General features: G+C 48.0%; 1 protein-coding gene across 2 annotated transcripts; it reads left to right on the top strand.

Moving 5' to 3' along the window:
- The first annotated feature begins 452 nt into the window (after positions 1-452).
- Positions 453-81338, top strand: tyw5 (tRNA-yW synthesizing protein 5). 2 transcript variants are annotated; one of them, XM_041201614.1, is made up of 8 exons: positions 453-633; positions 19666-19820; positions 49851-49920; positions 51955-51999; positions 64321-64458; positions 74845-74932; positions 77292-77408; positions 80975-81338. In XM_041201614.1, exons 1-8 carry the CDS (start codon positions 553-555, stop codon positions 81229-81231), a joined length of 951 nt encoding a protein of 316 aa, XP_041057548.1. In that variant the 5' UTR covers positions 453-552; the 3' UTR covers positions 81232-81338. The 2 variants fall into 2 exon arrangements, with proteins under 2 accessions (XP_041057548.1, XP_041057549.1); XM_041201615.1 differs by lacking the exon at positions 49851-49920 and having other exon boundaries at positions 510-633.
- Positions 81339-121896: the final 40558 nt, after the last annotated feature.

Raw genomic sequence — 121896 nt, 5'->3', positions numbered from 1 at the left:
CAGGAACCGTCTGTATTTCCCTCCCAGGATCTGCCTGTATTTCCCTACCAAGAACTGCCCGTATTTCCCTCCCAGGAACCGCCTGTATTTCCCTCTCAGGATCTGCCTGTATTTCGCTCCTGGGATCTGCCTGTATTTCCCTACCAAGAATTGCCTGTATTTCCCTCCTGGGATCTGCCTGTATTTCCCTCCCAGGATTTGCCTGTATTTCCCTCCCAGGATCTGCCTGCATTTACCTCCCAGGATCTGCCTGTATTTCCCTCCCAGGAACTGCCTGTATTTCCCAACCAGGATCTACCTGTATTTCCCTCCCAGGATCTGCCTGTATTTTCCAGCTGGGATCTGCCTGTATTTCCCTCCCAGGATCTGCCTGTATTTTCCTACTGGGATCTGCCTGTATTTCCCTCCCAGGATCTGCCTGTATTTTCCTCCTGGGATTTGGCTGTATTTCCCTCCCGGGATCTGCCTGTATTTACCTCCCAGGAACTGTGTGTGTGTCTCTGGGTGCGGGTGGGTTGTCGTTTGGGGCGGACGCTGTTCCTTGTTGTGAAGATGGATGGAGTGAGGAGAGCTTCGGTCGCTGTGTACGGAAATGTTGATAAAGCGAGGTTTTTGCAGGAGATTTACCCTCTGGTAAGCAGGGCCTGAAATGCGGCCACAAACCTTCCGCTCAGCGCGACCGGTTCCGGGGGAGAAATCCCCGAAAGAACTGTTAACATTGACAAATTAATCGAAAGTTTCACATCTTCTGAACTTTTAATATATAAAAAAACAACTTCAATTCCTTTCGTTGAGGGAAATGGAAATTGAGAATAAATTGACTGTAACGCGGCTGGAAATTGTAATTATTTTGTTTTAACGCTAAAGACACGGTTGCGTTTGTCAATAATGTCTTTAACCAGCTTTGAACGGTGAGAATTAACGCTCTTGTCAGAATTTGAACCACGGATTTTCATTTAGATGCGAGCTTTCTGACTGTTGAACAGTTTACATGTTGAAACTGCAGTAAAAACATTTACATTATGGTTTATGTATTTTTTACTTTAACAAAAACGAAAACACCCGCAGCATTAGCTACAATCTGTACTTTGAGTTGTCGGCCATGAGCAATAGGACTAGAAAAAATACATGAATACAAGATGTGGTTTCCTCCTGCCTTCCTCATGTGGGTTATCTGATCCTGTCACTAATTTCTCTTATATTCCATCCTGCATTTACCGTGATTACCATTTGCCAAAAGTCTCTTTAAAGTATTTTGAATGATGTTTCACTAATTTCCTGCTGGAGATACCTTACCAGCATTCAAACATTTTTGTCTTAATTTGTGGCTGACTTGGAACCTGGGAGGCCATATGTAAAATTTACATTAATGCTTTCATAAAGTTGCATACAGCTCAAGCCACAGTTACTAACAGATGTTGGTGTTCTGATTTTTTTTTGATGCAAACATTGGCAGAGTTGCTTGTTTGCTGTACGTGCTGGTGTCTGCATTATGGGCATGTATATTGCATGTGAATTTATTTATGTGTCTGTGTCCACGTGTGCAGTAGACATGTGGAACCCAGCACTGGCTCTTGCAAGTTTAACGTGTTTTTGTTAGTTAATAACATTGATACTCTTTCTAACTACTCATGGCATCAACTACTCTCTAAGAAGACCTGAAACATGGAAGCAGTGGTGATAATGATTATTTAAAGCAACTTGCACTTTTGGTGGACATCTGTGACAGGCTGTGTGATTTAAACAGTTAATTGACAACCACTATTTTATCTTCCTGTGAACTGCTCCTGGGTCTAGCCAAGTTGTTCATCAACAGGCCCAGGCAGCGGGCGATCAAGGGGTCTTCCAACCTGACTGTCTGGCCCCTCTTCTGTGGTTACGTTCATGGCTAGGTGTCCCTGGAGTGGGAACAGGTGGTGTCTGCCGACACTGTTGAGGCCTTCCGTGCTCGGTGGGCACCACGGGGACTGGGGTGCTTTATACACCCTTTTAATCACATTTTGGTTTAATGTTTGTAAGTTTCCTTTAATTTTTGTCTTTTGTTTTTGCAGTTTCCTTTAAGGGGCAACCTTTTACTTTGTCCCTAATTTTGTTAATTTGGTTTATTTGTGTTGTAACAAAAGAGTTACAGTAGGCTTGTCCAACCCCTGGCCCGCCAAGCCTCTTTATCCGACCCATGGACCCAGTGCTCAAACTATGAGTATGTTCAATGAAAGATTCTGCAAGTAGATGTTCCTCCAATCACAGGCTGTTTCTCTCCTGCATTTGCTAGCAACTTCGATTGCTCTGATTGTAGGAGCATTGAGCAGTGGGAGGATGTGTGGTTTCTCTTTTGTTTTCACAGCACGCACGCTCTTTGCCTTTGGCCGTGCTCCCTTGCCCTCGCATGCAGGTGCCAGCTTCCTAAAGGAGCACAGGGGTAAAGATGGCGGAACAGGCATAGGCTGGGGAGACCATGAGGAACAGTAAAGTTACAGCAACAGTGCTCACCCCCCCCCCCCCCCACCCCCCCCAAAAGTATGGGCTAGTTGGAGTTCCAGATGAGTGAGGAAGCTTATCTTTCCACAGAGTCCTGAATACCTCCTCAGCTGTAAAATATCCAAACCTCCCAGACAGGGAGTGAGGGAGCCTGCGTGAGTGAGTCTGGGTAAGAGACCGAGTGAGCCTAGGTGAGTGAGCAAGTCTAGGTGAGTGTGGGTGAGAGCAAGAAACCTGAGACTGGTAGTAAGCTAGGGACACACACACCCTGCCCTCCTCCTCCTTCCCCAGAAACCTATCCACAAAGCAGGCCAGGAGAGGAGGAAAACCCAGGCTGAAAGGCAACCTGTTTCCGACCCCAATGTTCATATGAATTCTGCTGAGGCCAGCACTCTGTGTGTGCCATCAGGGGCGAATGTATGGTCAGTGTTAATAAAACCCAACTCCTTAGCTCAGGCCCAGTCCCCATCCCTCCCCTGGTGACCAGGACTTGGGGCCTCGTCAATCTCTCACTAGCTCTCCTTCTTAGTGAAAAGGGAAAAAAGGTTTTATTGGTGAACTCTGCTGCTTGGCACTTTTTAATGGTCATTTTTATTCATTATTTTTTTTTAAATTATCAATTTATTGCTTTGGAATTGATATTTTCTTTTTGAAATTCATGTTTAATGTTGTGGCAAACCTTATCTTTCCAAAATTTGTTTGTCGGCCCCTTGAACGAGAGAAAAAAGTTAGATGAAGCTGCACTACAGTGTGGTGTCAGTGTATGCTCTAACACCTCTGGCTCACATCACCAAGGGCACAATGCTTCAGGAAAGTGGAAGAGATTCAAGCAGGCCTGGAACAACCCTGTTCTCATGACGGAACTTGACCAGAAGCCAGAACGAATGTAGGTACTGACTTATCACAATGTTAGGGGAAGAAGCATGTGAAGTCAACTGCATGTGGTTGAACTGGGTCAAAGCTGGAGACAAAGACAAGATGGCGCTAGTGCTGAGAAAGTTCTCCACTGCTAGCCATGCAAGAACATCCCTCTTGAGAGAGACAGGTTGAACAGAAACATGCAAGAAACTGGTGAAACATATGACCATTTTTGTAGAGCACTGCGAAACATGCCGAACGATATGATTTCTATTCTGTAATGTCGCAAAAAATAAACGGAGACCAAATTGTACTTGGGATTGTGAATACGAAGGTGAGAGAGACGCAGCTTCTAGAGGCTGACCACCTTTTTGAAGACATGAGATTTATCAGATGAAAGCAAAATACTGCAGATGCTGGAAATCTGAAACAAAAACAGAAAATGTTGGAAAAACTCAGGTCTGACAGCATCTGTGGAGAGAAAAGAAAAGAGTTAATGTTTCGAGTCCGTACGACCCTGAAGAGTCATACGGACTCGAAACGTTAACTCTATTTTTTCTTCTCTCCACAGATGCTGTTAGACTTGCTGAGTTTTTCCAGCATTTTCTGAGACTTGTCAGATGTCTGAAGGCAACTAAAAATGATTGGAGATTTGAGTGAACAGAATGTGAGTGCAGAAAGCCAAAGAGACTGGAGAGTGTGACAGAGACATTCTTCAGGAGAATGCCAGAGACTCCCCAAGGACTCGTAACTGTTGGAAGTGTGGGAAGCAACATAAATTCCATAAAAGAGGGCTGTTCCCTGCCCTTGGGTTAAATGTGCAACAAGTGTGGAAAAAGCAACCATTTCTCAGTGGAATGCTGTGGAAAAATATCACCTGCACATTGACGAAAACAAGAGCAATAAATGACAAACCAAGCACAGAAGCAGTCTTTGTTATCATTGAAGTTGGTACTGTTGGTTTGGATGATTCGCGGTGTGTTGCACTTAAAATGGAGTCAGGTATCTACCCAAAATTTCAAATGGACAAACGTGTGCAATGATAAATGATTCCACTTTACCTGTCTCAAAACTCCAAGTGAGATTTTAAGCTAGCAAAGATCAAACTACTTAAGACCAAGGTTGTAGCTTACAAATGGTTCAAGGCTCCCTTTTAAAGGACAAGTATGAATCCAGATACAACATGTTGACTTTAGGGGGAAGAGGGGGTTGTAAGCTTGTTAATAGCATGACAATACACCCACTGTTGGGGGGGTAGGAGGGCCTGCCTGGCCATGAACATCATTAAGTACTATATACAGTTCATGTGAATAGCACTCCCTCTCCTGGTTCATCAGTGTATATGCTCGACAAATATAAGCCGCTGACCAAGGAGCGTTTTAATACAGAAACAGCCTCAAGTTTTCATTGATGGGGTAGGACATGTTGATGGAGGGTACTGAATCAGTTTGAGGAGGTAGTAGGTCTGGTCCAACATGTCCTGCATTCTTTAGCAGTGGCCTGAAGGGCCAAGCTGAAAGAAGCTGTGAACAGTCTTGTCAGGCAGAACATCAATGCCCTTGTGACAACACCGACCTCATGAATCAGTTTGATGCGAATTGTACCATTAGCAGAAGAATGACATAGTATACATCTGCATATATCTTAAAGACTTGAAGCTATCATGCGACTTGAAACTATCAAGAAAGAGGACAGTCTACTGCCGACTATTGAAGATGTAGTTACATCATGCTATAGTCGTCACGATTCCTGACGCTGCAGTGGAATTTGGCATGATTCTCATGAACAATCATCATATATTACCTCATTCCAGACTCCTTTTGGTCGATACCACTGGAAATGTTTGCCATTTTGGATCAGCTCAGTGCCAGAAGTCTTCCAATACAAGGTGTGTGAGGTGGTGGAAGGACTGCAAGGGATAGAGGTCATTGCAAATGATTTTGTAACCATTGGTTTTAGACAGATGCTTAAAGTAGCTGTTCAAAACCATGACAAACATCTGGAAACTTTTCTTCAATACAACGTAGTGTTGTATGAAACATGAACAAACTGAAATGACATCGACAAAAAGTACCTTTTATAGTACATGTTGCTACAGGAAGAGGAATTTGTGTCGATCCAGACAAAGTTACATCACTGTCTGATGTAGCAGGGGTCCAGCAATTGCTCGCCACAGTATGGTTCTGGGAAGAATCACAAATTGTCATTGCAGTATCTTGAAGAAGCAGCCACCAGCACACTTACCACAATCTTGGGAAAGAAATCCCCCTCCAATTTGATAGATCTCAATCTAGACTTGGTGCGGCAATGAAGCAGAATGGACAACCAGTCTCCTATGCATCAAGAGCATTAACAGCAGCAGAGATAAGGTATATACAGATTGAGAAAGAACTTCTAGTGATCATGTTACCATGCAATATCTGAAGCCTTCATCAGCTGGGACATAGTGAATATTGAAACCAATCATGGCCTATTAGAAACAACAGTGCTCAAGCCACTGAACAAAGTGTAAAACAGCTTCAAAGAATGCTGTTAAAATTGCAAAAATACAGTCTTTGAGAGTTTCATGTGAGAAAGGGGAGAAGTTGCTTGTAACTGGTACACTAAGAAAGCATACCTGCCAGAAGTTAACACCTGTGGTTTTACATGTGAACTGGAAAAATTGTGAATCTCTTCCAGCTGCAGACTCACACTGGGAACAATTTAATCATCCAGCAGGGGTAACCTGGTTTAGAAGCAACAGCATGTAATCATTCAGGAAAACTGACCTGGGATCAAGTGGAATGCCTCCACTACTACTTTGACTTTCAAGACAACCAACAACTGAAGCTGAATTTATATTCAAGGGACAACAACTCATGTCAGCTGCACTATATAAGGAACCCATTAGCTGCAAATTCAATGCACAGCACCATAAAAGCTATATCCGTAGTGCCTACAACAGCCTCTATTGCCCCAAGATGTCAACAGAACTCAAACAATGCACATAATGGATACGTTAGGCCCATCACAGTTCTTCAAGTAAAGAATCATTACTACAGCACAAGATTGTGTTTAGGACTTGGGGGGAAATTGGGGCTGACCTTTTATGAGCTACATAGCTGTACCCTGCTCGTCACATGTGATTATTAGAGTAACATCCTTGAAATGTTACTAAAAACCAGCCTTACTTCAATTAATGCAAGCAGTGTTCTGAGAGAACTGGAGGAAATGTTTGTGACATTTGCCAGTCATCCTCTAGTGGATAATGGACCACAATTTGCATCAGAAAAATTTGCTGTATTTGCCAGGACGCGGGAATTTAAACAGGTGGTGTGTCCTCCCTCACTCCTGTCAACTAGCTGTAGTCCAGTGGCAAAGCCGAGAATGCCAGCAAGATCGTCAAGTGACTCTTCATGAAATGCAAGGAGTCTGGTCAGTCAGAGTTTCAGGCTGTATTAGATTGGCACAACACACCAAATGAAAGTATAGGTACAGACCTTATGCAAGACACGAAGTCCTATGGCTGGAACACCTCTCAGGAAGCCACTCTGGCCCTTATAGGCATGAAACCATGTCAGCAATATTACTACAACATGTGTGCTAAACCATTTCAAGAAGTAGACCCTAGTGAAACAGTGCAGATAGAGTTCCCTGGCCAGAGTATTTGGGAGTGTTTGTACATTCATAAGTATATGGGTCTCAGAATCTACAATGCATAATTTGGAGAGTTGTTATACCGCAGGAAACATTCACTGCTTTGTGCTGATAAATCACCTGTGAAAACATTCCTGAGATGAAGGTTTTTGTGAAACTCTGAAACAAGTGTAAAACCAGGTGTATAGTGTATCAATTTCAGTGCGTAGGGAAAGGTGTCAGTGGACTGCTCCTTTGCTGAGTATGGTGTCAGCATCAAGGTCACATGGTCACTTTCCTCTTTCAAACTCAGCACTGGCACCTGCAATTCTTGTAGGTCTGACATATTTTAGTTGGGTAATAAAATGTTGATCTCATGACTTTGACTCCCCTCGAAAGAGTTATTGACACAAAAACCAGTCAGCCCACAGCACTTGCAAAGAGGCATTTGCAAACCTTCAGGACCCCCAAAATTCAAACAGCAAATAGAACAGAGCTGCTGAAGTCCTTAAGGGTTGGAATGTGTGCCTCAGTCACAGTTTGGACAATCTTGCTTTACTAGATTACTTCTCTTGGAATTTCCAGAAGTCTTAAAATGGATCATATTAAGCTGATGTGAATGCATGGTTGTGTTATTTTATGCCCCGGTTAGCACAAAGACTATTTGGTGTATTTAGCACAATTGTTAGATATCTAAATTATATAATATCAAAATATGTTAACCTGCTGTCAGATTCTTCCTAATAACTGAAGCTTTATTTCTCTCAAACATATCTATCAGTCCCTTGCTGAAAGGGTTGAAGGGTTGTATTTGGTTTCAGTCATCTGGGCTTCTCTGATGAGGTACAGGTCACTAAGATTACCTATTTCCATAGACCACTTGTTGCCGAAGCCCTCATACATGTCTTTGTCATGTACTGAATTGAGTTTTCCAATGCTCTCCTGGCTGGTGTCTCATTCTCTGCTGTTTAGAAGCACAAGATCATCAGAACTCTTCTTCCTGTATCCTAATCCACGCTAAGTCTCACTCCCCCAACTCCCCTGTCCTCGCTGACCTACATTGGCTCCTGGTCCCCAACGCCTCCAATTTAAAAGTTCATTGTGTGCAAATCCATTTCTAGTCTCACTTTTCCCTATTTCTGTAACCTCCTTCAGCCCTACAACCCTTTTGAGAACCCCAATTTCTCTAGTCTCTTGTGCATCCTTCACTCTCTGTCTCACTATTGGAAGATGAATCATCTTAAGTCGAGGCCCCACATTTTGGAATTTCCTCCTTGAATCTTTCTGATTTGTCCACTTTTAAGGCTCTAACCAATATTCAATACAGGTTTAGCATAAGTTCCCTATTTTCAATTCTATCCTTCTAGAAATAAAACCTGGTGCATGGTTTGTCTTTTTTCTGGCTTTGCTATTCTTAGTCTTAAAAAAGAAAGATTTATAGACTGCCTTTCAAAACCATTGGATGTCTGAAAGTCCTTTACAGCAAATCAAGGACTGTTAAAGCGTAGCCACTGTTGTAATCTAGGAAATTTGGCCACCATTTGCAGGCAGCAAAACAGCAATGTGATAATGATCAGCACTGTAGTAGGGGACCAGAGAAGCACTGCACTCAGCTGCTGGGATTGAAGAAACAGTGAAAAACCAATAAACTGTGATGTCACAGGAAACTCTTAACTTGTTCGGTCAGTAAGTTCTTAGGGCAAGGACTTTATAAACAGCCGGGTTAGTTCACTATTTTGAGGAAAGGTCTATGATCACTTGAATAAGGTAATTGGTCATTGTACAGTTTTTTTATTATTGGCAAAATTTATTAGCAGTAATAAAGCTCATTGGGAGTTGTAGGGATTATAACTTATAAATTAACTAACTAAATTTAATTAATTAACATTTTATTGTGTTTAACTTAACTTTCAATTTTAGTGCAGTAAGTAAATAATTTGAGGCATGGCAGGGCTGCTCACACCCATCGAGTGCACATCCTGTGCCATGTGGAGACTCCAGGATGCTACCAATGTCCTGGACAACTACATGTGCAGAAAGTGCCACCAAACAGGGAAACCCAAGCCCGTATCTTGGAACTTGAGGAGCAGTTGATGTCACTGAGGTGCATTTGGGAGGATGAGAACTGCATAGATAGCATGTTTCAGGAGGTGGTCACCCTGCAGCTTAAGAAAGTGCAGGCAGAGAGGGACTGGTTGCCCGCCTGACAGACAAGAAAGGCGAGGCAGGTAGTGCAGCAGACCCCTGAGGACATCCCCCTTTCTAACAGATAATCAATTCTGAGAACCCAATGGGAGAGAGTTCCTTTGGAGAGACCAGCAAGAGTCATGGCCAGAGCACCATGGATAGCTCAGCTGTGCAGGCAGGAGGGAGGAGAAAAGACAGGACAGCAAAGTGGTAGGGAATTCGATAGTCAGGGGAACAGACGGGCGCTTCTGGGGAGGGAGGAGAAAAGACTGGATAGCGATAGTGGTAAGGAAGTCTATAGTCAGGGGAACAGACAGGCACTTCTGTTGCCGCAGACGTGATTCCAGGGTGTTATATTGCCTCTCTGGTGCAAAGGTTATGGATATCATGGAGCGGCTACAGAGTGTTCTGGAGGGTGAGGGTGCACAGCCAGAGGTCGTGTTCCACATTGGTACCAACAATATTGGTAGAAAAAGGGAGGAGGTCCTGCAGGCTGAGTTTGGGGAGTTAGGAAAGTGATTAGCGAGCAGGACCTCAAAGGTAGTTTCCTCCAGATTACTCTAAGGCCACGTGCTAGCGGGTATAGAAATAGGAGAATACGCCAGATGAATGTGTGGCTGGAGAGACGGTGCAAGTGGGAGGGCTTCAGATTCTGGGGCATTGAGACTGGTTCTGGGGAAAGTGGGATCTGTATAAGCCAGACAGTCTACACCTGAACAGGACTGGGACAAATGCCCTTGCACGGAGATTTGCTGATGTTGTTGGCAGGGGGATGGGAACCTGAGAGTTGATTCAGATAGGACAAATTCAGAGCTGGGAGCAGGAGACAGAAAATTAGTGAGTGACTCTGAAAGGCAGAACAAGCAAAGGTTAAAAAAGTGTACAGCACAGGAATTTGGAAATGTCAATTAGAAAGGCACAGATTAATTAGGCATAGTCAGCGTGGTTTTGTTAAGATTAAGTCATGTCTTACTAACTTAATTGAATTTTTTGAGGAAGTAACAAGGAGGATTGATGAGGGTAGTGCAGTGGATGTGGTCCACATGGATTCTCGTAAGGCATTTGACAAGGTCCCACATGGCAGACTGGTCAGAAAAGTAAAAGCCCATGGGATACAGGGGAATGTGAAGAGTTAGATCCAAAGTTGGCTCAGTGACAGGAAGCAAAGGGTAATGGTTGACGGATTTTTTTGCGAATGGAAAGTGGTTTCCAGTGGTATTCCACAGGGTTGTGTTGGGTCCCTTGCTGTTTGTGGTATATATTAATGATTTGGACTTAAATGTGGGAGGCACGATTGGGAAATTTGCAGATTACTCAAAAATCTGCCATGTAGTTGATAGCTGTAGACTCCAGAATGATATCAATGGTTTGTTTGAGTGGCAGAAAAGTGGCAAGTGGAATTCAATCCAGTGAAGTGTGAGGATATGCATTTTTGGAGGGCAAACAAAGCAAAGGAATGCTCAATAAATGGGGGGATATTGAGATGTGTAGAGAAAGTGAACTTCCACAGGTCCCTGAAGGTGGCAGGACAGGTAAATAAGGTGGTAAAGAAGGCATATGGGTTGCTTTCACATATTGGATGCGGTATAGAATGCAAAAGCAGGAATGTAATGATGGAACTGTTTAAAACGCTGGTTAGACCACAGCTGGAACTTTGTGTATCGTTCTGGTTGCCACATTACAGGAAGGACATATTTGCTCTGGAGAGAGTACAGAAGAAATTTACAAGATTGTTGGCAGGGGTTGAAATTTGCAGCTATGAGGAAAGATTGGATAGGCTGCGGTTGTTTTACTTGGAACAGAGAAAGCTGAGAGGTGACTTGATTGAGGTGTACAAAATTATGAGGGGCCTAGATAGTGTAGACAGGAAAGATTTGTTTCCCCTAGCAGAGAGGTCAGTTACCAGGGGACACAGATTTAAGGTGATTTGCAGAAGGATCAGCGGGGATATTAGGAAAAACCTTTTCACCCAGAGGGTGGTAGATGTCTGGAATTCGCTGCCCAGATTGGTGGTTGAGGTTGAAATGCTCAAGTCACTTAAAAGGTACCTGGATCTGCAACTGAAGTGCTGTAACCTGCAAGGCTATGGACTAGGTGATGGAAGGTGGGATTAGAATGGGCAGCTAGTCTTTTTAGCCAGTGCAGACACAATGAGCTGAAAGGCCACTTTCTGTGCTGTAACATTTCTATGGTTGGGTTGTGTTGTGTTGACCAAGGCACCAGGTATAACTGCCCTGCTGTTCTTCAAAATAATACCACAGGATCTTTTACGTCCACCCGAAAGGGCCAAAGGGGCCTTGGTTTAATGTCTTATACAAAAGATAACACTTCTGACAATGTCGCAGTCCCTCAGTGCTTCACTGGAGTGGCAACCTTGATTTTTGTGCTTAAGCCCTGGAGTGGGACCTGCACCCGGAACCTTATGATTCAGAGGTGTGAGTGCTGCCAACTGAACCATAACCAACACAATTTCAATTCTACGTACAGCCTTCTGGAGGAGAAAATTCCAGATTTCAACTAGCCTTTGCAAATCGATGTGTTGATTCTACTTTAGAATTCAGAAACTGGCCTCAATTTACAAAATTAATTGCAATAAACTGCAAATGGCTTTACAGCGCATTGCATCAATTAACTTTACTAATAGAGGCTGGTAATGCTGCACTTGGTAGTGTACCTACCTCTTAGCCAGAAGCTCCAGGTCCGAGTCCCACCCTAGTACTTGATGGTCAAGAAAAGTGCATTCATAATGTGGCTAAACAAGGTGAGTATCAACCTGCAAATCATTGCAGCACACATCAAAAGCAGGCATTAAGAGCAGGAGAGATTCCTGGTCAGCATGTGTTGGAAAGAAAGTTGGAGCCTCAACCATCATCATCCATTGCTTCAGGCTACAACGTTCCTTCCTCTTTTGGCTTTTCCCGTGTTACATGTGGTCGCCAGAATGCTACATATCAACTGTCATCTTTTGGATTCGGCGGGTGGTTTTACAGCTGGATGTCCTTCCTGCCGCTAACCCTCATCTTTTATTCAGGCAGAGGACTGGCACCTATACATGCTGGCTTGTCTGCACCAGTGGTTAGGTTAGCCCCAGACTACAACATGCATGTAAAACTACAGGTTGCCTTAGCGGCTCAGACTCCCTGGGTGAACTGTAACACATCATCAAAGCTGCTGATAATTTAATGTTAATATCTGATTTCCGGGAGGGAATGCATTTGCGCATACGAGGGAAGATTTGAGGTAAGTACGTTGGGTAGGCTGTCAGTAAGAGGAACTGCAATACAAAGGAAAAATTGAATGTATTTATATTCATGCTGTTGGATAAGGGAGCCTTGTGTATCCCCAAGAAAAATAAACTATTCCTAATAAAGTGAAGCCTAAATGGGGAAAAGGGTTCTCTTTTTATTTGCCTTTGCATATTGTATACACAAATAAAAATGTAAAAAAGTTGAGAAGCAAGATATTTTATGATTGCCCAGATTCCTGTGCTTAATATTATTTGGAGTATTTCATATTAAACTATGAGATGACAAGTTGTGCTGGAAATAGACTTAAGAATCCAGCTTCTATTTATTAGATAAATTAAGAGTGTGGGCATCTTATCCACACATGAGCAAGACATTTGAATTAATAATTTTGCAATTAAAATACCAGGGGAATTAATATCCTTATTCAATTTTTGATAAAGTGGTATTAACAATGATGAGACATGAACATTTGAACCTGCTTCCCCAAGAGATGGAGCAAAGAAGTGCTCTTAATATTCACTCACTTATTGTGATGTATTAAGGTGGATAACTTGAAATCTCAGTGTCATTAGCTTTGCCTGTATTTGGAGAGATTGTTTGGGTCAGTGCCAACTTTCAGTCACTTTCTGCTCTTGATTAAGAATACTCTCGAAAGAAGGAAGTAGTTGTTATCAGAATGGTTTGTATCCAGCCTTTAAAATGCACTGTTTCACTTTGAAGGGAAGGCTAATGTCTGTTTAGTTGCATGATTCTGTGTTTATTTAATATTTCTTGTTTTGAGCAGCCCTCTTGTTTCACCTTGTTCTGTTTTTGTCTGATTATACTCTTATGAAGCTCTTTGGGACTTTAATTTAGGGATTTAAAGTCCTACTGAAATGCAAATAATTCTTTACAGCTTTTCCCTTTCGATGCACGGTTTTCATTACAGTGTTAATGTCAGAGCTTGGATCAGGCACTTTGCGTTCGTTGATCAGTGGGTTTATTTAAATTCTGTTTGTTTAATTTTATCTCCGTCTCAGTTACAAAATGTTGTACCGTGTTTGAAATATGGTTAAGTTCCCAAAAATATTTTCAAACAGAAGATGTTAAAGAAAGAAAGATTCGCTGAGCAATCTGTAGAACCTGTGCTCAATATTTAAGAACAGGTGCTGGCAAAAACTTCTTCATTTCATTCGGAGATTTTATATTCCTATCCATAGTAACATAGCAACATGCTATTGAGTTATTTCTGGATGCTATCACAATACTTATATTTATATAATACTTTAATGCATTGAAATATCTTAAACAGTGAATTTCATTGAAGTGTGGTGCTTTGTTGTGCATCTATTGACTTGTAGCACCACATGTGGTGGTAGGAAGATAGGCTGTTACTGGAAACTGATGAACACTTTCCACTGGTGGTACAGAAGGCTCTAAATAGTGGCAGAATGGCCACAATAATTTATGTTCAAGAGGAATAAATTAACCATCTCAAATATCCATAAAGTTTGATCTTCTCCATGTCCTTCTATAGGTAATGGAAACCACGATTTTCTGCAGTTTTATAATAAGCTGAGCAAAACAGGCCACTATCATAGTTAACATCACCGTGCACCACTTATCGTCCCTTTCCTGCTCCGCTGTCACATATAATGGGACCTTGTGTTAGACATGCCAGGTTGAATTAGATGGGAATCTTATTACTAGTTGTAAATCTGGTTCCTATGAGCTAGCCAGCACCCTGATGTAATTTTGAGGGAAAACCAGATGGAGCGTGGTCATTCATTCCTGCCTGGTCTTCTCTTTCTCTTGCAATCTGTCAGCTTTTAAAACCCAAGCCTGGCAATCGAACCATTACCAGTTTATTTTTTATTCTCAATGTATTTCAAACTCGGTGGCCTTAGTTTTTCTTCCCAGTTCCTTATTTTTTTAAAATCGGCCTTATCTTCCTGGAATTATTACAGAATGTTGATCAGTAGTTTCCAATAGCATCTTACAGTTGCAGATCCTAAGAAGTATGCCTGGTTAGCTGTTTTGCGCTAGATTTAGAAATTTGACAGTAAATGCAGGAAGGTTGCCTACTGATGACTGTGGAAAATAAATATACCAATTTCAGATTAATTGAAGGTCAGGTTTAGAATCATAGAGTAGTACAGCGCAGAAGGAGGCCATTTAGCCTACTGAGTCTGCACTGGCGCCTTCGAAGAGCAAGAGCAAGACAACTAGTCCCAATCTCCCACTCTTATCCCATCCCTGTAGTTTTATTTAGTGTAATAGTTTAACACTCATAAGCAATAATATCATTACAGAAATGTTAGTAGGGACATGAAAGATTCAAATTACAGATTGCATCAGCTATTTCTCACTAATATTTTTTCCACAACAAGGAAACAAATTGACCTTTAACAGAATTTAGCAAAATAAAAATGCACGCCTAAGGCTTGGAATTTAAAATGGCAAAATTTATAGTAAGAAATATGTTTTTCGAATGAACGTTATCAAGTCACATATTATTAAAATAGACATTTTTAACCAGAACTAAAAATAAAACTGATATTCCTTCATTATTAAAGTCAGGATTGAATCAGGGGATGAAGAGGCCAAGTCAAATCATCAATCCTCTAATTAAAGCAGGACTTTCTTTTTTCCTGTTGTCCTTAAATATTATAAGTCAATAGTCATAGCACCATGGCTGTTGAAATATGGTTTGTGCCTACTTTTGTCTTGGGAAAGCAAAGAGTTCTTTTTAAAGAAACCAAAATACTGCAAGTGTATGGTATTAACAAAAATGCGAGGACCTCCAGGACAAAGAAACGTGTTTGGTGTCAAGGTTACTTTTATTTCAATTCTGTAAATTATTCGAACTAGTTCCTGACCTGCTGTTCCTTTCACTGCATCAAGAAAAGAAGGGAGTGACAATTTATACATATTGGCAAATTAGGGACAGTGGATTGTGATTTCCTAAGCCATGTTTTCCAGTAAGTATCACTCCCAATTTAGGGCACCTGATTGTTTTAGGTGCAGATTACTCCATTATCCAATTGAATTTCAAAACCAAGGGCTGAATGATCAGCTTCATGTTCCTAATCAGTCCTCATTTCTTTTCATGATTTGCAGGAGAAAAGGAGGGTCTGCTTTTAAAAGTTTTTCAGTAAATAACTGCAAATATTTGAAAAAGAACATTGTAAAAGAGGATATGAAAAGGGCAATAGCTGTTTTGGAGAGTTGCAATGTAGCAAATGGCCTCCTACTCTGTGGTAAAATTTGATGCATCTATATTCTTGCCACATTGGTACCTGGCCTACATTTGGATGTCTTTGTTAAAGTTGTAAAAAACCTTCAAATTAACTTAAATGGATAGAAAATCACCTGCAGGCTTATTATTTTTGGACCAGTGCTCGCAATGCGTGGTACTTTTTGCTGAGAGTGCCTAATCGTGCAGTTAACCCATGACAGTGCCCACCCTGTGGTGCCTCATGAAAGGAACCATTCTTTATGTTTGAGCCCATATAGTGAGTTTCAAACATAGAAGGATCACACGCAAATTTAATACTCTTGCTATCTGAAATCTGTGTGCTTTTCAGCAGCAAGTCACTGGATAATGATCAGCAGAAGAAACTCTGGTTGATTTTATCCTCTCTATAAACTCAGAACAATGGGATTAGTTGTAGATCCATATGGCTGCTCTGGTTGATATAGTCTGACCTAAAAATGAGGTGTCAGCCTGGTGAAGCTATAACATAGGACTACTTGCCTGCCAAACAGCATAAGCTGCAAGTGATTGACAGAGCTAAGCGATCCCACAACCAATGGAGCAGATCTAAGCTCTGTAATCCTGACACACCCAGTCGTGAATGGTCATGGACAATTAAGCAACTCACGAGAGGAGGAAGCTCCACAAATATCCCCATCCTCAAAGATGGAGGAGCTCAGCATATCAGTGCAAAAGATAAGGCTGAAGCATTTGCTACAATCTTCAGCCAGAAGTGCCAAGTGGATGATCTATCTCGGCCTCCTCTGGAGGTCCCCAGCATCACAGATGCCAGTCTTCAGCCAATTCATTTCACTCCATGTGAAAACAAGAAATGGCTGAAGGCACTGGATACTACAAAGGCTGTGGGCCCTGACAATATTCCACGATAGTACTGAAGATTTGTGCTCTAGAACTTGCTGCGCCCATAGCCAAGATGTTCCAGTACAGCTGGCACCTACCTGGCTGTGTGGAAATTTGCCCAGATATGTCCTGTAGGACAAACCCAACCCGGCCAATTACCGCCCCATCAGTCTGCTCTCGATCATCAGTAAAGTAATGAAAGGACTCATCTACAGTGCTATCAAGCACACTTGCTTAGCAATAACTTGCTCACTAATGTCCAGTTTGGGTTCTTCTAGGGCCACTCAGTTCCTGACCTCATTACAGCATTGGTTCAAACATGGACAAAAGCGCTTAACTCCCGAGGTGAGGTGACAGTGACTGCCCTTGACATCAAGGCTGCATTTGACAGAATGTGGCATCAAGGAGCCCTAGCAAAACTGGATTCAATGGGAATCAGGGGGAAAAACTCTCCACTGGTTGGAGTCATTCCTAATATATAAGATGGTTGTGGTTGTTGGAGGTCAGTCATCTCAGTACCAAGACATCACTGCAGGAGTTCCTCAGGGTAATGTCCTCGGCCCAACCATCTTTGGCCGTTTCATCAATGATCTGCCTTCCATCATAAGGTCAGAAGTGGCGGTCGCTGATGATTGCACAATGTTCAGCACCATTCGCAGTTTCTCAAATACTGAAGCAGTCCATGTCCAAATGCAGCAAGACCTGGACAATATCCAGGCTTGGGCTGACAAGTGGCAAGTAACATTGGCGGCACACATGTGCCAAGCAATGACCATCTCCAACAAGTGAGGATCCAATCATCATTGATGTTCAATGGTATTACCACCACTGAATCCCCCACTATCACCATCTTGGGCGTTACCATTAACCAGAAACTGAACTGGACTAGCCATATTAATACTGTGGCTACAAGAGCAGGTCAGAGGCTAGGAATTCTGCGATGAGTAACTCGCCTCCTGACTCCACAAAGCCTGTCCACCATCTACAAGGCACAAGTCAGGAGTGTGATGGAATACTCCCCACTTGCCTGGATGAGTGCAACTCCTACAATACTCAAGAAGCTTGACATCGTCCAGGACAAAGTAGCCCACTTGATCGGCACCACATCTATAAACATTCACTCCCTCCACCACCGACAGATGGTAGCAGCATCTACAAGATGCACTGCAGGAGTTCACCAAGTCTCTTTCGACAACACCTTCCAAACCCATGACCATTACAATCTAGAAGGACAAGGGTAACAGATGGGAACACCACTTGGACCTTCCCCTCCAAGTCACTCACCATCCTGACTTGGAACTATATTGCCGTTCCTTCATTGTTGCTGGGTCAAAATCCTGGAACTCCCTTCCTAACAGCATTATGGGTGTACCTACACCACATGGACTGCAGTGGTTCAAGAAGGTAGCTCACCACCACCTTCTCAAGGGCAACCAGGGATGGGTAATAAATGCTGACCTAGCCAGTGAAGCCCACATCCCGTGAATGAATAAAAAAAAAACCCCAGAGTTTAGTAGTTCAGGGAGTTCACCAAGTAGTTTATTTTTTACAAAACATGTAACCACAGGTTAGGTGAATTGAAGCATTAATTTCTGAAACATTGAAATGAGCTGAAAAAATCAATGGGGCTCACTCATGTCTAGGATGTAATAGGTCTGTGCAGTCTTCAGTAAGAATGTAGATCCGCCGTACGTTTTGAGCCCGTTCACAGTTGAACGTGTAAAGGTTAGAAATAGAATGGGATTTTATATCTCTAGGATTCATTTTGATGAACTGCTGAAGCCAGATCAGGTTTTAAACAAACAAGGTAAGTCTACTTTGCTATGCCAGGCAAACACAAGAAATAGGGGTGCGAATAAGTCATTTGGCCCTTTGGCAAATTAGGCATGCTGCACCATTTGTTAAGATCATGGCTGATCTGACTGTGGCCTCGACTCCACTTTCCTGTCTGCCTCCCATAACCCTTGACTAAAGTGGGCTGATATGTGAGCAGGGCTTATGTGGGGCAGAATGTGAATGCTTGAGTTTAGGACAATCTGAAGTTTGTTAAAGACATGTGGGTGGCAAGGAGAGTATTAGAGAAGTCAGCCCAGAGGCAATGAAGGCATGAATAAGGATTTTGCAGCAGTACAGATAATGGGCAGAATCTTCAGCTCGGCAAGTGGGGGCAGGGCCCGCTCGCTGAGGCGCAAAATTACGTGGGGTGATGTCGGGCGTGCATCGCAACATTACTGTGTGTCATTTAGATTTCCAGATCGGTGGATGCGCACCAGAGTTGGCTGCGCACCCACCGAACTGTCAAAGGCCCTATTAAGGCCATTCAAAAACTAATTAAGGCAATCAGCTGAGCTGCCCGTCCAAATTTAAGGTTGGTGGGCAGGCAAGGAGCCCAGGCAGCCTTTGCATTTTTCATGGAACCTCATCCACGGGTGGGATGAGGCTTTATGAATGATTTAAAATTTTCAGGAAAATTACAGTTTCACATGAGGGGACATGTCATAAAAATTTTCTAGCCACTCTGTTACACTTTTTAGACTTAAAACTAATGGGTGCCTCAGGGAGATTTCTGTGCTTTTCTGCATGCATGCGCGAAAGAGCACACTCCTGACTCAGGCAACCCCTACCCCGCCTGCACAGGGAGCGCTCAGCGCTTTCAGGTGTGTGTCATGCTGGGCAGGCCTTAATTGGCCCGGCCACGTAAAATGGCGGCACAGACCCGATCGGGGACTCCGACCGGGCCCATGCCTGCTCCTGGCTGGCCTGCCTGGCGAGGAGAAAATTCTCCCCAATGTGTGGTGAGGCAAGCAATGCATCATGAAAATAAGTGATGAATAGTACATCAGGTTGTGGGGATTCATTCAGCCTTGGTTGGAGAAGGTATTCTGAAGATCCAAAACTCTGAGGAAGGCAATGGGAAATCAACTCAGCTATTCTTCCCTAGTAAATAACTCATGTATGTGAGACTAACCAGTCCTAGGGCAGAACGCAATGGAGGGCTGGAATAATGTAACCGAAAGCACTAGTTTTGATGGCTACATTTGTGAACACTTACCATAGTTATAAGTGCGTCTGCAAATTTAATAACACAAAATAGGTAACTATTAGAAAATAGTAAGTTTGGTTAATTAGTTTTTAGACATCAACTTGCATTTCCCATTATCTTTTTTTTCTCATAAACATTAGAGAAAACCTGCAGTTCTTAAAGGAATTCACCTAGGCACATGCACATCCAAATGGACAGTGGATTACCTGAGCACAACTGGAGGAAGTCAAGAGGTCAAGGTCCATGTTGCATCAGTACCACAGATGGATTTTATCCACAAAAATTTTATCTACAGGTAATTTAAAAAAGGAATGTTCTCATAGATTGCTTCTTTTTCTCTAGTGAGCACTACAACTAGTTTCATAATTAATTTTTATATTATTTAATGTAATTCATTGTGAGACTGTGTATAGAATTATGTCTTGCTATAATTCAGTATCTTTTTCTACTTATGTGTCTGCAACCAATGAATACTAGATTATAAAGGTTTTGAGTTTAGGTACTTTAGGTGGAGGCTACAAGATGAATCTCAGTGCCCCAACACACTGGGCTATGCAATGCAAAATTCCTAATATCAAACCATGCTACAATGGGGAAAAGCCAAGCAGAGACCAAGAGCTTCCTATGGAGGGAAGGTGTGGGAAACCAAGAAAGTCGGTCTTGCTGGATCACTCCCATGCTTCCTCTAGCCACTTTCAGAATCTTAGCTGGAGCTCAGGAGGAGGATTTTTTTTTATTCATTCACATGATGTGGGCTTCGCTGGCTAGGTAAGCATTTGTTGTCCATCCCCAATTGCCTTTGAGAAGGTGGTGGTGAGCTACCTTCTTGAACTGTTGCAATCCATGTGGTGTAGGTACACCCACAGTGCTGTTAGGGATGGAGCTCCAGGATTTTGACCCAGTGACAATGACGGAATGGTGATATATTTTTAAGTCAGGATGGTGAGTGGCTTGGCGGGGAATTTCCAGGTCATGGTGTTCCCATGTATCTACTGCCCTTGTCCTTCTAGATGTTAGTGGTTGTGGGTTTGGAAGGTGCTGTCTAAGGAGCCTTGGTGATTTTGTGCAGTGCATCTTCTAGAGGGTAGACACTGCTTCCACTGTGCATCTGTGGTGGAGGAAGTGAATGCTTGTGGATGGGGTGCCAATCAAGTGTGCTGCTTTGTCCTGGATGGTGTCAAGCTTCGAGTATTATTGGAGCTGCACTCATCCAGGCAAGCGGAGAGTATTCCATCACACTCCTAACGTGTGCCTTGTAGATTGTGGACAGGCTTTGGGGTGTCAGCAAGTAGGTTACTCGCCACAGGATTCCTAGTTTTTGACCTGCTCTTGTAGCCACAGTATTTATATGGCTAGTCCAGTTCAGTTTCTGGTCAATGGTAACCCCCAGGATGTTGATAATGGGAGATTCAGCGATGCTAATGCCATTGAATGTCAAGGGATGAAGGTTAGATTCTCTCCTGTTGGAGATGGTCATTGCCTGGCACTTGTGTGACGCACATGTTACTTGCCGCTTGTCAGTCCAAGCCATGATGTTGTCCAGGTCTTGCTGCATTTGGACATGGACTGCTTCAGTATCTGAGGAGTTACAAATTGTGCTGAATATTGTGCAATCATCAGCAAACGATCCCATGTATATGGGGTGTGCACTCTATTCTCTTGGTTGGGGAAGTTACACGACCAGGGCAAGCATTACAAAGGGAAACAAATAAAACAATATTTCTCAACTTAAAGCACATGACTCGCATAATTAAGATTATAAGTTGTTTAATACGGATTATAAATGATATAAAATATCTTATAGAAATAAAAATGTTGCTCTTTTTCGTACTAAAGTACACCACCACGAATTTTCTATGTTAAAATTCATTTTTTTCCCTATGTACGAGTATACTTCTGTCACCCTGAATTACAAAGCATTGTTCCTCATTGATAACTATCCCGTCCAGATTGAGATGGCCTGCAGTCGAGTAACCTGCTACCACTCACTGTTATGAAAACTAGCCATTCGGATGAGGTGTCAGGAAACTGCTGCTGCCTTTGAAACTCCATGGAGTCCTGTAATTCGTTGCTTAACATTGTAGTTGTATCCTTGAAAAGTGCATCTTTAAGTGAAACAAGTTCAAATGAACCAGATTTTCCCATTACAACCAAAGTAAATGCTGTAGTTAGGTTACATAGAGACTTTTATATTGGGAAAAAATTAAAACATACCCTGCAAGCAGAAATACTGTATATTCTTAAATTACCATATTTATAAATGATATTACTTTTAAAATAAATTTATAAGCATAAAAGAGATACACGAAATCTTTTTATTTTACTGCCTGCTCGCTGACCCTCTCTCCCGCTTGCTGACCCACTCTCGCGCTCGCCGGTGCCCGCCCGCCCTGACGTGCCTGTCACAGCTGCCGGTGCTCGCCGACTGCCCCCCCGCTCTTCCCCACACGAGCCTTTCCTGCTCGCTGCTACTGTGTCCTGAGTGTAGCGAGAGGGAGGAAATGAGTAAAAGGAGCTGCGAGTAGGGGAGAGAAGCGGAGAGCGGGAGGGCCGGGAAGGGAAGCGGAGAAGGTCGGGGAGGGAAGCGGTGAGCGAGAGGGCAGGGGAAGGAAGCGGAGAGCGGGAGGGCCGGGGAGGGAATCGGCGGGCGGGGGTGACGGGTAGGAAAGCGGAGCGTGGGATGGTCCGCGAGGGCAGCGGAGAGCGTGGCAGTTGGGGAGGGCAGCAAAGAGCGGGAGGGTCGGGGAGGGAAGCGAAGAGCAGGAGGGTCGGGGATGGAAGCAGCGGGCAGGAGGGTCGGGGATGGAAGCAGCAGGCAGGAGGCCCGAGGAGAGAAGCGGAGAGCCGTAGAGTACAGGGAGGGAAGCGGAGAGCGGGAGGGTCTGGGAGGGAAGCGGAGAGCGGGAGGCTCTGGAAGGGAAGCGGAAAGCGGGAGGGTCGGGGAGGGAAGCGGAGAGCGGGAGGGTCGGGGAGGGAAGCAAAGAGCAGGAGGGTCGGGGATGGAAGCAGCAGGCAGGAGGCCCGAGGAGGGAAGCGGAGAGCGGGAGTGTCGGGGAGGGAAGCGGAGAGCGGGAGGGAAGCGGAGAGCGGGAGGGTCGGGGAGGGAAGCGGAGAGCGGGAGGGTCGGGGAGGGAAGCAAAGAGCAGGAGGGTCGGGGATGGAAGCAGCAGGCAGGAGGCCCGAGGAGGGAAGCGGAGAGCGGGAGTGTCGGGGAGGGAAGCGGAGAGCGGGAGGGAAGCGGAGAGCGGGAGGGTCGGGGAGGGAAGCGGAGAGCGGGAGGGTCGGGGAGGGAAGCGGAGAGCGGGAGGGTCGGGGAGGGAAGCGGAGGGCGGGAGGGTCGGGGAGGGAAGCAGAGAGTCGTAGAGTACGGGGAGGGAAGCAGAGAGTCGTAGAGTACGGGGAGGGAAGCGGAGAGTGGGAGGGTCTGGGAGGGAAGCGGAGAGCGGGAGGGTCGGGGAGGGAAGCGGAGAGCGGGAGGGTCGGGGAGGGAAGCGGAGAGCGGGAGGGTCGGGGAGGGAAGCGGAGAGTCGTAGAGTACGGGGAGGGAAGCGGAGAGCGGGAGGGTCTGGGAGGGAAGCGGAGAGCGGGAGGGTCGTGGAGGGAAGCGGAGAGCGGGAGGATCGGGGAGGGTAGTTGAGGGCGGGAGGGTCGGGGAGGGAAGCGGAGAGCGGGAGGGTCGGGGAGGGAAGCGGAGAGCGGGAGGGTCGGGGAGGGAAGCGGAGAGCGGGTGGGTCGGGGAGGAAAGCGGCAGGCGGGAGGGTTGGGGAGGGAAGCGGAGGGCGGGAGGGTCAGAGAGGGTAGTTGAGGGCGGGAGAGTCGGGGAGGGAAGCGAAAGGCGGGAGGGCCTTCAGGGAAGCTAAGAGTGGGAGGTTCGGGGAGGGGAGCGGAGAGCAGGATTGTCGGCGAGGGCAGCAGAGCGCCGGAGGCTCGGTGAGGCAGCGAAGAGCAGGAGTGCTGGGGATGGAAGCCGAGAGCGGGAGGGGCAGGGATGGAAGCCGAGAATGGGAGGGGCGGGGAGGGAAGCGGACGGCGGGATGGCCGGGGAGGGAAGCGGAAGGCGGGTGGGCCTTCAGGGAAGCTGAGAGCGGGAGGGTCGGGGAGGGTAGCTGAGAGCGGGAGGGTCGGGGAGGGTAGCTGAGAGCGGGAGGGTCGGGGAGGGTGGCTGAGAGCGGGAGGGTCGGGGAGGGTAGCTGAGAGCGGGAGGGTCGGGGAGGGTAGCTGAGAGCGGGAGGGTCGGGGAGGGTAGCTGAGAGCGGGAGGGTCGGGGAGGGTAGCTGAGAGCGGGAGGGTCGGGGAGGGTAGCTGAGAGCGGGAGGATCGGGGAGGGTAGCTGAGAGCGGGAGGATCGGGGAGGGTAGCTGAGAGCGGGACGGTCGGGGAGGGAAGCTGAGAGCGGGAGGGTCAGGGAGGAAAGCGGAGTGCGTGAGGGTCGGGGAGGGTAGTTGAGGGTCAGGGAGGGAAGCAGAGAGCGGGAGGACCGGCATGGGGAGCGGAGAGCGGGATTGTTGGCGAGGGCAGCAGAGCGCCGGAGGCGCGGTGAGGCAGCGGAGAGCAGGAGTGTCGGGGAGGGAAGTTGAGAGCGGGAGAGTCGGGGAGGGAAGCGAAGAGCGGGAGGGGAGGGGAGGCAAGCGGAGAGCGGGAGGGGAGGGGAGGGAAGCGGACGGCGGGATGGCCAGGGAGGGAACCGGAGAGCGGGAGGGTCGGGGAGGGAATCGGACGGCGGGAGTGTCAGGGAGGGAAGCGGAGAGCGGGAGAGCCGGGGAGGGAAGCGGAGAGCGGGAGGGTCGGGGATGGAAGCAGCAGGCAGGAGGCCTGAGGAGGGAAGCGGAGAGCCCTAGAGTACAGGGAGGGAAGTGGAGAGCGGGAGGGTCTGGGAGGGAAGTGGAGAGCGGGAGGGTCGGGGAGGGAAGTGGAGAGCGGGAGGGTCGGGGAGGGAAGTGGAGAGCGGGAGGGTCTGGGAGGGAAGCGGGGAGCGGGAGTGTCGGGGAGGGAAGCGGCAGGCGTGAGGGCCGGGGAGGGAAGCGGTGAGCGGGAGGGTCGGGGAGGGAAGCGGAGTGCGGGAGGGTCGGGGAGGGAAGCGGAGGGTGGGAGGGTCAGAGAGGGTAGTTGAGGGCGGGAGGGTCGGGGAGGGAAGCGGAGAGCGGGAGGGTCGGGGAGGGAAGCGGAGAGCGGGAGGGTCGGGGAGGGAAGCGGAGAGCGGGAGGGTCGGGGAGGGAAGCAGAGAGCGGGAGGGTCGGGGAGGGAAGCGGAGAGCAGGAGGGTCGTGGAGGGAAGCGGCAGGCGTGAGGGCCGGGGAGGGAAGCGGAGAGCGGGAGGGTCGGGGAGGGAAGCGGAGAGCGGGAGGGTCGTGGAGGGAAGCGGCAGGCGTGAGGGTCGGGGAGGGAAGCGGCAGGCGTGAGGGTCTGGGAGGGAAGCGGCAGGCGTGAGGGTCTGGGAGGGAAGCGGCAGGCGTGAGGGTCGGGGAGGGAAGCAGAGAGCGGTAGGGTCGGGGAGGAGAGCGGGAGGGTCGGGGAGGGAAGCGGAAGGCGGGAGGGCCTTCAGGGAAGCTGAGAGTGGGAGGTTCGGGGAGGGAAGCGGAGGGCGGGATGGTCAGAGAGCGTAGTTGAGGGCGGGAGGGTTGGGGAGGGAAGCGGAAAGCGGAAGGACCGGCGAGGGGAGCGGAGAGCTGGATTGTCGGCGAGGGCAACATAGCGCCGGAGGCTCGGTGAGGCAGCGAAGAGCAGGAGAGTTGGGGATGGAAGCCGAGAGCGGGAGGGTCGGGGAGGGAAGCCGAGAACGAGAGGGGCGGGGAGGGAAGCGGACGACGGGATGGCCGGGGAGGGAAGCGGAAGGCGGGTGGGCCTTCAGGGAAGCTGAGAGCGGGAGGGTTGGGGAGGGTAGCTGAGAGCGGGAGGGTCGGGGAGGGTAGCTGAGAGCGGGAGGGTCGGGGAGGGTAGCTGAGAGCGGGAGGGTCGGGGAGGATAGCTGAAAGCGGGAGGGTCGGGGAGGATAGCTGAGGGCTGGAGTGTCAGGGAGGAAAGCGGAGTGCGTGAGGGTCGGGGAGGGTAGTTGAGTGTCGGGGAGGGAAGCAGAGAGCGGGAGGACCGGCAAGGGGAGCGGAAAGCGGGATTGTTGGCGAGGGCAGCAGAGCACTGGAGGCTTGGTGAGGCAGTGGAGAGCAGGAGTGTCGGGGAGGGAAGCCGAGAGCGGGAGAGTCGGGGAGGGAAGCGAAGAGCGGGAGGGGAGGGGAGGAAAGCGGACGGCGGGATGGCCGGGGAGGGAAGCGGAGAGCGGGAGGGCCGGGGGGGCAAGCGGAGAGCGGGAGGGGAGGGGAGGCAAGCAGAGAGCGGGAGGGCCGGGGAGGCAAGCGGAGAGCGGGAGGGTCGGGGAGGGAAGCGGACGGCGGGATGGCCGGGGAGGGAAGCGGAGAGCTGGAGGGTCGGGGAGGGAAGCGGAAGGCGGGAGGGCCGGGGAGGGAAGCGGCATGCGGGAGCGTCGGGGAGGGAAGTGGATAGCGGGAGGGTCGGGGAGGGAAGCGGAGAGCGGGAGGGTCGGGGATGGAAGCAGCAGGCAGGAGGCCCGAGGAGGGAAGCGGAGAGCCTTAGAGTACGGGGAGGGAAGTGGAGAGCGGGAGGGTCTGGGAGGGAAGTGGAGAGCGGGAGGGTCTGGGAGGGAAGTGGAGAGCGGGAGGGTCGGGGAGGGAAGCGGAGAGCGGGAGGATCGGGGAGCGAAGCGGCAGGCGTGAGGGCCTTCAGGGAAGCTGAGAGTGGGAGGTTCAGGGAGGGAAGCGGAGGGCGGGAGGGTCGGGGAGGGTAGCTGAGAGCGGGAGGGTCGGGGAGGGAAGCAGAGGGGGTGAGGGTCAGAGAGGGTAGTTGAGGGCGGGAGGGTCGGGGAAGGACGCGGAGAACGGCGAGGGAAGCGGAAGGCGGGTGGGCCTTCAGGGAGTCCGAGAGTGGGAGGTTCGGGGAGGGAAGCGGAGAGTGGGAGGATCGGGGAGGGTAGCTGAGAGCTGGAGTGTTGGGGAGGGAAGCGGATTGCGTGAGGGTTGGGAGGGAAACGGAAGGTGGGAGGGCCGGGGAGGGAAGCGGAGGGCGGGAGGGCCGGGGAGGGAAGCGGAGGGCGGGAGGGCCGGGGAGGGAAGTGGCGGCCAGGAGGGCCGGAGAGGGAAGCGGAGAGCGGGAGGGCCAGTGAGGGAAGCGGAAGGCGGGTGGGCCTTCAGGGAAGCTGAGAGTGGGAGGATCAGGGAGGGAAGCGGCGTGCGTGTGGGTCGGGGAGGGTAGTTGAGGGTGGGAGGGTCGGGGAGGGAAGCGGAGAGCGGGAGGACCAGAGAGGGAAGCAGAGAGCGGGAGGGCTGGGGATGGGAGCCGAGAGCGGGAGCGTCGGGGAGGGAAGCGGAGAGCGGGAGGGGAGCGGAGGGGAGGGAAGCGGACGGCGGGATGGCCGGGGAGCCAAGCAGAGAGCGGGAGTGCCGGGGAGGCGAGCGGGAGGGGAGGGGAGGGAAGCGGACGGCGGGATGGCTGGGGAGGGAGGCGGAGAGCGGGAGGGCCGGGGATGGAAGCGGCACGCAGGAGGGTCGGGGAGGGAAGCGGAGAGCGGGAGGGTCGGGGATGGAAGCAGCAGGCAGGAGGCCCGAGGAGGGAAGCGGAGAGCCCTAGAGTACGGGGAGGGAAGTGGAGAGCGGGAGGGTCTGGGAGGGAAGCGGAGAGCGGGAGGGTCGGGGAGGGAAGCGGAGAGCGGGAGGGTCGGGGAGGGAAGCGGAGAGCGGGAGGGTCGGGGAGGGAAGCGGAGAGCGGGAGGGTCGGGGAGGGAAGCGGAGAGCGGGAGGGTCGGGGAGGGAAGCGGAGAGCGGGAGGGTCGGGGAGGGAAGCGGAGATCGGGAGGGTCGGGGAGGGAAGCGGAGAGCGGGAGGATTGGGGAGCGAAGCGGCAGGCGTGAGGGCCTTCAGGGAAGCGGAGAGTGGGAGGTTCGGGCAGGGAAGCGGAGAGCGGGAGGGTCGGGGAGGGTAGCTGAGAGCGGGAGGGTCGGGGTGGGAAGCAGAGGGGGTGAGGGTCAGAGAGGGTAGTTGAGGGCGGGAGGGTCGGGGAGGGAAGCAGAAGGCGGGTGGGCCTTCAGGGAAGCTGAGAGTGGGAGGTTCGGGGAGGGAAGCGGAGAGCAGGAGGATCGGGGAGGGTAGCTGAGAGCGGGAGTGTTGGGGAGGGAAGCGGATTGCATGAGGGTCGGGAGGGAAACGGAAGGCGGGAGCGTCGGGGAGGAAAGTGGATAGCGGGAGGGTCGGGGAGGGAAGCGGAGAGCGGGAGGGTCGGGGATGGAAGCAGCAGGCAGGAGGCCCGAGGAGGGAAGCGAGGAGGGAAGCGGAGAGCCCTAGAGTACGGGGAGGGAAATGGAGAGCGGGAGGGTCTGGGAGGGAAGTGGAGAGCGGGATGGTCGGGGAGGGAAGCGGAGAGCGGGAGAGTCGGGGAGGGAAGCGGAGAGCGGGAGGGTCGGGGAGGGAAGCGGAGAGCGGGAGGGTCGGGGAGGGTAGCTGAGAGCGGGAGGGTCGGGGAGGGTAGCTGAGAGCAGGAGGGTCGGGGAGGGAAGCAGAGGGGGTGAGGGTCAGAGAGGGTAGTTGAGGGCGGGAGGGTCAGGGAAGGACGCGGAGAACGGAAAGACCGGTGAGGGGAGCGGAGAGCAGGATTGTCGGCGAGGGCAGCAGAGTGCCTGAGGCTCGGTGAGGCAGCTAAGAGCAGGAGTGTTGGGGAGGGAAGCCGAGAGCGGGAGGGGCGGGGATGGAAGCGGAGAGCGGGAGGATCTTCCCTCCCCGACCCTCCCGCTCTCCGCTTCCCTCCCAGACCCTCCCGCTCTCCGCTTTCCTCCTTGGGCCGCCTGCCCGCTGCTTCCATCCCCGACCCTCCTGCTCTACGCTTCCCTCCCCGACCCTCCCGCACTCCACTTCCCTCCATCCCCTCTCGCTCTCTGCTGCCCTCCCCAACTGTCACGCTCTCCGCTGCCCTCGCCGACCATCCCACGCTCCGCTTTCCTACTCGTCACCCCCGCCCGCCGATTCCCTCCCCTCCCCTCCCGCTCTCCGCTTCCCTCCCCGACCCTCCCGCTCTCCGCTTCCCTCCCCGACCCGGCGGGCGGGGGTGACGAGTAGGAAAGCGGAGAGCGGGAGGGTCTGGGAGGGAAGCGGAGAGCGGGAGGGTCGGGGAGGGAAGCGGAGAGCGGGAGGGTCGGGGATGGAAGCGGAGAGCGGGAGGGTCGGGGAGGGAAGCGGAGAGCGTGAGGGTCGGGGAGGGAAGCGGAGAGCGGGAGGGTCGGGGAGGGAAGCGGAGAGCGGGAGGGTCGGGGAGGGAAGCGGAGAGCGGGAGGGTCGGGGAGGGAAGCGGAGAGCGGGAGGGTCGGGGAGGGAAGCGGTGTGCGGGAGGGCCAGGAAGGGAATTGGAGGGCGGGAGGACCGGCGAGTGTCAGGGAGGGTAGCTGAGGGCGGGAGTGTCGGGGAGGGAAGCGCAGAGCGGGAGGGCCGGGGTGGGAAGCGGAATGCCAGAGGGCCGGGGAGGGAAGCGGAGAGGGTTGAGGAGGGAAGTGTCGGTTGGGGGGGTTGGGGTGGGAAGCGGAGAGCGAGAAGGTGCGGGAGGGAAGCGGAGAGGGCCGAGGAGTGAAGTGGGAGGGTCGGGGTGGGAATCGGAGAGCGGGAGGGCCGGGGAGGGAATCGGAGAGCGGGAGGGCCGGGGCGGGAAGCGGAGAGCAGGAGTGTCAGCGAGGGTAGCGGAGGGTGGCAGGGTTGGGGTGCGAAGCGCAGAGTCGGTGGGCCGGGGAGGGAAGTGGAGAGCGGGAGGACCGGCGAGGGTCGCGGAGAGCGGGAGTGTCGGGGAGGAAGCGGAGGTCTGGAGGGCTGGGGAAGGAAACGGAGAGCGGGAGGGCCGGGGACGGAAGTGGAGAGTGTCGAATAGGGAAGTGTCGTTCGGGGGGGTTGGGGTGGGAATCGGAGAGTGTGAAGGTGGGGGAGGGAAGTGGAGAGGACCGAGGAGTGAAGTGGGTGGGCGGGAGGGTCGGGGATGGAAGAGGAGAATGGGAAGGTCAGGGAGGAAAGCGGTGGGCGGGAGGCTCGGGCTGTGAAGTGGAGGGCGGGAGGGCTGGGGTGGGAAGCAGAGTGTGGGAGAGCCGGGGAGGGAAGCGGCGGGTGGGAGGGCCGGGGAGGGAATCGGAGAGCGGGAGGGTCGGGAAGGGAATTGGAGAGCGGGAGGGTCGGGAAGGGAATTGGAGAGCGGGAGGGCCGGGGAGGGAAGCGGAGAGCGGGAGGGCCGGGGAGGGAAGCGGAGAGCGGGAGGGCCGGGGAGGGAAGTGGAGGGTGGGAGGGCCAGGGAGGGAAGTGGAGAACGGGAGGACCGGGGAGGAAGCGGAGAGCGGGAGGGTCGGGAAGGGAATCGGAGAGCTGGAGGGCAGGGGAGGGAAGCGGAGGGTGGGAGGGCCGGGGAGGAAGCGGAGAACGGGAGGACCGCCGAGGGTAGCGGAGGATAGGAGGGTTGGGGAGGGAAGCGCAGAACGAGAGGTCCGGGGAGGGAAGCGGAGAGCGGGAGTGTCGGGGAGGAAGCGGAGGTCTGGAGGGCTGGGGAAGGAAACGGAGAGCGGGAGGGCCGGGGACGGAAGTGGAGAGTGTCGAATAGGGAAGTGTCGTTCGGGGGGGTTGGGGTGGGAATCGGAGAGCAGGAGGTCCGGGGAGGGAAGCGGAGAAGCAGGAGGTCCGGGGAGGGAAGCGGAGAGTGTTGAGGAGGGAAGTGTCAGTTGGGGTGGGAAGCGGAGAGTGGGAAGGTGGGGGAGGGAAGCGGAGAGGGTCGAGGAGTGAAGTGGGCTGGCGGGAGGGTCGGGCACGGAAGAGGAGAGCGGGAGGGTCGGGGAGGGAAACGGAGAGCAGGAGGGTCAGGGAGGGAAGCGGCGTGAAGGGGTGCTGGGTAGGAAAGCGGAGAGTGGGAGGGTCGGGGAGGGAAGCGGCGGGCGGGAGGCTCGGGGATAGAAGCGGAGCACTGGAGGGTCGGGGAGGGAAGCGGAGAGCTGGAGGGTGGGGGAGGGAAGCGGAGAGCTGGAGGGTCGGGGAGGGAAGCGGCGTGAAGGGGTGCCGGGTAGGAAAGCGGAGAGTGGGAGGGTCGGGGAGGGAAGCGGCAGGCGGGAGGCTCGGGGATAGAAGCGGAGCGCTGGAGGGTGGGGGAGGGAAGCGGAGAGCTGGAGGGTGGGGGAGGGAAGCGGAGAGCTGGAGGGTCGGGGAGGGAAGCGGAGAGCGGGAGGGTCAGGGATAGAAACGGAGCGCTGGAGGGTCGGGGAGGGAAGCGGAGAGCGGGAGGGTCAGGGATAGAAACGGAGCGCTGGAGGGTCGGGGAGGGAAGCGGAGAGCTGGAGGGTCGGGGAGGAAGCGGTGGGTGGGAGGGCCGGGGAGGGAAGCGGAGAGCGGGAGGGTCAGGGATAGAAGCGGAGCGCTGGAGGGTCGGGGAGGGAAGCGGAGCACTGGAGGGTCGGGGAGGGAAGCGGAGGTCTGGAGGGCCGGGGAGGGAAGCGGAGGTCTGGAGGGCCGGGGAGGGAAGCGGAGGGCGGGAGGGAATCGGAGGGCGGGAGGACTGGGGAGGTAAGCGGAGGGTGGGATGGTTGGGGAGGGAAGCTGAGGGCAGGAGTGTCGGGGAGGGAAGCGCAGAACGGGAGGGTCGGGGAGGAAACGCGAGCGGGAGGGTCGGGGACAGAAGAGGAGAACGGGAAGGTCGGGGAGGGAAGCGGCGGGCGGGAGGCTCGGGGAGGGAAGCGGAGGTCTAGAGGGCCGGGGAGGGAAGCGGAGGTCTGGAGGGCCGGGGGGGAAGCGGAGGTCTGGAGGGCCGGGGGGGAAGCGGAGGTCTGGAGGGCCGGGGAGGGAAGCGGAGGTCTGGAGGGCCGGGGAGGGAAGCGGAGGTCTGGAGGGCCGGGGGAGAAGCGGTGGGCGGGAGGGACGGGGAGTGTGGCGGGAGGAACGGGGAGGGAAGCGGAGAGCTGGAGGGTCGGGGAGAGAAGCGACATGTGGGTGGGTCGGGGAGGGAAGTGGAGAGCGGGAGGGAATCGGAGGGCGGGAGGGCTGGGGAGGTAAGCGGAGGGTGGGATGGTTGGGGAGGGAAGCTGAGGGCAGGAGTGTCGGGGAGGGAAGCGCAGAACGGGAGGGTTGGGGAGGAAACGCGAGCGGGAGGGACGGGGACGGAAGAGGAGAGCGCGAAGGTCGGGGAGGGAATCGGAGAGCGGGAAGGTCGGGGCGGGAAGCGGAGAGTGGGAGGGTCGGGGAGGGAACTGGCAGGTGGGAGGCTCAAGGAGGGAAGCAGAGAGTGGGAAGGTGGGGGAGGGAAGCGGAGAGTGTCGAGGAGTGAAGTGGACGGGCGAGAGGTTCGGGGACGGAAGAGGAGAACGGGAGGGTCGGGAAGGGAAACGTAGAGCGGGAGGGTCGGGGAGGGATGCGGAGAACGGGAGGGCCGGGGAGGGAATCGGAGAGCGGGCAGACCTTGTAGGGAAGTGGAGAGCGAGTGGGCCGGAGAGGGAAGCAGAGAGTGGGAGTGTCAGCGAGGGTAGTGGAGGGCGGCTGGGTCGGGGAGGGAAGCGCAGAGCTGGAGGGTCGGGGAGGGAAGCGGAGAGCGGGAGGACCGGCGAGGGTAGCGGAGAGCGGGAGTGTCGGGGAGGGAAGCGCAGAACGGGAGGGTCGGGGAGGAAGAGGAGAGCGGGAGGGCCGGCGAGGGAAGCGGAGAGTGTCGAGGAGGGAAGTGTCGTTCTGGGGGGTTGGGGTGGGAAGCGGAGAGCTGGAGGGTCGGAAAGGGAAGTGGAGGGCTGGAGGGTCGGGGAGGGAAACGGAGCGCGGGAGTGCCGGGGAGGGAAGAGGAGGGTGTCGAGGAGGGAAGTTTGTTCGGAGGGGTTATGGTGGGAATCAGAGTTGGAAGGTGGGGGAGGGAAGCGGAGAGTGTCGAGTGAAGTGGGCGGGCGAGAGGGTCAGGGACGGAAGAGGAGACCGGGTAGGTCGAGGAGGAAAGCGGTGGGCGGGAGGCTCAGTGAGGGAAGCGGATAGCGGGATGGTCGGGGAAGGAAACGTAGAGCGGGAGGGTCGGGTAGGGAAGCGGAGAACGGGAGGGAAGCAGAGGGCGTGAGTGTCGGGGAGGGACGCAGAGAACGGGAGGGCCGGGGAGGGAATCAGAGAGCGGGCAGGCCGTGTAGGGAAGTGGAGAACGGGAGGGCCGGAGAGGAAAGCGGAGAGTGGGAGTGTCAGCGAGGGTAGCGGAGGGCGGGAGGACCGGTGAGGGTAGCGGAGAGCGGGAGTGTCGGGGAGGGAAGCTGAGGGCGGGAGTATCGGGGAGGGAAGCTGAGGGCGGGAGTATCGGGGAGGGAAGCTGAGGGCGGGAGTGTCGGGGAGGGAAACGCAGAACGGGAGGGTCAGGGAGGAAGAGGAGAACGGGATACCGGGGAGGGAAGCGGAGAGCGGGAGGGCCGGGGAGTGAAGAGGAGAGCGGGAGGGACGGGGAGGGAAGCGGAGCGTGGGAGTGCCAGGGAGGGAAACGGAGAGGGTCGAGGAGTGAACTGGGCGGGTGGGAGGGTCGGGGAGGGAATCGGAGAGCGGGAGGGCCGGGGAGGGAAGCGACGGTTGGGAGGGTCGGGGAGGGAAGCTGAGAGGGTCAGGGAGGGAAGTGGTGCGTGGGTGGGTCGGTGAATTGGGTAGCAGGAACGGCTGCTCCAAAATGGCGCCGAACGGGTGAAGTGTAAATCCTGATGCCAATTGCGCATAGCAATCTCATTGTAACCATGATGCCAAACTGTACTGATGCTGAATGAGTCCGTTTAAAATAGGGACTTTCTGCATCAGCTAGCTAATTTCTTTCCTAGTTTCCTTAGTGCTGACTGCAGGGGCAGGAATTTTCGCTGAGCGTGTGGGCGCGCGCCCGACATGCTCGAGTGTAACATAGCACATGATGATGTTGGGCGAGTGTCCTGACGTCATTGTGCACTTGGGCGATATTTTGGTTGGCACGAGTCAGAGCTGCGCCCGTCATCAATTACAAGGCCAGTTAAGGTCATTAAAACAGCAGTTAAGGTAGGTTTTACGTTGCCTGTGCGATTTCGTGCTCGTTGCCACTGGCAAAACGGCCAGCTGGCATTTTGCAAATCCTCATCCACAGGTGGGATAAAAAGGATCAGCAGCATTGTCAGTGAGTAGTGAGGAGTTTTGGAGATTGTTTGCTTATTGGTGCTTGGCAGCTTCATCTCTGTTCAGAGCTTTATAGTTAGCATTTTCAGGCTTCATATGATGGCTCACTGGTGTCTCCCAGGTCCCTGGAGGATTCAGACCACGTGGAGCCTTTCAGGTATCAGCCTTCCTTTACCCTGGTAATGGAGATTGTGGTCTCTGCTGAAGGCACCTCCTCTGAGGAGGAAGAGAGGGCCAGAAGGAAGAGAAGGCCAGGTGTCCCAATGCAGCTTCCGGGGAGGGACCTGTGGGAGGAGAGGCACATGCACGGTACAGTCGACTACACACATGTGGCCATCAAGGCACCAGAGGGTCAGCCGGGGGCCTTCGTCAACAGGAATGGATTCCACTCCATGAACATGCAGATAGTGTGTGACCACAGGATGCAGATTCTGGAAGTCTGTGCAAGGTATCCTGGCAGCCCCCATACACTTACATCCTCAGACACTCCCAGGTGCCAAGGCTCTTCAGTGCTCCAGCCCGACTGGATGGATGGCTGCTGGGTGACAAGGGCTACCCGTTGAACAGGTGACTTATGATGCCTCTCCGCCACCCAGGAACAGAGGCAGAGCAGCATTATAATAGGAGCCATGCCTCCACAAGGGCAGTGGTAGAGAGGACCATAGGTCTTCTCAAGGTGCGCTTCCAATGCCTGGACCATTCAGGAGGTGCACTACAATATCCCCCAAGAGTGGGTGTCACTGATAGTGGTTGCTTGCTGCACTGTCCACAATCTGGCACTGGCAAGGGGGGACCCACTGGAGGAAGAGGATCTTGACACAGCTACACAAGCCACAGAAGATGACCCCAATAGTGAGTCCAAAGATAAGCACGATGAGGAGAACGCTGAGGGCATGGAGGCAGACCTTTGTGACCTCCAGGGAGGCAGGGACACCAGCAGACATATAAACCAAACATAAATTAACAGAAAATCACCCGTGAACTTCCGAGTGCTCTGTCTTGGTAACCCCCCGCCTTGCTGTTATCAGCATTGGAGACAGCCTGCTGACTCTGCTGTCTTGATGGTCTTGGTGGTTGTCCTCTGGCCAGTGGAGCCTGTGCTGGCCCTGCCTGGGAGGGAGCGGCCAGTACTATAGCTGGCATCTCCCCAGTCATTGCAACCTTATCAGATGCGATGGTCAATGGCAGAGGGGCGGAGGAGCTGCTGCTGTCATCCAGAGCCCTCTGAGAGGAGCCTGCAGAGTTGACAAGCAGCTCGTGTGCCAACATGAGGTCGCACTGGATCTCCCTGCTCACTATTGATGGACAGGCACCTAGCTGGGATACTGGGTGCTTCATCTATCTCCCACACTAGCACTGACCACCTACTGTCATTGCCTGTGTGAGGGCTTGCAGGTCCGAGTGCAACCCCAGGAATCCCTGACTCTGTTCCTGGAGCTGCCTCTGCATGAGAGTCATCATTCTCTCAATGAAGGAGGCAGTGCACTTGGCCATGAGGGTCAATGCAGTGCTCATGCTCCACATGGACTCCTCCACAATGGAGACCAAGGCATGCAAACTCTCATGGATCTCCGCTGGACCCTCCTGCACATCCTGCTGGACATACAGCATCTGCGACCCAGCGGACTACTCCAGAGGCTCATCACCTGCCTTCGACTGAGCATTTTCCTGGTCCCCAGCAGTCCTCTGACTGCCGGCACCCTGGGCCTTCTCTGCTTCTGCCTGCACCTCAAGCGAGTGTGAAGTGCCCTCACCAATGTGCAGCAACATTCTTGCCGCCAGTCTAATACCCTCCGAGGTGCTGGTTTCTGCGCTGGTGCCTGGTTCAGGGAGTGGGTGTGATGCAGGTGCAAATGAAGCCCGGTGGTCCTCTGGCATTGGGTGTGCCTTTCGGGGTCCAGAGATCGAGTGCATGCTGGTGAATCTAAGGAAGAACAAGGACATGTCTTTGGTGAATATCATCACACTGTACTGTGCATGCCAGGCACCCTGGTGAGACAATGGAGATCTGCATCATGGTGCCATCGTCTTTCAATGACCAATGGGGACGCTAGGTTGGAGGTTTCCATCAATGAAGAGACTACACTAGAATGGTTGCACCATCCGAAACTCTCACCTCTGTGCACTGCGCTCTTACCTTCGTCTGGCACCCCCATCTCTCCACATCTGGTTGAATGTGGAGTGTGCTGGCTCTCCGGTTGAAAGGTGTCCTGCTCGAACCTAGTCAGCAGCAGAGGTTGGGTGGGTACCTGACCTCTTTGGCTATGGCTTGTCTTCTCCTGAAAGGACAGAGGATCCTTGATTAGTCCACACTCTACCTGCAGCGCCATTGCAGCCTGGCCAACCCCACCTGAGGAACACCTCACAGGGCACATCCAAGTCGTGGCCCTCGAGCCTCAAGGCAATCAGTCCAAGCAGCCAGGGCTCACCCTGTTGGTCAGCTCTGGCATCATTGACAGTTGGCACTCAGACTCTAACACCCCTGAGCTCCACAGGAGCCGGCCACAGCTTCACACTTCTGCACACTGACCCATGCCAACATGGTACTCACCCTTCTTGAGCGCAGCAGATCATTGAACCTCTTCTGGCACTGCACCCATGTACGCCGCATCACGTCATGGCTGTTAACCTGCGCTGCAACCTCCTCCCATGCTGTCTTTGTGAGGTGCAGTGGTCTCCCCCTCCCATCTCTGGAATCAAGGCTGTACCTGCTGGCAGCTACCACCTCCCAGGTGGACTGCAAGGCATTCGTCTGAAAAGTGGGAGGGGAGGGGAGGGGAGGGGGGAGGTGGTCGAGTGTCCATCTGACCTGTCTTCCCACCTGGTGCCTGGAGCCGCACTCGACTCCATCACTTGAGTTTGCTAACACAGAGCAGACGTTCTTCCCTGGCAGCCTTCCAGGGGCTGGCTGTGCTGTTTTGAAACCGGCTGCGGGGTTGCCATTGGACCTGCTGGTCGAGAGGCCCCCGCCCCCGCTCGGCTCTTCCCAACCAGTGGGGAGCTGCTTTTCACGCTGGGTGGGCCTAAATTAGTCTGCCAGCGTGAAATCGCGGTTGGGGCTGATCGCGGGGCAGCTAACCGTGCCCACTGCCGAACTCAAAAATCTGCCCCAGGACTAAATTCCTGTTTCTACATCGTTGGTACCAATGCAGACTACAACCACTGGCTGTTCACCATCCCCTTTTGGAGTGTTCTTCAGCTGCTCAGCAATACCCTGGACCCTGGCATAAGAGGCCGACATACCATCTTGGATTCATGCCTGTGGCTGTATAGTTGGAGCTCATGGAATAAAAGGGACAGGAGCAACATAGATACAAAATTGGCTGAGTGACAGGGAACAGAAGCGGTGAATGGTTGTTTTTCAAACTGAAGGAAGGGTTATAGTGGAGTTCCCCCTGAGGTCATTGTTTGGACCCCTGCTCTTCCTGATATAAATGACCTGCACATTAGTTTACAGGTCACAATTTTAAAATTTACAGGTGACACAAAACTTGGAAGCACAGTATTGTGAACCATTAGAATGATAATGTTAAACTTCAAAAGGACATAGACAGGTTAGTTAATGGGCAGACAACTGGCAGATCAAATTTAATGCAAAGAAACCTGAAATGATTAATTTTTGTAGAAAGAATAGGGAGAGACCATAGAAAATAAAGGTACAATCCTAAGGGGGTGCAGTAACAGAGAGACTTGGTGGTATATTCATTTGAGCAAACTAAAACCAAATGAACAAATAAACTAATTAGCAACCCCTTAAAGGGGTCTCTTTTTATACTCTTTTGAGTATACCAATAAAAATAAACTAATTAACAAATTAACTAATAAACAAGTTCGTAGCCCCTTAAAGGGGCAGAATCTAGTGGTATATATGCATAAATCCTTGTAAGTGACAGAGCAGGTTGAGAGAGTGGTTTAAAAAGCATGCGGGATCCTGGGTTTAAAAATAGGAGCATAGAGTACAAAAGCAAGGATCATAAGACATTGGAGTAGAATTAGGCCATTCGGCCCTTCGAGTCTGCTCTGCCATTCAATGAGATCACGGCTGATCTGATAATCCTCAACACTTTCCTGCCTTTTCCCCATAACCCTTGATTCCCTTAATGATTAAAAATCTGTCTGTCTCCGCATTGAATATACTTTACGACCCAGCTTCTACAGCCCTCTGCGGTAAAGAATTCCACAGATTAACTACCCTCTGAGAGAAGAAATTCCTCCTCTTCTCTGTTTTAAATGGGCACCTCCTTATTCTGAGATTATGCCCTCTGGCCCTAGACTCTCCCACAAGTGGAAACAACCTCTCAGCATCTACCCTGTCAAGCCCCCTAGGAATCTTATATGTTTCAATAAAGTCACCTCTCCTTCTTCTAAACTCCAATGAGTACAGGCATTAGGATAAACCTTTATAAGATACTGATTTGGCCTCAACTGGAGTATTGCATCCAGTTCTAGAAGTCACACTTTAGGAAAGATGTGAAAGCATTAGAGCAGCTGCAGACAAGATTCTTGAGAATGTTTCCAGGAATGAGGAATTTCAGTTATATCAATAGACTGGAGAAGCTGAAACTATTCTCTTTAGGCAATAGAAGGTTGAGAGGAGATTTGATGGAAATATTCAAAACTATGAGGAATCTGGACAGAGTAGAGAAAAACTGTTCTCATTGATGGAAGGATCAAGAACCAGAAGACACCGATTTAAGATGATTAACAAAAGAAGCAATGCACATGAGGAAAACCTTTTTTTATGCAGCGGGTAGTTGGGATCGGGAGTGCACTGCCTGAGAGCATTTTGGAGGCACATTCAATCATGGCTTTCAAAATAGAATTGGATAATTATCTGAAGAGGAACAATGTGCCACGGGGAAAAGGAGGTGGAGTGGCAAGGGGTGAATTGCTCTTGGAGTGAACAGTTCATGTATAATGGGCTGATTGGACTCCTTCTGTAGTGTAACCATTCTGTGTTTCCAAGTATTGGAGCTTTCAGCAAAGAATAGAAAAGAATGGCAAATTGAATGGAAAATGGCTATACTTGGTACGAAAACAAACTTACTGGAAATGTCAAGAGATTAAATGTCATCATGTGCTTTCAAGGGCAAACTGCTTGAACCTAGTCAGCATCAGCAGGTTGGGTGGGACTCCGCAGACCTCCCTGCTTGGTTTTGGCTTGTCTTCTCCTGAAAGAACAGAGGAGTATTGATTAGTCCAATCAGTCGTCCTAGCAAATGATTTCCATGTTGGTGTAGCAGTATATTTCAGCGTATAATGTTTGTCAAAGCATTCTCCAAAATCTTTAAGTATTGGAAAAAGCTGAGATTTGTTCCCTCTTATCTTCGTTTCATAGGAAAGTACATTTGTTGCAAAAGTTATGCATGCATTCCCCCATTCTACCATTACCATCAAGCCAGGGGATCAACCCAGGATCAATGAAGAGTGCAGGAGGGCATGCCAGGAGCAGCACAAGCCATGCCTAAAAATGAGATGTCAACCTGGTGAAGCTACAACACAGGACTAGGTGTGTGCCAAACAACTTAAGCAGCATGCAATAGACAGAGCGAAGTGATTCCAAAACCAACGGATCAGATCTAAGCTCTGCAATCCTGCCACATCCAGTCGTGAATGGTGGTGGACAATTAAACAACTCACTGGAGGAAGAGGCTCCACAAATATCCCCATCCTCAATGATGTGGGAGCCCAGCACATCAGTGCAAAAGATGAGACTGAAGCATTTGCAACAATCTTCAGCCAGAAGTGCTGAGTGAATGTTCCACCTCGGTCTCCTCCTGAGGTCTCCAGCATCACAGATGCCTGTCTTTAGCCAATTCATTTCACTCCATGTGACATCAAGAAATGGCTCAAGGCAGTGGATAGTGCAAAGGCTATGGGCTCTGACAATGTTCTGGTAATAGTACTGAAGATTTGTGCTCCAGACCTACCCTTGCCTCTAACCAAGCTGTTCCAGTACAGCTACAACACTGCCATCTACTTGGCAATGTGGAAAATTGCCCAGGTATGTCCTGTCCACAAAAAGCAAGACAAATCCAGCCCAGCCAATTACCGCTGATCAGTCTACTCTCGATCATCTCTTTACTTAAAGAGTTATAAAACTTCATGAAAAATACATGTATTCAAACAGGACCCCAGACTTCCTGACACCAAACTTGCAAAAATCTCTAATTGAAACAAAAACCAGGTTTCACCTTTTTTAACACCCAAATACAAAATATGAATTAAACTTAAAGCTACACGTTGACCCTAACATATAGCTCATGTGTTTCAGCTGCACGTTTATTGGGTAAAGACTACACTTGCTGACAGAGAAATGTTTGCATTTTCATTTAGCTGGTAATGAGCGTTACACTGGCCAACTTGTTTATGTGAGGCCACTTGTCTTCAATGTGCAGACTAACAAGCTGGGCTTCAGAGAATTTCAATACACATAATGTGAGTGATTAATGCAGTCAATAGGAAAGATCATTCAGCATAACTGCAAATGTTCAAAATCTGGGGCTGTATATAGAAACCCTGCTTTTTTATGGAAAATATAACATTATGGTGGGCTTATTATTTAGATAAGTCAAAATGATTACAGTGACATATATTATTATAAAAACAGTCGTTTGGTAGCACAGAACTGGAATATTGCTGAAAAAAACGATTTTTTTGTCAAAGCTTTTTGTCTTCATCAGGACCAAATGTAAAGGGAACAACAATTTATACTATATGAGAAGAAAGTGCTGATTGATTGGCAAGTGAACTCTGAACGATGGAGGCGTTGCCATGGAGAATGTACCAGTTGATGGTGTCTGACAGTTAACTGTCAAGCATTGTTTGAAATTTAAACCAGGTAGCTTGACTCTGATTGGCCAAGGCATTGCCCTGAGGAATGAAACAGTGAATGACTGTCACTTATTTTGTTTACCTGCAACAGGTGCAATGTGTGTACAAATTCTTCTGTTTGCAAAGAACAGGTCCCTGTGTATTAATGTATGTGGCTTCCAGTACACACAAGTGAGCCACACTGTGAGCGTGATTGACAATCTTAAATTGGTTGTCAGTGTAATTCTTTGCACACTAAGGATTATTTAGCAAATGTCCATTCACAGAATCACATCTAATGTTGGGCACTGTGGGCGGAATCACCCTGGATTTGCACTAAGTGCAGTAGTGGGCAGGTAAAACTGATGTTTTATCCGCCGGCTGCAGTGACGGGTTTTCACATCGTATCATCCCAAGCCAGCCACATTATTTATGCAATCCCAGAAACATGCCCCTTCCATGGAGGGCAGGCTCTGATTTGCCCTCCTGCCATCATCATGTTGGGTGCCATATTTAAAGTCCAGCCGCAAGCACACCTCTCAGTGCTTCCAGCCCATGACTGCTGCAGGGAAGACATGGCCCTGAAAGGGAAAAAGATTGCAGGGCCCAGGTTCAGCGGTACATCATTGGAATGCCTTTTGGAGTCCCGCCGGGATGTCCTGTATCCCTGCTCTGACCGTAGGATGGGCAGCGGCATGATTAACCAGGCTTGGGAGGTGGTGGCAGCTGTGGTCAGCACCAACGTCCTTCAAAAGAGAACAGTCACCCAGTGCCGCAAGAGGATGAATGATCTCCTCCGTTCCGCCAGGGTAAGTCACTCTTCTCACCATTCTCAGCTCTCACGCCCTCAAACCCATCACACATCCACAGGGCCCTCACTTACTGCCAGCTCATGGGACATCACCATTCACTTTCTCACACTCACCGTCATTGCCCTTAGCCTGTCCATGGGACCACTCACCATCCACAAATGTCAGGCATACTTATCATCTGGCCTGGCAGGCCTCCCGCTTACAATTTCTCCATCTCTATTCATGCAGGACAAGCTGGCACACAACAACAGGGAGAGGTCGCAGGCCGGTGGAGGAATGCCTGAAATCAAGGTCCTCATGGACTTTGAAAACAGAGCCATCCAGCTGGCCGACGACGATCTGGACTGGTCCTGTGCTGGCAGTGAGGTAGGTGGTGCTCTGCCACGTGAGCGTCCAGAGGTGCAATATCCATCAGACAACCATGCTGTGAGTGATGTGTCCTCTTTCACAGGCCAATGCCATGCATTAATTATCACCCCTTGCTTCCGCAGGCATATCTGAGAAACAGCCAACGGAGCTCATGACCCAGGGTGTCTCCTCACTGCATGTTGTCATCACCCTCCACAAATCTAGTAGCTATGAGGGCCTTCCAAGTGCCTACCTTGTCTGGCCAATGAGAGGGCCTTATCCCTGTCACCATTGCCTTCGAGGACCTCCTCACCTTCATCACCCGTTGGCTTGCTCCTCATTGGAGGTTACCTCTTGCTCCTTCATCTCCTCCTCAGTCATCCCTCCATTGCAGCACCAGGTTGTAAAGGGTGCAGCAAGTGATGATAATGATGCATGACACCCTCTATGGGCTATATTGCAGGGCTTCACCAGACCGGTCAAGGCACTGGAACCTCATTTCCAGCATCCCGATGGTTTGCTCCACCAAGGTGCGAGCTGCTGCATGAGCTTCATTATACCTTCGCTTTGCTGCAGTCTGAGGCTGTCACACAGGTGTCATCAGCCATGGCTTCTTGGGGTAGCCCTTGTCTCTGAGAAACCATCCCTGCAGCTTCTGTGGACCCGGGAAGAATTTGGGGATCAGCGACCAGCTGAGGATGTAGGGATCGTGGATATTCCCTGGAAACCATGCTTACACCTGCAGGATGCATTTCTGGTGGTTGCACACTAGCTGCACATTCAGCGAGTGGAACTCCTTGTGGTTGATGTAATTCATTGCGTGCTCAAACGGAGATCTGAATGCCATGTAAGTGCAGTCGATGGCACCCTGCACCTGTGGGAAACCCAGGGTCTGGGCAAATCCAATCACTCTTGCATCCTGGCTGTCCTGGTCCTGGGCGAAATGCACAAAGTTATGTGCCCTTGCAAAGATGGCATTCATGACCTCATGGATGCATTTGTGGTTGGAGGCTTGTGATATCTCACAGGATCCACCTTTGGAGCCCTGAAAGGAGCCACTGGCATAGAAATTGAGCGCCTCTATCACTTTCATGGCCACTGGCAGTGGATGGGCTCCATATCCCCATAGCACCAAATCCTGCAGTGGCTGGAATGACTGACCAGCCCCCTAGACATGTGCAGTCTTCGGCGATACTGATTCTCGGTTATCTGCAGGAATGAAAGGCGGCATCTGTAGACCCTGATTGTCACTAGATGTCGACCAGCGACAGCTCACTGTGGCTCTTTGGCGGCATGTGCTGAAGCACCAGCTGCTCCCTTCTTCCTTAGGGTGCTGCTTCTGCCTCTGCACAGCCAGGAGCTTCAGTCGCTTTCTCCTCTGTCGTCTTCACTCTCTGTAGGCCACGAGGCATACAGCAAGTTCACCAGGCTCCATACTGCTGAAGAACTCCCCCTGCAGCATGAAGGAGATGTGTGTTTAGCATTGGTGTACTAGCAACCTGTCTTGGTTAAGTGTGAAAGCCTCTTAATGCTTCCTGGAGAGTGCTGACCACCATTTGGATGGACAGAGTTTAGTGCACTGCATGGGTGCCTGTAACCCCACCCACTTATGCCCCACTCTGCCCTACCGATTGGCAGCAGCTTTGCCCACTGCATTGCATGTTGATCTCAGCTCAGGCATTCTCCTAACCCGCACTGCAAGGCTGCACTGTTAGCCTGAAACAGGGGGGAGACTTGTCCAAACCGGGATGCTGACATTGCAAGGGGCTGTGAGCACCTCCAGCAGTGACTGCTCCATGGCCAGCTTTAGCAAGGAGATTGTACAAAGTGCGAAGTCATCCAACTGTTCTGCGGTCCACTAAAACGCTCATTAGTTTACAGTCTGTGCCGGGGTGGATGAAAAGCTTTGGAGCATTTGGTGGCACTTTCATGCCTCTGCATTGCTTGAGTGAGCAGATAAGCTAGAAGCCTAACTCCAGTCATATCAACGTGGCTGCACCTGAACTGTCTCAGTTGCAGAGGAATGGTCACTTTACACAAGTTTCCTGTATGTGTGGCCGCTTCCCTTGCCCACCCTACCCCCCACCCCCCCAAACCTCGAATGCTTGTGCGCTATATTCAACAGCATGTCTGCCCTTGCTGCCCCCACAAGTTGCCCCAATGGCAGGACTGTCCTTGCCGCCCCCCCACCCCTCCACAACGCTCCTGAACGTTGAAGTCCAACATTCAACCCTGGTGAGCGCTGCACATTGTTGCTGTGTGCTCACTTCCGAGTTTCCCTCAAAGTGCAGCCCGCCAAGTGCACGCCTTTTGTATGCTGTTGTGAAGCATGTCGGAGTGCTTTCCCGTCGACATGGACGGACGATCGAGCGGGGGGAGTGGGAGGGTGACGATTTACAATGAGGTTCCCGATGTCCAGTGATGGGAAACGTGCCCCGCCATCTGCGGGCTGAACAGATGATCGTGGTTTCATGTTGGTTTCATGCTGTTATGAAACCGATCATGCCATATTGCTCGCTCACGCCACTGAACACATCCGACGCCAGCGGGCACAAAAATCCCGGCCTGTGTTTTAATGCTGACAACCAGTTTAATGTCTTTCTATCACATGAGGTTATAGTTTAGAAAGTACTTTAAAAGATAGGAATTTAGTATCAATTAAGTGTTTCTGTTTTAAGAATATGTACATACTCTCCAATAAAACAATGAATACATTAGAGTTGTTTTGGTAGAAATAAATCGCCTAATTTAATTTCGGCAAATTTAAGTGAAGTTGATTTAGATGCTTTGGGATTTCTGCATCAAATCATTTTATAAATGTTTAATTATCATTAAAATAACCAAGATTTTAACAATCTCATGAGACTATGAATATTCTTAATTATTCATGTAATTGAACTGTAAAGATGACCAGTTTGCTATTAAATGTCACCATAATGTAAATGTACATTATATGGAACAATGCACAGTCTTTGCCAGTGTCATTCAGTGTCCTGCAAGGAAAGCTATTCTAAATACCCCTCCTGCTTGTTTGCGTTTGTTTGTTGCAACTCCACAACAATATAGTTGATCCGCATGTTCAATTTTATGGCTGATTGAACATTGGCCCCAATATTGTTGCTTTTCACATTAATTTTTCAGTAATCTGTGACACTGCACCATTTACCCAGTTCAGTTTCTAAAGTGAAACATACATGAAATTGTTAACAAGCGTTAATTGTATAAGTGCAACTAATTAAGGTGCACCAAATTAGGTGGAAAGCCTTTTTTAAGGAGAGTTGTAAGCATTGTTATTAAATCTGTAAATTTAAACCTGTAAAATATTTGTTCAAGAAAGCCATTGTTAGTTGGTTACATAAAGGGTTTTGTCTTCAAAAGAAAAGCTTGCATTTATATATCGGAAACATATCAAAGTGTGTTCTTCAAACACATTGAATTGATTAGAAATAACCTACAGTTATTAATGAAACAGAGCAGAAATGTTACATTACACTCTCAATCCTGGGGGTTGCCACTGACCAGAAACTTTACTGGACTAGGCATATAAATACTATAGCTACAAGAGCAGGTCAGAGACTAGGAATCCTGCGGCGAGTAATGCACCAAAGTCTGTCCACAATCTACAAGGCACAAGTCAGGAGTGTGATGGAATACCCTCCACTTGCCTGGATGAGTACAGCTGCAACAACACTCAAGAAGTTTGACACCACCTATGGCAAAGCATGGCAACCATGGCTTGATTGGCACCCCATCCACAAACATTCACTCTCTCCACCATCGACGCAGGGTGGCAGCAGTGTTACAGCTACAAGTTGCACTGCAGGAACTCACCAAGCCTCCTTAGACAGCACCTTCCAAACCCATGGCCATTACCATCTAGAAGGACAAGGGTGGTGGGCACATGGGAACACCACCAACTGGAAGTTCCTCTCCAAGCCACTCACCATCCTGACTTGAAATTATAGTTGTTCCTTCACTGTCGCTGGGTCAAACTCTTGGAACTCCCTCCCTACATCATATGCACTGCAGCGGTTCAAGAAGGCAGCTCACCACCACTTCAAGGGCAATTAGGAATGGGCAATAAATGCTGGCCTAGCCACCAACACCCACATCCCTTAAATGAATTTTAAAAAAGGATTTAATTTCTTAATTTCCTTTGAATGGTCCCATCAAAGGCAGATGTCCATCTGAAGGATAGCGTGCCTAATAATGTATCCTTCCTTCAGAACTGCACTGGAGTCGAATGTCATCTTGGATTAATGCTTAAATCAAGGAGTGAACTTCAAACCCTTAATTGCAGATGACACTAATTAGGAGAGACAATGAGTAGTGCAGATGGGAGCAGAAAGTTGCAGAGGGACACGGGACCAGTTAAACGAGTGAGCAAGACAAGGTTAAATGAAGTTCAATGTGGGTTCATCCATTTTGGACCCAAGAACAGTAAATTTGAGTATTTTCTAAATGATGAGAAACTACAGACTAGAAATGCAAAGAAATTTAGATTTCCAAGAACACAAATCGTTAAAGCCTTAAGATAGATACAGAAAACAATCAATAGGCTGAAGGAATGTTGATCTTTATTTCTTGATGCTGGAATATAAAAGTGAGTAAGCTATCCTCTATGAGGCTTGGCTAGATACTATCTGGAGTACTGTTTTCCTTTTTGGGCACCATATTTTGGGAAGGATATATTGACCTGGGAGGATGAGCAGCACTGATTCACCAGCTTATATAATTCCTATATTTAGGAAAGGGGACAAACATGTCCAGGGAATTATAGATCATTCAGCTTAATATCAATGGTAGGAAAAATAATGGAATCCTTACTAAAGGAGAGAATAAAAGGACATCTAGAAATGAGAAATATAATGATCAATAGTCAACATGGATTTAAAAAAGGGAAATATTGTTTGAACGAGTAAAGATTAATTTTTTGAAAAGGTAACAGAGTGGGCAGTGGTAACTGTCACAATGACAGGAAATTGTGAATGAGTGAGATCTACCTATAACTTTACCAGCTAAACAAAAACATATTGAACTGTTTAAAGTGGGTCTGTTTTTAAAAAAGACAGGAAAAGGCACTGACCAAAAATGGCTGCCCTTGTCAACTGATGTCTGAAATTGTAAGTTGATCTTTTCTGGAAAGTTATTTTATGGATTGCACTGCTGACATGTTGCTCATGAAATTCCACCTGTGGGTTCAAGGTCTACTTCAAAAAGGAACTCTTGAAAGGAAGACATTAAAAATGCAAAGTGCTGGACTTGAATCAACTGTAATTCTGTCAAGACAATGGGAACTGCTAACCAGCCAGATACCCAACAGACATTCAAAATCCCTGTGGAGAACATAATAATCCCATGTTCTGTTGGTTTCTCTTATCTTGAAATGTGTCAAACATTTCTGAGATGAAAGATCAAAAATGTGATTACTTGTTCAACAACACTGACTGCAAGATATGTTAATCAAATTCCTTCTTGGAATATACAGACAGGAGGTGTAAGAATTGGTATTGCCAAGCTAGAAAGAGAGAAAAATCAAAATTATCTGGAAACACTGCTGAAGAGAGCAGTAAGGAATCTCTTTCTCTCTCTCTCTCTGAAGCTAAAATGGACTCCAGCAAGGTTCAGTTTCCTTCAATTCAAGTCAAAGGGCAGAATTTTGCCCTTGGTGAGCAAGAGGGCCCCACCGGCACAGCAACAGGTGGGTAACCGACCCCCGCTCCCGAAAAGGGGCCCGCTGCCATTTTGAGTGGGCAGGCCAATTAAGGCCTGCCCAGCGCCCTGCCCGACAGGAAGCGCTATGCACGCGAAAGAGCTCACTACTCCCTGAGGCAAAGTGCTGTCTCAGGGAGTTTACTGACAGGTAAGAAAAGTCAAAAAATAGAGAAATATTAAAATTATTAACATGTCCCCCTCATGTGACAATGTCGCACGAGATGGGACATATTAATAAGAAACACAAGTTTATTATAAATTTTTTAAAAACGGACATGAAACTTCATCCTGCCAGTGGATGAAGTTTCATGAATAATCTGGAGCCCGCTGGGGCTCCTGGCCTGCCCACCAGCCTTAAGCTTGAATGGGCAGAGTCTTTAACAAGGTTAATTAGCCAGTCAGTGGCCTTAATTGGCCATTGACAGGTTGACGGGCGGACAGCTGATTTCGCTGTCCATCCGCCTTCCTGAAGATTTAAATGGACCCGGATGACATTGGGGGTTCCTCCCGACATCATCCCGGGTCATTTTCCCCTTGGCAAGTGGGCCCTGCCCCCAAATCACCGGGGGAAAATCCTGGCCAAAGTTTTTAAAAGAAACAAGCTAACTTCAAGTGACGTTCACAGAATCGTTACTGTGTAGAAGAAGGCTTTTTAGCCCATCGTGTCTGCATTGGCTCTCTGAGCATTTTAACTTAGTGCCAGTGTTGTGCCTTTTCCCCGTAACCCTGCGCAGTGTTTCTATTCAAATAATCATCCAATGCCCTCTTGAATGCCTCAATTGAACTTGCCTGCACCACACTTCCAGGCAGTGCATTCCAAAACCTAACTACTCGAGTTTTTTCTCACCTCACATTTGCGTGCAACAATTGTTCAACAATCTATGCCTCAAGGACTAGCAAAGGACTTAATTGTAGATTCTTGTAGCTTTTATTTGGATTCTAACTTTTCCTATTTCTGAGATATGCGTGTGTGTGTGTGTGTGTGTGTGTGTGTGTGTGTGTGTGTGTGTGTGTGTGTCATTGCGTCTTTTACTATTTCTTTTCGGGTTTAGTAACTGATAAACTTACTCTTTCTTTGACTCAAGAAAACCTGGTTTGATTGGAAAAGGCATCTACAGGAAAAGAAAAAATAAACCTTTTTTGTGACCAACCAAAGGAGTTGAATAAAGTGGAGCCAATTCATTTCTCCTCATCTGATGTAATTTATCTGGATTTTTAAAAGGCCTTCAGTAAGGTCCCCCAAAATAGAGGTATTTTTAAAATTTATTCTTTCGTGGGATGTGGGTGTTGCTGGCAAGGCCAGCATTTGTTGCCCATTCTTAATTGTCCTGGAACTAAGTGGCTTGCTAGGCCATTTCAGAGGGCAGTTAAGAGTCAACCACATTGTTGTGCATCTGAAATCACATGTAGGCCAGACTGGGTAAGGACAACAGATTTTCTTCCCTAAAGGACATCAGTGAATCAGATGGGTTTTTACAACAATTGATAGTTTCATGATCACCATTACCGAAGGTAACTTTATATTCCAGATTTATTTATTAGAATTTGAATTCCACTAGCTGCATGGTGATATTTGGATCCATGTCCCTAGAGCATTAACCTGGGCCTCTGGATTAATAGTCTAGTAACATTACCACTATGTCGTCATTCCCTCCCTCGCCACCACTTCCCCCCACTAAGCTTGAAACTAGGTTAGATGCTATGAGTGGTCAACCTCTGAATAACATGGCAGCACATACAATGAGTGTGGTTTCACTGCAAGCATTCAGAATGGAGTTGGAGAAGTCCTTGTGAGTGATGAACGTATTGATCTTTAGAAGGTAGGTAGGGTAACGGAGGTTTGTGACACTAACCACCTTGAGCTCCTGCAGCTAACTTGATCACCTTCATTACACCCTACCAAGGTGTGATAAACTCATTAGAGAAGCTAGAATAGTGCTTCCCAAACTTTTTCCCGGTGTGACCCTATTTTAATGCCTCAGACTTCATGTGACTCCAGGGGAGGAAGGGAGGGTTAGCATATGAACAGCTGGGATGGGGGGGGTGGGGGGGGGGGGGAAGAGAAGTTCAGCAAAGTGGGTATTGTTTAAACTGCAGAGTTTTTTTTTACAGAAAAACCAAACATCTACTTTTACACAGGTTTTTTTTTTGCAGCAGGAATCAGCCCTCAAAGATCTGTCTATTAGGCCAAGCCCCCCAATGGAAAAAAAAGTGAGGATTTAAAGAGGCCTTGCTGCTGTAAGCACTCAGTCCAAGCTCCAGGGCAGCTATTGCTAACTCAGAGCTCATGACCCCAAAATGTCATCTCATCACAACCCACAGTTTGCAAAGCCTTGAACTAATCTCTTCCTGTCCTTTTCAGTATGTTCATTTGTTCTTGTTTTTTGGTCCTTCGTAGGCCAAAGGTTACCTAAGATTATTCACTCCAAAGATCAGTTCATCATTTATAGCTTCAAAATCTAGTTTAAATGCATTTGTTTCTTGTTTGCAGAACTTTACCGTTTGATGTGTTTGTGAAGCGTGCAGCAGAGACAGCACATGCAGAATATTTCATATCTGAGGTATTAATTCAGTTTTCTTAAAACTGGTACTGAAATAAGCTGTCTGTTATGGAAATTGCTTGCTGCAGCTGGGAAGATATTTTGTACCTTGCTCTTTGCTTTCAGCTGTAACAAGGTTGAGTTTGGCAGCATCAGACTGGTGCATTAGAACCAACTGTAAAGTGCTGCCAGTTAATGAAGAAGGTACGCATGATGGTAACAAAAATCATACGTAAATTAATCTCTGGCTACAGCAGCTTTGCAATTTACACTCTGTCTGGAGAAATACAAAATATTTCATGCAACCATACAGTTTGGCAATGAACATAAATAGTTAAATGCGCAAGAATATTTTCTATTCTGAACAAAGAGAAAACAACATCAAAACAGGAAGTTGCATCAACTAGGATTTGGATATCAATGGAGCAGCCAAGGTGCATAATCCAACCCTTCCTGTCCTGTTTCCTTCTTCTTCCCCTACGAAGTTCAATTGCCACTCATTTGTTTTAAAAATGAACAATAGGCAGATGGCAGTAGAAAATCACCTCCAGAGAGTTTCAGTATGGTAGTTCCAAGAGCAAAGATGTCAGAATCCAACCTCACCAGTACTCCAGGAAGTGCTTTTTTCCAATACCGGAGGCACCTCATACTTACTTCAACACTGGACCACACTTGAGGATGAATCCCACCATCATCAAGTGAAAGAAACAGTTTACAAACAACATACATTTGTAACTGAATCACAAGTCAGCAGAAGCATCAGGCAGATAATAACCTAGAGGAAATTGGATATGTGGATGATTTGGATGACTAAATAGAGAAAATAACTAACTAAACAAAATTATTCTTTTTGCAATAAATTCATAGAGGGACATATAGTGTTAACTGTCACTTTAGGGAAACAACAATGATGTTATATGAATCCAGGAGTTAGACATATTTGCTGTAACATGTACTGGGTGAAGAGCAACTTTATATTTACGAATTGCATATGTGGTTATAATTCTTAATCTGCGCTTCACTGATATGTCATAATGAGCAGTACTTAATATGTCTTCTTGGAGTTCTTTATTAAATGTATTTATCTAAAGGAACATGAACTTAACTGATGCTTCATCTACACTGGAGACTTCTGTAATGAAAAATGTTATCCACCCTGTCTACAAGTATTCCCCTGTTGTTTCTCCTGTCCTGAAAATTCATGCTGGGATATGAATGGTGTAGGAATGATGACAAAAAGCCATTTTTAGCTGGACAGTGAATATTGGTGGGCATTTCGACTGCACTGGCCCATCAGAACCAAACCCAAACAGGGATCTACACAAGTGCCCTCTCAGCAGTAAACAGAAACAGCCATGTTATCTGCTTGTTTCTCCTGCCTAACCACGAAAGATGAGGCAAACTGTAGCATCTCTACAGAAACTCCAGTTGAGATTTGTTAGGGTGAACTAGGGATTTTAGTCTACATGATTCAACACCTCACTATGTGGTAGAGTTATCCTCTGAGTCATAGGAGAACTGTTGAGATCTACAATTGAAAAATGTCAATACTGCAAAGTAAATTCAAGTATAACGTGACCTTTGCCGAAGATTGTATGGGAAAATTATTTAGGTCCCAGAACTGGATCAAAATAATTTATTAACAAGTAGAAAAGCAATCAATTGGACTAACTTGCCAATGTATCTGTCGCAGAGAGAAAAAATGCCATTCTCCCATCTTCCAGTCGTTTTATGGCCTGTGAGTTCATTTATATAACTGTGACCATCTGCGTAATGCATTTGTTTTAGTGCATCATTAGACTTGGTTAAAGTTATCTCAGATTTGGCTTAGTGTCTTCAGGGATTTGTTTTACGCCCATTTGCTCTGTACATAAGCCAATGTATTTTCTAATGTTTCTTTGAGAACTCCACAGGGAGCAGTCATTGAAAGGGCAAGACCAGAGGAGTTTATCCCAGAACTTCTAAATAACATTGAATGTATGAAACTTTAATGACTCCTGTAACTTGCACAGAGCTGAGTGCCCTTATGACTAATGTACTTTGTTTTGTGTTCAGGATGAAAAGTACTACTTACGGTCTCTAGGAGCAGATCCACGGAAGGTGAGTGAATAAACAGTCAAATGTTTCACAATATGCAGCTACTAAAGCACTACCCTTGCATTTTTTTCTAGCTTTCTGTCCTCCTCTCATGAAGCCACTGATATTTGGGGTTTCATTCAGTAGCACTAGGAAGTGCTCATGCTGTCAGCCTAGACATTCAGTGTTTGGGGGTTATTTGATCTTAAAGAGTATCACAGTCAGGTCTGATCCCATTCTTGCTGAACTTTCACCCATGCACAATATCCAACTGATGTCACTGGATAGCGAGCAGTGCTGACTTTTTTTTTACTCCGGGAATGCTTGTGGAGCCCGTACCATCACTCAGCTGTGAGCCGTTTACTGCATAGACCAGGGATTGCAGCTGTGATCTTTTGAGTCTGCTTATTCAATGAGTCAGCAGGCAACTTTTGCTGGAGGGCATTAACAAAAAAACTACGGCCCGTCAAAAATTACTTATACTGTTTAGTTTTGACCACATGAGGTTAAATAGGCTTGTGTCACAGTTGATTTAAATGTTTGTATTAAGCCTTGTGCACTCTGCAGATAATTAGCATTTCTTTGAAACAAGATCAAATGCAGTAATTAGACTAAACAAGCTTTCAAATGTCACAGGTAATTAATTTGCTGTTATTAAAAGATGCATGAACACAAAGGAAATACAGAAAAATGGACTTTAGGTCTTGTGTTTAGTATTATTAATAATACACTTCTCAATAGGGAACATTTTGTAATTATTAGGACATTTCAAAGCAACAGTTTCATCACACATTCTAGTTTATTGCAAAAGTTCAGATATGATATTTATATTAGCAAAAACACTTGTATTATTATTTAAAAGACTGAATGATACTTTAATTACTAACTTGAAAAATTACATTTAAGAAACCTTAGGAATTATAAAGGATCCAATAGCTGGAAAAAGAATATGTTTGTATGTGGCTCAATAACAATGAATTTAATGAACTGAAATGTGTATTTTTGTGAATAAAGAGTATCTGAACTTTGACCTAAGTATGTCTATCTGAAACAGCAGTTAGTGTGATCTGACTGACATTTTAATAAGATATACTGGAAGAAAATTTACCTCTGTTTTTCAAAAGCAAAGAAAAATTAAAGTGAATGTATTAAGTGTAATTGCCCCAAAATGCTTAGGTTGAGGAAGGATATAAGTTGTGATCTCTGCCTTTGTGGGCCAGGAATTTGGGACATATCCACCCCTTTCTCTCTAAAGCACTACATTATACAGGCCAACACCAATAACTTGTATTTACATAGCACCTTTAACAAAATAAAGCACCCCAAGATACTTAATGGGCATTATAAAACAAAATATCACTGTGCCACTTAAGGAGATGTTAGAGCAGATGACCAAAAGCCTGGTCAAAGAGGTAGATTTTACAGAATGTGTTAAAGGAGGGGAAAAGGTTCGGGGAGGGCATTTCGGAGCTTAGGGCCTAGGCAGCTAAAGGCACAGCAACCAATAGTGAAGTGAGTAAAATTGGGAATGCTTAAGAGGCCAAAAATCATAGGAGCGCAGATATCTTGGAGGGTTGGGGGCTGGAGGAGATTGCATAAATATGGAGATAAAAGGCTAAGGAGATATTTGAAAACCAGGATGTTAATTTTAAATTTGAGATGTTGCTTAACTGGGAGCCACAGTGTAGGTCAGTGAATATCGTTGACGGATACGTGCAACTTACTATGAGTCAGGATATAGACAGCAGAATTATGGATGATGTGAAGTTTACAGAGGGTGGAATGTATAAAGCCTGCGCCAAGGATGCTTTAGAAGCGTGAAGCCTAGAAGCAACAAAGACATGATTGAGGTTTCAGCGGCAGAGAAGCAGAGACAGGGGCAGAGTCCGGCAATGTTACAGAGATGGATATAGGCCTTCATCTTAGATTTTAGTGATGTTGAGGATATATGGTTGGAAGCTCATCTTAACGTCAGATATGGAATCAAGGTTTGAACAGCCTGGTTCAGCTTCAGACAATTGTCAGGATGAGGGATGGAGTCAGCAGTTATCAGGCTTACTGCTGATAGAACTTGTGGCCTTATCTCATGAAGCATTATGGAAATTAGCTAACCCCAGGGCTCCTGGTAGGGGCAGCAGTGGAAGCAGTTCACACCCAAGCGCACTTTTGCCTGTGCATCAGGGGGCCAGGAATTTCCAGTCCATGGTCCAGCTGACTCGAGTGCCTTATCCACTTAGATAACATTGCCAATGCCTAGAAAACTGAATCTTCTGTAACTCCCTTTCTCCCCCACCAATCCTTTCACAAGTCCCTTGTGTTTAACATGAATTGTTTTAATATAGTTCTGAGCTCTTTGATGGAAGTTAGCTTTTTATTATTTATCTGCTTTCCTTAATTTCTGTGCAAAGCATTTACTTTGTGTGCATAACATGTACAGAGTGTCACACCGGTGCATGACTTACTGGTCATGTAAGTAAGTAATTAAATTAAAGTAAGATTTACCAAAAGTGAAAGTATGGGTGGAATCATCCCAGATTTGTGCTACGTGCAGTAGTGGGCAGGTAAAATCACAATGGCGGGTTTTCACGCTGTTTCGTCTCAAACCCACCGCATTACTTATGCATTCCTGGGAAATACGCCGTTTTCATGAAGGACAAACTCTCATTCGCCTGTCACGCCATCGCCTTGCTGCTTCATCACGCCAGACACCACATTTAAAGTACAGCTGTGCTCAGTGCTCCCAGCCTAGGACTGCAACAAAGAAGACATGGCCCCAAAAGGCAAGAAGACTGCAGCCCTTGAGTGCCTTTTGGACGCCGTGGAGGCCCGCTGTGATGTCATCTACCCCTGCTCTGGCTGCAGGAGGGGCAGCAACATTAGCACTCCGGCTTGGTAGGTGTTGGCAGTGGTCAGTGACAATTCTGCACAGAAGAGGTTGGCCAGCCAATGCAGATAGATGATGAATGATCTCATCTATGCAGTCAGGGTATGGCAACCATCTCATCACACCAAACTCTGACACTCAAGCCCATCACACATTCACTGGCATCTCACTCTTTGCCAGTTCAAGGGACATCACCACTCATTCTCTCAGACATACATACCCTCTAATGTCCATCTGGCCTCATCTCTGGAGACTGCCTCCTCAGCCCTCACCATTTTGAGGCCACTTGCACAGATCAACATGTGCCCCCAACCACATCCTGGGATACTCCCCTTCTCCAAGCAAGACCTTGCCCTGCAGCCATTGAAAAGCCACCCATATATGGCTGATCCGGTAGGTAGACACCTACCGTGAGCCCTCCTGAAAGTGATGTGGTGCTGTCTATGAAGCCTGACACTGATGACTGCAAGTGCTGACCGAAGCAAGGTAGGCAAACTAACCTTGACGTCCTGAGTGAAGTGCAACCCACCAAGCGCGTGCCTTATAGATGCCGTTGTGAAACATGTCAGCGTGTTTTCCGGCTGACGTGGACAGATGATCCAGCGGTTGGGGGGGGGGGGGTGGGGTGGTGAGTCTGGTGGACTGGCCTTATAATGATAAGCTGATGTATTACAATGAGGTTCCCGAAGTCCAATGGCAGGGAATGCGGCCCGCTGTTGGCGGGTGGAGCGGACAATCGTAAACTGGATATAGTCTGCTCACGCCACCAAACATAAGAACTGGAAGTAAGCAATTCAGCCCCTTGAGCCTGCCCCGCCATTCAATATGACTATGGCTGACCTCATTTCGGCCTCAACTCCAATTTCCTGCCATCTCCCCATAACCTTTCAACCCGTTACTAATTAAAAATCTGTCTATCTCCTCCTTAAATTTATTCAGCGCCCTGGCATCCTGCACTCTGAGGTAGCGAATTCCACAGATTCACGACCCTTTGAGAAAAGTAGTTCCTCCTCATTTCTGATTTAAATCTACCTAAAACAATGCCCTCTCATTCTAGAATGCCCCACAACGGGACACACCCGACACTAGTAGGCACAGAAAATCCCGGCCCATGTGTTTATGCTGCAGTTTGTTAACAAGTAACTGCTGGTTTGTGCAACTATCTTACACTTTCTCTTGGGGAACATTATATTGGGGAAAATGGCATAATAGTGGCAGAGTTACTTTCGATTTCAGCAAGGGAAGAAGCAGATGACCTCTTTCTTGCATATTTTCACTATAAATATTTCGTCCCTATGTTTAAAAAGTTTTCACTGGTCTATTAAAATACAGCATTTGTTTTAAAAAAACTGGAAATTTCAAACAGACCCACAGAAGTTTTGTGACTAAGATCACAGCACAGTGAGAAGAATTCCCCCCCCCACCCCCCGCCCCCCACCACGTTGGGGAAGTTCAGGAGGGGGCGCATGGAGGCGTGCTTCTGATCAGTGCCCCAAATCGGGGGTGTGCCGCCACTTTACGTGGGTGGGCCAATTAAGGCCAGCTTAGCATGATGTCTGCCAGGAAGCGCTATGTGCTCCCTCTGCGGGTTGGGGGGGTTGGATTCCCTGAGCCGAGAGTGCGCTCTTTCGTACATGTGCGTGAAAAAGCGCACTCATCTCCCTGCGGCTAAGTGCCGCCTCAGGGAGATCAGCTCTAAATGTAAAAATAGAAAAATAATTTCCCTGACATGTCCCCTCATGTGACACTGTCACATGAGTTGGGACACATCCATCACATTTAAACTTTTATTAAATTTTTAAAAACCTACATGAAACCTATCCCGCCCGTGAATGAGGTTTCATGCTTTCTCTGAAGCCCGCCAGGGCTCCTGGCTGTAGCGCCAACCTTAATGTTGGACAGGCAAATACGTTTATGATAATGAGTTTGTAAATGGCCTCAATAGGTCATTGACAGGTCGGCGGGCGCACGGCTGATTCGGCTGTTCCACCCAATGTCATCCCGCGTCATTTTACACATCGGCAAATGGGTCCCGCCTGCTGCTCGCTGACCGGGAAATCCTGCACAGTAAGCAAAGTCCTGAAATTGTGCAGACAGAAGATATTGTGGCCTGGAATTTCCTGGGGAGTTCCACTGCAAACCAGTGCATCAGTGTGGCATTTTGCTGCTGCTTTTTTTCAAGGAGATTTGCACATAACTGATTAATTGTGCTTTTCAACTGAAATATTGGGCTGAATCTTCTGGTGGGCCCGACATGCTGATGCATAAAATGACACGCGATAACGCCGGGCGTGTGTTCCAATGTCATCGCGTGTCATCTTGATATTTTGTTCGGCGGGTACACACCAGAGGCGGCTGCGCGCCCGCCAAAATGTCAACGGCCTATTAAAGCTATTAAGCAAGTATGTAAACTAGTTAAGAACTTTGCCTGTCCAAACTTAAGCTTGGCGGACAGCCGAAAAGCCCGCCTTCACATTTTTCAGGAAACCTCATCTTCGTGCGGGTTGAAGTTTCCTGGAGCTTTTATAAAATAAATAAATTTTCCCAATTTCACGAATGTGTCCCAATTCATGTGACACTGTCATATGAGGGGACATGTTTAAATAAAATTTTACATTTATTAAAATATTTTATTCTCTATTCAATCTCCCTGATGCAGCTCCGTGCCTCAGGGAGATTGCTGCGCTCTTTCGTCTGCATGCACGAAAGAGCGCAGGCCCGACTCTCCCTCCTCCCCCCGCCTGCACAGGTAGCGCTGAGCACTACCGGCTGCACTTTATGCTGGGCGAGCCTTAATTGGCCTGCTTGCATAAAATGGTGGCGCGCAGCTGATTGTGGGCGCGATTGGCTCCACACCTGCCCCAGCCTGCTCCTGTCCAGCCCGCCTGCCATAGGAAAAATTCTCCCCGTTGTTTTGTGTGAATTTCCTCAATTGTTTGTTGTGCTCTGCAGCTACGTAAAACGAAATCTACTGTCACTTGTGTAACAGAGCAGCACAAATGAGTTTCCTGGATTTATGCCAAGATCTGTGCGCAAACGTCTAGATGCAGAGCAGCCTAGTTTCAGCAGAACAGATCTCTCAAGTTTGAGAGCGCTTCACTTCAAAAGGAAGATGAAATTTTACTGAAGTCTGCGCTATACTTAACCAAATGGCTGTCAGGCTCCTTGCAATGTTTTTCAGACCCCTTTCATCCCCATGTGAGCAAAAGGACTAAACAGCTGTAATGGCCTTCCTGATGGATATGCATAATAATTAGAAGAGGAGGGGCAGCAAAGGCAAAAGGCTTTGAGAGCCAGGCAGAGTGGCAGAAGACAACAGCCATCTCTCTATTGCTCCTATTGATGGGGCCTTATTTGTATTTCTTTTATGCCAGTTTTTATGGTCTGGCGTAAGCAAATGAGCTCCATAGGAAATTCTGGCATTGGTTCCTGTTAGTGAAGAAACAAGCGTAAGTTTCTGTGTGAGTGCAATCTAGGAAATTCCACGTTATATTTTTCATAATGTAACTTTGCAGGTGGGCAAACTATCTTTTCAGGGAAAATGCTTAAAAGTGCCTTTGCTCAATATCTCTTGACAACTAGATTGGGTCACGTTCATTCTAAGTGAGAAGTAATTTTATCCAGATAAAGCAAATCGATGAAGTCTCCACCAGTAATGACCATCTCCAACAAGAGACAATCTAACCATTGCCCCCTTGACGTTCAATCGTATTACCATCACTGAATCCCCCACTATCAACATCCTGGGGGTTACCAATGACTAAAAACTGAACTGGACGAGCCATATAAAACTGTACAAGAGCAGGGCAGAGGCTAGGAATCCTGCAACAAATAACTCACTTCATGAATCCCCAAAGCTTGTCCACCATCTACAAGGCACAAGTCAGGAGTGTGATGGAATAGTCTCCACTTGCCTGGATGTGTGCAGCTCCAAAAACACTCAACAAGCTTGACAAAGCATCCTGCTTGATTGGCACCACATCCACAAACATTCAATCCCTCCACCACCGACGCACAGTAACAGCAGTGTGTACCATCTACAAGATACACTGCAGGAATTCACCAAGGCTCCTTCGACAGCACCTTCCAAGCCCACAACCACTACCATCTAGAAGGACAAGGGAAGTAGATAGATGAGAACACCACCACCTGGAAGTTCTCCTCGAAGTCACTCACCATTCTGACTTGGAAATATATTACCACTCCTTCACTGTTGCTGGGTCAAAATCCTGGAACTCCCTCCCTAACAGCACTGTGGGTACACCTAAGCCACATGGACTGCAGCGGTTCAAGAAGGCAGCTCACCATCGCCTTCTCAAGGGTAATGAGGGATGGACAATAAATGCTGGCCCAGCCAGCAAAACCCACATCCCGTGAATGAATTTTAAAAAAAAGTTACACTTATCCTTTATTCAGCTGTTGATGAACATGCTGTGTATAAAATGCAGATTTGTGTGTGTTTAACTTTCTTTAAAGTGTTCTTGTTTAAACGATTACAAATTACATTAAGGTCAAAGGGGGAGCAATGGTAAAAAGCAAAATTAATGGCTCTTTACTTAAATGCATGTAGGATTGGGAAAAAAATGTGAATGAATTAATGGCACAAATAGAGGTTAATGGGTATGATCTTATAGCTGTTACGGAGACATGGTTACAAGGAGATCAAAGCTGGGAACTAAATGTTCAGGGATATGTGACTTTTTGAAAGGACAGGCAAGAAGGAAAGGGTGGCAGGGTAGCTTTGTTAGTACGAGATGGAATAAGTACGATAGCAAGAAATTATCTTGGATCGGAAGATGTGGAATCCATATGAGTAGAGTTAAGAAATAACATGGGGAAGAGACACTGATGGGAGTAGTCTATAGGCCCCCTGACAGTAGCTATACTCTAGGACAGAGAATAAATCAGGCGATAATGAGGGCATGTAAAAAAGGCAGTACATTAATCATTGGTGACTTTAATCTTCATGTAGATTGGGAAAATCAAATTGGCAGAGGTGGCCATGAGCAAGAATTTGTAGAGTATATTCAGGACAGTTTCCGAGAACAATATGTTGTGGATTCAACCAGAGATCAAGCTATTTTGGATCTGGTAATATATAATCAGGCAGGTTTAATAAATGATCTCATAGTAAAAGATCTCATGAGAAACAGTGACCAAAACATGGTACAATTTAGCATTCAGTTTGAGAGAGAGAAACTTGGGTCGGAAACAACTGCTAAACTTAAATAAGGGTAATTACAATGGAATGAGAGCAGAGTTGGCTGGAGTGGACTGGGAAATGAGTTTAGCAGAAAATACAGTTGATGTACAATGGCAGACGTTTAAGAAAATAGATCATGACTCACAACAAAGATATATCCCAGTGAGGAAAAAGGATTTTAGGAAGTGATAAACCAATCATGGTTAACCAAGGAAGTTGAGGATAATATCAAATTGAAAGAAAAAACATACAATACGGCAAAAATTAATGGTAAGACAGAGGATTCGGAATGTTTTAAAAACAAACAAAACATGACCAAAAAAAAAAGAGGGAGAAAATAAACTTTGAGGGTAAACTAGCCAGTAATATACAAAATGGACAGCAAGACCTTCTTTAAATAATAAAAAGGAAGAGAGAGGCCAAAGTGAAAATAGGCCCCTGGGAGAATGAAGCTGGGGAAATAATAATGGGGAACCAGGAAATGGCAGAGGAGTTGAATAAATACTTTGCTTCAGTCTTCATCGTAAAAGACACCAATAGCATACCAAAAATACTAAATAATCAAGGGGCAAATGAGGTGGAGGAAATAAATACTATAGCTATCACTAGAGAAAAAGTACTAAGGAAACTAATAGGGCTAAAGGCCGATAAGTCCCCTGGACCTGATGGGTTGCATCCTAGGATATTAAAGGAAATAGCTACAGAGATTGTGGATGCACTGGTAGTAGTCTTCCAAGAATCCTTAGTTAGTTTCTGAAAAAGTCCCAGGAGATTGGAAAATTGCCAATGTAACACCCTTATTCAAGAAGGGAGGGAGACACAAAACAGGTAACTACAGGCCAGTTAGCTTAACTTCCGTCATTGGGGAAATGTTAGAGTCTATTATAAATGATGTAATAGTAGAGCATTTAGAAATGCTTAATATAATCAAGCAGAGTCAGCTCGGTTTCATGAAGGGGAAATCGTGCCTGACAAATTTATTAGAATTCTTTGATGAGGTAACAAGCAGGATAGATAAAGGGGAACCGTTAGTAGTAATATTTTTGGATTTCCAAAAGGCGTTCGATAAGGTACCACACATAAGGCTACTTAATAAGATAAGAGCCCATGGTGTTAGATGTACTATATTAGCATGAATAGAGGATTGGCTAACTAATAGAAGGCGGAGAGTTGGGATAAGGGGGGATTTTCAGGATCGCAACCTGTAACTAGTGAAGTGCCAAAGGATCAGTGCTGGGATCCCACAATTATTTGCAATACATGCTAATGACTTAGATGAGGGAAGTGAATGTACTATTACCAGGTTTGCGGGTAACACAAAAATAGGTGGGAAGGCAAGTGGTGAAGATGACACAGTGTCTACAGAGGGATATAGACAGGTTAACTGATGGGCAAAAACTTGGCAGATGGAATATAGGGCAGAATTTTGCCTTTGACGGGCAGGCAGTGGTGGTTGGGAAGCCGGCTGCCACCTGTAATTGACACCGCACCATACCGTTATTTCATGCTGGCAGGCCAATTAAATCCTGCCCAGCTTGAAACGCGAGCGCACGCTCAGCACTGCCTTTGAGGTTGGGGGTGGGGGGGGAGGAGGGCGAGCAGGTAGCACGAATTTCACCCATGTGCGCGAGTGAGCGCTTCATGATCTCCCTGAGAAACAGAGCTGCCTCAGGGAGATGATGAGAAATAAAAAAAATAAAGAAAATAAAAATGTAATAAAACACATCCCCTCATGTGACTCTGTTACATGAGCAGGGATATGTTATTAATTCAATTGAAAAAAATTAATTTTATTTTTATTTGCTTTTGGAAACCTCATCCCGCCCGTGATGAGGTTTCCAAAAAAAATGCAAAAGCGGGTTGGCCTTTCCATCAGTCACCAGCCGTTAGGTTGGACGGGCAGCGAAAAATTTAGCTTAATTGATTATTTAATGGCCTTAACAGGCCTTTTAATTGTTGGTGGGCATGCTGCCTACACCAACGCGCACCCACCGACCAAACTATCACGCGACTGTGCATTGACATCAGCTCGATCAGCCGACATCAATGCACGTCATTTCACGCTTGAGTGGGTCGGGCATGTGCCCACCTGCCCACCAAGCAAAAATTTCTGCCTGTAATGTGGAAAAATGTGAGGCTATGCATTTTGGCGGGAAGAACAGAGGAGCTGAATATTATTTACATGGAGAAAGATTGCGTAAAGCTGCAGCACAGAGGGACTTGGGAGTCCTCATGCATGAATCCCAAAAAGCTAACATACAAGTTCAGCAGGTAATAGGGAAGGCAAATGGAATGTTGGCCTTTATTTCAAAGGGAATGAGGTATAAACTTTACAAAGTTACTAGTTACACCACACCTCGAATACTGTGAACAGTTTTGGTCCCCTTATCTAAGGAAAGATATACTGGCATTTGAAGCAGTCCAGGGAAGGTTCACTAGGTTGATACCGGGTATGGAGGGATTTTCTTATGAGGAGTGGTTGATTTGTTTGGTCCTGTACTCTTTGGAGTTTAGAAGAATGAGATGCAACCTTATTAAAACATATAAGATTCTTAGGGGGCTTGACAGGGTAGATGCTAAGAGGTTGTTTCCCCTTGTAGGAGAGTCTAGGACCAGAGGGCATAATCTCAGAGTAATGGGGTGCCTATTTAAGACAGAGATGAGGAGGAATTTCTTCTTTCAGAGGATAGTGAATCCGTGGAATTCTTCACCACAGAGGGCTGTAGAAGCTGATTGTTAAGTATATTCAAGGCTGAGATAGACATTTTTAATCAGTAAGGAATCATGGGTTATGGGGAAAAGGCAGGAGAGTGGAGTTGAGGATTATCAGATCAGCCAAGATCTCATTGAATGGCGGAACAGACTCGATGGACCAGATGACCTACTTCTGCTCCTACGTCTTATGGTCTTATACCCATGGATTAAATAGGACAAAAAGACACATGCAATATTGGATGCAGCAATATAAGAGACTGGCTGGGTATTCAGTATCCTGATTGTAAATCATATATTGTACAAAGATCAGGGACAGATTAATACACAATACATTTGTGTCCAATGGGCCCTTGCCAGAGACCCCATGAAAATATTTTTCATTTGAGTGTAATATGTTGTGATATGATGTGTTTTATTATTGTCAAAGAATGTAAACTTTATAAGGGCCTAAATCTTCATGCATTTTACTGCACATTTGTGTTTTAATGGATCAAAGGGACTGGTGTGGAGGAGGCCTAATCTTTTTGACCCCGTGGCCGCAAGAATTTGTAATCCAGCCCTGACAAAGATTACTGTAATATACAAATTCTTCCTTTAAGCCAAAAGGGTCAAGTAAAATTTGTGAAAATTGAAGAAGCAGAAATTATAAAGAGCAATGTTACCTTACGAACATTTAACAGCTTGTGTCAAATTGCCCTCTTCACTGTCCTACATTGGCTCATTCAACCGACTTCTTGATTTTAAAATTCTCATCCTTGTTTTCAAGCCCTCAATGGTCTTGCCCCTCCCTATCTCCTTAATCTCTTCCCACATCTCTCATATCTGCACTCATCTAATTCTGGCTTCTTGTGCATTCCCAATCATAATTGCTCCAAGGTTGGTCGCTGTGCTTTCCCTTGTCTGGGCCCTAAGCTCTGGAATACCCTCCCTACACATCTCTGCCTCTCTACCTCGCCTTCCTCCTTGAAAACACTCCATAAAACCTACCTCTTGGAGCAACCTTTTGATGATCTGACCTTAATATATCATTATGTGGCTCGGTGACATACTTTATTTTAAAATGGTCCTGTGAAGCACCTTGGGGCTTTCATTACTTTACAAGCTCTGTATAATTATAAGTTGTTGTTTTGTTGGTAGTGTTAAAGCTTGGGCTAATCAACTTCCATACTATCACAGAGGTGTTAAAAGCTCATATAAAGTGCTGTCACAACTGTTTTATCAGGGCTGTTAACATACTCAAAGTAAATGAATTAATATTGCTGTTAAAATAATTGAGAGAGGAATTTATTAAGTGTTAATCAGAAACTTGCCATCAGTGGCTTTCAGGCTTTGGTACAGAAGTTGATTTTTAATCCTTAACGCTAACTCTGTCCCTGTAAGATTGGAATGGCAATTTAAATCTGTGGTATAAATAAGCAAATTCTGATGCTCTCGCTATCATGTCTTACGGTAGCTGTTTTTTTCCCAAAACTAATTAGATTTCTGTTTATTTGTGTATCAAAGAAATCGTTGACACCATCTTTCTTTGCTGATTTCAAAACAGGATATTGCAGATATCAGAAAACAATTCCCAACTCTGGCTGAGGACATCAACATCCCAGAGTTTTTTGAGAAGAATCAGTTTTTCTCCAGCGTTTTTCGAATCAGCTCACCAGGCCTGCAGCTTTGGACTCATTATGATGTATGTAGCATGACTAATGTACGACTGAGACTATTTTTTCTGGTTTATACGTTGATGCATTAGATTTTAACTTACCTGATGTTTGACGGAGAATACTTTAATACAATGAACCGTTGATGTTGTTGTACATACTGGCATGGATATGTTAGACAGTTTCCAGGATGAGGCCACTTTCTTGGTTGCACTGGAATGCTGCTTTGGGCTGCGTTAGAGTGCTTCAGCTGGAGTATGGTGAGAGAGAAACTTTTAAGGATTAATTTCTATCTTAAATCGTACCTTTTTTTAATTTAGCAACTAACTAAAAGTTGCTCTTTGGGTTGGAAGAAGATGAGTTTTAGTCCAGCTTCAAAACAGGCTCTGCTTGCAGCTGCAACTAGTAAATTAACTAACTGGCTTAAACAGGTTTTCAGAAACTAGATTCAAACAGCATAAAAGCAAGCCATCTACAGTGCTGCATTTGTCTGAAGTGGAATGCTGCTTTGGCTGCATTAGAGTGCTTCAGTTATAGTTTGGTGAGAGAGGGAGTTTGCTGAAGAGAGAAGGAGGTGATCCTTTCATTTTCTACCCTGCCTCAGTAAGAAAAGCGAAGGCCTTGGTGAGTAGGACCTGGTAAGTATTTCTTCTGTCCTTCATATTCTCTAAACTAGAGGAAGTAAAAGTAAAAGGAGTAATTTAAAGCTAAGTCATGGCAAGGCAGCTCGGCCAATTGAAATGCTTCTTCTGTATCATGTGGGAAGCCAGGGACACTTCCAGTGTCCAGGGCAACCATGTGTGCAGGAAGTATCTCCAAATGCAGCTACTCGAAATCCATGTTTTGGAGCTGGAGCTGCACCTGGCGTCACTGTGAAACATCCGCAAGGATGAGATCTTTGTTGATAGCACACACAGTGAGGTGGTCACACCACAGGTCAAAAGTGCACAGGCAGAAATGGAATGGGTGACTGCCAGGCAGAATAAAAGCACTAGGCAGGTAATGCAGGAGTCCCCTGGGCCCATCTCCCTCTCCAACAGATTTCCCATTTTGGATACTGCTGGGGGAGGTGGTTTCTTAGGGGAATACAGCAAGAGCCAAGTCCATGGCACCAGGAGTGACTCAGCTGCACAGAGGTGGGGGAAGACAAAAGAGTAGGAGAGCAATAGTGATAGGGGATTCTATCGTTAGGGAGACAGATAGGCGTTTCTGTGGCCGTGGACATGATACCAGGATGGTACGTTGCTTCCCTGGTGTCAGGGTCAAGGATGTCACCGAGTGGCTGCAGGACATTGAAGGAGTGAGTGAACAGCCAGAGGTCATGGTCCATATCAATATCAACGAAATAGGTAAAAAAAAGGATGAGGTCCTGAAAGCAGAATATAGGGAGTCAGGAAATAAATTAAAAGGCAGGACCTCAAAGGTAGTAATCTCAGGATTACTCCCAGTGCCATGTGCAAGCGAGAACAGGAATAGGAGAATAGACTAGATGAATGCGTGGTGAAGAGATGGTGTAGAAGGGAGGGATTTCAATTCCTGAGGCATTGAGACCGATCCTAGGGAAGGTGGGATCTGTACAAGTTGGATGGGTTGCACCCGAGCAGGACTGGGACAAAAGTCCTGGCAGGGGTGTTCGCTAGTGTGTGGGGTAGGGTTTAAACTAGATTGGCAGGGGGATGGGAACCTGAGTGGGGAGGCACAAGGGAGGGAAACAAAGATAGGAATGAAAGACATAAAAGTAGAAAGCAAAAGTGGAAGGCAGAGGAAATGAGGGCTAGCAGCAAATGTGGCTATAGTATAAAAAAATCTGCAAAATGTTAAAAAAAACGACAAGTCTAAAGGCACTGTATTTGAATGCATGGAGCATTTGCAATAAGATAGACTAATTAACAGTGCAAAAAGATGTAAACGGGTACAATAGGATTGCGATTACGGAGACATGGCTGCCGGTAACCATGGCTAGGAACTGAATATCCAAGGATATTTGATATTTAGGATGGACAGGCAAAAAGAAAAGGAGGTGGCACGGCGTTGTTAGTTAAGGATGAAATCTGTGCAATAGTGAGAGAGGATATTGGCTCAGAAAATCTGGATGTAGAATCAGTTTGCGTGGAGCTAAGAAGCAACAAGGGGCAGAAGACATTAGTGGGAGTTGTCCATAGGCCTCCAAACAGTGATAAAGTAGGGGACGGCATTAAACAGGAAATTAGAGATGCATGTAACAAGGGTGCTACAGTGATCATGGGTGACTTTAATCTACATATGGACTGGGCAAATCAAATTAGCAATAATACTGTAATGGATGAATTCCTGGAGTTTTTACGAGATGGTTTTTTAGACCAGTATGTTAAGGAACCAACTTCCAGCATCCGCAGTTTTTTTGTTTTTATTAGGGAACAGGCTATCCTAGTTTTGGTATTGTGCAATGAGAAAGGTTTAATTAATAATCTTGTTAACAGTGACCATAACATAATAGAATTCTTCATTAGGATGGAAAGTGAAGTAGTCCAATCTGAAACTAGTGCCCTAAATCTTAACAAAGAAAACTACAAGGTATGAGGCATGAGTTGGCTAAGTTAAATTGGGGAACTTCATTAAAAGGTGGATAGAGAATGGCTAATATTTAAAGAACTACTGTATGCTTGCAATAGTTATACATTCCTTTCTGGTGCAAAAACACAACAGGAAAAGTGGCCCAATCATGGCTAAGAAAATAAATTAAGTATACTATTAGAGCCAAAGAGGAGTCATATAAAGTTGCTAGAAAAAGTAGCAAGCCTGAGGATTGGGAGCAGTTTAGAATTCAGCAAAGGAGGATCAAGGGATTAATCAAGAGGGGAAAATTAGAGTATGAGAATAAATTTGTAGGGAACAAAAGGTAAAAGCTTCTGTATGTATGTAAAAAGAAAAAGATTAGTGAAAACAAATGTAGGTCCCTTATAGTCAAAACAGGAGACTTTATAATAGAGAACGAGGAAATGGCAGAACAATTAAACAACTATTTTAGTTCTGTCTTCACGGAGGAAGACACAAATAACTTCCCAGAAATACTAGGGAACCAAGGGTCTAGTGAGAAGGAGGAATTGAAGGAAATTAGTATTACTAAAACAATAGTGCTGGAGAAATCAATGCGACTGAAAGCCAATAAATCCCAGGGCCTGATAATCTACATCCCAGAACACTAAAGGAGGTGACCATGGAAATAGTGGATGCGCTGGTTGTCATTTTCCAAAATTCTGTAGATTCTGGAACAGTCCTGACAGATTGGAAGGTGGAAAATGTAACCCCACTATTTAAAAAAAAGGAGGGAGGGAGATAACAGTGAATTACAGACCGGTTAGCCTAACATCAGTAGTAGGGAAAATGCTAGAGTCTATTATAAAGGATATGATAACAAGAAACTTAGAAAATATCAGGGAATTAGACAAAGTCAACATGAATTGATGAAAGGGAAACCATGTTTGACAAACCTACTGAAGTTTTTTGAGGACATAACTAGCAGAATATATAAGGGAGAACCAGTGGATGTGGTGTATTTGGATTTTCAGAAAGCTTTTGATAAAGTCCCACATAAGAGGTTAGTGTGTAAAATTAAAGCACATGGGATTGGGGTAATATATTGGCACGGATTGAGAATTGGTTAGCAGACAGGAAACAGAGAGTAGGACTAAATGGATCTTTTTCAGAGTGGCGGGCGGTGACTAGGTGGGGCACCACAGAGATCAATGCTTAGGCCCCAACTATTCAAAATATATATCAATGATTTGGATGAGGGAACCAAATGTAATATTTCTGAGTTTACTGACCACACAAAACTTGATGGGAATGTGAGCAATGAGGAGGGTGTTAAGAGGTTTCAAGACGATTTAGGTTGAGTGAGTGGGCAAATATAAGGCAGATGCATTATAAAATGGATAAGAATGAAATTATCCACTTTGGAAGGAAAAACAGAATGGCAGAGTATTATTTAAATGGTGAAGATTGGGAAATGTTGATGTGCAAAGGGACCTGGGTGTCCTTGTACACCAATCACTGAAAGCAAACATGCAAGTACAGCAAGCAGTTAAGAAGGCAAATGGTATGTTGGCCTTCATTGTGAAAAGATTTGAGTACAGGAGCAAGGATGTCTTACTGCAGCTGCACAGGTGAGACCATACCTGGAGTATTGTGTGCAGTTTCGATCTCCTTACCTAAGAAAGGATATAATTGCCATAGAGGGAGTGCAGCGAAGGTTCAACAGACTGATTTCTGGGATGGCAGAATTGTCGTATAAGGAGAGATTGGGCTGACTAAGCTTGTATTCACTGGAATTTAGAAGAATGGGAAGGGATCTCATTGAAATGAATAAAATTCTGTCAGGGCTGGGCAGACTGGATGCAGAGATGGTGTTTCCTCTGACTGGGGGTCTAGAACAAGGGGTCACAGCCCCAGGATACGGGGTAGACCATTTAGGACTAAGATGACGAGAAACTTCTTCATTGAGAGGGTGGTGAACCTATGGAATTCTCTACTACAGAAGGCTGTGAAGGCCAAGCACTGAATAGATTAAAGAAGGAAGTAGATAGATTTCTGGACTCTAAAGGCATCATGATCATATTGAATGGTGGAGTAGGCTCGATGAGTCGAATTACCTACTCCAGCTCCTATTTTCTATGTTTCTAAGCCATGGGGTCAGGTAGCTAAACAATACTCATGACAGCCTTTTCCACCCCTATGTTTAAATTAAATGTCTAATTTAACCTTAAATTATATATTATCCAGCCTGGCTAAAAATTTGACCGTTACACATGTATTAAGGCTTAATATCTCCTTTTTTAAAGAAAGAACTTGCATTTTATCACAACTTTTTAAGACCTGAATGTCTCAATGCACTTCACATCCAGTGTACTTTCGTAATGTAGACAAAAGCAAGAACCAGCCTGCACACAGCATTGTTTTGCCATTGTGAGATTTGAATTCTTGATAATCTTTTAAAAGCCAGACCAGGTAACTCTCTCTTTTGAGTACAAACCCGTTTCCATCTGTTTCAGATGAAGTTACATTGTTTCATAGTTTGTCATTGTGAGATTTGAACTCTTGATTTGAATTCTTGATCTTGGGGTTACAAACCCAGTACCCTAACCACTTGGCTAGATGTAACTCTTTCGAGTACAAACATGTTTCCATCTGTTTCAGATGAAGTTACATAGTTTGCCATTGTGAGATTTGAACTCTTGATCTCTTGGCAGAGCTAACGGTGCTTGTTTCAGTGCTTCATTTTCATTTCTTACCCTTCCAAGCTACCTGATAAAGGCATCTCTGAGTTCCTTAGGCCTGACACTCCATCATGCCCTCTTGTAACTCTTTTGAGTACAAACACATTTCCATCTGTTTCAGATGAAGTTACATTGTTTCATAGTTTTGCCATTGTGAGATTTGAACTCTTGATCTTGGGGTTACAAACCCAGTACCATAACCACTTGGCTATTTAGGCCTAAACATGTAACTCTTTTGAGTACAAACCTGTTTCCATCTGTTTCAGATGAAGTTACATTGTTTCATAGTTTGCCATTGTGAGATTTGAACTCTTGATCTTGGGGTTATAAACCCAGTACCATAACCACTTGGCTATTTAGGCCAAGCGGTGAGATGATGTAACTCTTTCGAGTACAAACTCGTTTCCATCTGTTTCAGATGAAGTTACGTTGTTTCATAGTTTGCCATTGTGAGATTTGAACTCTTGATCTTGGGGTTACAAACCCAGTACCATAACCACTTGGCTATTTAGGCCAAGCCCTGCACACAGCATGGTCCCACAGACAACAATGAGATAAATTACCACAGCAATTCTCAAACTGGGGTCAGCAGACTCCTGGGAGGTTGTTGGGGGGGGTGGGGGGCAGGAGGCAGCGGGGTTGGGGGGGGGAGGAGCATCGGTAGAGACTTTCCAGAGGCTCCACAAAATAAGCAAATGTACAGTGGAGGGAGATGTCATGTGGCGATTGGATGAAGATCATTTCATTCATTAGCAGCACATTCACAAGCCTGTGAGCAGTTGTTAGTAATTGTGAACCAACGAGTAACTACCGATGTCTCCCACAAATGCCTCCTCACTTCCAGCCATTGTAGCAGTCGGGCAGGATTATTTCAAATGCTCACGAATGTGCTGTTGATGACTGACATGAACCTCATCCAGTTAGTGGATGGCATTTCATGAATGAGCCAATGAAAAGTTATGGATTTATTTGTTGAAAAATATTTTTCTATAAAACTTTTCCATGGACATGAGCAGTGGCAAAAGAAAGTAAACAAAAAGGTTCCACGCTGAGACGGTAGGAAAATATCTGCTTTGAAATCTAGACATTCTAAGGACGCTGGCCACGGTCTTTGGACTTGTTTGAAATTATATTACATGCTGAGAGTTTAAATTGATGTCTTGCATCAAATATTATAGTTTAGATAGGGGAAGGGGTCTGTGATTATTAATTCATTTAAAAAAGGGTCCTTCAACCAAAACTGTTTGAGAACTATTGAATTGCCAGATAATCTGTTTTAGTGATGTTAATTGAGCGGGAGAAAGTTAGACAGGACACCAGGAGAATTGGCTTGCACTTTTCGAAAGCCCCAAGGGGTCATTTACATTCACCGTTAAAAGGCAGATGAGGGCCTTGGTTTAACATCTTATTCAAAAGATGGCATCCCCAACAGTGCAGCAATACCTCAGTACTGCACTTAAGTGCCAGTCTTGGCTATTTGTTCTAGTCTCTGGAGTGGGGCTCACAACCTTCTGACTGAAGGGGAATGCTGCCATTGAGTCAAGCCGATCCTTTAAAATGTTAGCATTTACAAGTCGATGTCTAGTACAGTAAAAGGAGCAATAGACTGTTGACTATCCAACAGGGTTAGGTCTTTGATCAAAGTATGTTGAAGGTAGAATGCTTTGACAAGCGTTGGTTTTGTTTCTTATTTCCCAAGACATGAAAAAACATTTACAGTCTTTGTGGCATCCTTTAAAGACCAAGTACATTAGGTTGGTTGTGCTTCCTAAATCCCTCATAGTCAGTGCCCTTAATAAGCTTAATCATTGGCTGAAGGCCTAAAAGAACATCAGTCAACGCCACTTTCCTTCCTAGTTTATAACCTGGAGAATATATTAAACTGAGCTAGGAAGTGACATTGAACCAGCACTTAGTGATGCCCGGTCTTTTAAGTGAGACAATTGATAACTTAGTAATATTAAGTCTTGCTGGCTTAAGTCATTGCTGATAGCAGCTGGGAGTGAAAGGGACTTCTACTCAGTCTCAAATGTCGCATCTCCTCAGGGTGTTTGCACAGAACAGTAATCCTGCCTTCTAACAGAATTTTATAAAATAAACTGCATGTGGCAAAGATAAAAGGGGTTAAGTAGTTTACTTTGAAAGTGCTTCCCCCGACAACATTACTCCCTGTTTTACGTACTCATTATGGGATATTATTATCATTAGTGATCATATATTAGATTCCATGTCAGTATTTTTACAATAATGCTGTTAATATTAGGAAACCAATAATAGGAAATGGATGCGTCATGGTGCCCTTTCTATTGCATCTATCATGTTCAGCTAATTATGTCATATAGTTGTATGTCTCCCTTGGGCGATTTAATAGGTTTAGCATTCATCTCGCTTCATATTATTAAAGAAGCATAGAATAAGTTCAGAAAAGACCCTTTATGATTTCATGAAATGTGGCTTTTTGACTTTGAAATTGCAAAAATAAAAAGCAAAATAAAAGGGGCATAGATTACAGTTAGATAAATTACTGTGATCAAAGAGAAATATTTAGCTTGTTTCAGATGTTGGGTTTCTGACTATTTACTGTAAAACACAGTCTAGTTATTGATACTATTTTTTGGACACATTAAAAACCATTGTAGCTTGGTAGTACAGAACTTGAGGATTGCTGAAAAAAGAAACATGCTGTCAAAGCTTTTCATCTTGCATTCATCAGGACAGATTTGCAAGAATACCAAATTTCAAAGAGAACAACAGTTTATACTTTTCCCTCATGCAGTTTAAACTAGTACCAAGTGAACCAGTTAGTATGTCCAAGGTCTTTTGCCCCATCTCTACCCAGGGATCTGGCAAATGATCAGCATTGGCACTGATTGACATCATTAAAACTCACCAGGGGCTCTTAGCAGCCTGGACTCATGAAATTTAAAGAAGTAAAATTGTTTTTGTGTATTTTAAGGAGGCTGTAAGGGCACCAAGTTTTTATTCCTAAGGGAGGAAAAGACGATATAGCAGACTTAACATTGCCTCCTCCCAGCCACGGACTCTTCAGCAGATTTTCCTTGCTGACATGGTGAAGGTCTGCAAACCTTGGTGGAAACAGCAAAGGTTCCAGGACTAGCTTATCTCCAGAAATGCTGAGAGATGCACCACCCTGCAGATTTTCAAGGACAACATTTAAATTAGCTAGATACTAGAAGTTTCTCATTTGTGCATGGTTGGCTAATCTTAATCAGAAATCCAGTTGGAGGCAACGTGGGAGTAATGGAGCGGAAAATCAAATGACGTTCCTGCTTCTAATCGTTATGCCATGATATCTGCTGAAAAGTGAATACGTGTGGAGGGTTGGACCAGCCTTAGTTGTAATGTCCCCATAGTCAGATAGTTTGCCAACGCTTACTGTCTGGACTCTCATGACCCAGATCTTCCAGTCTCCTGATGGTCAGAGACCGAACGTATCCCGGAAGATACACTAGGGGAGCCATCAGAAGCCCCAACACAAGGCAATCATCCAGGAAGTTTCTACTTGAGGGGAAATTCCCCAGCTCCCTGGGACCCTCCGAAAAAGTCTCCAATTGAGTTAGTTAGAGATTTTGGAGGGTTCCGACTTACTTACTGGATAGTTACCCAAGGAATGTTATACTGCAAAAAAAATGTCTAACTCCTGGGTATTTATACAACTGAGTTCCCCAACTCCACTTCTGACTGACCCCCAACCCTCTGACTTCCGCCCTACCCTCCGACTCCCCTTCCACACCCCACATCCCAACCCTTCGATCTTCCAACTATCCCCGAACCTGACATGACCTCACAACCCTTACCCACCTGCTACCCTACCCAGCTGGCATTCTAGCCATCCTGCCACCTACCATCCTAGCACTCTACCTACTTACCCTATTCACCTCACTCACACTTATTCACCAACACACTGAAAAGCTATGTAAATGCCCCAAAACTTTTCAGTGTGTTAGTAAATGAAGACTTACCAGAATACAGCAGCAGGTGCTGTAAAAAGTGGTTGGGGCTTAGCTTCCCCCGACAATCCTGAACTACGAGGAAGGGCTCCAAGAACAGGCACACTCTACATTTCTGAAGAGGCCTGGTTCGGGGCTCCAGACTAGAAATGTGGAGCTCTGGTGCTGTGCGAAATAAATAGGACCTGAGTGGAAATCACCGGTGGATTGCCACTCCTCAGAAGATTCAGCCGCATGTTTTGGGGAGATGCTGATGAATTCCTGGTGCCCATGGAATACTACCAATCGGTCAATACCTTCAGGAGAAAGGAAGAAAACTGGCAAAGGGAAAGCGAAAATTTTGACAGAACTATTAACCTTTGAATGTGTCAAAACTATAGGCTGGGATTTTCCGGCCCTGTCGTGGGCAGGACCTGCTGCTGGTGAGGCAGCGCCCCAGCCAGAAGTCCATTGACTGGCGGCAGGATTGGAAGATCGCAGCGGCGGGCAGATGCGGAAAATCTCGCTGATAGTGTTAATTTTAACTTCGGACAATGTCTGTTGTGTGTAATTTTTGGTGGTGAAGTTTCTCATTAGTTTCACTTTGAATCCCTTTGTTGAAGGATAGTTGTGCAGCTGCAATACATATCATTGAACTATTTTTTCAGCATCATACCAGGTTCCTTTTGCAGCGCATCGAGCCTTTACCACCAGTTGACTGTCTCCTTTCCTGGCTTGGGTTTTACTGACTCTTTGTTGGATGCTAAGTCTATCTACCCAGCACATCTATTTCTCTTTGCTAAAACCTGCATGTTTGTATTCTTCAAGACATACTCCTGCCTATTTCTCTAACCGGAATTGCTGCTTGTAGATCTCTGGCTGCGGCTTCACATGACACAGCTTCTCCTTTCTGACTTATGCTCAGCTGCATTGACTGCACCTTCATTTCTCACCAACATTTTTTTGTATCATAGTTTGATGGAGAATGGCAAATGTTGTTTTTCCCCTTAAAATGAGAGAAAAATTACAGAAAAATGCAACCTCCAACATAACCCCCATGTCAAGATCATACTCTACCACCACTAAATGTACAATATATCTGGGGAAACTCAGCAGACAGAATCTTCTCAAAGCTGTAGTTTCAATTAGATAAAGTTGAACTTGTACCTTTCTAAAATAATTGTTTGCAACATACTGTTATCTCCTATAGGTTATGGATAACCTGTTAATTCAAGTAATAGGAAGGAAGCGAGTAGTGCTCTTCAACCCTCAGGATGCATCTTATTTGTACCTAACAGGTAAGACCAAAGTAAGGTATTAAAGGAAGACACTGTATTGCCTCAGATCCTATGGGGCTGCTAAAAACTCATTCCAAATTAAGTATCATCAAGCCTAATTTATATATTTCTTTGCAAGACTAGGAAGTATATTGATTGTGGAGGTGCTCTGTGGGAAAATTAGTTCCATCTGCTTAGTGTTCATGTGTTTTGTTGAATATTCATGGAATGCAGAACCCCAGTAATAAGAACAAAGTACCTTCCAGGTGTTTAAGTTCACTGTTAACCTATTTGCTGTGCTGGAATGGCTCTTCTCAATCTTTATTTTTTTTAATTGATTTAATCACCTCTACCCTGCAATGCCAGTAATTGGTGATGATCAACATATAATACTGTGCATTCTGAAATAGTTGCAATGTACTAAGAAGAGCTTATCCTAACAATACAATTATGTCATAACATAATACCTTTCCTTTGCAATGAAGCAAATTTGGTAGGAAGAAATAGTTCTGATAAAATATTTGCTTAAGTGGATTTTACTTGGGAACTCTAATTAAGTTGTTAACCCTGTCACAATCAGTATCTTTCAATACTATGTAAAGGCAGAACCTTTGCTCTGCACTGAATGGTTTTTATTCATATTTGCATTGCTTAAATTTGTTCTCTTTCTCCAACTCCAAGTTATTTTTCATACCCTATAACTGTTTGGATGCAAAGTGACATTGATGTCATTGATGTAATTTAAGGGAACTATTGGATAGGTTCACTTCAAAACCATCTTTGCTGTAATCCGTAGTCCTACAAAGATCTGTGCTGGAGCTTCATTATTCACTTTATTTTTAATGAGTTAGTTAATGCAATAAAGAGTAATATATCCCAAGGTTTCCAATGAAGACCCATGGCATAAGTAAGTCATGTGAACGGGAACATAACATTACATAAAGACATAGCTAGATTAAGTGGAAAAAGCTGTTGTAGAAGGGTTTCAATACAGATAAGGGTAAGGTCATCTATTTTGCACTAAAAAGAATAGATTTAAGTCATTTTAAACGGTAAAGAGTTAGGAACAGCGGCAGTTCAGAGATTGTGAAGTCCATGTAAACAGATCATTAAAATGTTGTGGTTAGGTACAAAAATGAATTGGAAAAGAATATTGGAATATTAGCCTTTATAAGTAGATGGCTAGAATATAAAGGAGAGGAAGTTTTGTTACAGCTACACAAAGCCCTGGTTAGATCACACCAGGAGAACTGTGCGCAGCTCATTCAGCATCGCATTTTATATTGGCTTGGATGGAGTGTAATACAGACACACCAGCATGTTACCAGGGCACCAAGGCTAGATTATTAGAAGAGATTACATAAACTGTGTTTCACTAGAATATATAACGTTGAGGGCTGATTTGAAAGTGGGTGTTTAGGATTTTGAAAGGAATGGACAGTGTAGATAGGGAGAAACCTTTTCCACTGGTGAGGAGTATCTAGGACAAATGACCTTAAAATCAGAGCCAGGCCATTGGGTAGAGAACTTAGGAAACACTTCTACATGCAAAGAGAAATAGAAATGTGGAGCTCTTTCCTGCAAAAAGCAGTGGATGCTAGCTCAATTTTAAATCTGAAATTGATGAATTTTGCTGGGCAAGGATATTAAGGGAGCCAAGGCAGATAGATAGATAGAGTTAGGATACAGATCAGGTATATCATTGCATGGTGAAACAGGAGTGAAGGGCTGAATGGCCTGGTTGTTTTCCTGTCTTACTTTGGTAACTGAGGCATGCTTTTCACATTGGTTTTTAAATCTTCTTTCAACGAAGTATTACAATTTAGATACAGATACAGTTGGCATTGCTGAGAAACCATTGCATAACTTTATCAGGATTTTGTCTCTTTATTTCAATGGAAGCAATTTAAAGAAATAAACAAAGCAAGTGAAGGAGTAGCGAAAGAAAGAGAAACAGGGCATTTTTTATGTTGTGAATCCATTCCTTACCAACATGGAATATTAGAGTAAATAAGACTAGTACTAAAGCAATTGCTGTACAGAAAAGAAGAAATTCACAATACCAACAATCTAAAGATCACAAGTGTAATTCCAGTGAATACTACTGACTACCAAGGCAAAATAATTGTTTCCCTCTTATTGGTTTCCTAATCCCCACCACTTGCCCTGCTTTTGTGTTTGCTGTTGACACCAATAATATCTATACAGTTCTGGGATTGTCTCCAGTTTCAATAGCAAAATGTACAATATATAAAATCAAAATCAATCCATATGTAGGCTGGCATTTAAAATTCCTGAAAATAAATAATTGATTTTTAAGCTCTTATATTTTAATAATATACTATGATCTTCATTTCAGTTTTTTTCTAACTTTGCACAGGTGATAAATCTGAGGTCCTGGACTTGGACACTCCTGACTTAGAAAAATATCCACAATTTGCCAAAGCTCAGTGTTATGAATGTCAATTAGATCCAGGAGATGTGCTTTTCATTCCAGGTAAACTGCAAGTACAAAACTCACACATAAATTTCATCTCAAAATAGGCCAGCAGAACATTCATAAATATTTTTATCATATGAACAACAGGAGATGATAAGTATTGTATTGCTATTAAAATGAACTAAATAGTGAAGGTGTCACTCTTGGCTCTGAGTCAGAAGATCATGGGTTCACTTCATTCCAGAAACTTGAGCACAAAATCTAGGATGACACTTCAGTGCAGTATTGAGGGAGTGCTGGACTGTCAGAGATGCATCTTTCAGATCCAATGTTAAGCTGAGGTCCCATCTGTCCTCTCGAGTGGATATAAAGAATCCATAGCAATATTCAACAACAACAAGGAAGTGTCATGGCCAACATTTATCTCTCAGCTAACATAAATAAAAATAGATTATTTGATCGTGTACCTTCTTGCTGTGTGAAAATTGACTGCCATATCTTCCTATAATACAACTGTAACTATACTTCAAACTAATGTCCACATTGTCTTTATAAACATAGCACATTGTAATTCAGGCCACATGGTGTCCCTCAGTCCAATATCTTCACAGGCACCCTCTGGAAAATAGCGATCCTTTAGCCACCATTTTATTTTGGCTTTGGGTACATTCGTCTCTTCAATAAATAGGTTAATCTTGACAATGTTTGAAATGCAAGTTCCTTTAAGAATAAACCAGGACAAGCCTCAGAGTGAATTGAGAGCAGGTGATGCTCACTGAAGCTTGTGCTTAAGAGCTGGGGTTTTCCTCAGCCGGTGGGTTTGCTTCTGGACAGAGAAAGTATCCAGAAGGGAATAGTGGAAACTGATATTTGTACAGAACTATGGTTAATGATAAAACAGCTGTGATTCACAGAATGTCTTCTGCTGCCTGATTTGATAAATGGATATTCACCTATTAGACAAATCTTTTGTGTTGTTTTAATGAATGGGTTTTAATTTACTGTATTCCCTTGTTTGCTGAAATCTGTAAGCTTTCACATTATTTTCTCCTCTATCAAATCAAAGAAAGAATCTGTTCTGTCAGCGCTCTATGAAAAAACCTGCCTCTCTATCTCATCTCACCTTGGCCATACAGTGACTGGCCCATTTAGAGTTGCTGAACCGAATTGCCTGATTAAAGAAATGTTTCAGCACAAATTGAAACTTAACGTAAAGAATTAAACTTTGAATCAAGGCACCTATCCTTCACCCAACAGCAACTTATATTTATGCCCTCTCCAAATCATTGCCTGAACCGCTATTTGTTTAGCCTTCCTGATCCCTAGTTTGCCAGTTCTACCAGTAACTCCAGTTGCAGCTCAGAAGCAAAGAATGAAGAAAATCTGCATCACCCTGGACTCCAACTCTGTTGTAGTCTTCCCCCACTCTGACTAAACCTTTCTTCATGCTCTTGCCACTTCAGCTTTATCTCTGTCCCAATTCTTTGACCTCAACATCCTTAACTGGCCAGCACGTCAATTTCTGATGAGCCTTTGCTTTCCTTCCTGGATTCGTAGCATCACTTATTGTGCTATAAACATCTTAAAAATAATTTGTAGGCTCCCAGCATTGACATCCTGCACCCAGACCTGATTGGATGTAACATGCTACAAGTTGCAACAATATTTGTTGTTTTGTTGGGATCCCAGGTGCCAAATTTTCATATAGGTAAGGACAAAACCCAACCTGCGCACTTTCATGGCTTGATAAATGCACATCCAACCCATGTGTGATTTTACAAGGGATTTTCATCTTTTCACAAAGGGATTGGATTCACAGTGCATTTTGCAAGGCGCAAAGGAGTGTGGGTGGGAAGGCCTTGGTTCACCAACACTGCAGCCCAGCTCCTAGCATTGTTTAAAGGCCCCTTAAACCTCATCCCCTCATCCGTCCCATGCCACCTCAAATTCCGCTATGCCACTGCATGCCCCCTCAGATTCCCTCATGTCACCTCATTCCCTCATGCCACCTTATGCCACCTCACATTCCCCTAGTCACCTCTGTGCCTCCCATGTATCCTCCAGAGCCACTCACCCAGTATGCACTATGTACAGTTTTCAGGAGCCACGCAATAGCCATGGAAATTATTTTAAGATCATTGGAAAAACATGAAACCTCTAACAATCTAAGAAAACCCTGAATTCAAGCTCACTGTCATTGATTCTGAACCAAAAAAACCCAAGGGAAAATAAAGTTGAAACCTTTTAAGTGCCTATTAAGTTAATAAACAAACCAGAAACCATATCAAAGACAAATTCTGTTATAGGCTTATAACACAGCTTGATTAGCTGAAGATTTCAAAACCAAGCCAAGCATCTATAATGGAAGAGCTGTCACAACAAAGGCTTCCAGCTCCACTGACAGAACAGATAACTGTTGGCATTTCAAAGCACTGTCAATCAGTGGAAGGGGAGCAGGTGCAGACAATTTTGCCTATATTCAGAAGCAGGGTTTTTTTAAAAAAATAGTCAGATCTGCCAGTCCAATTAAATCAGAGAAGAAAAATAGGACAGTTGAAGATCTTTTTTTAACATTTTTAATACATTATGCTACTTTCTCCATTGGAAAGGTACTGTAAAGTGAACAATCACCCAATGCTGGTCAATGTAAGGGTCAACGTATCTTTGCAGGACAGATCTCTATGATGAATCACTGCATCCCCATTACACTACACCTACTAATAGTGACATTTGAAGGTGTCAAAACATTTACACTTACCTTTCAGAATGTTCCCACTCTCAGGTTTTCCATTTTCTTCACAAGCTCGCAAACCTCACAATTGTTACAGCACAGAAGGAGGCCATTTGGCCCATTGTGCCTGCGCCAGATCTCTATAGAAGCAGTTTACCTAATGCCACGCCCTGTCTACTCCCCTGTGTCCAGTTCTGGCTGGGCCATGTATAGACTGTCTGTGGACATGATAAGAAGAAGAAGCCCTGCACATTCTTCGTTTTCAGAAGGAAACCCGGTATGCTTTTAGTGGACTTCAAAACCCTGCACTTCCAGGCAAAAAAGGTGTTTGGGAGGAAATCTGATTTAAAATGGGGAACCCGATCTCAGCAGAGGCAGCTGTGTGCGTTTTGCAATCTACAAAAAGGCCAGAGGAAAATGGCAAGGGATTAAGAATGGAAAGGAAAATTGGATTTCCCCTCAAAAAAATCAATTGCACAGCGAAATGCGCCTCTGCACCCAGATGAAAATTCAGTCCCATAAGTTGGAACTGAGCTAATTGCATCCAGGTTTAATTCATAGTGCAAGTGCCCTTTTGATCAGGCACTTATATGGGCACTTTGATTTAGATTTGTTGTACTGTGACAAAACGTTCTGAAACCGCAGGTATTCATCTACACCATAGAATATTATTTGGAATCTGACTGCATTGGATATATAAGTGAATCAAGATGTGCCACTTCAACGATTGTCATAAAAATGAATTTCATATTGATTATTAATTTGACAAGCTTCATAAATTATACTGGCTTAATATGTTTTCAACATCCAGTGAAACATCCAAATTGCTCTTTGTAATTACCTTGTAAAAGTCATCCAAATAATCATCTGAAAGACTGCTTTATTTTCACAGCATTGTGGTTTCATAACACTGTTGCTAAAGAGTTTGGAGTGGGAGTGAATGTGTTTTGGAAACACCTTCCTGCAGACTGCTATGATAAAACAGACACCTATGGAAACAAGGACCCCGTAGCAGCCTCAAGAGCTATGCAGATTTTAGACCGAGCCTTAAAAACACTGGAAGAACTTCCTGACGAATACAGAGACTTTTATGCACGGCGAATGGTTCTACGAATTCAAAGCAAATCATACAGCAATCATTATAAGTAGAATAATTTCTATGCCCTGATTATACAAATCAAGAACAGTTACACAGGTATAATATTTATTTGTCAGCGTATCAATTTACAATAAAATTAATCTTTGCATTCTGAAAAGAGTTTACAGTTTTCCACGAATTTCTGTTTTAAATGATAAGATAAACCATTATCAGTAAGTACGTTAGTGGTAAATTTTCTAATTTGTAGGCATAACTGCTTTAGATTGCATTTTTTAATACTTAAGGGGTCTATTACACTAATTTTTTCAAAGTATCATTGAAACACATAAAATATAACATGCAGTATTTTTATGTTGTGTCTAAAGATCGTGCATGATCATTATGGGAGTAAAGAGCATCCATGGTGCAAATTTCAAATGGTGTATAAAAATCAAATTTTATACTGTATCTAAATGACAATTTGGCCATTTCTTAAGTGCAAAATCATGCTTAATTTTGAAAATGTTAACATTAGTACATCTCTCTTGTGCCTTTAACCAAATAATGGGATAATATTTTTCTAAATGCATTAAGTTCTCCATATATATATGTCCCAAAGCGTAGAAAATAAGTTTCAAAACATTGCTAGTGAACTTGTCTTGCCTTTTAATAATGTACAAAGAGTACCTACCTAAAAGATGAGGATTCTTTGTGAAATCAACTTGAAGGTTGTGCATAAGACATAACTAGACAGTAAACTGTCATACCTAGCACAAAGGAAGATGGTTGTGGTTGTTGGAGACCAATCATCTCTTCTACTCGTTTCCTTTTAGTGGTTGGTAACAAAAGATTAAATTATTTATGCAAATCAGTTCCATTTTCATCTATCCAGCCATCACCAGAGAATCCCTGCAGTGGCTTCTCTTCCCTCTCGCGTACTGTTACCTCTGCAGGCCCCCAAGCATCTGTCTGTCGTGGCTCCTACCTGTGACCATTTTACATGCTGCCCCTCAGTGGCATCACCTGAAGACAGATTCCATGCTGATGACACCTAGCTCTACCTCACCACCACCTCTCTTGACCCCTCCACTGCACCTGTTGTCAACTTATCCAGGAGCAGAAATTTTCTCCAATTAAATGTGGGGAAGACTGAAACCATTGTCGTTGGTGCCCACCACAAATTGTGTTCCCTAACCACAGATTTCATCCCCCTGTTTGGTTACTCTCAGGCTGAACCAGTCTGTTTACAACTTCAGTATCTTCTTTAACTCTGAGCTGAATTTTCAACACTGTATTCTCTCCATTACTAAGACCATGTACTTCCACTTCCATAACATTTTAACCTTCTGTACTCTGGCCTCTTGTAAATCCCCAATTTCCTTTTCTGCACCACTGCCAACTGGGCCTTCAGTTATCTGTAGCCACGGCCATATTTCTCTCTCTAAGCTCTCTGCCTCTCTTCCTTTAAAATGCTTCTTAAAACCTACCCTTTCTATGCAACTTTTGGGCATCTGTTCTATTGTCTCCTTTGCCTTGATGTCAATTGCTTTTCTGATTCTAGTCTTGTGAATGCCTTTGAATGTTTTACTATGTTAAAGCTGCTATAAAAATGTAAGTTATTTAAGTATCTTAACAGTGTAATTGATTAATACAGGAATATATATAATACATGGATTAATACATTAGATATGAAACAGCTGATTGTCAGCAAACAAGCAGAAGGCTAGAAATTATTAGTCCATGTCCAAATGCAGCAAGACCTGGACAATATCCAGGCTTGGGCTCACAAGTGGCAAATGCCAGGCAATGACCATCTCAAACAAGAGAGAATCTAACCATCGCCCCTTGACATTCTATGCCATTACCGACACTGAATCCCCCACTATCAACATCTTGGGGGTTACCATTGACCAGAAACTGGACCAGCCATATAAATACTGTGGCTACAAGAGCAGGTCAAAGACTAGGAATACTGTGGCGAGTAACACACCACCTGACTCCCCTAAGCCTGTCTACCATCTACAAGGCACAGGTCCGGAATGTGATCGAATACTCTCCACTTGCCTGGATGAGGACAGCTCCAACAACACTCAAGAAGCTTGATGCCATCAAGGACAAAACAGCCTACTTGTTTGGCACCACATCCACAAACATTCACTCCTTCCACCACCGAAGCACAGTGGCAGCAGTGTGTACCATCTACAAGATACACTGCAGGAACTCACCAAGGCTCTTTCAACAGTAACTTCCAAACCCATGACCACCACCATCTAGGAGGACAAGAGCAACAGATATTTGGAAACTCCACCACCTGGAAGTTCCCCTCCAAGCCACTCACCCTCCTGGCTTGGAAATATATCGTTCCTTCACTGTCACTGGATCAAAACCCTGGAACTCCCTCCCTAACAGCACTGTGGGTGTACCTACACCACATGGACTGCAGCCGTTCAAGAAAACAGCTCACCACCACCTTCTCAAGGAAATTAGGAATGGGCAATAGATGCTGGCCTAGCCGGTGACACCCACATCCCATGAATGAATAAAAAATATATATACATGTACATATATAAATATGGAACTTAAACCACCAGCAAATTTGTGAGAGCAAACACTTGCAAAAAAGGATAATATAGACCAGGGATGTCAAAGTCTCAGCTCATATCTGATTCATAACTCAGTCCTACTTTGCATTTATATTACTTATTTAGTCGTTCATCCTGTTTGAATGGTATGGGCTCAGAAAGCACTGTTCTTAACATTGTTGCCTCATGAATGGATCAATTTTAAGTTTGAACACTTGCATCTGTTGGTGTCAGCAATTTGAGATTTCAGTAAAAAAAAAGTGGGACATCGATTTAAGTTGATATTAACTCTAAAGCTTCACAGATTGCAGCTAGTTAGCCCACAAAGTCAGAAGGCTTAGACATTTTTCATTAAGACAATTCTCCTTTAATTATGAAAAAAACTCCTTGAAATGTTACAACAATTGGAATCCTGGACCAAGTGTATTGGGGGTGCTGGTGTGAGAACACAATTTTATATCAGAACATAAGCCGCTTGACATTTCGGGCTGGCTGAGGGATGTTTGGATATGTCTGATGACAGATTGGACAACCCTGAAATATGGTTATGCACTACCATTGGCTCTCAGGTGATTAATGCTGCTGGCTGCAAGTACAAAGTTGCAAAAAATGATAATATAGATCATGGGTGTCTGAGCTACAGCCCATAGAAACCTGACCCACTGAGTGGAGCAGCCTTCACCCTATCTTGACTTCTTTCTTTCACACACACACACACACACACACACAACCCCCATCCTTAAAACAAATACTTGCTATAATTTGGAATGGTGGAAGAAGATTCAATGGTAACTTCTAAAAGGAAATTGAACATATACTTGAAATTTTTTTTAAAATGCAAGCTATGGGGAAAGAGCAGGATAGTGGTACTAATTGCATAGCTTTCCCAGGACTGGCATGATGCACCAAATGATCTCCTGTTCAGCACATTCCTCACCATCACCTCTCTTCACAGCTTCATAATCTTGAAATTGTCAGATTGTTTGTCTAATATCCAGTATTGGATGAGAAGGAATTTCCTGTTTAAATATTGACCAGACTGAAGCCATTGTCTTTGATCCATGCTACAAATCCATTCCCTGACCACAACTCCCTCCCTCTCCCTAGCACCTGTAAACTGGAGATAATCCAAAGCCTCTGTTGCCCATGTCCCACTTGCATCAAGATCCTTCACCCATCACTGTCTTCCCAGTTAAGTAATGCCTTGACTCATCCTTGTTTTCAAATCTCTTCATGACCTCAACTCCTCTGTTAATCTCCTACAGCCCCAAACCCAAGATCTCTGCACTTTAATTCTGCGGTCTTGAGCATCCCTGATTTTTATTGCTCCGCCACTATTGGCTAAGTTTTCAGTTGCCTAGGCCCTAACCTCTGGAATTCTCCCTAAACCTCACCGCCTCTATTTCACTTCTTACAACCTATCTCTTTAACCGAGCTGTTGGTCCAATGTCAGCTTATGTGTCTCCATGTCAAATTTTACTTTAGAACTCCCCTGTAGATGCATCTTGGGTTGTTTTATTACGTATAAATATATGCTTTTGTATGATTGACAAAGCAGTATATTTTCATCAGCAAAAAGCTCTTTTGAGCAAAGATCCATTGAATGTGCCGTGTCTGTTGTCTTCTCACACCCTTTAAAACTAAATATACAGGTAAAGGATCCTCACATCTCGACTAAAAATACCACCCATTTATTAACTGCCTAGTACTTTCCACCTTATGCATTGGGAGCAAGTTGATTTTGTCTAAATCAAAGTGATGCTGTCCCCGTGCCTACTATCGAAACTGTTATAAAGGTAGGAATTGTGTATCAATCAAATATGCACCAACACACGGTTACAGATCTTTTAGGGGACTTTTCACTTGATTACAGGTTTTATACTCAGTTAACGTAGAATTTTTAATCCAATTAAATGCAATATGATCGTATTTTTTCACTGGTAGTACTTAGTATTGGAGTAACAGCGAGTCCCTCCTGTTTCCTCATTGTTCCTGTCAGTAGTACTACTAGGCTAGCATTTACTCTGCTAATTTATTTTGTATAATGCAACAAATGAATCCATGTTGGACAGGTAATGGGGCGTTTGAACACAGAGCCTGTCGCTGCGCTCATTTCTAAGATGATTTGCATCTTTATATATTGCGATAGAAAACAAAATGGATTAAAAATGTTAGCAAAAGGCTAGACCCTTGTATTCCGTACAATTGGGATCTACTCCCGTCACTTTGCGCATTTTATCGCACCGCTTTACAAAATAGAAAGAATCAAGATATTGCTTTTCCAACCAATACTTGCTCGTGCCTTTAATCATTGAAGTTTTGAACAATAATATAGAAAGTGTAACATCACAAAGATGAACAACTCCCTAGCGACGTGGGGTTTACATTGCAAAATTACAACTGGGTTACTGAACATCTCAGGGTACTGTGTAAGATGACTACACAATACATCTGGATTCTTCGATAACAATACTTAAGATGCCACAAACACAAACAAAACCACACACTAGATAACAGAAGATAATTTTCACCGATGATAATAGTAACTATCCCGCACTCTATGACTAATTGCTGCTCATAACACCAACACATAACTTTGCAAAATAATCACAATCACTCTGTTGACCTTCTGCTATTCCTAATGCTAGACACCTCAGGAAGTGGCCGAAGCCCCTGCTGCAGAAAGACAGACTGTACTGGACTGTGGCTGCAGCTGCGGAGCCCCGCCAAGGGACGAGCTCTCTGTTCGGGTCATCCTCGTCTTGTTTCTTGGGCGATATCAGAAACAGATGATCCGACGACGAGAAGGGCCCCTCGAGTTCGGATCCCCGTTTGCCCACCGTTAATATACCAGCGCCATGGTTCCCTGCGCCGTACAGCAGTTCGTAAAGTTTGCAGTGACATTTCCTCCGGCGGCAGCAGTTTGGGAAACTCTGGGTCTCTGGCAGAGCGAGAAACAGAACTGCCAACAACAAAATCACTTCACGGCAAACCTGGAAAAGAACAGATATAAACAATAAACTGCGGACGCTGGAAATCCAAAATAAAAATAAAAATACCTGGAAAAACTCAGCAGGTCTGACAGCATCTGCGGAGAGGAACACAGTTATCGACACGGACTCGAAACGTTAACTGTATTCCTCTCTGCAGATGCTGTCAGACCTGCTGGAAAAGAACAGTGCCGTTATTGTGAAAGCAATGCTGAGATAGCCCGCTCGTTAATGATGTTAAATCCTTCAGTTTATGAAATGCTGCTGCATTCAATTCGATGCCATTAATGACAGTAAACAATGGGAACATAGTGTGGCCATTTATCCTGGTACATTATACTGGAAGGCGGTTTATTAAATAACCGTAACAATGGTTCAGTTATTTTTTGGAGTTGTTTTGCAAAGTACTGTACAAACCCTATTCTAACAACTCTAGTGAATGAAATCCCGAGTTAATAATGTTACATGGTGTATGAACATGAAGAGACCAGACCCACCATTCTGTTTGCTGTCAGTGAAGATAGTCAGTTCGTCATCGTGTAGCTTGCTCAGGATGCTCCGGAAATTTCCAGTCTTTGCTTAAACTTCGTGTATTCCGTGGTGAGGGACGGTGGAGCAGTGCGTCATAGAGTAGGGCAACAATCTTCACAATGGAGTTTTAAAGCTGTCAAAATGCAAATTCATTTTAAATAAGACATGTAGCCCAGTGATGTCAACACCAAAGCTTTGTCGAAGACTCCCAATTCCCAGCACAGTTAATCTAAACAAACATCCTCAATGATGGCGAAGCCCAGGATTTGAGTGAAAATAGCCTACGTTGAGTGTCATCTTCCGCAGAAGTGACAAGTGGATGGAGTAGAAACAGAAAATGCTGGAAAAGGTCAGCAGGACTGGCAGCATTTGTGGAAGAGAAGTGGCAGTTAACTCTGTTTGTCTCTCCGCAGATGCTGCCAAACCTGCTGAGTATTTTCAGCATTTCCTGTTTATTTTTAATTTCAGAGTTCCAGCACCAGCAGTACTTTGCTTTTATTTTACTGACAAGTGGATGATCCATCTTGGCTTCCTGAGGCTCCCACCATCACAGAAGCCAGTCTCCAATCAATTTAATTCACTCCATGTGAGATTAAGAAATTCCACATTTGCTCTGGAAAGAAATGTGTTTTTTTTATCAAGTTTCATCCCAAGCAGCTCCATAACACAGGACTCAGTGCCCTGTGGCCCAGCTCAGTGCAACACAGCCCAGCTCAGTGCTCTACGGCTCAGCTCAGTGCTCTATGGCCCAGCTCTGCTCTACGGCCCAGCTCAGTGTGATATGGCCCAGTGCAATAGGGCCTAGCTCAGGGCTATATGGTCCAGTTCAGTGCAATACGGCCCAGCTCAGTGCCCTATGGCTCAGCTCAGTGCAATACAGCCCGGCTCAGTGCCCTATGGCCCAGCTCAGTGCCCCATGGCCCAGCTCAGTGCCCTATGGCTCAGCTCAGTGCTCTACATTCCAAGTTAGTACTCTACGGCCCTGCTCAGAACTCCATGGCCCAGTTCAGTGCTCTATGGCCCAGCTCAGTGCTCTGTGGCCCAGCTCAGTGCTCTATGGCCCAGCTCTGCTCTACGGCCCAGCTCAGTGTGATATGGCCCAGTGCAATAGGGCCTAGCTCAGGGCTATATGGTCCAGTTCAGTGCAATACGGCCCAGCTCAGTGCTATATGGTGCAGCTCAGTGCAATACGGCCCAATCCAATGCAATGCGGCCCAGCTCAGTGCTCTACGACACGGCTGAGTGCTCTACAGGACAGCTCAGTCCAATACAGCCCAGCTCAGTGCAAAACAGCCCAGCTCAAAGCAATTCGGCCCAGCTCAGTACAATACAGCCCAGCTCAATGCTCCAAAGCCCAGCTCAATGCCCTGCAGCCCAGCTCAGTACCTACAGCTCAGCTTAGTGCAATATGGCCCAGTTCAGTGCTCTCCGGCCTACTTCAGAGGTCTGCGGCTCAGCACAGTGCAATACTGCCCAGCTCAGTGCAATACGTCCCAGCTCAGTACCCTACGGCTTAGCTCAGTGCTCTACAGCCCAGCTCAGTGCAATACGGCCCGGCTCAGTGCAATTCAGCCCAGCTCAGTACCCTACGGCCTAGCTCAGTGCTCTACAGCCCAGCTCAGTGCAATACATCCCAGCTCAGCGTAATTCAGCCCAGCTCAGTGCCCTACGGCCTAGCTCAGTGCTCTACAGCCCAGCTCAGTGCCCTACAGCCTAGCTCAATGTCCTATGGCCCAGCTCAGTGCAAAAGGGCCAAGCTCAGCGTTCTATGGACCAGCTCAGTGCCCTACGTCCAGCTCAATGCAATACGGCCCAGCTCAATGCCCTAAGGCCCAGCTCAGTGCTCCACAGCCCAGCTCAGTGCTCTACGGCCCAGCTCAGTGCTCTATGGCCCAGCTCAGTGCTCCACAGCCCAGCTTAGTGCAATATGGCCCATCTCAGTGCTCTATGGCCCAGCTCAGTGCAATAGAGCCCAGCTCAATGCTCTATGGTCCAGCTCAGTGCAATACCACCCAACTCAGTGCAATACAGCCCAGCTCAGTGCTCTATGGCCCACCTCAAAGGTCTACGATTCAGCTCAATGATTTACCGCCCAGCTCAATGCTCCACAGCCCAGATCAGTGCCCTAAGGTCCAGCTCAGTGCAATAGGGCCCAGCTCAGTGCTCTATGGCCAGGCTCAGTGCAATAGGGCCCAGCTGAGTGCTCCATGGCCCAGCTCAGTTCTCTACAGCCCAACTCGATGCAATACAGCCCGCTCAGTGGTCTGTGGCCCAGCTCAGTGTCCTATGGTCCAGCTCAGTCATCTAGGGCCCTGCTTAATGCTCTACAGCCTAGCTCAGTGCTCTACAGCCCAGCCCAGTGCTTTACGGCCTAGCTCAGAGCTCTATGGCCTAGGTTAGTGCTCTAGAGCCCAGCTCAGTGGAATATCACCCAGCTCAGTGCACCATGGCCCAGCTCAGTTCTCTATGACACAGCTCGATGCAATACGGCCCAACTCAGTGGCCTATGGCCCAGCTAAGTGCAATACAGCCCAGCTCAATGCTCTATGGTCCAGCTCAGTGCAATACCACCCAGCTCAGTGCAATACAGCCCAGCTCACTGTTCCTCGGCCCAGCTCAGTTCTCTACGGCCCAGCTCAGTGCAAAAGAGCCAAGCTCAGTGTTCTATGGACCAGGTCAGTGCTCTACAGCTCAGCTCAGTGCCCTACATCCAGCTCAGTGCAATACAGCCCAGCTCAGTGCTCGACAGCGCAGCTGAGTGCTCCACAGCCTAGCTCAATGCCCTACGGCCCAGCTCAGTACTCAACAGCTCAGCTTAGTGCAATATGGCCCAGCTCTGCTCTACGGCCCAGCTCAGTGTGATATGGCCCAGTGCAATAGGGCCTAGCTCAGGGCTATATGGTCCAGTTCAGTGCAATACGGCTCAGCTCAGTGCCCTATGGCTCAGCTCAGTGCAATACAGCCCAGCTCTGTGCTCCATGGCCCAGCTCAGTGCTCTATGGCCCAGCTTAGTACTCTATGGCTCAGCTCAGTGCTCTACATTCCAAGTTAGTACTCTACGGCCCTGCTCAGAACTCCATGGCCCAGTTCAGTGCTCTGTGGCCCAGCTCAGTGCTCTGTAGCCCAGCTCAGTGCTTTGTGGCCCAGCTCAGTGCTCTATGGCCCAGCTCTGCTCTACGGCCCAGCTCAGTGTGATATGGCCCAGTGCAATAGGGCCTAGCTCAGGGCTATATGGTCCAGTTCAGTGCAATACGGCCCAGCTCAGTGCTATATGGTGCAGCTCAGTGCAATACGGCCCAATCCAATGCAATGCGGCTCAGCTCAGTGCTCTACGACACGGCTGAGTGCTCTACAGGACAGCTCAGTCCAATACAGCCCAGCTCAGTGCAAAACAGCCCAGCTCAAAGCAATTCGGCCCAGCTCAGTACAATACAGCCCAGCTCAATGCTCCAAAGCCCAGTTCAATGCCCTGCGGCCCAGCTCAGTACCTACAGCTCAGCTTAGTGCAATATGGCCCAGTTCAGTGCTCTACAGCCCAGCTCAGTGCCCTACAGCCTAGCTCAATGTCCTATGGCCCAGCTCAGTACTTGACAGCTCAGCTTAGTGCAATATTGCCCAGCTCAGTGCAATACAGCCCGGTTCAGTGCAATAGAGCCCAGCTCAATGCTCTACGGCCCAGCTCAGTGCAATAACACCCAGCTCGGTGCAATACGGCACAGCTCAGTGCTCTATGGCTCACCTCAAAGGTCTACGGCTCAGCTCAATGTCCTACAGCCCAGTTCAGTGCTCTACAGCCCAGCTCAATGCTCTACGGCCCAGCTCATTGCTCTACAGCCCAGCTCAATGCTCCACAGACCAGCTCAATGCCCTACGGCCCAGCTCAGTACTCCACAGCTCAACTGAGTGCAATATGGCCCAGTTCAGTGCAATACAACCCAGCTCAATGCTTTACGGCTCAGCTCAGTGCAATACCACCCATCTCAGTGCAATACGTCCCAGCTCAGCACAATGCAGCCCAGCTCAGTGCCCTACGGCCTAACTCAGTGCTCTACAACCCAGCTCAGTGCAATAGAGCCCAGTTCATCGCAATGAGGCACAGCTCAGTGCAATACAGCCCAGTTCAGTGTCCTACGGCCTAGCTCAATGCCCTGTGGCTCAGCTCAGTGCAATAGGGCCAAGCTCAGTGCTCTACGACCCAGCTGAGGGTTCTACAGGACAGCTCAGTCCAAAATAGCCCAGCTCAGTGCAATATGGCCCAGCTCAGTGTAATCCGCCATGGCTGAGCACAATGCGGACCAGCTCAGTGCAATACAGCCCAGCTCAGTGCCCTAAGTCTGGCTCAATGTCCTATGGCCCAGCTCAGTGCAAAAGGGCCAAGCTCAGTGTTCTATGGACCAGCTCAGTGCTCTATGGCCCAGCTCAGTGCTCTATGGCTCAGCTCAGTACAATACGGCCCAGCTCAATGCCCTAAGGCCCAGCTCAGTGCTCTATGGCCCAGCTCAGTGCAACATGGCCCAGCTCAATGCCATGAGGGCCAGCTCAGTGCTCTACAGCCCAGCTCAATGCTCCACAGCCCAACTCACTGCCCTATGGCCCAGCTCAGTACTCAACAGCTCAGCTTAGTGCAATATGGCCCAGTTCAGTGCTCTATGGCCCAGTTCAGTGCATTACCACCCAGCTCAGTGCAATGCAGCCCAGCTCAGTGCTCTATGGCCCACCTCAAAGGTCTACGGTTCAGCTCAGTGACTTACAGCCCAGCTCAGTACAACACAGCCCAGCTCAATGCTCCACAGCCCAGATCAGGGCCCTAAGGTCCAGCTCAGTGCAATAGGGCCCAGCTCAGTGCTCTATGGCCCAGCTCAGTGCAATAGGGCCCAGCTGAGTGCTCCATGGCCCAGATCAGTTCTCTACAGCCCAACCCAATGCAATACAGCCCACTCAGTGGTCTATGGCCCAGCTCAGTGCACTATGGTCCAGCTCAGTTATCTAGGGCCCTGCTTAATGCTCTACAGCCCAGCTCAGTGCTCTACAGCCCAGCTCAGTGCTCTATGGCCTAGCTCAGAACTCTATGGCCTAGGTTAGTGCTCTACAGCCCAGCTCAGTGGAATACCGCCCAGCTCAGTGCACCACGGCCCAGCTCAGTTCTCAATGGCACAGCTCGATGCAATACGGCCCAACTCAGTGGCCTATGGCCCAGCTAAGTGCAATACAGCCCAGCTTAATGCTCCTCGGCCCAGCTCAGTGCTCTACTGCCCAGCTCAGCACAAAAGGGCCAAGCTCAGTGTTCAATGGACCAGGTCAGTGCTCTACAGCTCAGCGCAGTCCCCTACGTCCAGCTCAGTGCAATACAGCCCAGCCTGGTGCTCTACAGCCCAGCTGAGTGCTCCACGGCCTAGCTCAATGCCCTACGGCCCAGCTCAGTACTTGATAGCTCAGCTTAGTGCAATATGGCCCAGCTCAATGCAATACGGCCCAGCTCAATGCCCTAAGGCCCAGCTCAGCGCTCTACAGCCCAGCTCAGTGCTCCACAGCCTAGCTCATTGTCCTAGGGCCCAGCTCAGTACTCGACAGCTCAGCTTAGTACAATATGGCCCAGCTCAGTGAAATATTGCCCAGCTCAATGCAATACGGCCCGGTTCAGTGCAATAGAGCCCAGCTCAATGCTCTACGGCCCAGCTCAGTGCAATAACACCCAGCTCGGTACAATACGGCACAGCTCAGTGCTCTGTGGCCCAACTCAAAGGTCTACGGCTCAGCTCAATGTCCTACAGCCCAGTTCAGTGCTCTACAGCCCAGCTCAATGATCTACGGGCCCAGCTCATTGCTCTACAGTCCAGCTCAATGCTCCACAGACCAGCTCAATGTCCTACGGCCCAGCTCAGTACTCTGCAGCTCAGCTTAGTGCAATATGGCCCAGTTCAGTGCAATACAACCCAGCTCAATGCTTTACGGCTCAGCTCAGTGCAATACCACCCATCTCAGTGCAATACGGCCCAGCTCAGTGCTCTACAGCCCACATTAGAGGTCTACAGCTTAGCACAGTGCAATACAGCCCAGTTCAGTGTCCTACGGCCTAGCTCAATGCCCTGTGGCTCAGCTCAGTACAATAGGGCCAAGCTCAGTGCTCTGAGACCCAGCTGAGGGCTCTACAGGACAGTTCAGTCCAAAATAGCCCAGCTCAGTGCAATATGGCCCAGTTCAGTGTAATCCGTCATGGCTCAGCACAATGCGGACCAGTTCAGTGCAATACAGCCCAGCTCAGTGTCCTACAGCCTAGCACAATGCCCTATGGCCTAGCTCAGTGCAAAAGGGCCAAGCTCAGTGTTCTATGGACCAGCTCAGTGCCCTACGTCCAGCTCAGTGCAATACGGCACAGCTCAATTCCCTAAGGCCCGGCTCAATGCTCCACAGCCCAGCTCAATGCTCTATGGCCCAGCTCAGTGCTCCATGGCCCAGCTCAGTACAATACGGCCCAGCTCAATGCCCTAAGGCCCAGCTCAGTGCTCTACAGCCCAGCTCAATGCTCTATGGCCCAGCTCAGTGCTCTATTGCCCAGCTCAGTGCAATAGGGCCCAGCTCAGTGCTCTATGGCCAGGCTCAGTGCAATAGGGCCCAGCTGAGTGCTCCACGGCCCAGCTCAGTTCTCTACGGCCCAACTCGATGCAATACAGCCTGCTCAGTGGTCTATGGCCTAGGTTAGTGCTCTACAGCACAGCTCAGTGGAATACGGCCCAGCTCAGTGTACCACGGCCCAGCTCAGTTCTCTATGGCACAGCTCGATGCAATACGGTCCAACTCAGTGGCCTATGGCCCAGCTAAGTGCAATACAGCCCAGCTCAATGCTCCTCGGCCCAGCTCAGTGCTCTATGGCCCAGCTCAGTGCAATACAGCCCAGCTCAGTGGCCTACAGCCCAGATCAGTGCTCTATGGCCCAGCTCAGTGCAATACAGCCCAGCTCATTGCCCTACAGCACAGCTCAATGCTCCACAGATCAGCTCAATGCCCTGCAGTCCAGCTGAGTACTCGACACCTCAGCTTAGTGCCATATGGCCTAGTTCAGTGCAATACAGCCCAGTTCAGTGCAATAGAGCCCAGCTCAATGCTCCACAGCCCAGCTCAATGCCCTATGGCCCAGCTCAGTACTCTACTGCTCAGCTTAGTGCAATATGTTTCAGCTCAATGCAATATGGCCCGTTCAGTGCAATACAACCCAGCTCAATGCTCTATGGCCCAGCTCAGTGCAATACCACCCATCTCAGTGCAATACGGCCCAGCTCAGTGCTCTATGGCTCACCCCAGAGGTCTACAGCTCAGCACAGTGCAATACAGCCCAGCTCAGTGCAATGTAGCCCAGCTCAGTACCCTACGGCCTAGCTCAGTGCTCTATAGCCAGGCTCAGTGCAATACGACCCAGCTCAGCGCAATGTAGCCCAGCTCAGTGCCCTACATCCTAGCTCAATGCCCTATGGCCCAGCTCAGTGCTCTACCACCCAGCTGAGTGCTCTACAGGACAGGTCAGTGCAATACGGCCCAGCTCTGTGCAATATGGCCCAGCTCAGTGTAATCCGCCATGGCTCAGCACAATGCAGACCAGTTCAGTGCAATACAGCCCAGCTCAGTGCCCTACGGCCTAGCTCAATGCCCTATGGTCCAGCTCAGCGCAAAAGGGCCAAGCTCAGTGTTCTATGGACCAGCTCAGTGCTCTACAGCTCAGCTCAGTGCCCTACGTCCAGCTCAGTGCTCTATGGCCCAGCTCAGTGCTCTATGGTCCAGTTCAGTTATCTAGGGCCCTGCTTAATGCTCTACAGCCCAGCTCAGTGCTCCACAGCCTAGCTCAGAGCCTTGTGGCCTAGCTCAGTGCTCTACAGCCCAGCCCAGTGCAATATGGCACGGCTCAGGGGTCTATGGCCTAGCTGAGTGCTCTAAAGGCTAGCTCAGTGCTCTACTGCCCAGCGCAGTGCTCAGCAGCCCAGCTCAGTGCTCTCTTGCCCAGCTCAGTGCTCTACGGCCCAGCTCAGTGCTCTGCAACTCAACTCAGTGCACTACGGCACAGTTCAGTGCTCTACAGCTCAGCTTAAAGCAATATGGCTCCGTGCGATATGACACAGCTCAGTAATACAGCCTAGTTCAGTGCAATACAGCCCAGCTCAATGCTCTATGGCGCAGATCAGTGCAATACCACCCATCTCAGTGCAATACGGCCCAGCTCAGTGCTCTACGGCCCACCTCAGAGGTCTACAGCTCAGCACAGTGCAATACAGCCCAGCTCAGTGCAATGTAGCCCAGCTCAGTACCCTACGGCCTAGATCAGTGCTTTATAGCCCAGCTCAGTGCTCTACGACCCAACTTAGCACTCTACGGCCCTGCTCAGAACTCCATGGCCCAGCTCAATGCTCTGTGGCCCAGCTCAGTGCCCTATGGCCCAGCTCTGTTCTACGGCCCAGCTCAGTGTGATATGGCCCAGGGCAATAGGGCCTAACTCAAGCTATATGGTCCAGCTCAATGCAATACGGCCCAGCTCAGTGCTATATGGTGCAGCTTAGTGCAATACGGCCCAGTCCAGTGCAATGCGGCCCAGCTCAGTGCTCTACGACCCGACTGAGTGCTCTACAGGACAGCTCAGTCCAATACAGCCCAGGTCAGTGCAATACAGCCCAGTTCAATACTCCATAGCCCAGCTCAACGCCCTACAGCCCAACTCAGTACTCTACAGCTCAGCTTAGTGCAATATGGTCCAGTTCAGTGTAATACAACCCAGCTCAATGCTCTACGGCCCAGCTCAGTGCAATACCACCCATCTCAGTGCAATACAGCCCAGCTCAGTGCTCTACGGCCCACCTCTGGGGTCTACGGCTCAGCACAGTGCAATACAGCCCAGCTCAGTCCAAAATAGCCCAGCTCAGTGCAATATGGCCCAGCTCAGTGTAATCTGCCATGGCTCAGCACAATGCGGACCAGCTCAGTGCATACAGCCCAGCTCAGTGCCCTACAGCCTGGCTCAATGCCCTATGGCCCAGCTCAGCACAAAAGAGCCATGCTCAGTGTTCTATGCACCAGCTCAGTGCCCTACATCCAGCTCAGTGCAATACAGCCCAGCTCAATGCAATACGGCTCAGCTCAATGCAATACGGCCCAGCTCAATGCTTTAAGGCTCAGCTCAGTGCTCTACTGCCCAACTCATACAATACGGCCCAGCTCAAAGCCCTAAGGCACAGCTCAGGGCTCTACAGCCCAGCTCAATCCTCTACGGCCCAGCTCAGTGCTCTATGGCCCAGCTCAAAGCTCCACCGCCCAGCTCAATGCCCTATGGCCCAGCTCAGTACTCAACAGCCCAGCTTAGTGCAATACAGCCCAGCTCAGTGCAATACAGCCCAGCTCAGTGCTCTATGACCCACCTCAAAGGTCTACAGTTCAGCTCAATGACCTACAGGCCAGCTCAGTGCAATACAGCACAGCTCAAGGCTCCACGGCCCAGATCAGTGCCCTAAGGTCCAGCTCAGTGCAATAGGGCCCAGCTCAGTGCAATAGGGTCCAGCTGAGTGCTCCACGGCCCAGCTCGATGCAATACGGTCCAGCTCAGTGGTCTATTGCACAGCTCAGTGCTCTGTGGTCCAGCTCAGTCATCTAGGGCCCTGCTTAATGTTCTACAGCCCAGTTCAGAGCTCTATGGCCTAGCTCCTAGCTCTATGGCCTAGGTCAGTGCTCTACAGCACAGCTCAGTGGAATACGGCCCAGCTCAATGCTCCATGGCTCAGCTCAGTTCTCTATGGCATAGATCGATGCAATACGGTCCAGCTCAGTGCTCTATGGCCCAGCTCAGTGCAATACAGCCCAGCTCAGTGGCCTACAGCCTAGATCAGTGCTCTATGGCCCAGCGCAGTGCAATACAGCCCAGCTCATTGCCCTACAGCCCAGCTCAATGCTTAACAGATCTGCTCAATGCCCTACGGTCCAGCTCAGTACTCGACAGCTCAGCTTAGTGCAATATAGCCCAGCTAGGTACAATATGGCCCAGCTCAGTGCAATACGGCCCAGTTCAGTGCAATAGAGCCCAGCTCAATGCTCCACAGCACAGCTCAATGCCCTACGGCCCAGCTCAGTGCTCTATAGCTCAGCTTAGAGCAATATGGCCCAGCTCAATGCAATATGGCCCAGTTCAGTGCAATACAACCCAGCTCAATGTTCTACAGCTCAGCTCAGTGCAATACGGCCCAGCTCAGTGCTCTACAGCCCACCTCAGTGCAATTCGTCCCAGCTCTGCGCAATGAAGCCCAGCTCAGTGCCCTACATCCTAGCTTAATGCCCTATGGCCCAGCTCAGTGCAATAGGGCCAAGCTCAGTGCTCTACGACCCAGCTGAGTGCTCTACAGGACAGCTCAGTCCAATACAGCCCAGCTCAGTGCAATACGGCCCTTCTCAATGCAATACCACCCAGCTTAGTGCAATACGGCCCAGCTCAATTCTCTATGGCACAGCTCGATGCAATACGGTCCAGCTCAGTGCAATACCACCCAGCTCAGTGCAATACGGCCCAGCTCAGTTCTCTATGGCACAGCTCGATGCAATACGGTCCAGCTCAGTGGCCCATGGCCCAGCTAAGTGCAATACAGCCCAGCTCAATGCTCATCGGCACAGATCAGTGCTCTACGGCCCAGCTCAGTGCTCTATGGCCCAGCTCAGTGCAATACAGCCCAACTCAGTGGCCTACGGCCCAGCTCAGTGCAATACAGCCCAGTTCAGTGGCCTACGGCCCAGCTCAGTGCTCTATGGCACAGCTCAGTGCAATACAGCCCAGCTCATTGCCCTGCAGCCCAGCTCAGTGCCCTACAGCCCAGCTCAATGCTCCACGACCCAGCTCATTGCCCTACGGTCCAACTCAGTGCAATAGGGCCCAGCTCAGTACTCTAAAGCCCAGCTCAGTGCAGTAGCGCCCAGCTCAATGCTCCACAGCCCAGCTAAGTGCAATATGGCGCCCCTCATTGCTCTACAGCCCAGCTCAGTGCTCTGTGGCCCAGCTTAGTGCTCTACGGCCCAGTTCAGTGCTATATGGCCCAGCTCAATGTTCTGTGACCCAGCCCAGTGCTCTACGCCCAGCTCAGTGCAATACGGCCCTGCCCAGTGCAATGCGGTCCAGTTCAGTGCAATGCGGCCCAGCTCAATACAATATGGTGCAGCTCAGTGCTATATGGTACAGCTCAGTGCAATACGGCCCAGCTAAAAGCAATACAGCCCAGTTCGGTGCTCTATGGCTCAGTTCAGTACAATATTTCCCAGAACAGTGGAAGACGGCGCAGCTCAGTTCTCTACAGCCCAGCTCAATGCAATATGCTGCAGCTCAGTGGTCTACGGACCAGCTCAGTGCACTAAGGCCCAGCTTAGTCATCTAGGGCCCTGCTAAATGCTCTATAGTCCAGCTCAGTGCTCCACGGCCTAGCTCAGAGCTCTATGGCCTAGCTCAGTGCTCTACAGCCCAGCCCAGTGCAATACGGCCCGGTTCAGTGCTCTATGGCCCAGCTCAGTGTTCTAAGGCTCATCTCAATGCTCTATGGACAGCTCAGTGCAGTAGAGCTCAACTCGGTGTTTTACGGATCAGCTCAGTGCTCTACCACCCAGCGCAGTGCTCCGCGGTCCAGATCAGTGCTCTGCAGCAGAGTTCAGTGCCCTATGGCCCAGTTCAGTGCCCTACAGCCTAGCTCAGTTCTCTACAGCCCAGCTCAGTGGAATATGGCCCAGCTCAGTGCTCCATGGCCCATTCTAGTTCTCCCTGGCCCAGCTCGATGCAATACGTTCCAGCTCAGTAGTCTATGGCCCAGCACAGTGCTCTATGGCCCAGCTCAGTGATCTACAGCTCAACTCAGTGCTCTACAGCCCAGCTCAGTGCCATACGGGTCAACTCAGTGCTCTACGGATCAGCTCAGTGCTCTAATGCCCAGCGCTGTGCTCTGCGGCCCAGCTCAGTGCTCTATGGCACAGCTGAGTGCTCTATGGTGTAGCTCAGAGCTCTACGGCTCAGCTCAGTGCTCTACAGCAGAGTTCAGTGCCCTACGGCCCAGTTCAGTGCTCTACAGCCTAGCTCAGTGTTCTACAGCCTAGCTTAGTGCTCTATGGTCCAGCTCAGTGCTCTACGGCCCAGTGCAGTGCTATATGTCCCAGCTAAGTGCAACACAGCCCAGTTCAGTTCTCTACTGCCCAGTTTACTCCAGTATGCCACAGCTCAGTGCAATACAGCCCAGCTTAGTGCTCTACGGACCAGCTCAGTGCTCTACAGCCCAGCTCAGTGCTCTATGGCTCAACGCATTGCTCTGCGGCCCAGCTCAGTTCTTTACAGCTCAACTCAGTGCTCTACAGATCAGCTCAGTGCTCTACTGCCCAGCGGAGTGCCCTGCGGCCCAGCTCAGTGGTTTGTGGCCCAGCTCAGTGCTCTATGGCCCAGCTCAGTCATCTAGGGCTCTGCTTAATGCTCTACAGCCCATTTCAGTGCTCTAGGGCACAGCTCTGTGCTGTACGACGAAGCTCAGTGCTCTACTGCCCAGCGCAGTGCTCTGCAGTCCAGCTCAGCATTCTAAGGCCCAGCTCAGAGCTCTGTGGCTCAGCTCAGTGATCTATGATCCAGCTCAGTGTTCTGCAGCCCAGCTCAATGCTCTATGACCTAGCTCAGTGCTCCACTGCCCAGCTAAGTGCAATACAGACAGCCTCAGTGCAATACGGCCCAGGTCAGTGTAATACGGCCAGGCTCATTGCTCTACTGGCCAGCTCAGTGTTCTACAGCCCAGCTCAGTGCAATATGGTTCTTCTTAGTGCAATACAGCTCAGCTCAGTGCCATATGACCCAGCTCAGTGCAATATGGCCCAGCTCAGTGCTATATGGCCCAGCTCAGTTAAATACGGCCCGGCGCAGTGCTCCACGGCCCAGCTCTGTGCTCTATGGCTCAACTCAGTGCTCTGTGGCCCAGCTCAGTGCAATATAGCCCAACTCAGTGCTCTACGGCCCAGCCCTATGCTTTATGGCTCAGCTCAGTGCTCTGTGGCCCAGCTCTGTGCTCTACAGCTCTACTCAGTGCTCTAAGGATCAGCACAGTGCTCTACTGCCCAGCGGATGCCCTGCGGCCTCGCTCAGTGCTCTACACCAGAGTGCAGTGCCCTACGGCCCAGTACAGTGCGCTATAGCCTAGCTCAGTGCTCTACAGACTAGCTCACTGCTCTATGATCCAGCTCAGTGCTCTAGGCCCAGTTCAATACTCTATGGCCCTGCTCAGTGCTCTACGACCCAGCTCAGAGCTCTACGGCTCAGCTCAATGCCCTGCAGCAGAGTTCAGTGCCCTACGGCCCAGCTCAATACTCTATGGCTCAGCTCAATGCTCTGTGGCCCAGCTCAGTGCTCTACGACCCAGCTCAGAGCTCGACGGCTCAGCTCAGTGCCCTACAGCAGAGTTCAGTGCCCTACGGCCCAGTTCAGTTCTCTGCGGACCAGTGCAGTGCTGTACGGCCTAGCTCAGTGCTCTAGACCCAACTCAATACTCTACAGCCCAGCTCAGTGCTCTGTGGCCCAACCTAGTGCTCTATGGCCCAGCTCAGTGCAATACGGCCCACCTCAGTACAATGCAGCTCAGCTCAGTGCAGTGCAACCCACCTCAGTACAATATGGCCCAGCTCAGTGCTATATGGCCCAGCTCAGTGCAATATGGCCCAGCTAAGTGGTATACAGCCCAGCTCAATGCTCTGTGGCCCAGTTCAGTGCAGTATGCCCAAGCTCAGTGCTCTACTGCCCAGCTCAGTGCTCTACGACCCAGCTCAGAGCTGTACGGCTCAACTCAGTGCTCTAAGGATCAGCTCAGTGCTCTACTGCCCAACAGATGTCCTGCTGCCTCGCTCAGTGCTCTACAACAGAGTGCAGTGCCCTACGGCCCAGTAAAGTGCACTACAGCCTAGCTCAGTGCTCTACAGCTTAGCTCAGTGCTCTATGGTCCAGCTCAGTGCTCTACGGACCAGCGCAGTGCTGTATGGCCTAGCTCACTGCTCTAGGCCCAGTTCAGAGCTCTGTGGCCCAGCCCAGTGCTCTATGGCCCAGCTAAATGCAATATGGCCCAGCTTAGTGCTAAATGGCCCAGCTCAGTGCAAAATGGCCCAGCTAAGTGGAATACAGTCCAGCTCAATGCTCTGTGGCCCAGTTCAGTGCAGTATGCCCTAGCTCAGTGCTCTACAGCCTAGCTCAGTGCTCTATGGTCCAGCTCAGTGCTCAACGGCCCAGCTCAGTGCTCTGCGACCCAGCTCAGAGCTGTACGGCTCAGCTCAGTGCTCTACAGCAGAGTTCAGTGCCCTACGGCCCAGTTCAGTGCTTTACAGCCTAGCTCAGCGCTCTATGGTCCAGCTCAGTGCTCTACGGCCCAGCGCAGTACTATATGTCACAGCTAAGTGCAGTACGGCCTCGTTTGGTGCTCTACTGCCCAATTCAGTCCAGTATGCCCCAGTTCAGTGGAATACGGACGAGCTCATGTGTCTACAGCGCAGCTCGATGCAATACGGTTCAGCTCAGTGGTCTATGGCCCAGCTCAGTGCTCTACGGCCTAGCTCAGAGCTCGAAGGCCTAGCTCAGTGCTCGACAGCCCAGCTCAGTGGAATGCGGCCTAGCTCAGTGCTCCACGGCCCAGCTCAGTTCTCTACGGCCCAGCTCGATGCAATAGGGTCCAGCTCTGTGGTCTATGGCCCAGATCAGTGCTCAATAGCCTAGAAATGTCATCTAGGGTTCTGCTTAATGCTCTGCTTCCTGCTCAGTGCTCTACAGCCTAGCTCAGAGCTCTATGGCCTAGCTGAGTGCTCGACAGCCCAGCTCAGTGGAACACATTCCAGCTCAGTGCTCTATGGCCCAGCTCAGTCATCTAGGGCCCTGCTAAATGCTCTACAGACCAGCTCAGTGCTCTATGGCCTAGCTCAGAGCTCTATGGACTAGCTCAGTGTGCTATAGCCCAGCTCAGTGGAATACAGTCCAGCTCAGTGGTCTAAGACCCAGCTAAGTGCAATGCAGCCCAGTACAATGCTCAACGGCCCAGCTCAGTGGAATGTGCCCCAGCTCAATGCTCTATGGCCTAGCTCAGTCATCTAGGGCCCTGCTTAATTCTCTACAGCGCAGCTCAGTGCTCTATGGCCTAGCAAGTGCTCTGCTGCCCAGCTAACTGCAATACAGTCCGCCTCCGTGCAATACGGCCAAGCTCAGTGCAATACAGTCCGCCTAGTGCTATACGGCCCAGTTCAGTGAAACACGGCCCGACTCAGTGCTCTACGGCACAGCTCTGTGCTCTTATGGCCCAGCTCAGAGCTCTACGGCTCAGCTCAGTGCTCTACAGCAGAGTTCAGTGCCCCATGGCCCAGTTCAGTGCTCTACAGCCTAGCTCGATGCTCTACAGCCTAGCTCAGTGCTCTATGATCCAGCTCAGTGCTCTACGGCCCAATGCAGCGCTATATGTCCCAGCTAAGTGCAATATGGCCCAGTTCAGTGTTCCACTGCCCAGTTCGGTCCAGTATTCCACAGCTCTGTGCAATACAGCCCAGCTTAGTGCTCTACGGAGCAGCTCAGTGCTCTATGGCCCAGCTCAGAGCTCTATGGCTCAGCTCAGTGCCATATGGCCCAGCTCAGTGCTTTATGGCACAGCTAAGTGCAATACAGCCTAGTTTGGTTCTCTACTGCCCAGTTCACTCCAGTATGCCACAGCTCAGTGCAATACGGCCCAGCTTAGTGCACTACAGACCAGCTCAGTGATCTATGGCCCAGCTCAGATCTCAATGGCTCAGCACAGTGCTATATGGCCCAGCTTGGTGCTTTTTGGCTCAGCTCAGTGCTCTATGGCTCAACGCATTGCTCTGCGGCCTAGCTCAGTTCTTTACAACTCAACTCAGTGCTCCACGGATCAGCTCAGTGCTCTACTGCCCAGCGAAGTGCCCTGCGGCCCAGATCAGTGGTCTATGGCCCAGCTCAGTGCTCTATGGCCCAGCTCAGTCATCTAGGGCTCTGCTTAATGCTCTACAGCCCAGTTCGGTGCTCTACGGCACAGCTCTGTGCTCTACGATGAAGCTCAGTGCTCTACTGCCCAGCGCAGTGCTCTGCGGTCCAGCTCAGCATTCTAAGGCCCAGCTCAGAGCTCTGTGGCCCAGCTCACTGCTCTACAACCCAGCTCAGTGCTCTACAGCCCAGCTCAGTGCTCTATGGCCTAGCTCAGTGCTCTACTGCCCAGTTAAGTCCAATACAGTCCGCCTCAGTGCAATACGGCCCAGGTCAGTGTAAAACAGCCAGGCTCATTGCTCTACGGCCCAGCTCAGTGTTCTATAGCGCAGCTCAGTGAAATATGGTGCATCTTTGTCAATAAGGCTCAGCTCAGTGCTATAGGGCCCAGCTTAGTGCAATATGGCCCAACTCAGTGCTATACAGCCCAGCTCAGTTAAACTTGGCCCGGCTCAGTGCTCTACGGCCCAGCTCACTGCTCTACAACCCAGCTCAGTGCTCTATGGCCTAGCTCAGTGCTCTACTGCCCAGTTAAGTGCAATACAGTCCGCCTCAGTGCAATACGGCCCAGGTCAGTGTAAAACAGCCAGGCTCATTGCTCTACGGCCCAGCTCAGTGTTCTATAGCGCAGCTCAGTGAAATATGGTGCATCTTTGTCAATAAGGCTCAGCTCAGTGCTATAGGGCCCAGCTTAGTGCAATATGGCCCAACTCAGTGCTATACAGCCCAGCTCAGTTAAACATGGCCCGGCTCAGTGCTCTACGGCCCAGCTCTGCGCTCTATGGTTCAACTCAGTGCTCTGCGGCCCAGCTCAGTGCTCTACGGCTCAACTCAGTGCTCTAAGGATCAGCTCAGTGCTCTACTGCCCAGTGGATGTCCTGCTGCCTCGCTCAGTGCTCTACAGCAGAGTTCAGTGCCCTACAACCCAGCACAGTGCGCTACAGCCTAGCTCAGTGCTCTACAGCTTAGCTCAGTGCTCTATGGTCCAGCTCAATGCTCTACGGACCAGCGCAGTGCTGTATGGCCTAGCTCACTGCTCTAGGCTCAGTTCAGTGCTCTGTAGCCCAGCCCAGTGCTCTATGGCCCAGCTCAGTGCAATACGGCCCAGCTCAGTGCAATGCAGCTAACATCAGTGCAGTGTGGCCCAGCTAAGTACAATATGACCCAGCTCAGTGCTCTACGACACAGCTCAGAGCTGTACGGCTCAACTCAGTGCTCTACAGCAGTGTTCAGTGTCCTACGGCCCAGTTCAGTGCTTTACAGCCTAGCTCAGTGCTCTATGGTCCAGCTCAGTGCTCTATGGCCCAGCGCAGTACTATATGTCACAGCTAAGTGCAATAAGGCCTCGTTTGGTGATCTACTGCCCAATTCAGTCCAGTATGCCCCAGTTCAGTGGAATACAGACCAGCTAAGTGCTCCACGGCCCAGCTCAGTTCTCTACAGCCCAGCTCGTTGCAATAGGGTCCAGCTCAGTGGTCTATGGCCCAGCTCAGTGCTCAATGGCCCAGAAATGTCATCTAGGGTTCTGCTTAATGCTCTTCAGCCCGCTCAGTGCTCTACAGCCTAGCTCAGAGATCTATGGCCCAGCTCAGTGCTCTATGGCCCAGCTCAATGCTCTACGGACCAGCGCAGTTCTGTATGGCCTAGCTCACTGCTCTAGGCCTAGTTTAGTGCTCTGTGGCCCAGCCCAGTGCTCTATGGCCCAGCTCAGTGCAATACGGCCCAGCTCAGTGCAATGCAGCTAACATCAGTGCAGTGCAGCCCAGCTAAGTACAATATGACCCAGCTCAGTGCTCTACGACACAGCTCAGAGCTGTACGGCTCAACTCAGTGCTCTACAGCAGTGTTCAGTGTCCTACGGCCCAGTTCAGTGCTCTACAGCCTAGCTCAGTGCTCTATGGTCCAGCTCAGTGCTCTATGGCCCAGCGCAGTACTATATGTCACAGCTAAGTGCAATAAGGCCTCATTTGGTGATCTACTGCCCAATTCAGTCCAGTATGCCTCAGTTCAGTGGAATACGGACCAGCTAAGTGCTCCACGGCCCAGCTCAGTTTTCTACAGCCCAGCTCGATGCAATACGGTCCAGCTCAGTGGTCTATGGCCCAGCTCAGTGCTCTACGGCCTAGCTTAGAGCTCGATGGCCTAGCTCAGTGCTCGACAGCCCAGCTCAGTGGAATGCGGCCTAGCTCAGTGCTCCATGGCCCAGCTCAGTTCTCTATGGCCCAGCTCGATACAATAGGGTCCAGCTCTGTGGTCTATGGCTCAGATCAGTGCTCAATAGCCCAGAAATGTCATCTAGGGCTCTGCTTAATGCTCTGCTGCCTGCTCAGTGCTCTACAGCCTAGCTCAGAGCTCTATGGCCTAGCTGAGTGCTCGACAGCCCAGCTCAGTGGAACACATTCAGGCTCAGTGCTCTACAGCCCAGCTCAGTGCTCTATGGCCCAGCTCAGTCATCTAGGGCCCTGCTTAATGCTCTACAGCCCAGCTAAGTGCTCTACAGCCTAGCTAAGAGGTCTATGGCCTAGCTCAATGCTCTACAGCCCAGCTCGGTGCAATAAGGCCCAGTTCAGTGCTCTGCTCCCAACTCAGTGCTCTTCGGCCTAGCTCAATGCAGCATGGCTCAACTCAGTGTTCTGCGGATCAGCTTAGTGCTCTATCGTCCAGCGCACTGCTCTGCGGCCCAGCTCAGTGCTCGACAGCCAAGCTCAGTGCAATATGGTCCAGCTTAGTACAATACGGCTCAGTTCCGTGCTATCCAGCCCAGCTCAGTGAAATATGGTGCATCTTAGTCAATAAGGCTCAGCTCAGTGCTATAGGGCCCAGCTTAGTGCAATATGGCCCAGCTCAGTGCTATACAGCCCAGCTCAGTTAAATATGGCCCGGCTCAGTGCTCTACGGCCCAGCTCTGTGCTCTACGGCTCAACTCAGTGCTCTAAGGATCAGCTCAGTGCTCTACTGCCCAACAGATGTCCTGCTGCCTCGCTCAGTGCTCTACAACAGAGTGCAGTGCCCTGTGGCCCAGTACAGTGCACTACAGCCTAGCTCAGTGCTCTACAGCTTAGCTCAGTGCTCTACGGACCAGCGCAGTGCTGTATGGCCGAGCTCACTGCTCTACGCCCAGTTCAGTGCTCTGTGGCCCAGCCCAGTGCTCTATGGCCCAGCTCAGTGCAATACGGCCCAGCTCAGTGCAATGCAGCTCAGCTCAGTGCAGTGCGGCCCAGCTAAGTACAATATGGCCCAGCTCAGTGCTATATGGCCCAGCTCAGTGCAAAATGGCCCAGCTAAGTGAAATACAGCCCAGCTCAATGCTCTGTGGCCCAGTTTAGTGCAGTATGCCCAATCTCAGTGCTCTACAGCCCAGCTCAGTGCTCTACGACCCAGCTCAGAGCTGTACGGCTCAGCTCTGTGCTCTACAGGAGAGTTCAGTGCCCTACGGCCCAGTTCAGTGCTCTACAGCCTAGCTCAGTGCTCTATGGTCCAGCTCAGTGCTCTACAGGAGAGTTCAGTGCCCTACGGCCCAGTTCAGTGCTCTACAGCCTAGCTCAGTGCTCTATGGTCCAGCTCAGTGCTCTATGGCCCAGCGCAGTACTATATGTCCCAGCTAAGTGCAATACGGCCTCGTTTGGTGCTCTACTGCCCAATCCTACGGCCCTAGTTCAGTGGAATACGGACCAGCTCAGGTGTCTACAGCCCAGCTCGATGCAATACGGTCCAGCTCAGTGGTCTATGGCCCAGCTCAGTAATCTACAGCCTAGCTCAGAGCTCGATGGCCTAGCTCAGTGCTCGACAGCCCAGCTCAGTGGAATGTGGCCTAGCTCAGTGCTCCACGGCCCAGCTCAGTTCTCTACGGCCCAGCTCGATGCAATAGGGTCCAGCACTGTGGTCTATGGCCCAGATCAGTGCTCAATAGCCTAAAAGTGTCATCTAGGGTTCTGCTTAATGCTCTGCTTCCCGCTCAGTGCTCTACAGCCTAGCTCAGAGCTCTATGGCCTAGCTGAGTGCTCGACAGCCCAACTCAGTGGAACACATTCCAGCTCAGTGCTCTATGGCCCAGCTCAGTCATCTAGGGTCCTGCTAAATGCTCTACAGACCAGCTCAATGCTCTATGGCCTAGCTCAGAGCTCTTTGGCCTAGCTCAGTGTGCTATAGCCCAGCTCAGTGGAATACAGTCCAGCTCAGTGGTCTATGACCCAGCTAAGTGCAATGCAGCCCAGTACAATGCTCAACGGCCCAGCTCAGTGGAATGTGCCCCAGCTCAGTGCTCTATGGCCCAGCCCATTGCTCTGAGGCCCTGCTCAGTGCTTTACGGCTCAACTCAGTGCTCTATGGAGCAGCTCAGTGCTCTACTGCCCAGCGGTGTGGCCTGCAGCCCAGCTCAGTGGTCTATGGCTCAGCTCAGTGCTCTATGGCCTCGCTCAGTCATCTAGGGCCCTGCTTAATTCTCTACAGCGCAGCTCAGTGCTCTACTGCCTAGCAAGTGCTCTGCTGCCCAGCTAACTGCAATACAGTCCGCCTCCGTGCAATACGGCCCAGCTCAGTGCAATACAGTCCGCCTAGTGATATACGGCCCAGCTCAGTGAAACACGGCCCGGCTCAGTGCTCTACGGCCCAGCTCTGTGCTCTATTGTTCAACTCAGTTCTCTGCAGCCCAGCTCAGTGCTCTACGGCACAGCTGAGTGCTCTATGGCCCAGCTCAGAGCTCTATGGCTCAGCTCAGTGCTCTACAGCAGAGTTCAGTGCCCCATGGCCCAGTTCAGTGCTCTACAGCCTAGCTCAGTGCTCTACGATCCAGCTCAGTGCTCTACGGCCCAATGCAGTGCTATATGTCCCAGCTAAGTGCAATACGGCCCAGTTCGGTGTTCCACCGCCCAGTTCAGTCCAGTATTCCACAGCTCTGTGCAATACAGCCCAGCTTAGTGCTTTACGGAGCAGCTCAGTGCTCTATGGCCCAGTTCAGAGCTCTATGGCTCAGCTCAATGCAATATAGCCCAGCTCAGTGCTTTATGGCCCAGCTCAGTGCTCTGGCTCAACGCATTGCTCTGCGGCCTAGCTCAGTTCTTTACAGCTCAACTCAGTGCTCCACGGATTAGCTCAGTGCTCTACTGCCCAGCGAAGTGCCCTGCGGCCCAGCTCACTGCTCTATGGCCCAGCTCAGTCACCTAGGGCACTGCTTAATGCTCTACAGCCCAGTTCAGTGCTCTACGGCACAGCTCAGTGCTCTACGACGAAGCTCAGTGCTCTACTGCCCAGCGCAGTGCCCTGCGGTCCAGCTCAGCATTCTAAGGCCCAGCTCAGAGCTCTGTGGCCCAGCTCAGTGCTCTACAACCCAGCTCAGTGCTCTACAGCTCAGCTCAGTGCTCTATGGCCTAGCTCAGTGCTCTACTGCCCAGCTAAGTACAATACAATCCGCCTCAGTGCAATATGGCCCAGGTCAGTGTAAAACAGCCAGGCTCATTGCTCTACGGCCCAGCTCAGTGTTCTACAGCGCAGCTCAGTGAAATATGGTGCATCTTAGTCAATAAGGCTCAGCTCAGTGCTATAGGGCCCAGCTTAGTGCAATGCAATCCGCCTAGGCAACAAGGGCCAGGTCAGTGTAATACAGCCAGGCTTAGTGCTCTACAGCCTAGCTCAGTGATCTACGGCACAGGTCAGTGCTCTACAGCCAAGCTCAGTGCTATCCGGCCCAGCTCAGTGAAATACGGCTGGCTCAGTGCTATACGGCCCAGCTCTGTGCTCTATGGCTCAACTCAGTGCTCTGCGGCCCAGCTCAGTGCCCTACAGCTCAACTCAGTGCTCTATGGATCAGCTCAGTGCCCTACTGCCCAGCGGAGTGCCCTCTGGCCCAGCTCAGTGCTCTATAGCAGAGTTCAGTGCCCCACGGCCTAGTTCAGTGCTCTGCAGCCTAGTTCAGTGCCCTATGGTACAGCTCAGTGCTCTACGGCCCAGCTCAGTTCTCTACAGCCCAGCTTGATGCAATACGATTCAGCTCATTGATCTATGGCCCAGCTCACTGCTCTATGGCTCAGAAATGTCATCTAGGGCCCTGCTTAATGCTCTTCAGCCCAGCTCAGTGCTCGACAGCCCAGCTCAGTGGAATACGGCCCAGCTCAGTGCTCCACGGCCCAGCTCGGTTCTCTATGGCCCAGATCGGTGTAATACGGAACAGCTCAGTGCTCTATGGCCCAGCTCACTGCTCTATGGCCCAGCTCAGAGCTCAATGGTTCAGCTCAGTGCTATACGTCCCAGCTTAGTCCAATATTGGCCAGTTCAGTTCTCTACTGACCAGTTCAGCACAATATGCCCCAGCTCAGTGGAATATGCCCCAGCTCAGTGGAATATGGCCCAGCTCAGTGCTCTACGGCTCAGCTCAGTTCTCATCGGCCGAGCTCAATGCAATATGGTCCAGGTCAGTGGTCTATGGCCCATCTCAATGCTCTATGGCCCAGCTCATTGGTCCACAGCCCAGCTCGATGCAATACGGTCCAGTTCAGTGGTCTATGGCTTAGCTCAGTGCTCTATGGCCCAGCTCAGTCATCTAGGGCCCTGCTTAATGCTCTACAGCCCAGCGCAGTGCTCTATGGCCTAGCTAAGAGCTCTATGGCCTAGCTCAGTGCTCTACAGCCCAGTTCAGTGCAATACGGCCCGGTTCAGTGCTCTATGGCCCAGCTCAGTGCTCGACAGCAGCATTCACTGCTCTACGGCCCAGTTTAGTGCTCTACAGCCCAGCTCAGTGGAATATGGCCCAGCTCAGTGCTGCACGGCACAGCACGATGCAATACAGTCCAGCTCAGTTGTCTATGGCCCAGCTCAGTGCTCTATGGCCCAGCTCAGTCATCTAGGGCCCTGCTTAATGCTCTACAGCCCAGCTCAGTGCTCTACTGCCCAGCTTAGTGCAATGCAATCCGCCTAGTGCAACTTGGGCCAGGTCAGTGCTCTACAGCCAAGCTCAGTGCTATCCGGCCCAGCTCAGTGAAATACGGCTGGCTCAGTGCTATACGGCCCAGCTCTGTGCTCTATGGCTCAACTCAGTGCTCTGCGGCCCAGCTCAGTGCCCTACAGCTCAACTCAGTGCTCTATGGATCAGCTCAGTGCCCTACTGCCCAGCGGAGTGCCCTCTGGCCCAGCTCAGTGCTCTATAGCAGAGTTCAGTGCCCTACGGCCTAGTTCAGTGCTCTACAGCCTAGCTCAGTGCCCTATGGTCCAGCTCAGTGCTCTACGGCCCAAAGCAGTGCTGTACGGCCTAGCTCAATGCTCTACTGCCCTGCTCAATGCTCTACGGCCCAGCTCAGTGCTCTGTGGCCCTGCCCAGTGCTCTTCGGCTCAGCTCAGTGCAATATGCCCCAGCTCAGTGCTCTACGGCTCAGCTCACTGCTCTACTGCCCAGCTCAGAGCTCTATGGCCCAGCTCATTGCTATAAGTCCCAGCTAAGTGCCATACTGCCCAGTTCAGTCCAGTATGCCCCAGCTCAGTGGAATATGGTGAAGCTCAGTGCTCCAGGGCCCAGCTCAGTTCTCTATAGCCCAGCTCGATGCAGTACGGTCCAGCTCAGTGGTCTATGGCCCAGCTCAATGCTCTATGGTCTAGCTCAGTCATCTAGGGCCCTGCTTAATGCTCTATAGCCCAACGCAGGGCTCTACAGCCTAGCTCAGACCTCTATGGCCTAGCTCAGTGCTCTACTGCCCAGCTCAGTGGAATACGACCCAGCTCAGTGCTCCATGGCCCAGCTCAGTTCTCTACAGCCCAGCTCGATGCAATACGGTCCAGCTCAGTGATCTATGGTCCAGCTCACCGCTCTATGGCCCAGAAATGTCATCTAGGGCCCTGCTTAATGCTCTTCAGCCCAGCTCAGTGCCCTAAGGCCTAGCTCAGAGCTATATGGCCCAGCTCAGTTAAATATGGCCCGGCTCAGTGCTCTACGGCCCAGCTCTGTGCTCTATGCCCCAGCACAGTGCTCTGCAGCCAAGCTCAATGCTCTATGGCTCAACTCAGTGATCTAAGGATCAGCTCAGTGCTCTACTGCCCAGCGGTTGCCCTGCGGCCTTGCTCAGTGCTCTACAGCAGAGTTCAGGGCCCTACGGCCCAGTACAGTGCACTACAGCCTAGCTCAGTGCTCTACAGCTTAGCTCAGTGCTCTATGGTCCAGCTCAGTGCTCTGTGGACCAGCGCAGTGCTGTACAGCCTAGCTTAGTGTTCTAGGCCCAGTTCAATATTCTACAGTGCAGCTCTGTGCTCTGTGGCCCAGCCCAGTGCTCTATGGCCCAGCTCAGTGCAATATGGCCCAGCTAAGTGGAATACAACCCAGCTCAATGATCTGTGGCCCAATTCTGTGCAGTATGGCCAAACTCAGTGCTCTACGGCCCAGCTCTGTGCTCTACGACCCAGCTCAGAGCTCTACGGCTCAGCTCAGTGCTCTACAGCTGAGTTCAGTGCCCTACAGCCAGGTTCAGTGCTCTACAGCCTAGCTCAGTGCTCTACAGCCTAGCTCAGTGCTCCATGGTCCAACTCAGTGCTCTACAGCCCAACGCAGTGTTATACATCCCACCTAAGTCTATACGGCCCAATTCGCTGCTCTACTGCCCAGTTCAGTCCAGTTCAGTGCACTATGGCCCAATACAGTGCGCTATAGCCTAGCTCAGTGCTCTACAGCTTAACTCAGTGCTCTATGGTCCAGCTCAGTGCTCTGTGGCCCAGCCCAGTGCTCTCTGGTCCAGCTCAGTGCAATATGGTCCAGCTCAGTGCAATGCAGCTCAGCTCAGTGCAGTGCGACCCAGCTTAGTACAATATGCCCAGCTCAGTGCTATATGGCCCAGCTCAATACAATATGGCCCAGCTAAGTGGAATACAGTCCAGCTCAATGCTCTGTGGCCCAGTTCAGTGCAGTATGCCCAAGCTCAGTGCTCTACAGCCCCGCTCAGTGCTCTACGACCCAGTTCAGAGCTGTACGGCTCAGCTCAGTGCTCTACAGCTTAACTCAGTGCTCTATGGTCCAGCTCAGTGCTCTGAGGACCAGCGCAGTGGTGTATGGCCTTGTTCAGTACACTAGGCCCAGCTCAATACTCTAGGGCCCAGCTCAGTGCTCTACGACCCAGCTCAGAGCTCTATGGCTCAGCTCTACAGCAGAGTTCAGTGCCCTATGGCCCAGTTCAGTGCTCTACAGCCTAGCTCAGTGCTCTGCAGCCTAGCTCAGTGCTCTATGGTCCACCTCAGTGCTCTATGGCCCCGCGCAGTGCTATACGTCCCAGCTAAGTGCAATACGGCCCCGTTTGGTGCTCTACTGCCCAATTCAGTCCAGTATGCCCCAGTTCAGTGGAATACGGACCAGCTAAGTGCTCCACGGCCCAGCTCAGTTCTCTATGGCCCAGCTCGATGCAATACGGTCCAGCTCAGGGATCTATGGCCCAACTCAGTGCTCTATGGCCCAGCTCAGTCATCTAGGGACCTGTTTAATGCTCTATAGCCCAGCTCAGTGTTCTACGGCCTAGCTCAGAGCTCGATGGTCTAGCTCAGTGCTCGACAGCCCAGCTCAGTGGAATATGGCCTAGCTCAGTGCTCCACGGCCCAGCTCAGCTCTCTACAGCCCAGCCCGATGCAATAGGGTCCAGCTCAGTGGTCTATGGCCCAGCTCAGTGCTCAATGGCCCAGAAATGTCATCTAGGGTTCTGCTTAATGCTCTGCAGCCCGCGCAGTGCTCTACAGCCTAGCTCAGAGATCTATGGCCCAGCTCAGTGCTCTATGGCCCAGCTCAGAGCTCTACGATTCAGCCCTACGGTCCAGGTCAGTGCTCTACAGCCTCGCTCAGTGCTCTATGGTCCTGCTCAGTGCTCTATGGCCCAGCTCAGAGCAATACAGTCCGCCTCAGTGCAATACGGCCCAGGTCAGCGTAATACAGCCAGGCTCAGTGCTCTACGGCCCCGCTTAGTGTTCTACTGCCCAGCTCAGTGCTCTACATCCCAACTCAGTGCTCTATGGCCGAGCTAAGTGCTCGACTGCCCAGCTCAAGGCAACACAGTCCGGCTCAGTGCAATACTGCCCGGCTCAGTGGAATACAGCCAGGCTCAATGTTCTACGGTCCAACTCAGTGTAATACGGCCCAGATCAGTGCAATACGGCCCAGCTCAGTGTTCTATGGCTCAGCTCAATGCAATAAGGCGCAGCTCAGTGCTCTATGGCCCAGCTCAGTGCTCTATGGCCTAGTCCAGTGCTATATGGCCTAGCTCAGTGCTCTATGGCCCAACTCAGTGCTCTTTGGCCCAGCTCAGTCATCTAGAGCCCAGCTTAATGCTCTAGGGCCCAGTTCAGTGCTCTACAGCCCAGTGCAGTGCTCTATGGCCCAGCTCAGTGTTCTATGGCCCACTCAGTGCTGTACGTTCCAGCTCAGTGCACTACTACCCAGCTCTGTGCTCTACGGCCTAGGGACACACACCAAGATAAACGTCAACTGCTGCAGTCAATGAAAGATGCACTTTGGTCCGCCCAAAACTTGCTGAATATTCCGTGCAAAGAGTTGTCCACATTTGAGCATTGCAAACTGACACCTCCCAAGATCCAGGACTATATGCTGAAGAGTGCATTAAAGCTTGTTGCAGTGACCATAAAGGATCAATGGGGAAAGGCTGCAGATTAAGGCCCTTTTGCTATATTACACAGAGTAGCTGAAGCCTGTATAAAATCCCTCAGGATGTGTGCACCAGAGATTGTTTGACATGAAATATATATTGTAAATATAACCTGTAATTGTAAGTGTAGTGAGGCACCTCGGTGCCCCATGTACTCTACTGAAAGAAATTGAGCTGTATTGCCCTTTATGCAATGTCAAATTTGAGCTGTTATGTAATCTATTTCTGCAACATTTTATGAATAAAGTATATTTTTTGAGAAAAAACAAAATAATGTGATCAAGAAACCGCAGAGAGCACTGGATATGGGCCCAGAGAACAACCTGCTTAGTGCTCAAGACCTGTGCACCAGAACCAGCCCACCAGTCAAGCTGTTCTGGTGCAACCAAAACAATGGCATCTGCAGAACAAAGTGGAAATTCCGTCAGCTTTGCCCTGTCCACAAAAAAGCAGGATAAATCCAATCCAGGAAATTACCTCACCATCAGTGTAAGACAATCATCAGTAAAGCTGGAAGGTGTCATCGATGGTGCCAAATTCATTGCACCACGGTTGACTCTGCTGCACAGGGAAGAAGTAAAAAGTGTGGGGATGCAATAGTTATAGGGGATTCAATTGTAAGGGGAATAGACTGGTGTTTCTGTGGCCGCAAACGAGACTCCAGGATGGAATGTTGCCTTCCTGGTTCTAGGGTCAAGGATGTCTCAGAGCGGCTACAGGACATTCTGAAGGGGGAGGGTGAACAGCCAGTGGTTGTGGTACACATTGGTACAAACGACATAGGTAAAAAAAAGGAATGAGGTCCTAAAAGCAGAATATAGGGAGTTCGGAAATAAGTTGAAAAGTAGGACCTCAAAGTTAATGATCTTAGGATTACTACCAGTGCCACGTGCTAGTCAGAGTAGAAATAGCAGGATATATTGGATGAATACGTGGCTGAAGAGATGGTGTGAGGGGGAGGGTTTCAGATTCCTGGGACATTGGGACCGGTTCTGGGGGAGGTGGGACCAGTACAAACTGGACAGGTTACACCTGGGCAGGACCGGGACTGATATCCTTGGGTGAATATTTGCTAGAGTGGTTGGGGATGGGAGCTTATGCAAGGAGTCAGAGGAGGGGGAATCAAGGACAAGAACAAAAGACAGAAAGGGGAATAAGAAAAGTGATAGGCAGAGAAATCAAGGGCAAGAATCAAACTGGGCCTCAGTGAAAAATAGTGGGAACCGGACAAGTAATTTTAAAAAGACAAGCCTTAAGGCTTTGTGCCTTAATGTGAGGAGCATTCGCAATAAAGTAGATGAATTAACTGCGCAAATAGATGTAAACAGGTATGATATTGTCAGGATTACGGAGACATGGCTGCAGGGTGACCAGGGATAGGAACTGAACATCCAGGGGTATTCAGTATTTAGGAAGGACAGACAAAAAGGAAAAGGTGGTGGAGTTGCATTTCTAGTTAAAGAGGAAATTAACAGAATAGTGAGGAAAGATATTAGCTCAGATGATATGGAATCTGTATGGGTAGAGCTGAGAAACACTAAGGGGCAAAAAATGTTAGTGGGGGTTGTATATGGACCCCCAAACTGTAGTGGTGATGTTGGGAATGGCACTAAACAGGAAATTAGAGATAGTATTAGATCCAAGGAAGAGGCATACAAATTGGCCACAAAAACAACAGACCTGAGGATTGGGAGCACTTCAGAATTCAGCAAAGGAGGATCAAGGGATTGATTAAGAAAGGGAAAGTAAGCTTGCAGGGAACATAAAAACTGACTGCAAAATTTCCTATAGGTATGTGAAGAGAAAAAGATTGGTGAAGACAAATGTAGGTCCCTTACAATCAGAAACAGGGGAATTTATAATGGGGAGCAAAGAAATGGCTGACCAACTAAATATATACTTTGTTTCTGTCTTTACAAAGGAGGACACAAATAACATACCAGAAATGTTGGGGAACACAGTGTTTAGTGAGAGGGAGGAACTGAAAGAAATCAGTATTAGTAGGGAAATGGTGTTGGAGAAATTGATGGGATTGAAGGCTGATAAATATTCAGGGTCTGATAATCTACATCCCAGAGTACTTAAGGAAGTAGCCCTAGAAATAATGGATGCATTGGTGGTCATCTCCTGAGACTCTATAGACTCTGGAACAGTTTCTACAGATTGGAGGGTAGCTAATGTAACCCCACTATTTAAAAAGGAAGGTAGAGAGAAAACAGGGAATTATAGACCTGTCAGCCTGACATCAGTAGTGGGGAAAATTCTAGAGTCCATTATAAAAGATTTAATAGCTGAGTATTTGGAAAACAGTGGCTGAATCGGACAGAGTTAGCATGGATTTGTGAAAGATAAATCATGCTTGACAAATCTACTGGAGTTTTTCGAGGATGTAACTGGTAGAGTTGATGAGGGGAGCCAGTGGATGTGTTTATTTGTACTTTCAGAAGGCTTTCGACCAAGTCCCACATAAGAGATTGGCGTGTAAAATTAAGGCGCATGGGTTTGGGGATAGTGTATTGAGATGGATAGAAAACTGGTTGGCAGACAGGAAACAAAGAGTAGGAATAAATGGGTCTTTTTCCGAATGTCAGGCAGTGACAAGTGGGGTACCGCAGGGATCGGTGCTGGGACCCCAGCTATTCACAATATATATTCATGATTTAGATGAGGGAACTAAATGTAATATCTCCAAATTTGCAGATGACACAAAGCTGGATGGGAGGGTGAGCTGTAAGGAGAGTGCAGATATGCTTCAGTGTGATTTGGACAAGCTGAGTGAGTGGGCAAATGCATGGCAGATGCAATATAATGTGGATGAATGTGAGGTTATCCACTTTGGTAGCAAAAACAGGAAGGTAGATTATCATCTGAATGGCTATAAATTGATAGAGGGGAATGTGCAACGAGACCTGGGTGTCCTCGTACACCAGTCGCTGAAGGTAAGAATACAGGTGCAGCAGGCGGTAAAGAAAGCAAATGGTATGTTGGCCTTCATAGCGAGAGGATTCAAGTACAGGGGCAGGGATGCCTTGCTGCAATTATACAGGGCCTTGGTGAGACCACACCTGGAATATTGTGTGCAGTTTTGGTCTCCTTTTCTGAGAAAGGATGTTCTTGCTATAGAGGGAATGTAGCAAAGTTTTACCAGCCTGATTCCTGGGATGGCGGGACTGACATATGAGGAGAGATTGAGTCGGTTAGGATTATATTAGCTGGAGTTCAGAAGAATGAGGGGAGATCTCATAGAAACCTATAAAATTCTAACAGGACTAGTCGGGGTGGCTGCAGGAAGGATGTTCCTGATGGTGGGCGAGTCCAGAACCAGAGGTCACAGTCTGAGGATATGGGATAGACCATTTAGGATTGAGATGAGGAGAAATTTCTTCACCCAGAGAGTGGTGAACCTGTGGAATTCGCTACCACAGAAAGTAGTTGAGGCCAAAACATTGTATGTTTTCAAGGAGTTGGACATAGCTCTTGGGTCAAAAGGGATCAAAGCATATAGGGAGAAAGCGGGAGCAGGCTATTGAGTTGGATGATCAGCCATGATCATAATGAATGGCGGAGCAGGCTCGAAGGGCCGAATGGCCTACTCCTGCTCCTAGTTTCTATGTTTCTATGACTATCAAGCGGCACTCGCACAGCAATAACCTGCTCACTGATGCTCAGCTTGGATTCTGCCAGGACAACTCTTCATCACACCTCATTACAGTCTTGGTCAATAATGAGCAAAGAGCTACTTGCTAAGGTGAGGTGAGAGTGACTGAGAGTGGCATCAAGGAGCCTAGCAAAATTGAGGTCAGTGTGAATCAGGAGAAAAGTCTCCACTGGCTAGAGTCATACCTAGCAGAAAGGAAGATGGTTTCAGTTGTTGGAGGCTAGTCATCTCAACCCCAGGAATTTCTCATGGAATTGTCCCAGATCCAACCATCTTCAGCTGCTTCGTTAACAACCTCCCCTCAAAGACAGGTGTCCGCAAGAATGACCCAATGTCGCTTGCCATTTTAACACTCCACCCTGCTCTCTTGCCCACATGTCTGTCCTTGGCTTGCTGCATTGTTCCAGTGAAGCCCAACGCAAACTGGAGGAACAGCATCTCATCTTCCAACTAGGCACTTTACAGCCTTCCGGACTGAATATTGAATTCAACAACTTTAGGTCTTGAGCTCCCTCCTCCATCCCCACCCCCTTTCTGTTTCTTCCCCCTTCCTTTTGTTTTTTTTTCCAATAATTTATGTAGATTTTTCTTTTCCCACCTATTTCCATTATTTTTAAATCTTTTATGCTCCCCCACCCCCACTAGAGCTATACCTGGAGTGCCCTACCATCCATTCTTAATTAGCACATTTGTTTAGATAATATCACTAACTTCAACACGTCTGTGTTCTTTTGTTCTTTTGTCTGTGACATCTTTTGATGATCTGCTCCTATTCTAACACCACCCCCCCCACTCCACTTCTCCCCCCCCACCCCACCTTAAACCAGTTTATATTTCCTTCTCCTTGTAAAGAAAGATCAATTCTGTTGAAGGGTCATGAGGACTCGAAACGTCAACTCTTTTCTTCTCTGCCGATGCTGCCAGACCTGCTGAGTTTGTCCAGGTAATTCTGTTTTTGTTTTGGATTTCCAGCATCCGCAGTTTTTTGTTTTTATCAGAAGTAGGGATGTTTGCTGATAATTGCATAGTTCAGTTCCATCCACAACTCCAACATATAATGAAACAATCCATGCCCGCATGCAGTAAGAGCTGGACAACATTCAGGGCTTGGGATGATAAGCGGCAAGTAACATTCGGGCCACACAAGTGCTAGGCAATGACCAACTCCAACAAGATAGAATCAAACCATCTCGCCTTGTTATTCAATGGCATAACCATCACTGAATCCGTTACCATCATGTCCTGGGATCACCATTAGTCAGACACTAAATTGGATCAGCAATATAAACACTGTGGTTACAAAATCAGATCAGAGGCTGGGAATTCTGCAATGAATAACTCACCTCTTGACTCCCCAAAGTCCTTCTGCATCTACAAGGCACAAGTCAGGAGTGCCATTCCACTCCCCACTGCCCCCATCCGCGCACCCCCCCCCCCAACCCCCCCAACACCCCCCCCCCCCCCCCCCCCCCCCCCCCACCCCCCCGCCCAAGTCTTCACTTCCAACTGTGTTCTCGTCTCTCTTGGAGGACTTTCTGGATGTATGTATTCTCTTTTCCTCTCCTTGGAAGGCAAGCACATTGATGCAGTGGGATAGCAGCTTCTGACAACTGCTGATACACTGGCTGTGATCTTTATGGCAACTTGTTTGTAAGGGTTGTAAAACCCATTCAATGAAAAACTGATTCAAGGCAGAAATCTTCAGGATATGGACAGTGGCGCTTTCTTTAATTGGAAGAGGGCAAACAAACATTCTCTCTGTAACCTTCTGCTTCCACATTGCACAATGGGGAAAGGCATGAGAAGATGAAGCATTTTCAACTTTGATGAAGAATTTCACAGCTGTCTCATTCACTGCTGCATGGATGATGACATAAGCGTTTAGTACCTGAGATTTGAATATATCTGGTAAACAAGAAGAAGAATGAAGAACATCCTGAAGACATTGCAGGATATGAAGAAAATACATCTTCTGTATTACTTTTAGGGTACTACTTGCACTTTCTGTAGGTAGTGGTATCATTTTCAGGCTTGTTTCAGCAAACACCTGCTCTACTGTAGGCAATGAGATAATGGTGGCAGCATAAGGTATGACTACATCATCTTCAACAATGGAATAAACCTCCAGACCTGGATCTAGATGAAATTCCTGTGTGGGACTCTTCAGCTGTAGAAGCTCTGTAGTTTGGGCCTCTGCTTCTTCACTGAAAGATGATTTCAATGTTAGCATGACTTGTTGATGAGCTTTAAGTGTAGGCTGAAGGCTATTTGCGCACAAATTAATAAGCTTTGCATTTTCGCTAGTGGTATGATCCAACTTGGAATCAAGCATCTCTTCCTCCCTGCATAGCTCATTGTTGATGTATCTCATTAGTGCGTTCAGTGGGACAAATTGACAAATTCAGTTTTTCAGTACCTTCTTCAACAAATAGCTGTGACTTCTCAAAAAAGACAGCAGATGTTTCAGCTGCATTGGCAGTGGAATCAAACAGTGCGATGAGATCTAGGTCCTCATCTTGCAACAGATCACTTGCTTCTGCAACGGCTTCCTTCTCATGAACTTTGTCAGGAAAGAGCCAAGCAAGATCTAGAACATCCTCTAGTGGATGGTCACCATCTTTTTCAGTGTCTTTTATCTCCTTGCCTTCTAGCCCGTCTGTGAAAAGAAGCGAGAGACCTGCAATCTCCTCATGTACTGCAGTGGATGGTGCTTCTATAATAAAGAGGGACGCACTGCGTAATGAGTGAACTTCAAGAGCAGCTGCTGTAACGAAGTCTGTTGGTTCTTTCATCAACTTTGGAAATTCACCCTTGGAGTGTTGCTACGCTCTCCTCCACTGAAACCTTGTCAAATTTCTATGTAAAACCAAGTCTTAAACATACTGATAAAAACAAAAAAACTGCGGATGCTGGAAATCCAAAACAAAAACAGAATTACCTGGAAAAACTCAGCAGGTCTGGCAGCATCGGCGGAGAAGAAAAGAGTTGACGTTTCGAGTCCTCATGACCCTTCGACAGATTAGTTCTGTCGAAGGGTCATGAGGACTCGAAACGTCAACTCTTTTCTTCTCCGCCGATGCTGCCAGACCTGCTGAGTTTTTCCAGGTAATTCTGTTTTTGTCTTAAACATACTGACCTGCTGAGCAGAGAAATTGGTTTGTTCTGTAAAATATAAAGCTTTTGTTAATTTATTTTTCTTCATAGAACCATAGAAAGGTTACGGTGCAAATAGAGACCATTCAGCCCATCATGTCTACGCCGGCCATAAAAAGAGAAAAAATAAACTAGCCACTCATTTTTAGTCCCACTTTCCAGGACCTGGTCCACAGCCTTGCAGGTTACAGCACTTGAGGTACAGGTCCAAGTACCTTTTAAATGAATTGAACGTTTCAGCCTCAACCACCAATTTTTACAGTGAATTCCAGATGCCCACCACCCTCTGGTTGAAAAAGTTTTTCCTCATGTCCCCTCTAATCCTTCTACCAATCACCTTAAATCTGTGCCCCCCCCCAACCTCGTAATTGACCCTTCAGATAGGGGAAACAGGTCTTTCCTGTCTGCCCTATCTTGGCCCCTCATAATTGTGTACACCTCAATTTGGTCACCCCTTAGCCTCATCCATTCTAAGGAAAACAACCCTAGCCCATTCAATGCCTAAGGGTGGTGGTGAACCAATCCTTCACTTGGAGATCTGTGCCTCTAGGCCCCTGTAACTTAATGTCAGACGGTTGGATTTTTTAAGCTAATTTTGAAGCCAGTCCAATCTGTCCAATGAGCAGGATTCCTGCCTGTACTGTTTTAATTCCATTCTGTAGCCTTGTACTTCCAACTCCACAGACCAGAACTGTTTATTGGCTTCTTTGATCTCCCCTAGGAAATCATCACACTGGAAGAGAGTATCTCCTATTTTCTTGGTCCTCAAAATGGTTGGAAATATATTCTAGCTTTCTTCCTTTGAATGATGTTTTGGATTTGCAAAACTGTTTACTATGACTTGTCCTGCTACAGCGAAAGCATTCAGCTCCCCCTACTGGGCTGTCTTTATGGCGATGTTGGCACCTCATCTGGAGCACTTGAACATAGGTGAAAGAGTTCTCCCTACCCCTTTGGTGGTTTTGGTGAACTTTTTTGTGGGCTTTTCAGTGGGCGGGGCTCCCTACCTTGGGCCTACATACTGGATCAAATCCACCTGAGCCTCAATGTCGCCCTGAATTATACCCCGATTCTGGCATCACAAATCAGCCTGCCTCATGATCTGTTAGGCCTTCTCTAAGGTCAAATCATCTTTGGATTGTAACAGATTGGACAGCATGTTATCGAACACGCTGACTACAATGCAGTTTCAAATCAATTCATGCTTTAAGA

Source organism: Carcharodon carcharias, chromosome 12, assembly GCF_017639515.1.
Source record: "Carcharodon carcharias isolate sCarCar2 chromosome 12, sCarCar2.pri, whole genome shotgun sequence".
Classification (NCBI taxonomy): domain Eukaryota; kingdom Metazoa; phylum Chordata; class Chondrichthyes; order Lamniformes; family Lamnidae; genus Carcharodon; species Carcharodon carcharias.
The sequence above is the reverse complement of the archived record's forward strand: the minus strand, read 5'-3'. Positions and strand labels throughout refer to the sequence as shown.

Coding starts and splice junctions, on each gene's coding strand:
- tyw5 (XM_041201614.1), top strand. CDS start 553: ATGGATGGAGTGAGGAGAGCTTCGGTCGCTGTGTACGGAAATGTTGAT. Junction 634..19,665: donor TGCAGGAGATTTACCCTCTG/GTAAGCAGGGCC, acceptor CATAAACATTAG/AGAAAACCTGCAGTTCTTAA. Junction 19,821..49,850: donor CACAAAAATTTTATCTACAG/GTAATTTAAAAA, acceptor TCTTGTTTGCAG/AACTTTACCGTTTGATGTGT.